This window comes from Megalobrama amblycephala, linkage group LG6, assembly GCF_018812025.1.
Source record: "Megalobrama amblycephala isolate DHTTF-2021 linkage group LG6, ASM1881202v1, whole genome shotgun sequence".
NCBI classification, from domain to species: Eukaryota; Metazoa; Chordata; class Actinopteri; order Cypriniformes; family Xenocyprididae; genus Megalobrama; species Megalobrama amblycephala.
In genome coordinates, this window is record NC_063049.1 from 4,214,713 (window position 1) to 4,358,891 (window position 144,179).

General features: G+C 39.7%; 4 protein-coding genes and 3 pseudogenes across 9 annotated transcripts in view; 5 read left to right on the forward strand and 2 right to left on the reverse strand.

Moving 5' to 3' along the window:
* LOC125269720 (gastrula zinc finger protein XlCGF8.2DB-like) overlaps window positions 1-2,495 on the forward strand; it is a 25,933-nt gene extending 23,438 nt beyond the window's left edge. Inside the window, exons 4-7 of one of the 2 annotated variants that reach the window (XR_007185184.1) lie at window positions 957-1,148; window positions 1,816-1,876; window positions 1,973-2,133; window positions 2,229-2,495. The gene's annotated coding sequence lies outside the window, so the exon portion shown is untranslated. The remainder of the gene's footprint in view (window positions 1-956; window positions 1,149-1,815; window positions 1,877-1,972; window positions 2,134-2,228) is intronic. The other variant, XR_007185183.1, reaches the window with a different exon arrangement.
* Window positions 2,496-3,246: 751 nt separating this feature from the next.
* Window positions 3,247-7,130, forward strand: LOC125269710. Of its 5 annotated transcripts, XM_048192663.1 has the most exons (8): window positions 3,247-3,642; window positions 3,848-3,933; window positions 4,151-4,348; window positions 4,577-4,673; window positions 4,777-5,249; window positions 5,343-5,441; window positions 6,271-6,416; window positions 6,853-7,130. In XM_048192663.1, exons 1-7 carry the CDS (start codon window positions 3,495-3,497, stop codon window positions 6,355-6,357), a joined length of 1,188 nt encoding a protein of 395 aa, XP_048048620.1. In that variant the 5' UTR covers window positions 3,247-3,494; the 3' UTR covers window positions 6,358-6,416; window positions 6,853-7,130. The 5 variants fall into 5 exon arrangements, with proteins under 5 accessions (XP_048048620.1, XP_048048617.1, XP_048048618.1 ...); XM_048192661.1 differs by having other exon boundaries at window positions 3,253-3,642; window positions 4,777-5,441; XM_048192660.1 differs by lacking the exons at window positions 6,271-6,416; window positions 6,853-7,130 and having other exon boundaries at window positions 3,249-3,642; window positions 5,343-5,804.
* An 8,916-nt stretch (window positions 7,131-16,046) lies between these two features.
* Window positions 16,047-20,440, reverse strand: LOC125269713 (annotated as a pseudogene).
* Window positions 20,441-26,905: 6,465 nt separating this feature from the next.
* LOC125269708 lies at window positions 26,906-39,610 on the forward strand (annotated as a pseudogene).
* Window positions 39,611-52,207: 12,597 nt separating this feature from the next.
* Window positions 52,208-72,879, forward strand: LOC125269705 (annotated as a pseudogene).
* Window positions 72,880-84,560: 11,681 nt separating this feature from the next.
* Window positions 84,561-101,972, forward strand: LOC125269725 (gastrula zinc finger protein XlCGF8.2DB-like). Its single transcript, XM_048192678.1, has 3 exons — window positions 84,561-84,787; window positions 86,068-86,201; window positions 98,787-101,972. The coding sequence occupies exons 2-3, from the start codon at window positions 86,117-86,119 to the stop codon at window positions 99,716-99,718; spliced, it is 1,017 nt and encodes a 338-aa protein (XP_048048635.1). The 5' UTR covers window positions 84,561-84,787; window positions 86,068-86,116; the 3' UTR covers window positions 99,719-101,972.
* A 26,527-nt stretch (window positions 101,973-128,499) lies between these two features.
* On the reverse strand, window positions 128,500-133,635 carry LOC125269712 (E3 ubiquitin-protein ligase TRIM35-like). Its single transcript, XM_048192666.1, has 6 exons — window positions 132,991-133,635; window positions 132,798-132,893; window positions 132,349-132,579; window positions 132,249-132,271; window positions 132,049-132,167; window positions 128,500-129,364 (listed from the first exon to the last, which is right to left on the reverse strand). The coding sequence occupies exons 1-6, from the start codon at window positions 133,384-133,386 to the stop codon at window positions 128,895-128,897; spliced, it is 1,335 nt and encodes a 444-aa protein (XP_048048623.1). The 5' UTR covers window positions 133,387-133,635; the 3' UTR covers window positions 128,500-128,894.
* Window positions 133,636-144,179: the final 10,544 nt, after the last annotated feature.

Below are 144,179 nucleotides of genomic sequence, written 5' to 3' on the forward strand. Positions count from 1 at the left end.
GCGTTTTCGTCACATAGAAAACTGTTGAGAAACGTCGCTTAATGTAGCCTTATAGTGATATTAAAAAAACAAATTCGGCACAAACCAATTTTTCTGTGCTTTATTAGTATAGTGTTTACTAAGTTTGGTATTTTAATGGCACTGTCTTTTTCTTTATGGGAGGAAAACACGTGTAATTAAATGTGTTGTGTTCATATTCTGGGCTCATCTGATTTTCTGTCCATAGTATTTTGGTGTCAGTGCGGCACAGTGCAAGAGTTCAGACCCTTTAAGCAATTAAAAGCACATTTTTAAGTTTAAGTTATTAGCAAGCAGCATTATTTAGAAAAACTGCTTGACACACCACTAACCAGTCTATGACTCGGTAGACGAAAATATTATTATTTTTACAATAATAAGCATCAGAACTGTATTAAAAGTGTAGTGCATGTATGACTGAGCTCTCGCAGTTTACAGGTTTGTGGGTTTGTAATTCAGCCGCGGCAGAATTGTTTATAGGCTTCTAACGATTTAAAGGGTCTAAAACTCTTGCCTTGTGTAGGCACTGATACCATATAAATCAGGTAATTGACGATGTCAGGTATGTGACGGTGGTGGTGCTTCTGGGTCTTTCGCAGATCGCACGGGTCGATGCTGTTATAATGTCAAGCATTTTCTCTAAATTATGCTGCTTTGGCGGTGTTATGTAGTCTCTCCCGGAGTGAGTGTCTTTATAGTGTCCTTGATGAAGCCATGCAGGTGATCAGTACTCAGGGGATTGTGAACGAGTGGGTGGAGCGTGATGATGCATTGGTGTTGGCGGGTGTTGGGTGTGACAGCTGATAGATGCATTAATATTAATCATATAAACAACTTCATTTTCAAGAAAAATAGTACAATGATCTTTAAAACTGCATTAGATTCTTATGTCTGCATCAATATACTATAATAACACGTTATATTCTGTTCTGTTTCAGAGAATACATGGAAAGACAGGAGACTGCACTGCTTTGCACTGGTTTACTCGGCACACGAGTAGTATGAAGCTGCAGACTCGGAGCCTGCTGCATCTACAGTCATTCTCAGTCCCCTCGTTTTTCGAGACAGCGCCTCCTATCAAATTGGATCGGATAAACACGTGGATAAACACGTGAAGAACCGAAACATGAGTATGGTCAATTTTATTCAATGATTTCTTTTTTAATCAAACTATTTTGTAGCTCATCGATACACCAACATATGAATAGTCTATTTAATATTTGTAAAGATAGTTTGTAACAAAATCTGAGCCGTTAATGTATGTTTTTTCGCCTTTTTCCCCCCGAAAATATTTTGATAGCTAACGTTAGCCTTTAACCTTGGACTTTTTGTAGACAAGCCATTGTAAAAATTTGATTAAAATTAGTTGACATTAAAGTAGACCAATTAAATACATTAAGTGTGTTAATATCAAAGAATGCCATCATTAATTATTTAATCAGATTTACCGTTTTACCTTTTTTTAATTATCAGACCTTTTCTCCAAAAACTATAAATTGAATTAATTAATTCCGGAGTAATTATTTTACTTTATATAATTTATGTAGACTACTTTAATTAGTTCTTATAAAACGTAAGTACTAAAATGGATCAATATTAATTTAACTGTGATATGAAGTTGTTGCCAGCCATTTACAACTCATACAATTGCCTAATAATCAAATTTAATAAGTCTATGGTATTAACATGTGAGCTAGAATGTGTCATTTAGCCTTTTTTGCATGGTGTGTCTGTTCTCAGGTTACAGATGAGCTGTCATTTCAGTTTGATCAATCATATTCATGTTTTTTTCTACAGACAAATTGCCAACCAAATTGATCCGGGGATCTGGACAGAAATGACTGGAAAGGATTTTTCGGTGATAATTCTACTGCAAAAATTATTATTTTGCATCCGTACTTTTTTATCTATTATTAATTTCTAAACTGACTTTTTCTCCTTTTCTCAATCATAGGCTTTGCCTCGTCAGACGAGAGGGAATGACTGTGGTGTTTTTGTGCTGATGGTAGGGTCTTTAATTTGTTTAGAAGTAAGGTCTAGTAAACAGCTTGTCTCCTGTATTTCAGTACACCCTCTCAATGGTCTGTGACATCGAGTTCGATTTCCAGGAGCTAAGTTAATAAAAGGAAATTTATGTTTATTTTATTTACTTTAAGTTTATTTGGTAAAAGTAGAAAACAGTATGACCTTTAACTGGGTATTTCTTTCAGGTTGACATGCCCATGATTAGAAAATGGTGGTGCCTTGTGCTAATGGAACGATTTCAAATTGACGGGTATGTCAAAAAGTATTGTACATTTTGGTAAAATATTATTCAGAGGTCCCATATATGAGTTAAAAGTGTCATATCACTTTTGAATATTTCAACATTTTATTTAGCATGAGTAACAAAACACCCTTAATAACTCTCTTAAGAGACAATTCATTATTTATTTATTTTCCTTTAATTATTCCTATACATTTTTTTTTAATTATTGTTTGCAAGCTATGGGCGCAGGTTTGCCTTCTGGACAGACGAGGCAAAATGCTTATTAGAGGCAAAAACTCAACCTCTGTATAGGCTAAAATGAAGCAGAAGCACCACACATGATGTCCCACAGCACGTCCAAGCAGTCCAAGATCGGACAAGAACCGAAGAAGCACTGGTGGACTGCATTGTGACTGTGACTTTTGTGAGCATTTAATGGTGCTGAAATGGTCCTTTTTCACCATTTAAAGATTAGCATTCCTAAATGACTCACCCAGGGCTGTGATCAATTGATTATCCAATATGCCCTTAGCTATATTTTTAGTGGTTATGCCAATTATTCATTGATGGACACTTTTTGTTTGCCCCGCAGGATCTTCTCAATGGGAAACCATCAAAGTGGTTCCCCCTAAAGCCACGTGTGCCGGTACACATGGACAGTGAGCAGGTGTGTGTTATCCTTTCTGAACACCTCAAAGCTCTGCTGCATCATTCTAAAACTCAACTTCACAGATGAAGTGGAGTTCGTTTGTAGTTTTCTTTTTCCTGAGGTAGGCCCGAACATGTTTGTCAATTGGATTGTTTCGATTATTGCCATATATGCAATGCTTTATACATTAATTAATGAATGTATTTATTTATATGGACAGGCCATCATTCATGGCCTATGTGAGCTGCAGGCATTATCCTGGCAGGAGGCTGAGGAGGTGTTCCTCCGTAGCCCTACTTATCACCCTAGGTATGCTTGTAATTTGCATTTGCAAAAAAAATATTATTTATTATTGCACAATATTTTTGACAATGGCATTCATCTTTTATTTTAGTGAAGTTGAGGAATTTGACAGGGCGATTGCAAAACGAATGAGAAAAAAAAAACGCTTTTATCCAAAGCGACTTATAAATTAGTTTTTTTTTTTAATGCAATAGGCCTTTATCACAGTGCGTGTGACGTCACTTCCAATGGCGAATAGTAGCGAAAACCGTCTTCCGGTCTAGTCTGACTGTAGCAATGGCGCGTAGGTTTTCAATATCACTGCGGGATCTTCCCCAAATCACCAACGTTTACACGATTGTGGAAAATCATTCACGAACGAAAGTATCCAAATTTGAGAAGGGATATAAATTCTTCTATGAAAACTACATATTCAATTATGAAGGTAAGTTTAATTTTAACGTTTGTTTATTCTCTCGAAATGGCTAACATGCTAAGTTACCTAGCTGGCTAAACCATGATTGTCTTTGATTAAATCCGTAACGTATACAACTTACAAATACGCAAACCGATACAATTTTCAAGTAAAAAACTATTTTTGTTTTGCTGTGATATGGTATTGTGATTATAATGCTGTTTTTGTGCAATAGTATCTGATGTTGTAGATAGTGAGGTGGTTATCAGGGCACAGTGTTACCGGTCCATGAAGAAAAACGAAGAGCCACACTCTCTTCAGGTTACCTATTCAGGGTGAACTTTAGTTAGGTCCATTTCGAGGACACAAATTTGTTTGTGTTTATAGTTGCTACGGTTGTAGCGTGTTAGACTGCGGTTGCAGTTTGTTTTGAAAAAGTGTTCAAATGAAAAACGTTAGGCTGCCGTTGCAGTCAAATTATGTTAATGTTTCATTTGTATTCTAATTTTAAACCGTATATAATTTTTTATTTATTTAGATTTCATTTAAAGTCGACGAGAATCCTCCTGTCATCAGCACTTTTTGCTGTTCCTGTGTGGCTGGGAAAGAGCTATGCAACCATTTAGTTGGCTTGCTGTTTCAGAGTGCACACTACAGCATGATGAAACTAAAGACGGTACCACCCACTATACCCAGCACAAGCACTCTACAGACTTGGCACAGGCCCAGGACTCGGGTATAGTAAACAGCTATTAACTATTTTCTGCATGAATTATGACAACCTCAGACAGTATTTTTATCCTATGTGTTTTCATAGCTCCAGGGACATGAAAAAACAAGTTTTGACTTTCTAGCTGTCCACTGCTGCAAACTCTAAACATAAAAGGATTTATTTAGAAAAATTAAGCTTTTAAAGTTTATAAACATGCTCTCAGTAATAACATAATTTTTTATTTTTTAACAGGGAATCCATCCTGAAGCAGTGGATCGATTACTTGTGAGGAAGCCAAAAACCTCTAGCAGAAGTGGTATTAAGTCCACTCCTTACAGGGTCTACACAGGTGATTACATTTACAGTATTTTATGTCTAGCAAAAAGATTTACAAACTAAAGGGCTTTTAAAAGTATTATTTCTATTCTCTTTTTTTCCCCCTTTGGTTTTAGGTCCCCTTCCCAATAATTTGCTGCTCTCTTCTGTGGAGTCTTTAATAAGTGTCAGGCCTCAGCCACTGATCTGCAAGGTTCTGCATGGCTTGTCGGAGTTGAATCTGATGGAGTCTAAGTTTGGCCTAGTACCCAAAGGTTCTTTGCTGTCCTGTCAGTGCCCTGCTGAGTCATCAAGGGATGCTGTCAAACATGCAGAAGCCCCTGCTTTCCCTACGCTTCCTCTGGATGGGTATACATTTGAAGGAAGATTTAAATTTGTCCTGAATTTCCATGATATGTTGTTCTTAGAAAGCTTGGCAGTCACTCAAGAACTAAGCACAATAATTGAAAAAGACACACGGGACCAGTCAAAGTCTGCTCTATGGAACCAAATGCGTACACCACGCATTACATCCAGTAGATTCCTTGAGGTGTGTCATGTCAGAGGAGAGTCGACCAGCCGGGCACTAGCTGCCCGAATCATCAAAGGGGTTCGTCAGACTTCTGCAATGAATCGTGGACTGGATCTTGAGCCTGAAGTGCTATTTCAGTACTCTGGTATGATGAATGTCAATGTTTTACAGTGTGGGTTTGTTGTACATCCTGATGCGCCACACCTTGGCACAAGCCCTGATGGCAGAGTCTACGACCCTACTGAGAACCCTCCCTTTGGACTTGCAGAGGTAAAATGCCCTGATGTTGATGACATTTCTCAGGTGACGCACATAAAATTTGTCAATGGTCAAGCAAAGCTAAAGGACAGCCACAAACACTACTGGCAAGTTCAGGGACAGCTTGCAGTAACAGGACTGAGTTGGTGTGATTTTATAACAAATACCAAAACGGATATAACCATTCAGCGCATCTGGAGAGATGAGAGTTTAATTGCCTTGATGAGGGACAAAGTAGACATTTTTTTCTTTAATACATACATGAATGTGTATTTTAACTCTAGGAGTTGTTAAACTAATACTGGTGGTGATTGATTGTTTCTTTGCTTATTGTTAAAAGAATAAGTCACCCAAAAAAAAAAAAAAAAAAAAAAAAAAAAAAAAAAAATATATATATATATATATATATATATATATATATATATATATATATATATATATATATAGATATGAATATAGTATGCATAATATAGATATATGAATATAGTATGTATACATTTTTAATAGTGCCTATTCATAACTAAGTTCACTGTAAATTGTTAATGAATAAATGAGAAATTGTAACAACTTTTTAATTGTCACAATGCAGGCAATACTTGCATATATATATATATATATATATATATATATATATATATATATATATATATATATATATATAAAAGTGGTGCAATAAAAAAAATCAAATTTTTAAGTTTGCAACTTTCAAGCTCATTTACTAAAAACATATTACAACATTAAATGCAAGTTTTCACAATTCAATATTTTTGTACAAATTAAACTATAAAACAGACATTTGGCAACTTAAATCATGTTTCTTTTCTCTCGCTCTATGGTAAAGCCTTTATCTGCCATACAACAGTCTCCAGGCTCGAGCAGTTCCAAAAGTCCAGACTTTTTATCTCCCTGTCTGAGATGGATCCAGTGATAAGCTGTGAAACAAAGGTTATGGCCCCACATGGAGCAACACCAACCAAGCCTTTGAAGGTAGGGTAGTTTTTGTAATGTGAAAACATCTCCAACTGTAGTGTAAGTGCTGTGGGGTTTTCACATCTTGTAGTTGTCGTCTGTTGTTGTTCTCTTCGATTGGCTCGACTGCTCCTGTCTGCCTCGCTGCCTTGAGTGAACTGCTGCCTGCTGCCTGACCTACGCTCGGAGCTTCGTGGAGTTTATCCTAAATCCTTCTCTTTATTCCTATTCACATAATATAACTTTCTTGTTTTTCACTAGATTACTTAACCTATTGCATAGTATTACTAAACGGAACGATTTATTACTAGTAATCTACCAGCGTAATCACCTAGTGTCAGCCATAGGCCGCTAGCCTGCTAGCTACCGTCTATTTTTTCCTCTAAACTAACCTTCCTTGTCGATCTAATGGCGGATTTATCCGATGTATGTTATTCTGATCTGTCCTCGCCAGATCGGGAAGCTGTGGAGACTTTGCTGCGAGGTACAGCGTCCCGCACATCACCCTTGCCCCAGGCACCGGCAAGCGACCGAGACATCCAGCTAGCGAGTCCCATGTGCGATGCAGTTTTTCGGACGGCGTGGGGAGTCAGACTACTCTACAAAAACACGGTCAGTCATGTCCGACGATTATCATGTGTATTAAATGCAACATGTATAGCTTAGCTCTTTCTGTCAGCAGTGAGCCTTACACATGTGATAAATGCAGGGATATTGTCAGGCTGACAGAGAGAATCTCAGAATTAGAGACACGCATCCAAACTTTAATTGAGGATAGTGAGAATGAAAGGGCCTTAGATACTGCTTTGGATGCGACTAGCCTAGTAAACACTGCACATTCGGTTCCGGTTGTAGAAGCCACGCAGCAGGCTAACTGGGTGACTGTGAGGCGGCATAGTGGCAAGAACAAACACCACTCTTCCGTTCCGATTAGAACATCAAACAGGTTCTCCCCACTCAGTGACGCACCCACTGAGAATCCTGTTGAAAGTGCCCTAGTTATTGCCGATTCTATTACACGGAACGTGAAAATAGAGACACCAGCCACCATAGTCACATGTTTGCCGGGGGCCAGAGCACCTGACATCAAAGCAAATTAAAAAGTGCTGGCTAATGCTAAACGTAAATATTCTAAAATCATTATCCACGTCGGCACAAATGATGTTCGACTTCGCCAGTCGGAGATCACTAAAATTAACATTAAAGAGGTGTGTGAACTCGCAAATTCAATGTCAGCAGAAGTAATTTGTTCTGGCCATCTTCCTGTTCGTCGGAGTGATGAGATAGTTAGCAGGTTATCATCACTCAATGGCTGGCTGTCTAAGTGGTGTCCGCAGAATAATATAGGTTTCATAGACAATTGGAAAAGCTTTTGGGGCAGACCTGATCTGTTGAAAAGAGATGGTATTCATCCCTCCCGGGATGGTGCTGCTCTTCTATCTAGAAATTTGGCAAATAGTCTTAGAGCTGAAACATGACAAACTACGGCCCAGATCAGGACGCAGACAAACTGGCTAAACCGACCGTCTGCTAGCCGCCTCACGTCACAGAACTCAGATAATTCACAGCACATAGAAACTCTTTCACCTAGATATTATCACATAGAGACTGTGTCTGTACCTCGAACTAGTAAATACAAAAAACTTCCGAAACCTTTTAAGGGTAAAAATTTAATTGATGTTCAAAAAATGAAAATCACAGATAAATCAGATAAACAAATGATAAAGCTTGGGTTACTGAATATTAGATCTATTTCTTCAAAAGCACTTATTGTAAATGAAATTATCACAGACAATAAACTAGACTTGCTGTGTTTGACAGAAACCTGGCTAAAACCAGACGATTACATTACTTTAAATGAGTCTAGTCCTCAAGGTTATGACTATCGACACAATCCTCGACAGAAAGGCAAAGGGGGAGGTGTTGCTGTAATTTATAGTAATATATTCAGAATCATTCAAAAGAATTTCAAATATAATTCCTTTGAAGTGATGGTGCTTTACGTAACATTATGTAAGCTGACATTTGTGCTGGCTACTGTATACAGGCCACCAGGGCACCATAATGACTTTATCAAAGAATTTGCTGATTTTCTATCAGAGTTAGTACTGGCTGCGGATAAAGTCCTTGTTGTTGGTGATTTTAATATCCATGTAGATAATAATAAAGACGCATTTGGATTGGCATTTGCAGACATTTTAAACTCTATTGGAGTTAGACAACACGTGTCAGGACCCACTCATTGTCGTAATCATACCTTAGATCTAATACTGTCGCATGGAATTGATATTGATGCTGTTGAAATTCTACAGCAGAGCGATGATATATCAGATCATTATTTAGTCTCGTGTATAATACAGTTAGCCAAGGCTACAAAACCACCACCCAGCCATAAATATGGTAGAACCATCACTTCTACCACTAAAGATTGCTTTATAAATAATCTCCCCGAGCAGTTTCATCGCCTTAGTATACCTGACAACTTAGAAGAACTCGATGCTGCAACAGAAACTATTGGCTCTCTCTTTTCCAGCACATTAGATGCAGTCGCTCCTTTACGTCTAAAGAAGATTAAGGAAACTAATCCAACGCCGTGGTATGATGAGCACACTCGGGCTCTAAAACGAGCTGTGAGAAAAGCTGAACGTAGTTGGAAGAAAACAAAACTAGAAGTTTTTCGCCTTTCGTGGAAAGAAAAAATGATTGAGTACAGAACGGCTATAAGAAATGCTAGATCTACTTATTTTTCAAATCTCTTAATAGAAAACAAACATAATCCTATTTATTTATTTGACACAGTGGCTAAATTAACTAGAAACAGAGATTCAACTGCTGACGTTTCCAAAGAGCACAGCAGTAATGACTTTATGAACTTCTTTACTTGCAAGATTGACAATATTAGAGAGAAAATTAAAAACATGCAACCGTCTACAGTTTCACTTCAGACAGTGCACTGTAGTGTCCCTGAGGTAAAACTAGAATCATTCGCCACTATAGGAGAGGAAGAATTATCTAAACTTATCAAATCATCAAAATCAACAACATGTATGTTAGACCCAATGCCGACTAAACTACTGAAAGAAATGCTTCCAGAGGTCGTAGGTCCACTTCTTGATATAATTAATTCATCTTTAACACTAGGATACGTGCCAAAAACTTTTAAGCAGGCTATTATTAAACCTCTTATTAAAAAACCTCAACTAGATCCGAGAGATTTAGTAAATTACAGGCCAATCTCGAATCTACCTTTTCTGTCAAAGATACTAGAAAAGGCAGTTTCAACACAACTGTGCTCCTTTTTAGAAAGAAATGGAATCTGTGAGGATTTCCAGTCAGGATTTAGACCATAACCATAGTACTGAGACTGCTCTCGTTAGAGTTACAAACGATCTACTCTTATCATCCGATCGTGGCTGTATTTCTCTATTAGTGTTATTAGATCTCAGTGCTGCTTTTGACACTATCGATCACAACATTCTTTTAAAAAGACTTGAAAACTATATTGGCATTAGTGGAATTGCTTTGGCATGGTTCAAATCTTACTTATCTGACCGTTATCAGTCTGTAGTAGTTAATGAAGAGATGTCGTATCGATCACAAGTAGGGCTCCACGATTAATCGCATGCTTTTGTCATGCGTGTCTCGTCAGTAAAGCCGGTTCTGTGATTAGCGGTAAATGTCCATCACCTGCTTTCAAATGGAGTGGCACTTAATATACAGAGCCGTAGTTCGCGGACAAGCTACGCAATATCGTGTTCATAATCGCAGATGAATCGCTTTCGATTACGAACGCGATATTGCGTAGCTTGTCCGCGAACTACGGCTCTGTATATTAAGTGCCGCTCCATTTGAAAGCAGGTGATGGACATTTACCGCTAATCACAGAACCGGCTTTACTGATGAGACACGCATGACAATCTCGTGCAATTAATCATGCAGCCCTAATCACAAGTTCAATACGGAGTACCACAAGGCTCAGTACTAGGACCGTTGCTTTTCACTCTGTACATGCTGCCCTTAGGAGAGATAATTAGGAAGCATGGTGTTAGTTTTCACTGCTACGCTGACGATACTCAGCTCTATATTTCCTCGCGCCCTGACGAAACCTACAAATTCACAAAACTAACAGAATGCATAGCTGACATTAAAAACTGGATGACAAGAAATTTCTTATTATTAAACTCAGAAAAAACTGATATCCTAATCTTTGGACCAAAAACTTCCTCACGAAAAAACCTTGAATACTCTCTAACACTTGACGGGTGCTCCATTAAATCTTCGTCCTCAGTTAGGAACCTGGGTGTGCTCTTTGATACCAATCTTTCATTTGAAAGTCATGTTTCTAGTATCTGTAAAACCGCCTTCTTCCATCTAAAAAATATATCTAAATTACGACATATGCTCTCAATGACAAATGCGGAACAGTTGGTTCATGCATTCATGACCTCAAGACTAGATTACTGTAACGCTCTACTGGGTGGTTGTTCTGCTCGGCTTTTAAACAGACAACAGTTGGTCCAAAATGCGGCAGCTAGAGATCTTACTAGAACCAGAAAGTATGACCATATTAGCCCAGTTCTGTCAACATTACATTGGCTCCCTATTAAACATCGTATAGATTTTAAAATCTTGCTACTTACTTATAAAGCTCTAAATGGTTTAGCTCCCCAGTATCTAAGCGAGCTCTTGGTGCATTATAGTCCTTCACGTCTACACTGTGTGCAGAATTATTAGGCAAGCTAACTTTCTGATCATATTTTTTTTCCAAACACATTTTACCAATTTCAATCCACATCAATCTTAATAACTACTATTAATAATGTTTTTAATCATTTATAAGTGATATATAATTGTTCATGAAGGCTGGAAATGAAAAATGCCTTATATTCAGGTGTGCAGAATTATTAGGCAGGTTTGCTTTTACAGGCAAAATGAGCCAAAAAAGAGATTTAACTTAGACTGAAAAGTCAAAAATTATTAAATACTCACGAGAAGGACGCAATACTAATGCAATACTAGAAATTGCAAAGTTAAAGCATGACCAATGGACAGCAAAATGCTCATTGGGTCAGCGGGGTCATACAAAAACAGGTGGAAAAGAAAAGACACATGTTAACTGCAAAAGAGTTAAGAATTAAGGTGAAGAGTTAAGTGTGAAACCATCAGGAACCTTTTAGTCTCCAGCGCCACCATTTTCCAGAACTGCAACCTACCTGGAGTCTCCAGAAGTGCAAGGTGTCTCAGAGACTTAGTTAGGTTAGCTAAAGAATCCTAAAAAATGACCCGCTCTTAATAAGAATCACAAGCTGAAGTGTTATAAAATACATGAAGACTGGGTTTTTATAGGCCTTATAGACAGACAGATTGAGAGTGACTCCTGAAGGACCAGCACCACATCCTCTTTTACCACTGTTTGAAGAATTTATCTTCCAGAATCTGGCAGTAAGTTTTGGAAGATCATTTTTAGTCCATCTCTGCAAGACGGACATTTCAGGATAAGAGAGGGACTAAAAGTAAACTCCCACACCTTACTGCCAGATTTTGGAAGATAAATTCTTCAAACAGTGGTACAAGAGGATGTGGTGCTGGTCCTTCAGGAGTCACTCTCAAGCTGTCTGTCTATAAAGCCTATAAAAACCCAGTCTTCATGTATTTCACAACATTTCAGCTTGTGATTATTATTAAGAGCGGGTCATTTTTTAGGATTCTTTAGCTAACCTAAGTCTCTGAGATCCTGACACCTTGCACTTCTGGAGACTCCAGGTAGGTTGCAGTTCTGCAAAATGGTGGCGCTGGAGACTAAAGGGTTCCTGATGGTTTCACACTTAATTCTTCACCTTAATTCTTCAATCTTTTGCAGTTAACATGTGTCTTTTCTTTTCCACCTGATTTTGTATGACCCCGCTGACCCAATGAGCATTTTGCTTTCCCTTGGTCATGCTTTCACTTTGCAAATTCTAGTATTGCATTAGTATTGCGTCCTTCTCGTGAGTATTTAATAATTTTTGACTTTTCAGTCTGAGTTAAATCTCTTTTTTGGCTCATTTTGCCTGTAAAAGCAAACCTGCCTAATAATTCTGCACACCTGAATATAAGGCATTTTTCATTTCCAGCCTTCATGAACAATTATATATCACTTATAAATGATTAAAAACAATATTAATAGTAGTTATTAAGATTGATGTGGATTGGAATTGGTAAAATGTGCTTGGAAAAAAAATATGATCAGAAAATCAGCTTGCCTAATAATTCTGCACACAGTGTATTGCGATCTCAGAATTCAGGCCAGTTGATAATACCCAGAATATCAAAATCAACTGAAGGCGGCAGATCCTTTTCCTATTTAGCACCTAAACTCTGGAACAATCTTCCTAGCATTGTTCAGGAAGCAGACACACTCTGTCAGTTTAAATCTAGACTAAAAACACATCTCTTTGCTCTTGCATACACATAACACATTATCAATACATTAACATTTTTCAAATCCGTTAAAGGATTGTTACGCTGCAATAATTAGGTCGGCCGGAACCGAGAACATTTCCTATAACACTAGATATACCTGTACATCAGAATAAGAATGGCATCTACGCTAATATCAGTCTCTCTGCTTATCCTGAGGTTTGCCGGGTGCTGGATCCAGGCCGTATCCAGATCAGATGGAGAACCTGTGTCTGGACCTGACTACAACGTAGCCCAGGAGACAATGGGCCTACAGATCCAGTTCTGGCTGCATCTATAATTCAGATTTTTAATCTCCGTATCCGCTTACATATATTTATATATAATCTATTTTTAATCTCTATAATAAAAATGTATAATTCAGATTTTGATCTCCATATCCATTTACATATATTATATATATCTTCCAAGGGGTTTTTTCCCTCCTAGGACTTTTTTCCCAGTGTTAGCATGCTGGGTTTTTCTCCTAGGGGTTTTTTTCCACCCCTGGGAGTCAGCCGACATTGGCTTAATGTAGCACCATCTTTAACCACTTCTCTTTTTTCTGTGCTTCTAATATGTAAAGCTGCTTTGAAACAATTACCAATTGTAAAAAGCGCTATATAAATAAATTTGACTTGACTTGACTTGACATCTGATCTCAGTACAGTCTAAAATAACACGGACATCTGGGAAGTACTCCTTAAATTTTGCTGGCATGGTAGCTCTGACTTGCTCTTTGGTCATCCAAATAGGCAAGGAACCCAAAGCAAGGTACAGAAAACTCGACTGACCGTTGTTGTACTCACATGGAAGATATCTGCCAAGACCTTCTCTCGTAGACCTGCAGACACGCGATAGCAATAAAGGAAAAACTCATCAATAAGCTGAAGCTTTCTGTTAAGGCTTGGTCCTGGAACTGTCTCTAGACCATGTCTCTGTGCCTTAGACCAGTACACAAGGTTTGATGCTGATGGTTCTATTGATGCCCAGAAAATCCTGAAAACCTTCTCTGAGGGAAAGCGTGTGTAAAATCGGAAGTCGTCATCCGAGAGACAAAATCCATTTATTTGAATGCGGGAGACAGACAAAGCTCGCACTTCAGCCTCCAACTCTCTAATTCTCTCTGCTGCAGCATCCAAAAGATCTGGACACGGAGGTGTTGAGTAGTCATGGTCTGTGTGTGGGACGGGTCCGTAATAGACAACAGGCTGTTCATCACTGATCTCTGATTCACTGCAATGTTGGCGCTTTGACGTTACCTTATCCAGTACATTGGGTCGTTTTTGGCGAACACTCCCTCAGTTGTTCCATTCGAACCTGGACGGTATAACTCCACGTTTCAAACGTTTACGATCGGCTGTTAACGAGTAGTCAGATTCTGTGAAGTGTTGCCCGTATACGTACGTACGTACTCCCTTTTAAAGGCCTATTGAAGACGAAAAGTAAAGTCACTAACATAATTCTTTCTTCCTTTTTTCTTTGCTTTGTCCTGTTTACAGCAAGATGATCAAGGTGATCGTTAAATAAAGTACAGAATTGTTTATTATTGGTGTTTTGTCTATTCTTATTTGAGTTTTGCTTCACATTCAAAATATCAAAAAACAGGTTTTGTAATGTTAGCATGGTATAATGTTAATTAGACCATTATAGGTTGAACTGAAAGAAAAATTGGAATTTGAATTAAAAAAAAAACATTGTAGCAATATAATATCACATAATATTTTTCAGAAGATAGTTCAATCTGTAATCGTATCCCTTACATCAGTAATTTTCTTTCAATTACACCCACGCTCAAAAAATAACTACTGGGTAATTTGTTAGTTTGAGAACACAATGAGTTTTTTTGGCACATGCATTAAGCAGGGAACGCAAATATTTATTTGGATAACTTTAAATAAAAAGAGACTGTAATATTGCATCCTATAATGTTTTCAATGGCATTTGGATAAGGGTGTTATACAATCTTCCGAACAGCAGTAGGCGCTGTCTCGAAAAACGAGGGGACTGAGAATGCGGAACTGTAGATGCAGCAGGCTCCGAGTCAGGCCCTGCATCCCAATGTCCATACTATCCACCCTAAATAGTATGTGAGATTAAAATAAGTGTGTCCCAAAGCATAATATGTTGAAAAGAGTATGCCAAAAGTCCCCAGATGGTCTACTATTTCCGGTAGATTTTCGAAGTGTAGATCCGTGCACACTATAAAGGCTAATATTGCCCACAACCCATTGCGCTTTGGATGAGGATTCAGTTCATTAACTTTTAAATGCATCATTGTGCATTAATATGAGGAGAGTTCTCCACATGAAAGACCCGCGACTGCAGATCAACGTGCTGCATTTCTCTCCGATAGGGTAGGAAATTAGCTAAATGAAATGTGGAGGATGTAAGACGATTGACAGGCCAGTTTACGGTGACTGGATGCGACAGAGAGAAAAGACGCGATTGTATGATGTGGTAGTATGTCCCAAAGCTTGTCTACTCTTTTGCTACACACTCAAAAGTAAGTACTTTTTGTTCACAGAAAGAGTACATACTTTTAGGGCGTAGTATAAGTAGGCGAATCGGGACGCAGCATGCAGCTTCATAATATTGCGGCACACTGCAACAACAACAACCAACAACCAGCACGGGAGTGCCATCTAGTGGCCATCAGGTATTGCAACATCAACTTAAATACATTACAGCAATCAGACCACAATCAGGGAGAACAGAAACACATGCAAACGTTTGATTAATCAAGAGACACAATGAGGACAAATGAACTGAACAAGACATGACAGAATCTAGATGAAGACATAACAAAAGTTCATAACCATTACTAATGTTTCCAACATTGATAATAACTGAATATCAAATCATCATATCAGAATGATTTCTGAAGGATCATGTGACTAAAGACTGGAGTAATGATGCTGAAAATTCAGCTTTGATCAAAGGAACAAATTATATTTTAAATGTTAATATGATTTCAGCATGTCAGCGTCAGAGCATCAGAGACTTCTTTCACAAACATTAAGAAACTTTAATATTCAAACTTTTGGCCTCCAGTGTTCATCAATCCAGTTTAGTAACAGTGAAATGATTATGAAGGTCATGTGTCATGATCCCTAATGAGATTGTGAAGAGAACTGCTTAGTCCTGAGCTGGACATTTCCTTTCTGACCGCTTAAGATCGTATTTATTATAAATTATGAATTTAATGGCTGATATTTTATTATATTTTTATTGTTTCGTTTTTTTTGACAATAACCTAAACAACCAATGACTTTCCATTCATTGTGTCAAATGCTAATGTTTTGTTAAGGATTTTAGGTGTTTTTAACACAATGTGTGTATCCAAGAACAACACTTGCTAATTTTACATGTTTTCTTTGTTTGACACACTTACTGTGTTAAACTCATAAACACAACATGCATTACCCCTAAACACCCATTAATGTGTAAAAATTTAACACAAGTTGTTTCATTTTTAACACATCCTCTCTAAAAGTGTATCATATTTCTGATTTACAGTATTATGCTATAATTTCTACAAAAACATTACATGATTTATTTATTTATGATGAAAGCAGAAGATCCAGACCTACAGGAGTGACGATTACTGACTATTGACCGGTAAGATCCTCAGAGAGTGAGAAAAACTGAAGAATGGAAAGAGTGTGTCAGTGAAGGTGGTTGTGTGTGTGTGTGTAGATGTGTGTTAGTTACAGGATCAGAGAATGACACCGTTCCTCCGTCATAGTCCAGATTCACTCTCACTCGATCAAGCTTCTGTTTAAACTGTCTGCACTCCACACTCCAGACATCAGTGTTAAAGAAATCCCATCCCTTCCTCTGGATTGATGCTGTAATTACTCCAAGAGTCCAGTCTGAACTCTCTTTAAGCTCCACATCCCAGCAGTGTGTTCCTGAGTTAAAACCCTCTGATCCCAGAACACAGACCAACTCGTCAAATCTCTCTGGATTATCAGGAAGAGGTTGATCGATCTCGCTGAATCTCACACTGGTCAGATCATCAGACAGGACGATATATGGACTCGCAGTGTTTGGATCCAGAATGACAGGAGCTGATGAGACACAATCAACAGATGCTTTTATTCTGATGTTCATATAATGATCAAGAGTGAACCAACACAGATTATTATGAATTATGACGCTGTTGATCAAACACACTTTCCTCTGATCACTGTCAGTGCTGTTATTAGTTTCACACTCATTTTATCATCAACTACAAACATTAAATGTGTGATTCAGATATTTGTGTCCATCAGTTAAAATCATAATAAATCAATGAGATCTGATGAGATTTATGCTGTAGATGAAAAACTGTAAGTGTGTGTCTGATCTTCAGCAGCATCTGATCATCTTCATTTTATTGCCTCTTATAGTCTTTATTGGTTTAAAATAGTTTATTCTCACTGTCTGTTGTGTTTGACTAAATAATTATGTTGGCTTGAGAAATTATTATTACTATTACTTTGATTCTGAGATTAAATTTTCTGATTGTAACTCCTCTGAACAACCACCAAACCCTCAGACTGTTCTGACTCGGGTTGCTTTATCTCTTATAACTGATCAGACTTACGGTTTTCATAAAAATCCCACAGACTGTCATTGACAGAAAGTTCAAATGAGACAAAACTGTTCAAACTCCAACTGACAAAAATTCAAATCTAATCCAAAACTCAGAGTCAGTCTGCAGATTTATGCTGACAGATTTCATGTAAAATCATGTAGTATTTGATGGTCACAGAATCCGATTCTTTAGCTTCAGACTTTGATTCCATCCAGTTGGAGGATTTTAAACCATGTTTGATATTTTGAGCCGATTTTAGAACGCATTTCATACACACATACGCTGTCCAGACAGTGCAGGGTGCTAAGTCACAAAGTTTGAGGAAAAAAAATGGAGACTACAGTACAAGATCGGGTAAAAAGGAAAAACTTACCATCATAAAACTCACGAATCACAAGCTTGGGACTTGACGAGTGATCATGTCAAGACACTATACCACTTACAGCCGCTAGATGGAGCCGCGAGCTCATGCATCCCAGGTGAAAAAAAGTACACTTCTATAATGTACTTCAAGTGCTCTATTTTCATGCACTAATTTTGTACTTAATATACTAAAAAGTTCTTCTTTAGTACTAATTAAGATAATCTAAACGCACTTTACTGGCATCTTCCACTACTGCAGGTCATCTTATCTCCTGCGTTTGTTTCACCTGTCTGTCATGTGTCTCCTGGCAATGAGGCACATATTTCTGTTTGTGTTGGGAACGATTTTAAAGTGGTGTAGTGTATGATCCCCAGCCTTTCTCTGTAACCATTTACAAAGTCGGCAAGTGTAGGATGCCTGCTGTTTAAAAATCAGTTCAGATTTTAAAAGTCGTGTAGTGTATTCCAGCATTGAGCGACTAGCTAAAACAGTCTAAGACTGAATTTAACACACAAAGACCTTCGACTGAAGCTGATTTAAATGCTCAGAAACAGAATTTAAACAAACACCGACTGAACGCAACTGGTTCTGACTCGACCCGTTTGGGCATGATCAGACGTAAGTATCAAATTACATTCATAATCTGCCTTACTAATTACCTATCTATCTATCTATCTATCTATCTATCTATCTATCTATCTATCTATCTATCATGAAGCACCTCTAACTCTCCACCCCTCCATCATTTCCAGCTCAGATCTTCTGCAGTCAGACTCACTGTTTTGGACGATGTCCTGCATCTTCTTCCAGACTCTGAACGGCAGGTTGCCCAAGTAACGTGGCACATGAATCAAAGCTCCAGAAGCCATCTGTGGATCCGGCCGTGATCTCTGGACTCTGGAAGAACATTCAGGAGTCAGAACTGCAGTGGCTTTGGATCAGAACCAGAGAGACCAGAGACAGGAGCAGATCACTCACCTTTCCTTTGAGACTGGAAACTCCTGCAGAACAAACACACCATTTATCATCAGGAACTCAATCAATGAACCAATGATCAACCAATGATCTGAAATCAGACCTTCAGAAAGCAGACGTCACTGGCTTTCATCATCTCCTCCATGTCTTTGATTGTGTGTGAAAGAGCTGAGATGTGCCTGTTCATCTCCTCCAGCTTCTCCTTCATCATCTGCTTCTTCTGCTCCTCTTCCTCCCTCAGTGCAGTGATTGTAGCTTCTTCTTCATCTCTGAGAAACTGATGAAGCTTCTCAAACTGCTGTTTAATCTGACGCTCTGTGTGCTCAGCTTGAGACTGAAATCAGATCACATTCACTTCAATCATCTCAAAGACCAACTGATTCTGGAGCAGCATGAAGAGTGAGTGAGTAAATGTGGGTTAGTTCACTACAACTTTAATTTCTGAAGCACTAGTGCTGTAGTAGTAGATGTTCTGTGTCTGTAGGGTGAAAATACACATTATCAATCACATCCTCAGGTAGATTCATAATGTCAGCAGTTCAGTTCAGGGCTCATGAATATTAATCACTTTGTGTTCGGCCAAATGAAAACATGGAAGGTGAGTGCTAGCCAATGGGATTAGGACTGACACATTATTCCCGCCCACTGCTGAATAACCAGCTGACAGAGATATACACACTTGATCACCGATATACACAAACGACTGTGTGTGTGTGTGTGTGTGTGTGTGTGTGTTTCAGTCAATAAAGGAACATGTAATTATATCACACAAATCAGTTCAGCTCTTCTAAACAAACTCTTGAATATGTCAAAAGAATCAATCCTCACCTTGATGTGTTGAACTGTTTTCTCAAACTCTCCTTTAATGTTTTCATTGTGTTTAAGTTTCTCTTGTAAGGACTTCAGTGCTGTATTGAGCTCCTCCTAGAATTTAAAGTGAAAATCTATAAGACACCAGAGATTTCTGTAATATATTCATATATGTAATACATAAGCTTAAACAAGTGTTTATCCGTCTTACCTTATATGATGAAACCACTTCACCGATGGGTCTGAATTTATGATTGTCGTGTTGTTTTGAATCTCTGCACACGACACACACAGGCTGTTTGTCCTCCAGACAGAAGAGTTTGAGTTTCTCACTGTGTAAACTGCAGATCTCCTCAGATCCTGATGAACGCCTCTCATTTCTCTCCTTCAGGAACGACTCACACAAGTTCTTTAACACAAGATTAACTGGAGGTTCTTCTTTTGAGGATCTTCTCCTGCAGACAGGACACTCCTGAGTTTCCCGGATTCTCCAGAACTGTTGAAGACACTCTTTACAGAAACTGTGACTACATGACAGAAGAACAGGAACACTGAAGATTTCATGACACACGGGACAAGAAAGATCATCTTCAGATAGTGAAGCCATTTTCACTGTTTGAGCTCCTGCAGTCTAAACTTTACTTTCACTTTCTGAATGATGGTTTCAAAAATGAATAACCTCAAAGATCTGCTGTCTGTTCAGAAACAAACTTCTCAAAAATCCTTCTTGAAAGTTTTTCTCTTTGTTCTTCATTGATAGCTGATTCTTTTATGCTTTTGTCGAGACAGAGTTAGTATGACAGAAAGGAGAAATAACAACTCAGTCTCTTCCTGGTAAGTGTTGTAAGAGGGTGGAGTTCTTCTTCTTCTTCTTCTACTTTTTTAACGGCGGTTGGCAAGAGGGTGGAGTTTCTGATCACATGGTTGTTTAAACAGGCAAAGTCCTACAAAATGAGGATTTTTTTCAAGTTAAATTTGTGAAAAAAATGATTTAATACTCTCAAATATAATGTTATAAAACCTGAAGTTCCCGTTATAAACACACTTCTGATCATGTTGCTGATTGTCAGTGTTTGGAGACGTGAACAGAGGTAGAGAAACCTGAAAATTGTACTCAAGTAAAAATACAAGTATTTAAATAAATAAAGTGTAAAAGTAAAAAATTTAAATATTTGAGTAAGAGTAAAAAAGTATCTGATGACTGATCAAGTAGCACGTCACTAGTTACTTCAGATGTGATTCAGAACAAGATGATAATGATGAAGGTGAATCAATGAAGCATGAATAACAATATAAATGTTTTCTCTCCATAATGTCCAAGTGAGAGATTGCATGTCAAATCTACATTTTTTTAAATAAATTAAACTGCCATCTGTATCAGTAACAGATTTTAGCCAAAAGTATTGGTAATGAGACAAATCTTTCCAGAATTTTTTTTTCCACAAAGTTTTCTGCTTCAGTTGTGGTGTTGATTCACATTGTTTCTAGATTATTGTACAGAGTGATTAGACACATTTTAAAATAAGTGCAAAAAGCTTTAAAAATAAACTTTATCACAAAAAATGTTTTGGCTGTGGAACAAAATGAACAGTTAACATCATTTCAATAATCATATATCATATCATCAGCACATGGCAATAGCAATTTATTAGTATAATTAAATACAACTTATATTGTCCAATGTACTTTACAATAGCTAAAAACACAGAAAAACACAAAAAGTAAAAAAAAAGCAATAAAACAGAGAATTGTCGAAAATAAATAACATAAAATAGACTAGAATTAGTGCTTCAGCATTATAATATAACAATAAAATACAATGTAAGGGTGCTTCAACATTTATTATATGCTTTGTCAAACAAATATGTTTTTAACAGATAAAGATGAAGCCAGTCTAATCGAAATGGGCAAATCATTCCAGAGTCTAGGGCCAACTACAGAAAAGGTACGGCCGCCCCTACATTTTAACCTTGATTTAGGGATAGACAGGAGTCTCTGATTAGATGACCGAAGTGATCTTGTTGGATGGTGCTCAGTCAAAAGGGTGGAAAGGTAAGGTGGAGTTATTCCATTTAGAGATTTATAAATGAGAAGTAAAATGTTAAAATCCACTCTGTAGTGTACTAGTAACCAGTGTAGGTAATGCAAAATAGAAGAGATGTGGGAAAGTGTGAACGAGTACTAGTCAGGTGAAATCACTCATTCTGACTGGATTATTAGAGCATAGTGATTGCTATAACAGGAGTGAAGAAGTGCTTTCAATCATTGTGTTCTTGTGTTAGCAATGGTTTCCTCCAAAGAAAGACATGTAGCCATCATCACTTTCCATCAAAATAGCCTCACATGCAAGGAAATTGCAGCAAAGATTATTGCACCTGAAAGAACCATTTATCAGATCATGAAGAACTTCCAGGAGAGAGACTGAACCTCAGTGAAGAAGGCTTCAGGACGTCCCAGCACCAGGGCAGGGGCTCAAGTGGAAAAAAGGGCACTTCTCATAATTATGTAAAAAAAATAATAAACCCTTAAATATATTAAGACAACTCTGACTTCCTTACCAATTTATTTTAATTCTCTCACACTCACGCAATTGTTTTATTCTTGATTTCTACAAAATGATCAGTTCACACAGAGAGCATGTTCTTCTATAGTATTCACTAGGTTTATCACAAGAGAAGGCGAAAGGAAAGGAAACTATGCCACAATGTGCATGTTTTCTACACTACTATTTTCAAGTAGCTATATATTTAGAATAAATGACTGCACCAAGGAGAGGGACACAAATCAATAAATCATTTTAATTCTTTTGGCTATTGGAATACTTCTTTCATGTAGTGGACAATTTTTGGTTCATTTTTGCTTCCATGTCTTTTACTCTAATGGAAAGAAAACTTAACCCTAACCCTACACATTAAGATGGAGTTTGTTTTAAGCCTACTGCCATCCGTCTGTTGTAGATTTCTTCTAAATGAACCAAAACAAGCTAATCTGCATATTTAAACACATCAAGAGTTCTTTCCCCTGAAATGTTATAAATACATTATATTATAACAAATGCCTGCAGATGGCACCAAAAGCCTGTTGATTTTTGTACTTACACAGCACAGCACGATCAAAGCAAACCACCATAATTAATATATTAAATCTGTGTAAGCACAGATTTAAGAATAGCATTATGTATGTTACGGTACAGAAGGGGACGGAGACACAGATGGAATAGCTAATAAGTTTATTGAACAACCAGGATGGCAGGCAGAGTGCAGGTGAGTGATAGCAGGTGGATAAGTTGACAGATGAGATCGTAGAACTGATACTTGTCTTGTATTTGCAGGAATGGTAGATCGCTGGCAGACTTGGAGCAGATCAGACACAGAGTAACTCACAAGAGACGAGGAGAACACAAGGAGATGAGGAAGCACGCTGGAGACAGGTGAGTATCTTCGTTGGAGTCAGACAGGTAAGTCTATGTGCTAACGAGACCGGACAGTGACTGAGTGTGAGCTAGTGTCTTTTATGGTGCTGTTGATAAGGGTGTTGATTGAAGTCAGGTGTGCGTGGTTAGTACTCTGGTGATGACGTGCGCTGTGTCTGTGTGAGGGTAGAGCCTGGCATGTCTGTGACATTACCCCCCCTCCACTGCCCGCTCCTGAGGGCCGTGGACCCCGACGTCATGGTGATCGACCTCTGCCACGTGGTGCTAGTCTGTCTGGATGAGTGGCATGGAAGGTGTCAAGCAGGTTCGGGTCGAGTATATCATTCCTGGGGACCCATGAGCGCTCCTCGGGACCGTAGCCCTCCCAATCCACGAGGTACTCCAGGTGACCACCAGGAGCCGGGAGTCCAAGATGTCACGAACCAGGTAGGCAGCTCCATCATCCACGATGAGAGGAAGGTGGGGGGGGGTTTCCTCGGTTTCGCCAGGCTCTGTGGGAAGAGTGACAGAAGGATGATGATGCTTTAAAAGTGACGTGGAAAGTGGAGTGAATTTTATACTCAGGTGGGAGCTGGAGCTGGTAAGTGACGGGGTTAATCTGCCGGACGATGGTAAAGGGGCCAATGAACCTAGGACTCACTTTCCTACAGCGCAGGCGCATCCTGATGTCCTTTGTTGACAGCCAGACCTTCTGTCCTGGTTGGTAGTTAGGTGCGTCGGAGCGTCGAAGGTTGGCCGTGACAGAAGGTACGCAGGTACCTTTCCTACCGATCTCCTGTATCTTCCACTCCGTCTGCCCGTTTGTCTGAGGATGGTAACCTGAGGAGAGGCTTACGGTCACACCTAGGAGATTGAAGAAAGCTTTCCAGACTCTGGAGATCCTTTACGTTCTTGGATCCTGGACGGTAAGTGATGGAGAAATTGAACCGGGTAAAGAACAGAGCTCACCTTGCTTGACGAGGGTTTAATCTCTTTGCATCTAGAAGGTATTCCAGGTTTTTATGGTCTGTGAAGACCACAAACGGGTGTTTAGCTCCTTCGAGCCAATGCCTCCACTCCTCTAGGGCAAGCTTGATGGCAAGAAGCTCCCTATTCCCGATGTCATAGTTGACTTCCGCCGGGTTGAGTTTGCGGGAGAAGAAGGCACATGGGTGCAGTCTACTTGGGCTCCCCTGCTGCTGGGAAAGGACCGCTCTCACTCTGGTGGTGGAGGCGTCAACTTCCACAACGAAAGGCTTGTCTGGGTCTGGATGTACCAGGAGGGGAGCGGTGGTGAAGGCTTTCTTGAGCGTGTCAAAGGCGTGGGTGGTGGCTGGAGTCCAGGACAAGAGCATGTGAGCGAAGCGGGGAGCGGAGTGGTAATATTTCCTTAAGAGCTCAGAGCGCATTTCTGAAGATTCCGCTCCGCTCGCTCAATACGCTCAGCGCAGCAGTGGAATCCTCCAGAACCAGCAGATGGATGTCTTTTATGTGAAGGATGCCAACTTGGAGTTGAACGGGGCCGACGCTGTAGCACACTTGTCGTAATATTCTTCCAGTTACCGCATGTATTTGGTAAGTCGACGGCGTGGCTGTTGTTTTAAGTTGGAGCTGGCGGCAGAGGGCTCCAGAGATGAAATTCCCGGCTGATCGGGAATCGGAATCGAGAAGGGCATTAACTGGAAGACATAAACTGGCAGCAGTAAGGTTTACAACAATGGTAAGTGGTTTCATCTTATTTATCGAAGGAATGATAACATTTACCATGGGACGAACTGGGTGAGTGGGGCATTCAGTGATGTAATGCCCAGCTTGACCACAATATAAACAAAGGTTCTGGGTCAGCCGTCTCTGCCGCTCAGCTGAAGACAGACAAGAGTGTTCCACTTGCATAGGCTCGCTGGCTGGTACTGGGTAGCTGAAGGATTCTGGTCGGCAGAGAGGTGATGGGAAGAACGACTGGCCCTGGTGCTCTTCGAGACACGACTGCATACGAGTGGCAAACCTGATGGAGAGTTGTATGAAGCGCTCGAGCCCGATGGAATCCTCGTATGCAGCGAGATGCAACCGCATGCATGGATCCAACCCTTAACGATATGTCGTGATGAGAGCTTGTTTGTTCCAACCGCTAGAGGCAGCCAGAGTCCTGAACTGGAGAGCATAATCTGTTACAGACATGGAACCTTGTTTCAATTGATATAATCATGAGTATGAGGTAACACAGCTCTGTTCATCATATTAGATACATTTGAGTGTGTTGAAAATGATGTTATAACGTTACTCTGTGCGTTCGCTCGGCGGCTGCTGTGAGACACTGTTACACACTGCAGTAAGATAGATCGATTTTACAATATCATATTAAATGCTGGATGATTGTGTTGATAAATGACATGCAATTAATTTTAAAATGTATTGTATGATGGAGAAAATTATGTATTACTGTTAATACAAATAATTTTGTCTAATAAAACGTGTAATATGTTAAAGCGTCTGGTGTTTCCATGGTTTCTACTAAATAAAACTGGAAACAGAGGGTAACGCGGGTATGACGCCATTGACGGGCGACTCCTCACACGTCCCGGAGCCTTGGATGAAATTGCAATTTTTTTCATGATTTACAAATAGTTGGAAACATTTGGGATATTGTAAGTACTCAAGTGAACAAAATATATAACACTGGCCTAGTGGTTTTTGGATATTTTACTGCGAAAATATTACATATTGCACCTTTAAGGCACATAACATGCAATTTTATTTTTCTGTGACGCGATATCTGACAGACTGCTGTCTCTTGTTGCTGAAAACAAATTAAAACGTCAGTAACAAACAAGGACCTGCCCATGTCACATTCACAAAAAAATTGTTAACATCATCTCAGGTAAGCTATGAGGACATATTCACCACTCAAAAAAGTTTTTATGAAATGAGTTTTTGGTAAATCGATAAAATATCTGTGTTGGCATATGGCAACACTGCGCAATAATGGAATGACATTATTATAATAGGTTAGATAGCTAGAAAAGGCCAGCTGCAGTCTGTTAAGCTGTAACAATAACAACATTAATGCTAGTGATATAATGTTGATTAGTCATATGTTAAGGACTGCCATGGCATTTGTATTATGGATTAAATCACATCAGAGATCTGCCACCACAGCCTGTACTACTGGACCAGACCAACCACTGGCCTACCATGGTGTCTCAAAAAGGCAGGTGCAAGTGGATGTAAGTGTATTGTTAGGGTGAAGTGCACCAAATGTAATGTGTACATGTGTCTCACCTCTGAAAAAAACTGCTTTGTGAAGTTTCGTACAGAAAAAAGGTAAAAAAGAAAAAAGTTTCAAGGATTTTGGGGGGTTCATGTTCATAACCTTCCTCTCATAAGATTGCATAATGTTGAATTTTCATGAACTGCAATGTTTTTGGTTTTATGTCAATGTTTTATGATACATGATGATATGCATTATATTTGTTATATTTGTATTATATTTGAATAATATTCATGAAAAACGTAATGAAATTCAAAGAATATAAAGCATTATTGAGCAAAAGAGAATGGAATAAATCAAAGCACAAGATGTTGGAAAATAAGTATAAGGTGTTGTCTATAATTACTGCTAAAGCTTATAATAGCACCAATTGATTCAATACAAACAACATTTCTGAGGAAAAATGTGAACTATATACACACACTTATTCTAAGTTATTTCCACTATTGTATGTTGTTATATCATAAAGTACCTTAAAATAATATTTTTTCCATTTTTTTTACAGCACATCAAATTAAGCCATTCTAAGAAAAGAAAAAGAGTCAAATATTTTTTTTTTTCTGTAGGTCTATCATAATGTGTGCGGTAGAGGGTCAAACACGTTTTTCGCTTATATTTCACGTTTTTACATTTATGTGTCTTTGTATGAAGCCTAAAGTTCTATCCTGGTTTGTGACCAGGACTTTTATTTTGGTGTGGTGTTGTGACGTCATAAGGCCGCGCCACGCTATGCTGTATCTGTTGTGAATCGGCTGAAGAAAGGTTTGTGGATTTAAACATCACATTTTTCAAATAGATATCGTCCGTTCAGACAGTTTTATTGGTTTCACAAGCAATGCGAATTGATTATTAAAAGCAAGTAAAGTGAGTAAAAATATGTGAGTAAAGCTAGGGTGACCAGACGTCCCCGTTTTGGTGCTCCGTCCCCGACTGGAGCTGTCCCCGGAAATGTCCCCGTTTTATATCTCGTTCAAAATAATCCGCAAATACATTGCAAAAAAGTCTGGCCAGCATACAGCATAGAGGTTTCTTAATAGTGCAGTCAAAATATATTTTTTTTCTAAACATATCTCTCTATTAAAATATGTTAAACAGTTCAATACCGCTTTTCTACAGTATCCACCGGCAGCGAGTTCACGCACACCGCAGTTGTACAGAGCCACGCCTCCTGTCACTCACTCAGCGCAGCGGCAGGCCTCGAGATCTCGTTCGGTCAGGTTGAAGGGTTTTCAATATCAACTGATATGACAACTTTAGCACATGTGTCAGCTAAACATTCATTCAGTGTTTCCCATTAATGACCCTGTGCGCCGCCACCGTTTCATAATAAACCGAAAATGTAAAACATAAATGGTCTCTACGTTGTATTTTGCCAAGGAACTAAAATCGAAACTATGATATGACTTTGTGCCTTATAAAACAGCAAAATACAGTGATTAAGTAAATATACAGTCTGTCTGTGCAGCGTGTTTTAAAGAGAAGACCGCACTTTGCTCACACGATCAGCTGGCGATTTGGTGATCAAAATTAAAGCTCAAGGATTTATCTTAGAAATTGGCTACAAACTAGTATTTTAATTTCCCTATACGTTGTGTAAAGTACCCTAACTAAAAAAAAATAATAATTTATAATTATAATTTATTGCGTTTGTTAGAATAGCCTATGGATATTATTGTCATATGAATAATTATATAGGCCTAAAACATTATTATATTATTATTTTATTGTAATAATTGTTTGGCATCCTAAAACACCTAAAACGATGTAGACTTTATATCACAACTAAAAGATGTTTGAACCAGTGGCGTAGCCAGAATTTTATTTTTGGGGGGGCCCATCTAAAAATGAGGGGGCCGCTATATATATATATATATGACAATAATAATAACTACAATGACACTAATTCTTAATTTCTAAAAGAAATGCAAAATCAGTCGGTATTTATTAATAGAATAACGAGACACAAACCTTTACATTAAATCGCGCTTGGTCCCATTTATTTTTGATCAAAGTGCTTACTACATATACAAACTTTTACTGTCAAAGTGCGCACATTTGCAGAAATACACGTTTAGGCTACCTCAGATTTCATTAGACAGAATTTATAGAACATGTACGCAGAGTTTCATAATTACAGAGGTCATAAAATGTAGTTTGTTAGGGGGGTACGGGGGCATGGTCCCCCGAGAAAATTTTGATTTTTCATTTTTAAGACGTTTAGATCAACAAATTGGATAACAATAGCTTTAAAACCATGTCAACAAATACACAAGGCAGCTTTAATCGCATGTTTGGCAATTTCATTACAATGTCATTGCTCGTAGTATTGCGCTTTATTTAAGCTATAATAAAGTAATTACGCAACGCGCGCCGGCGCATTTGCGCATGCAATTCTTGAGTGCACGCCACGAGCACAGTATAATGACTGATTTGACAGTCGTGTTAATTTTTCTGAGTTTTACCGACATAGCCTGACAACACCTCATCTGACCGCAGTTCACTGTTGTTCAAGTGAAGCTCCCTCGTCGTCACCTGCACCTTTTCCGCGCTCGTTTGACTTGCGCCAGGCGCTGAGGCGAAGTCGGAATGCGCGTCTAAAAAGTGTCCCGTTTGTTGTGTCGTAAAGAGACAGTTCTATATAAACACAGCGTTTTACTTGGCGATGTTTTAAAAAAACGATTTTTATTTTTGGTATTTTATATGCTCTGTTGGTGGTTTGTGGAGTAGCGACACCCGGGAGGGATATTTTTTTTATCCCCACCAGGGATAAAAATAATTCAGCAGAGGCAGGGATACATAGAACAGACCATAAACCATTTATAAATTAATTTTAAACAATAAAACGTTTTGTCATAACCTAAAGTAAATTATCCCTACATATTGTTTTGTTTGATTGTGTAATTTGCTTTTTGAACCGTGGAAAAACCGTTATTTCTATTCTAAAAACTACAGGTTATCCAGACTCATAACCATTTTGATTACACTCATGCTGATATTGTACTATCTGATGATCAGTAGTGGTTCGCTAAATATAATAATTCAATAAGCATTCAGGCTACAATAAGCACTTAACTTTTTAAAAATATATATTAAATAGATAATAAAAATATCTAGATAGCTGGCTGACTAAAGTAGGCTAAGTTTGAAAATGATATAATTTGTACATGGAGTTATTATATAAAAAGATACTTAATTTCTTTACAATGTATAGGTGTTATTTTAAAAGTCAGTTATGTAAGTTTGATGATTAATAGCTTCTAGCAACATTAAATTCAGGAGAGAAGACAATTCTAGAGAAAAAGCATGTTTGATTTACATATAGGCCTAACAAAGTTTGAGCGCGCACAGCCACACACGCAATATCTGAGCGAGAGCAAATAACGCCACGGAAACTGCCTCAAATTAAGTATAATGACGAGAAGAAAGCTGTGTGCGCTACAGTCAGAGGTTCTTGATTCTCTAACGACTTTTTATTGGTTAAAATGAATGGAGAGTTAGGAGCCCGAGCACCCACCGGATTTCACTGCATTGACATGCACGTCTTGGAAACGGGAAGCCTCGGGTGCCGCTTCACATTGCCACTCACCGCATAATAACGAACTCTCACGCGCAAAGATATAACAGCAGAGGCTACGTGCAACACGTGAAATAATCAAACCAATAAGTCTTAAAACAGCTGTTGCATTTTACCGCGCAGCATATGCATCAGTGTAACAAATAAACATAAAAATGGAAAAAATCGCTCAGAAATCTGGGGGGGCCTGCATGATAATGAGGGGGCCTAGGCCCCCTCAGGCCCCCCCGTGGCTACGTCACTGGTTTGAACCCTCTTTAATGTCCAGGTACAAGTCAATGCTGTTTCTTTGTTCAATGTGCACACTGTACATGGGCTTAAGCTCTTAATTTTGAGCTTCCAAAGTGCACCAGATTGATGCATTTAACCTTAAAATGTACAAAATTTTCTCCCCGGGGGGGCATTCCCCCGGACCCCCCTAGAGGTGGTACACCAAACATATTTTTATAAATTACAGTGGGAAAATAATGTAGCCTACATTTTATGAACTTTACTCAAGAATAAAGCTCCTTTCATGTCAGTAAAGTTGTTAACAGAAAATTAAAATGTCATTGGACAAAAGTTGTAATTTCGTACAGTATAAACAGCTCATTAAAAAAAATTAAAATATTAAATTCAATAATAAATGTTGCAAATATTATTTGTGTTATTTATCTCATATTTTGTAATGTGATTTTTCAAAATAGTGTAATAGTTTAATAGTTTTTTGTAGTTAGACCTACTGGCTAGTTATTTTGGTGAATTGTATTAAAACCAGACCAAAAATCTAATAATAAAATTAAATCATAATATTTATTAATGTAAAATGTGGAACCCACAACAATAAAAAATGCACTGTCCCCGTTTTTTAATTATTGGAAAACAACAAATGAGATTTTGGTGGTATTTTGACCACTCAAATAGGAAATGTCCCCGGTTTCCATTTCAGAAATCTGGTCACCTTAGTAAAGCGCGTTCGCACAGTAACAGAAAAGCTGCGTCTCATTTCGAGCTCTTTATCCTGCATCAGTTCATCATTAACACGAATTCGGTAAATTGTGATGAAGAAACGGAGCCTTTCGAAACTACGAGTCAATTGAATCAAATACTTGTCAAATGATTCACTCAGTGTTTCGAATCTCTTGAAAAGCAACACCAGAGGCTGCAGTTTCAGGAGTGATATTGTTTTAAAGCACGTATTTAATTATATATTCGTATTTATTTTCAGTAACGATTTATTGATTTAATCGTTTAAATGTAATTGATATTTTCTCCTAACTCTAAACCTTTGGTAACCCTTATAAAATATTAAACCTCATTTGTTTAGTTTATGAGCTCCTGAATTCTGGTTTTAAATTTCCAACAGGTGGAATTTCTGGAATATCATGGAATTTTAAAAGGTCTTTTTCAGACATTGAAAGTCTGGAAAGTCATTGAAAGTCAGTTTGCAGTAAAGGATAAATGGAGATAATTGATGAATTAATTTCATGATAACGATATATATCTCAATATACACTTACCTTTTAGTGTTTTTGATGCACACAGCATAACATCTGTTTTCATTACACATGAGAGAAGCACGTTACAAACAATGAATGTATATTTAGCTTGGCTAAAAGTTTTAAACAGCTCTGGAAATATTTCAGGATACTGAAATATAATTAATATAAATAGTACAAATAATCAAATGTAGAAATCTGTAACAATTAAAAGACTAACACTAAAATGAAAATGAGAAGGCAAAACCTTATATTTTAATGCTATAAAGATATTCAATCATTTAGACAAATTGCATTTATATTAAACAAGTTTTCTTTTTAAATCAAATTATAGGCATGTGGGTAGACAAAAATGACCTCAAAAGTTGCTTATGGAAATCATTAAAAAAAAAATTAAATGATCAAAAATCAAAACCATCATTCAAAATTAAAACAAATTTGATTTTAGTTTTTAAACACATTAGTTATTAAAAATAAAATAAAATTCAACCACCTTAAGAACATTATTTAATTGCACCTGAATTTTTAAATCATTAGGCTAAATAACTAAAATCACTTAAACAGTTGCATATGGAAATCAAGCCTAATGTTATTTGAATAATTAAAGGTGCCCCAGAATTGAAAATTGAATTTACCTCGGCATAGTTACATAATTAGAGTTCAGTACATGGAAATGACATACAGTGAGTCTCAAACTCCATTGTTTCCTCCATGTTGCTAATGTACTGTTAAATGTGGTTAAAGTTCCCATCGTTTCTTACTGTATTCACGGAGACCAGAGTCATGTCATTATTTTCATTTTTAAACACTTGCAGTCTGTATAATTCATAAACACAACTTCATTCTTTATAAATCTCTCCAACAGTGTGTAATGTTAGCTTTAGCCCCGTTAGCCACACATACTATCAAACTCATTCAGAATCAAATGTAAACATCCATTTAATAAACACCATACTTACATGATCTGATATGCTGCATGACGAACACTTTGTAAAGATCCATTTTGAGAGTTATTTATACCAGTACGCTGACTACTGAACTTGGGAGCTGAATGAGACACACCCAGATACTTACTTTGTATTTATTTTTCTTTGTGTTAATTATTCTCATCCTAAACTTAACAAATTGTTCAAACACACAGGAAAACTCCTGGAGAAGCAGCTGAGATCTCGTGAAACACTATTATAAAGATGGCGTTTATTAAAGAGGAGAATGAAGAAATAAAGATTGAAGAAGTGTTCAGCGTGAAATATGAAGATACTGAAGAACAAACAGGTTAGTTTTATTTGATCCTGATTAAAATGTCGACCTCCACCAATATAAAATATATATTTGAAGATGAGTGTTCTTATTAAAGCAGTTTTATTTAACATGGAGCAGGTCGCCTTATGAGGACAGTTTATGTGCATTTGAACACTGAAACTTTGCAGACCTTTTACATTCACAAACAGTTTTATCACACACTGCATGAAAAGTGTTAATATATGAATCAAAAAGATGAGGATAATCAATACAGAGTTCTCTCATATCCATAAAGCCCCTTCATCACAGATTTGCGTTTGAAGGGGTGGTTTACCAATATACAGTCCTTTCATTCGTATTGTTCCCATCTCTGCGCACTTTTTCAAAATGCATGGATGTGTCCATCTCCACACTGAGACAGATGGGAGTACGCATCCTGAAGTACCTTGACAATTGGTGGCTTTTAGCCCAACCGAAGGAGGAAAAACACACGCACAGATCGTTGCTCCTCAGTGACTTGGAAAGTCTAGGGTTCAGGATTTAACCTAAGCAAAAGCTCACTATCCCGCAGCCAACAAATCTCGTTCCTGGGGGCAGTCCTCGACTTGGCCTAAATGCAAGCCTGGATTTTGCCTATTCACAGCCGAAGAATTCAGATGTTTACAGAATGATTTAAACTCTGTTTTACATCTGATATACACATTTAGATTAAATATCTCGCTAATGGAGTTAAAGGTCCCCTAGAACCGTATTTCACAAGTTGTAATATAAGTCTAAGGTGTCACCAGAATGTGTCTGTGAAGTTTCAGCTCAAACACAGCTCACAAGACGATAGTATTATTCCGCTCCCACGGTATACAGAGCTGAAGTGTGACTCATTTTGGCTTCAACTATAAAGAACCCACTAAGGAGGTCGACAAGAGTCCGTTGTTTGCAAAATAGGCCATGTTATTATCCAAAACTCAGGAAATGCATTGAATCTGAGAGCTCATTAATATCCCAAAGTCATCCGTGCTGCTGAGAGAGTGGTTCAGTAAAATAGTATGTACTGCACGTTTTCCTCTCAGTAACAAAATAAACACACAAAAATGACAGCGTGACAGCATAAAGAAGGTATCTGATCATAGCGATGTGGACATGTTTGCATCAGCTCTGTTCAGCACTTCAGTGAATTCTCATTTATTTAAATAGCACTTTATACAATAGACTGATTTAAAGCAAACAGCTTTACAGTATTAAATATAAAATCAATCATGAAATGGACTATGCACTAATTGTTAAATAGTTTACAAATTAAAAACTGCTATACTGTGAACCTAAAGAATCCTGCAGTTACTTTACTATTTTACCTTAGATTGCACAAAATAGTGATTTGTGATATAAATGCAAATTATGCTGTATTGATTAAATAAAAGTTGTTTGTAAGGTTTTATGCATATGGTGGTGTTCTTTTATGAATGTTTTCTTTCTAAAACTACATACTTTTTCTAGAAAAACAAGAAATATCACAATATATCGCCTTTCTTACAGTATCACAATATAATGTATCGTAACCCCTATATCGTGATGCGTATCGTATCACCAGATTCTTGGCAATACACAGCCCTACCATTCACGATCTCAAATGTTTATAATGAATTGAATGAGGAATACTAAGGAGGTTGATGTCTATCTTTAAAAATGAATGAAGAGGGTAATGAATGACGTCCCGGGTCAATAAAGACGCAAGGTTAAACACTCATGCTCTCCGCCCCCAAGCTCGCAGCCTAAGCAGATCGTTTGACTACATAGACAGTATAATGATGGACACTGAAGGACTCGCTCAGTGATCGAACAGTCCATTGGATAGAAAGAATTTGAAGTAAATGTTAAGATAAGGACTTTTTATTTTTAGAGAAGATATAGGTTTTATTTTTAAAATGTTTCATCAGTGATGTTTTGAGTCAGACAATTATTTGAATAGGTCTGATGACACAGTAGACTACTGTACAACCTCTGGTAATGGTAACCCCTTTCATGGTTTTTCCAATGTTAAGAAAAATACCATTGTATTTGAAGGATATAGTTTGGAGGAAATGGTAAGATATCCACGTTTCATTTTTTAAATGTTTTGCCAGTGACGTGAGTCAGACAATTATTTACACTGCAAAAAGTAAGGTCTATCTGTTTCCATTAAAAATCTATAAATGTCCTAAACTATGTTTACCATATTGCCAAAAAGTATACATTTGATTAGTGTAATGCTGTTAACATACTATTTGGCCAGTGGAAATGATGAACCCTTCTCTGAAAATTTTCTTTAAAATGTATTTTATATAATTTCATTGATCTATTATAAAACAGGGCATTGTTACATGTGCACTCTGTTCTGGACTCATTGTTGGACTTGTTGTTGTTCCATTTCCCGCCACCAGTTAGTTACCATGGCAACTGATCACCACAATCATCACACCCAGCTGTTCCATATCACCCTCCTTGTTATCCCTTGTGTATAAGCCCTGTGTTTCCAGTCCTGTGTTGTCCAGTATTGTTCATGTTATGTTGGTATATGTTCCTGTGGATTCCTGTTTATCTCCTAGTAAAGTCTTATTATAACTCTATCTCCTTGTCGTGCGCTTGATGTACCAGCTACCGTAACAGAATACCTGACCTAAAACAGTTAGACAGATTGCGGCGTGTTTAGTGTTTGTTGTTTTCTGTCTCAGTGTCTTTTCGTGTTTCTCTTTATGTCCCCGTCACTATGTACACACCCGCATTTCTGTTAATCTGCCTTGAGCAGAAGGACCGCTCCCTCGAGGAACACTTGAATGACTTTTTGTTCCTAGCTACATCGACACATTTCCCGGACAGCAGCCTTTGCGACTTTCTGTTTGCTGGCCTGAACACCGCCACCAAAGCACTGCTGTCTGGGGAAGGACCTCGAGGGAGCTTCCCTGAATACGTGGAGTGGGTGCTGGTGTCCTGTGGATCATCGATGACCGTGGGTTTCTGCGACAACGACGCCAGTCCCACTCCCACTCCAGCGCCCAGCCAGAAACCCTCTGACGGCGTGGAAAGTCAGCACAACTCCACCGAAGACGGAGAGCCCGCCTCCACCGCGATGCAGGAGCCAGCGACCAGCGGAACGACTGAGCATAACATCGCCACGGAGACGGAGCCCAGCGTGTCTGACCAGGTGTGTGAGTCTGCTGTTACCATCGCCAAGGGAGACAGTGTGGAAGACAAGGGGTTGGATGGGAGCCCCACCCACACTCCCACCACTGAGAGTGAGTTCCAGGCAAGCGTTATAGATTATGACTTTGGAGAATATTCCTTACCTCAGTTAGTACCTCCTGAAACTGTCATTTTCATTTTGGATGAAATGGTCCCGCCCAGCCTCCCTCTCCCACCTCCTCTCCAAAACCCTGTTAATGACTTTCTTTGTCCTAGTCCCTCTGCTTTTCTGCCTGTTCTCCAGCCCACAACCTTGCCTGTGAGCCAGCCTCAGGCGATGAGGATCCTGTGGCTCCGCCTCCAACCTCAGGTCACGTCGTTCCACCTGACTCCTCCGCCTCTGCTCCTGCGACCCTCGTCTACAGCAGTGACCATCGAGCGTTCGGCTCCACTGGACTCCCTCAGTCCTGCGACTCCGCCTGGGTCAGTCATCGCCAGCACTTCGCCACAGACTTACGGGTCGTTTGAGTTTCTCCAACCCTCCACCCCTACGGCTCCGTTGGGCTCCACCTTCCTTCAGACTCTGCCTCAGCCCTCAGTCGTTCCAGCTCCACCTCAGCCCTCCGGTACACTGCTGCTGCCTCGGGGGGCCGTCGCGAGGAATGAGTATTGGTTAACTTGCTCTGCAACTTGCTCTGCAGCTGGCTTGGGCTCTAACCAATACTCATCCCATGCAGTGCCCTGCAGGGATAACAGGAATGAGTATTGGTTAACTTGCTCTGCAACTATGCTTGCACACGTGTCAATGCTGGAATGGAAATGCAATGGAAATCAGCGTGGCTCTGAAGGTTGTGGAAAGCTCCTTAGGGCTGTGTGCTCTTCTCCCTCTACACCAACGACTGCACCTCTAAAGACCCCTCTGTCAAGCTCCTGAAGTTTGTGGACGACACCACACTGATCGGCCTCATCCAGGACGGTGACGAGTCTGCTTACAGACTGGAGGTCGAACAGCTGGCTGTCTGGTGCAGTCTTAACAACCTTGAGCTCAACACGCTCAAGACAGTGGAGATGATCGTGGACTTCAGGAGAAACCCCCCTGCTCTCCCCCCACTCACCATCATGAACAGCACTGTGACTGCAGTGGAGTCATTCAGGTTCCTGGGCACCACCATCTTCCAGGACCTGAAGTGGGACAACCACATCGAGTCCATTGTGAAAAAGGCTCAGCAGAGGCTGTACTTCCTTCGCCAGCTGAGGAAGTTCAACCTGCCACAGGAGCTGCTGAAACAGTTTTACTCTGCCATCATTGAATCCATCCTTTGCACTTCAATTACTGTCTGGTTCAGCTCAGCTAACAAATCTGACCTCAGAAGACTACAGAGGGTAGTCCTGTCTGCTGAGCGAATCATTGGTACAACCCTCCCCACTCTCCAAGAACTGTACTTATCCAGAGTGAGAAAAAGGGAACACACAAAACTATTATACATTATTTACTTAAAACACTTATTTACATTTCAAATTTGCACACATCATAACTGTACATACAAATTGTCTATATTATATATTGTTTTTTGCTTTTTTTGCACTTTGTCTATCTTGTAAATTTGTATATTCTTTTATTATTTTTATTATCAATGTCTTGTCTTGTCGCTGTTACTCTGTTGCACTGTGGAGCTTCTGTCACTAAAACAAATTCCTAGTATGTGTAAACATACCTGGCAATAAAGCTCTTTCTGAATAGGCAGTCGGCCATGCCTGTTTTGTCAGGCTGAAATGCCATTTGTCTGTGCAGGTGGACAGACATTAACCAATGAGGCTTCAGTATTAAGATAAAAACAGATTTTTCCCCATAAGCATCAGTAGCTGACATAATGCTTGTTCCTGTTATAGTCAGGGAACCAACGTTTCATTACGAACCGGAACATTTTAATTGTTTTAAATCGAATTTATGCAATTTTGCCTACAAGGTAAACATATTTTTTTTTAATAGAAACAGATAGATCTACTTATTTTTTGACTCAGCACATCACTAACAAAACAACTTAAAAAATAAAAACCAAACGTTATCTAAAAAATAAAGTCCATATCTTAACCATTTCCTTCAAAATCTATCTTTAAATTACAATGTTTTTTGTTTTTCATAATATTGGAAAGGCCACAAAAGGGGTTATAATCAGGCTTCTGTCTGTGTAAACCTGAATGTCTCCCTCTTACTTTTGATCTGATTGACTAAAAATGCACCTTAATACAAGGTGTAAATAGGTACTTGGTTGGTTTAGATGTGTTGCTTTGTGCCAATAAACTAGGGTTAACTTGTATTTGTTTCTGTTTTGCTTTAGACCTAATGCAGCTGAAAGAGGAGAGTCAAGAACTGAAGGAATTTGAAGTGAAAAATCATTATAAGAAAGATCATGATTTCAGAACTGGAGAAAAATCTTTTAATTGCTCTATGAGAAAAAAGGTTTCCTCACAAAAGAGACGTCTGAATACAAAAACTATTAGAGACTTTACCTGCCAACAGTGTGGAAAATGTTTCGCCCGAAAAGCAAACCTTAAAGTCCACATGAGAATTCACACTGGAGAGAAACCTTTCACCTGTCAACAGTGTGGACAGAGTTTCAGTCGAAAACGAAACCTTGAAGTCCACATGAGAATTCACACTGGAGAAAACCAATTCACCTGCCAACAGTGTGGAAACGGTTTCACTCAAAAAGCAAGCCTTAATGTTCACATGAGAAGTCACACTGGAGAGAAGCCTCACACTTGCCAACAGTGTGGAAATGCTTTCAGACAAAAACGAAACCTTGAAGTCCACATGAGAGTTCACACTGGAGAGAAGCCTTACACCTGCCAACAGTGTGGAAAGGGTTTCAGTCAAAAACAAAACCTTGAAATCCACATGAGAGTTCACACTGGAGAGAAGCCTTACACCTGCCAACAGTGTGGAAAGAACTTTAGCCAAAAAGAAAACTTCAATGTCCACATGAGAGTTCACACTGGAGAGAAGCCTTACACCTGCCAACAGTGTGGAAAGAGTTTCAGTCGAAAACGAAACCTTGAAGTCCACATGAGAATTCACACTGGAAAAAAACAATTCACCTGCCAACAGTGTGGAAACAGTTTCACTCAAAAAGCAAGCCTTTATGTTCACATGAGAAGTCACACTGGAGAGAAGCCTTACACCTGCCAGCAGTGTGGAAAGAGTTTCAGACAAAAACGAAACCTTGAAGTCCACATGAGAGTTCACACTGGAGAGAAGCCTTACACCTGCCAACAATGTGGAACCAGTTTTACTTACAAATCAAGCCTTAATGTCCACATGAGAGTTCACACTGGAGAAAACCCATTCACCTGCCAACAATGTGGAAAGAACTTTAGCCGAAAAGAAAACTTCAATGTCCACATGAGAGTTCACACTGAAGAGAAGCCTTACACCTGCCAACAGTGTGGAAATACTTTCAGACAAAAACAAAACCTTGAAGTCCACATGAGAGTTCACGCTGGAGAGAAGCCTTACACCTGCAACGTGTGTGGGAAGAGCTTCCCACGAAAAGGAAATCTACAGGTTCACATGAGATTTCACACAGTAGAGAAGCCGTTCACTTGATCAGTGTGGAAAGAGCTTCACAGACAGTAAATGCCTTAGGAAACATGAAATAACTCACACCAGAGAGGAGCTTTGTATGTGTCTTCACTGTGGAATGACATGCTTAAGCAATGCAAGACTTGATTCACATAAGAAGTCACACTGGAGAGAAGCCTTTCACATGTCTTCAGTGTGATGTGAGTTTCACATATGAAAAAGACTTCAAACAGTCGGGAGTGGAGCCTGGCCCATCACGGTTCTTGTTGTGGCAAATTCGATGTCTCTGTGTCCCTTCAGTTCTGGTCTCGAAATAAAACTTGCAGAGTCGAAGTTTCAGGTCTCAGAAGTATTTAACTTTATTGTCAAGTAACAAAGTGAGATGCCAGTTCCACATCTGAATCTCTCTTAGCTTGATCACATTTTATTTTTTTTTTATTTTTTTTTTATTCTGTTTTTTTTACAAGGATTTTACATGTGTATATAACAGACAAAATGAACAATAAACATAGGGTGTACATATTACAGGGTTACACTGATACAGTTACAGGAAAAGCATTGAATCACACCAAATCTGGTCTTCTATGCAGAATATAAACTCTCCATTTCTCCCACATGTTTCAAAATAGACTTTTTGAAGCCTTTTCTGAAAAGTAATCCTCTCCATGTTAAACGTTGCATATACAATATGATGCCAGTCATCTAATGTTGGGGGATTTGGAATCAACCATTTCTTTGTGATAGCTTTCCGTGCTGCTAAACTCAACATACCAAATATACGTTTGGTCTCTTTATTCGTGTCTACTGTGTACAAAAAGCCAAATAATAGTTTGTCCCAATTAACTGTCATTTGCATTTTGAAGATTGAGCACAACTCAGCCTGGATTGTAGTCCAGAAATTCTTTAACAGTGGGCATGACCAAAACAAGTGAAAATGGCTCACCCCCTGGACCCCGCAGTTTCTCCAACAACTTGAGGTGCCCATGTAATGAGAGCTTTGTGCGGGAGTAATAAAATATCTGCACAGGCTCTTCCATCCAGAACACCTCCATGAATGTGAACTGGTGATTTTCCATTGAAATTCACAGTGTTTTAACCAAATGTCATCAGATATTGAGAGATTTGAATCCCTTTCCCATTTTTGTTTAATACTAACCGTATTTTTATTTTTAACCTCTTGGAGGTCCTTGTAAATCCTCGAAATCAATTTTAGACCAGGCTCAGATTCATAAGCCTTGATGAAAATCTTAAGAATAGGTAAATCAAAGACATTTTTCTCTCATCATGAAACCTTGTATGTGATGACGGGCTTGCAAAAAATCTAAAAAAGTCATTGTTATCTAGCTGATATTGTCTCTTGATTGACTGAAAGTCTCTTATAGACCCTTTACTGAAAAATACACTATAGGACGTTATGCCTAGCCCAGGCCAGCCTTTATATGTTCCATCTAATTTATTGGGTAAAAAATCAGGATCATGAGCCACCCATCTCAATAATTTAATCTCTTCTTGCCAGTTGTTTTTATTTCTAAATCTTAACCAAAGTTTTAAGGGTAAAGAAATCCACTGATTGACTCTTTCGATCTGCTCCTTAATTAATTTTTTGTCTCCAAGTATAGATTGAATTGGACGATCACTAGACATGTTTAATTCTATTTCTTTCCATCTAGCATGGTAATCTATGTTGCACCAACATATCAGGATCCTCAACTGGGCTGATGTGTAATAGTCTTTAAAACAGGGCAGAGACAGACCCCCTTATCCTTTGCTAATTGAAGGGTTTGAAGTTTTAACCTGGACTGTTTACCCTGCCAAACAAATTTTGAGATTAATTTGTCCCAGTCTTTGAACTGCTTGTCGGTAATAGCGATTGGAAGTGTTTGAAACAAATATAGCAGCCTTGGCAAAATATTCATTTTAACCGTATCAATGCGTGATTCAAAGTTCAAAATTGGAAGTAAATCCCATCTCCTAATATCCTTATTTATTTTCTGGCATAGGGGCTTCAGGTTTACATCATAAAGTTTTGATAAATCTTTTGGTATATTCACCCCTAGATATTTTATATAATCCAAGTCCCAATTTAACTGAAATTTAGAGGATACTATCTGACTGGGCTTGTAATTAAAACAAAGTATCTGAGTTTTAGGAATATTGATTTTGTATCCATAAACAGCGCTAAATGAATCCAAATTAGATAATAGGTTAAATAAAGAGGAATCTGGATTTGTCAGGTAAATTAAAACGTCATCTGCGAAGAGCGAGATTTTATGTTCTTGACCAAACATCTTTACTCCTGTGATATTACTGTTCTGAATAACTCCTTGGCTTAAAGCCTCAATAAAAATAGCGAAGCATAACTGACTTATTGAACACCCCTGCCTCGCTCCTCTTTCTAATTCAAATGGTTTTGAGAGAGCTCCATTGACTTTAATTCTCGCTTTTGGAGATTTATATAGGGCTTGAATTATTTCTATGAATGATTGGTGGAATCCGAATTTTTCTAATACTTTGTACAAGAATGTCCAATTAACCCAATCAAATGCCTTTTCTGCATCGAGGCTTATCAATAACATCTTACTTACATGATCAATTATATGCAATGTTCGATGAATATTATCCTGTGTCTGTCGCTGTTTAATAAAACCGGTTTGATCTAAGCTTACTATCTGAGGGAGAATATTTTCAAGTCTTTTAGAAATAATATGTGTAAATATTTTATAATCTTGATTAAGCACACTAATAGGGCGATAGCTTCCACACTCCAAACTATCCCTTCCATCTTTAGCTAACACGGAAATAGATGCTTCATTCCATGAGGGAGGTATTATTCCAGTTATCAAGACATAATTAAAAGAGGTTTTCAAAATCGGAATCAAGAGATCTTTCATCTCCTTATACCATTCCGAGGGGAAGCCGTCTGGCCCTGGTGCTTTATTAGATTTAGAGTTTGAAATCGCTTTTTTAATTTCCAATTCTGTTATTTCTGAGGTCAAAAATTTGTTCTGGTCTTCACTTACTTTGGGCAAAATTGTTTTATCGAGAAAATCTGACATACATTTTTCATCCACTTTGGGTTGAGCATACAATTGACTGTAAAATAACAAAAAGGCCTGTTGGAGAGTGTCCAATTTACAAACTATATTATTTGTTTGGGGGTCTCTTATTTTGTGAATGGTATTTTCTAATTCTTGTTTCTTTAATTTATAAGCCAATAGTCTGGATGCTTTGCCTCCAGCTTCGTAGTAACTCTGCCTTAAAAATGTCGTTTTTTTTCTTTATTTCACTTGACAGAATTTGATTAATTTCATTCTTTTTTTTTTTTATTCATTTCTATTTTCAAGTTTGTATTCAAAGTAATTTTGTGTCTATCTTCCAGCACCTTCAACTGAGCCTGTAGTCTCTTTAAATGTTCATTCCTTTTCTTTTTCAAAATAGCGCTATATCCAATAATCTTCCCCCTTAAAACCGATTTTAGCGCATCCCACAGAATTATAGGAGAAACTTCCCCATTATCATTTTCATCCATATAATTTTTTATATCCTCTCTAATTTGTTCCCTCATAGGATGTAAAATACTTGTATTCAGCCTCCAAGAGGTGTCTCTTTTTTCTTCACTTAGAATTGTTTCCAAATATACTGGGGTATGATCCGACAAGTCCATTACTCCTATTTTACAATTTAACACTCTATGAAAATCTTTCTGAAACATAAAAAAATAATCAAGTCTGCAATAGCAAGAATGTGGGTGAGAGAAAAAAGTAAAGTCCCTTTTTGACGGATTCACTTCTCTCCAAACATCCTGAAGCCCCAATTCTTTCATCATTAACTTCACTTTTTTGTTGTTCTATTTTGCCTAAATATGCGAGGATTAGATGAATCTAAGGAGGGATTAAGTCTAATGTTCAAATCTCCCACCAGGATCAAAGTGCCTTCTGCCTCCACCGTAATCAATTCAAAGATATGTTTGTAAAATTTCCACTCCGAAACGGGTGGGGCATAAACATTAATAATCGTAACCATGGTTCCCTGTAGAAATCCTTTAATCTAAACAAATCTACCCTCTCGATCTCTTATTTCTTGTATACACTCAAAATGTAGCTTATTAGATATTAATGTTACCACCCCTCTTTTAGAACATTGAGAGCATGAAGATGAGAATTGCTTAAATCTCCATTTCTTAAAGGTGGTAAAGAGGATGTTTTGTTTTATACATTTTTGCAATATTACTTGAAACTGTCTTTACTAAGTGATAAAAGGTGATATTAGGTGCACTGAAAGGAATATTATTAATATACATCTGTGCACGAGGTAGGGCCTTAAAAACATCAGCCAAGATTGGCCCTCTGGCTTGTCAATCACTGCCATTGTGAGAGGCGTGCGCGGATTGGCCCTCTGGCTTGTCAATTACTGCCATGACGTTCCTTGTGAGAGACGCGCGGCTGCACGCTCCAGTAACTTTCCACACTCTACAGGCGCCGCATGCAATGTTTTTGTCACTTTCCCATGTACTCCCCGACGTTTCTACCTTAGTCATTTCACTAATATAATTGCAGGTGTTGCTTATGTAATAGACATTTTTCTTAGTAAGGGTGACCAACTTCTAGCTACTGTATGTAGGAACCGTGGACGAACCAGACAAATGAATTATTCAGATGATTCTTTCAAAACATAATTCCAGAAACCCAAACTCAGTCTACAGGAAAACTATTTGTGACAAACCAAATGGTCACCAAGAAGATGATAAAGGGTCTTTGATCTCCAGATCAAAAGAGACAGAGAGGCAATGCAGGCCTCTTTTTGTTTCTCTGAGTGACCTAACTTTACAGAAAAACCCACAAAGACTGTTTCTACAACTAAAACTGCTCCAAACAATTTGAAATGGACTTATCAAACATCTTTTAACTGCATACATTTTATATCATGTCCACACATAATACCTGTAACCAGTTATGCTTTAGAACACCCACAATTCATGTAAATGTGATAACTTTGAATGGTTGAATGAAAGCAATTAGTGTACAGCTTTGGCCAATACTGAGCCGGCATTCGGATGTAAACACAGAGGCCTTCACTGTGCTTACTGTGTCACCTGCATAAAGAGAACGACAGAGAAGACAGGAGATTGTTGAATAAAGAATACATTTTTGTTTTGTTTTTGCACACAAAATGTATTCTCCCCTTAGAAAAAAACTTGCAATAGTTTTAGTTTTAGGTGGCTTTCACACTGGCAGTTTAGTTCAAAAGGGGGTGCGGTTCGCATGAAAATTCGCTAATGTGAAAGCTGTCATGCAAACCCGGTCCTGAACCCGAGACTACACGAAGGAGGTGGCCTGAGTTCGGTTGCACTCAAACTGTGCCGCGGTTCTCATGAATGCAAAAGCAACTTACTCGGGTGCGCGCTTGTTCAGGAAGTACAGTAACCTCTGCATGTGTTTTTGCAGATTGTAATGTATTTAGTGAAATAAAACACACGTAAGAGATGATAGTGTTGATGATTTATCTTGGATTCGAGTAGGAGTAAGCCTGCAGTGTATTCGTGTTTTGCGAGTGCAATCAGAGCGGCAAATGAATGGAAATCAGCTGTCTCCTCAAAATAGGCTGCTTACAAGCAGCGGAAAACTGTGTACATGCGACGCACATACAGTTAACTCAACTGTCGTTTACTCAACTGCACATAATAGCACCACATTAATAAAAAAACAGTTTATTGAACCGCATTCTGTTTTCTGTCATGCATCTTGCACATCTGTGATGACGTAAGATGAACACAAACGCACCAGGGTTCGATAGAATCAATTTGAGTGTGAAACCAGACCAACACTGCGGGGGACACCGGGAACACCCGCGCCTGGGATTGGACTGTGGCAAACGAATCCAATGTGAAAGCCCTCTTACTTGGCTTGAAATGCAGATCAAACTAAATAACTGCAATTTTGCTACAACAATGTACTGTTAAACACACTGATTTATTCCCTGTAATTTAAAAAAGCTTATACACCAACCAGGCATAACATTATGACCACCTTCCTAATATTGTGTTGGTCCCCATTTTGCTGCCAAAACAGCCCTGACCCGTCGTGGCATGGACTCCTCTAGACCCCTGAAGGTGTGCTGTGGTATCTGGACCAAGATGTTAGCAGCAGATCCTTTAAGTCCTGTAAGTTGCGAGGTGGAGCCTCCATAGATCGGACTTGTTTGTTCAGCACATCCCACAGATGCTCGATTGGATTGAGATCTGGGGAATTTGGAGGCCAAGTCAACATCTCAAACTCGTTGTTGTGCTCCTCAAACCATTCCTGAACCATTTTTGCTTTGTGTCAGGAGCATTATCCTGTTTAGGTAGATGCACTGTGTATTCTGACACCTTTCTGTCAGAACGGAATCTGCTTTTCTCTAGTATGTATTGTAGGAACTGTGGACGGACAAATTAATCATTCAGATTCTTTCAAAACCTAATTCCAGAAACCCTCAGAGAATCTAATTTTCGGCTCCAGTCCATCTACAGAACAACCCCTGCTAGGTACTTTTATGGTACCAGCCACGTTTACATGTACACTTTTTTTTGTCATTCCGATTAAAATCATTCCAATTGAAAGATTTGATGGACTGTTTACATGAGACACTATCTAATCCGATATGTGTTTACGTGTACCGGCGCTTTCAGTCGGAATAACTTGTGACATGCGCTGATTAGCCCATGTCCTGTTTGCCGCCTTTTATTCCTGTCAACATGGAGTTCATTACTTCTTATGTGTGCTATTTTTGTGTAAAGTGTTGCTCTTAATCAAGCAATAGCATGAATTTGTTACTGCTGGAAGGACTGAGGAAAAGACGGGCACAGGAAGCTGACCTTTTTGGCGGCTGTACAACTTCTAAATTCTACCTCTCCCTCCTCTGAAAAACAGAAGCGTGTGGATGAAGGTCCGGAGTAAGGACTGATGGGAGCGGGTTGTATTGCTGGAATTTAGTGACCTGGAATAGAAACTAAACTTTCGCATGAGTCGCCGGTCATTCACACGTTTGTGTGGACTGGTAGAGGGATTTATGTCCCCAGAAGAAGAGATCATCAAAAGTCCAATTTCCCTAATTATGCGTGTTGCGGTTGTTTTATACAAACTCGGAAGCTGTGCGGAATACCGTGTTGTGGCAATTCGGTGTTCACAAGCACAGTAAAAAAAATGTTGTGTTGTTACATCCATAGGGACATAAGTTACTCTAATCTGTATGATGTAACTTGCCATTGTGTTTACTCTCTCTTGCCCCTCCTGTTCTCTCTGCTTGACTGGCTAATGAGTGCCACCTGACTCCTGTTTGAGATCATTAGCTGGAGTATAAAGGAACCTGCAGAGTGGCAGTCCAGTGAGAGAGGCTGAGGTGTTTCGTCCTTGCAACTGCCATCTTCCAGTCCCAGTGCTGTTGTGTACCTAAAGTGTTCCTTGATTGTTTTACCGGTAGTGTGAAGGTAAAGTTGTTAAGAGTGTGAAGGGAGTCAGGGAAATGTCTCTGTACTTTATTTCAATTTCTTTTGATAGGTCTTCTTAAAACCCTAGTTATGAGGAACTTTTTGTTTATTGTTTTGGCCTTTTCTCCTCCTGAAGCATTAACTTCAGTATCTTCTACCATTCTGTTAAATAAAATACCTTTGGTTTATTTGCTTAAAACTGGTGTGCTGAGCTTTCTTGTGTACTAGTCCTGGGACTTGGAGACGTCAGTTCTCTCAGCCTCTCCCCACTATTTTGTTACACCCCTTTTACCCCTAGCCTTTTCAGAGGGACTTGTGACAGTGTATCTTTTCTGCAACGGGCCGAAACGAGATCTGATACGGATGCCAGGTGAAGAGGAGGCATCCACAATCGCACAGAGATTTGAGGAAATGCATTTTGTCCCTCAAGTAATGGGTCTTATAGACGGCACCTACATCCCTATCCTCCTATCATCTGATGGTTATAAAGATTTCGTCAACAGAAAAGGCTGGCCTTTGTATGTTCTGCATATATCTCACAATAAGAGGTTAAACAGTTTTAGCTCATTATGTAAGGGTAGAAAAGAAAAAGCTAAAGTTTGAAAGCAACATTCTTGCAATTTTTTTAGTAAAGTAATTCAGGTTTAGAGCATACACACAACTGAAGAATAATTTTGCCTTTCTCTGGTCCTCTTTTTAGTGTGTCAGGAACATCGAAGGAGAAGAAGTCAGGCTTCAAATTGTTGGTGACCCTGTCTACCCCCTCCTAGATTGGCCAATGAAAGGCTTGATCAACTCTCCTAATTTGACCCCAGCACAAGAGTCATTCAATGTGTACCTTAGCTTAGTCCAAGTGGGCATTGACATCAGTGATGCGCGGGTCAATGTATAAACAACCCGCACCCGACCGACATTTTCAACTAACCCGCCCGCAACTCGGACCGCAGAAAAAAAAAGGAAAATATTGTACCTGACCCACTTCCTGACCCGCATTTTTTTTAAAGTAGTAAATGCTCATTGTAGCGTCATTGGGCCATAGACGTAAAAGAACTAGGGGTGCCATACGCCCCCCTCCCATACGCCCCCATCAGACTCCCTGGCCAATAATATCCATTAATCCAGCCTGTGGAGGAGAGAAATGTTTCAGGACCTGACGTGGTGCGCTCAGAGGTGCAGCGGCGAGAGCAGGCAGTTCTTGAGGTGGCCCTTCATTTTCCATTTCAGCTGTCTAGATGCATATTATTGATGAATGCGATGTTTATGTTTCGACCCTGCTTGAAGAATTAATCAGCAGGTCAACTGAGAGAAGGCCCGCTTTTGGAAAAGTGTGAAAACCCTTAGGAGCGCAAACTGTTCTTTTTCTGAATGCTGTATGATATAGCCTAGTGTTATATAATAAAGGTTTGATTTATTCATTTATTTTGTTTCGTTTTCTTAACAATTAAGATGCTGCATGTGTTTATCCAGTCTAATCGAAGTGCGCGTCTCTCCCCCGACTTTCCCAACAAAAATCCCGCCCCCTCTCAGAAAATACATAAAACTGACATTACTGAGCTATATGCGTTTAAAAGTAGCCTATTAAAATGGTACAATGGCATTGCTCAGTTCAACGTGTTGGGAAATCGGGCATTTTGTCCCGCGTCAGCATTTATTCAAAAGTTAATAACGCTCAACATTCAAAAGGTAAATAAGGATTTCTCACTTGTAGGCTTAGGCTATTTCGCCACGTGAATGCCCAATTGAAGCTCTCACAAACACAAAATGCAGGGATAGAATATGTTAATAAAGTATTTATTAACGCATTTTAGACTAACAAAAACAGGTAGGATAAGCCAAAGACTGAGCTACAATATCCATAAATAAATGTTCACAAATACCCATGAAAGTAAAACTGAAACCTTTAGTAAGTAAAACTGAAAATTACAAAGGTTTAATTGGCATCTTTATTTCAAACGACCCGACCGACCGCGACCCGAATATCATTAAAAATGTTTTTGGATGACTCATAACCGCGGGTGACCGCAGGCACCCGCTCATTTTGGATCAACCCGCGCATCACTGATTGACATGGCTTTTGGTATCCTTAATTCAAGATGGATGGTGCTTCTTAAGAGGAGCAACTTCCTCTTCACATTCACACCAGCTATGATTGCTACCTGATGTGCCTTACACAATTTCTGCCGAAAAGAAGCAGATTTCTGTAACAGCAATGGTCTGGGTGGAAGAACTCAATGACCCCACAGTAAAGTCAGCCAGTGCACTACCAGGAAACTGCCACTGGAAACACTGCAATGGAGACTCTAACTAGATACATGGCCAAACACCTTCTGCTTCATAAAGGGCACCTTTTTAACATATGTATGAAACACACCACATATAACACTTAGGCACATATGTTTAATAAAATTCAAAATATTCCAGAATTTTAAATCAGAAATCTTCCATACAAAACAAAAAGGAAAAAAAAGTGGCAGTGCTGTTTAGTGCAGTAACATTAAGGCATATGTGAAATGACATTCAAAATATTTCTGAATCTCAAATCTTAAAAAAGATTCTTAAAAAAAAAAAGAACCAAAAATTGACAATGCAGTTTAGTGCAGTACAAAATAATATTTAATTTAAGTTTTTTTTTTTTAACAAAACTGTGCCTACTAAAGTACAAAATTTGGCATCAGAGAGCCTGTACTAGGAACAACAATCTATGTCTGCATTTGTGTGTATGGTTGAGGTAGAATGTGTGATTGTGTGCATGTGTGCATGCGTGTGTGTGTCTGTGTGTGTGTGTGTGTGTGTGTGTGTGAGATTGCGTGCAAATGTGTCTGTGTGTGTGATTGTGTGTGTATATGTGCGGGTGTGTTCATGCATGTGTGTTTGCGAGCAAGTGTGTGTGTGTGTATGCATGGCTGTATGTGTTTTTGCATGTATGAATGTCAATGCATTAAGGCAAATGTAACAATGAACTTGTAAACATACGGTATGTAACCTGTAAACATTTAAAACATTTAAATTTTAAACCTTATATAAATGTGTACCCAACTATGACGACTTACACTACTGAGAAAATTAGGAAATGTGAAAAGGGTCTTTTCATCAAATCATTCAAACTGACTTGTGAACCAATTTAGACAGCCAGCTTTGAGCAGAATCGACAGAAAAGAGTGATTCATTTGTGAATGGGGCATCGTTCATGAAAAAATAAAATAAAATAAACCATCAATTTCTTAAGAATTGCATTAAAATAAAGTAATGAGAGGAAAGTTGACAAGCATAGCGAAGTAAAAGCTTTTTCATTAGAAATGTACTCAAGTTAAAGTAAAAGTACCCACATTTAAATCTAATCTTTCTGATTTTCTTAAATTATCTTAAATTATAAGTTAAATTAGTTATGCTTCCAAGTTAGAATTTCTGCACTGTCAGTGTCGGGTTTTACTTCGTTCATTTTTGTTTTCGTCCTCAACCAGATGTGATGTAGCATATATGGGAATATTTGGAGATTATATACACTGCTGTAACATTCCTGTTAAAATGACTGTACCCTGTGTGTGTGTTATAAACAAGATAATGTGCAATCAACAAAGTACATTTACTTCATAACATTTACTTCGGTTTCTCTAGATAAGACCATTATTCCTCATCTGGGATCATGTAGAACAATTTGAAGCTGCAGTGAAACTAATTTTGACCTTCAACTGTTTGGTGCTCATTCAAGTCCACTATATGGAGAATAATCCTGGAATGTTTTCATAAAAAACTTTAATTTCTTTTCGACTGAAGAAAGAAAGACATGGACATCTTGGATGACATGGGGGTGAGTAAATTATCAGGAAAAGTTTATTTAAAAGTGAACTAATCCTTTAAGTAACTGACGTGCTCTGAAAAATGAACAGACAAATGCTGAATTATAAACGGTAAAAGTGAGTGGGTCTAATATCACTGGTCTTAAAAAATACAATGGTTCTGACGCCCATGAGTTATATATTTGTAATAACATGCAGTCTTATTAAAAGGGTGCCGCTCTCCCGCCGCACTCTTAAAAACACGAGGAAACTGAGGTAAATTAATTTACAGTTTTTCATCAGTTACATCAGTTAGTGTGGACTGAAACACTAATTATAAATTTGTACATTAAACAGTCATTCAACAGTCTGTCTCTGTTGTATATTAACATCATTGCATGTATTTAATCCTCTACCGCATGGTATTGCCATATGGAAACATACTCTTTGCGTTCATTTCCTTCCACTGTCTCTCGAAGAGAACATCCTCATTTTTTTTGTTGGTAAGAGAAGACCTTAGTTTAGCCAATGATGTGCTTTGGTTAAAGGTACAATATGTAGTAATTTTGGCCGCTAGAGGTCGCTAGAAGCCTGTTCAAAATAAAGGCGTAGCTTGATGACGCCAAGTTTTAGAGAGGAATCTTGGGACATGTGGTCTCCACCTCAATAGCCGGTGGAAAAGAATAGGGATTGGACTCTGGAACAAATCATGTTCATGGATGATTCACAACAGACACACGCCTAACGAGCAGCGGGACTTTTATTATGACACAGTCGCCGGCGCTGCTTCTGCTTTTCCGGTCATGAGTATGAGGTAACGCAGCTCTGTTTATCATATTAGATACATTTGAGAGTGTTGAAAATTATGTTATAACGTTTCTCTGTGCGTTTGCTCGGCGGCTGCTGTGAGACACTGTTACACACTGCAGTAAGATAGATCGATTTTACAATATCATATTAAATGCTGGATGATTGTGTTGATAAATGGCATGCAATTAATTTTAAAACGTATTTTATGATGGAGAAAATTATGTATTACTGTTAATACAAATAATTATGTCTATTAAAACGTGTAATATGTTAAAGCGTCTGGTGTTTCCATGGTTTCTACTAAATAAAACCGGAAACCGAGGGTAACGCGGGTATGACGCCATTGACAGGCGACTCCTCACACGTCCCGGAGCCTTGGTTAAAATTGCAATTTTCTCACAATTATTGCAATTTCTATTGCAATTGCAATTTCTCACAAAATAGTTAGAAACATTTGGGATATTGTAAGTACTCAAGTAAACAAAATATATAACACTGGCCTTGTGGTTTTTGGATATTTTGCTGAGAAAATATTACATATTGCACCTTTAAGGCACATAACATGCAATTTTATTTTTCTGTGGCGCGATATCTGACAGACTGCCGTCTCTTGTATGTAGTTGCTGAAAACAAATTAAAACGTCAGTAACAAACAAGGACCCGCCCATGTCACATTCACAAAAAAAAAATGGCTACATCTCAGGTAAGCTATGAGGACATATTCAGCACTCAAAAAAAGTTTTTATGAAATTAGTTTGGCATATGGCAACACTGTGCAATAATGGAATGACATTATTATAATAGGTTAGATAGCTAGCAAAGGCCAGCTGCAGTCTGTTAAGCTGTAACAATAACAACATTAATGCTAATGATATAATGTTGATTATTTGTATGTTAAGGACTGCCATGGCATTTGTATTATGGATTAAATCACATCAGAGATCTGCCTGCCCACTGCCACCACAGCCAGTACTACTGGACCAGACCAACCACTGGCCTACCATTGTGTCTCAAAAAGGCAGGTGCAAGTGGATGTAAGTGTATTGTTAGGGTGAAGTGCACCAAATGTGATGTGTACCTGTGCCTCACCTCTGAAAAAAACTGCTTTGTGAAGTTTCGTACAGAAAAAAGGTAAAGTTTCAAGGATTATGGGGGGTTCATATTAATAACCTTCCTCTCATAAGATTGCGTAATGATGAATTTTCATGAACTGCAATATTTTTGGTTTTATGTTAATGTTTTATAATACATGATGAACAGTATTATATTTGTTTTTAACTGTCTACATTTGCAATTTAAGTAATGTTCATGAAAAAACGTAATGAAATTCAAATATAAAGTATTATTCAGCAAAAGAGAATGGAATAAATCAAAGCACAAGATGTTGGAAAATAAGTATAAGGTGTTTATAATTACTGCTAAAGCTTATAATAGCACCAATTGATTCAATACAAACAACATTTCTGAGGAAAAATATTAACTATATACACACACTTATTCGAAGTTATTTCCACTATTATATCATAAAGTACCTTAAAATATATATATATTTTTTTTTCATTTTTTTTACAGCACATCAAATTAAGCCATTCTAAGAAAAGAAAAAGAGTCAAATATTTTTTTTTTCTATAGGTCTATCATAATGTGTGCGGTAGAGGGTTAAACATGTTTTTCACTTATATTTCACGTCTTTACATATGTGTCTTTTATGTAGCCTAAATTTCTATGCACTTTTGTGACCAGGACTTTTATTTTGGTGTGGTGTTGTGACGTCATAAGGCTGCGCCGCGCTATGATGGTTCTGTTGTGAATCGGCTGAAGAAAGGTTTGTGGATTTAAGCATCAAATTTTTCTAATAGATGTCATCCGTTCAGACAGTTTTATTGGTTTCACAAGCAATGCGAATTGATTATTAAAAGCAAGTAAAGTGAGTAAAAATTGTGTGAGTAAAGCGCGTTCGCACAGTAACAGAAAAGCTGCGTCTCATTTCGAGCTCTTTATCGTGCATCAGTTCATCATTAACACGAATTCGGTAAATTGTGATGAAGAAACGGAGCTTTTCGAAACTACGAGTCAATTGAATCAAATACTTGTCAAATGATTCACTCAGTGTTTCGAATCTCTTGAAAAGAAACACCAGAGGCTGCAGTTTCAGGAGCGAGACTGTTTTTATAGCACTTATTCAATTATATATTTATATTTATTTTCAGTAATGATTTGTTGATTTAATTGTTTAAGTGTGATTGATATTTTCTCCTAACTCTAAACCTTTGGTAACCCTCTTGAAATATTTAACCTCATTTGTTTAGTTTATGAGCTCCTGAATTCTGGTTTTAAATTTTCAACAGGTCGTGGAATTTCTGGAATATCATGGAATTTTAAAAGGTCTTTTTCAGACATTGAAAATCAGGGAATTCGTTTTTTTTTTTTTTTTTGTCATGTTGCTAATGTAGGCTACTGTTAAATGTGGTTAAAGTTACCATCGTTTCTTACTGTATTCACGGAGATCAGAGTCATGTCATTATTTTCATTATTAAACAATTGCAGTCTGTATAGTTCATAAACACAACTTCATTTTTTATAAATCTCTCCAACAGTGTGTAATGTTAGCTTTAGCCCGTTAGCCACACATACTATCAAACTCATTCAGAATCAAATGTAAACATCCATATAATACATGCCATACTTACATGATCTGATATGCTGCATGACGAACACTTTGTAAAGAGCCATTTTGAGAGTTATTTATACCAGTGCTCTGACTACTGAACTTGGAAGCCCAGGTGAAAAAAAGTACAATATACTTAAAGTGCTCTATTTTCGTGCACTAATTTTGTACTTAATATACTAAAAGCTCTTCTTTAGTACTTCTTAAGATCATCTTAAGAACATCTAAGTGTACTCAACTGTGCTGTTTCGAGACTGCATGAAATATGAACTAAAATGTGCTTTTAATGTACTATCTCTGTATTTAAAAATGTATTTAGATACCACTTATAATGCATTTGAACCATAGACTGTAAAAAAATATGGACGTAGCGTCCGTGACGTCACCCATAGAGTTCTGAACAGCAGTTTTGACGCCTAAATGAGGCCGCGGCCATCTTAGCTGCGCGTCACCGCACGTCACTCCCGGATAACTGAAAATGGGCAAAGAGGCGGGGAGGTGGTTTGAGCTGATATGACTGGTTGCTGAAACCACGCCCGCCTAGCTCGACGTGACCATGTTAGCAGCAAAGGAGCTATCTATCTATCTTAGATACGATCTAAAATATTAATGAAGATAAGTTTTATCATCAGAACGTTCTAAAGGTTTACTGTCAATCTACGGTGTTTTTTAAGATATAGATGCTCCAACACCAGTAGTGTTGGTTGTGCAAATAACAACATGGAAAATCAAATGGGACTTCATACCTTTATAATGAAATAGAGATCGCGAGATGAATCCAATCTGTGGCACTTGGGTAAAATATGAGTGTCCATTGCAAAACAAAAAAATATTTCACATTTCTTCTGAATGATCTGCTCTCTGTCATCGTTCCTCAAGAAAGGATGCAATCTGAGCAGCCTATATGTTATAAAACTGTATACGATCGTATCTAACAAACAAATGAGACCGTGTCCAAAGTATATTTTTTTCAAAATAGTGCAGCAGTTTTAGTTATAATATCCAAGCAGTGCTGTCGGATTTTGATATCCTCCCGCCATTGTCATTGTAGTAAATCTCATAATCAAAACTTTCAGCCAATGCCACGATCCGACAACGTGTGTTCTGTGTCTCTTCCCCATGCATACACATCTACACAGACACACATCAGTCTCGAATATTATGCAGCAAGCCATATTTTATAATTGTATAAAATAATCGAGAAAAAAGCACAAAAACGGCTGAGATGCCAAATTCAGCGGCAGCTGAGGTAACATGACGGCTCAGACAGCAGCGCAATCTACCTGTCACTCAAGTGACCACGCCCTTAATTATGCAGAACTTTAAGGCTTAATATAATTTAAACGGATAAGTTATAAAAAAATTCACCCCCCTCAGAGTTGTCATGAAGGGCAAAAATAGCAGTATAGACCAAAACCACAATTTGAACCAACTTGTAAACATGTTTTTTTTCTGCTATAAACTTGGCCAATTTAACATGGGACTCTATGAGATTCTGCTCTCTTTTGGAGCCTGTCCCTAGCGGCCAGTCGATGAATCGCAGTTTAAGTTACTTCCGTATTGGCTTCACGAGAGAAAGGGGGAGGTTGCCGCTTGATTTGAACCCATAGTGTACTACAAGTGGTAACTAAATATATTTTTTGAATATTACACAAGTTATTTTGGATTCTCTGTGTTAATTATTCTCATCCTAAACATAACAAATTGTTCGAACACACAGGAACTCCTGGAGAAGCAGCTGAGATCTCGTGACACACTATTATAAAGATGGCGTTTATTAAAGAGGAGAGTGAAGACATAAAGATTGAAGAAGTGTTCAGCGTGAAACATGAAGATACTGAGCAACAAACAGGTTAGTTTTATTTGATCCCCATTAAAATGTCGATCTCTACTGATATAAAATATATATTTGAAGAATGTCATACGAGTGTCCTAATTAAAGCAGTTTTATTTAACCGTATTGTCACAAACTTGTCGTTCAACCACGTTGGTGAATGACGTCACGCAGGTGGTGGAGTAATAAGTTCTTTAAATGAATCCGTTTGATTAATGCTATAAATTACGGACATGACATTAGAGGACTAAATCTCATTTTCCTCAGTTATTTTGCTTTATTTCCAGATTAAATCAAATGCTTGTTCTGACGTACTAGAGCACGTACGCACATGCACACTCTCCAAAAACAGTACTTTAAATCTCTTGACAAACTAAAATATATAAATGACATTTGTATATATTCAAAATAAACAAAAATCATTGTACTTAAAGAGGTGGTTCAATGCGATTTCACTTTTTTAACTTTAGTTATTGTGTAATGTTGCTGCTTGAGCATAAACAGTATCTGCAAAGTTACAGCGCTGAAAGTTCAATGCAAACGGAGATATTGTCTTGTAAAGTTATGGCAGTTTATTGCCTACAAAAACGGCTGGTTTGGACTACAATGGGCTGGTGACATCATAAACCCTGCAAAACACGCCCCTGGGAACACGCAACAAAGTGGGCGAGGCCATGTCGCACAGCATGTGGAAGCGGAAGAGTTGTGTACACCGGACGCGAGGGATGCGACGCGTCAAAAGATAACAGAACCGATTATAATCTGTGATATTTTCTACACTGGATGCGGCGCTGAAGAAGCTTTCAGAATCTACACGAGTTCAATGCTGGATTTGGACAAAGGCTTTTACTGAAAGATGAAGCAGCTCCCACTTTAAAAGCAGAAGCTGCTGTTTGTTGGCTTCAAACTGTAAGTACGTTTTATTGTTTGTACATGTCTTTTAAACGTATAGTTCTGTTGCTATTTTTGGTTGCATCAAGGAGATATACAGAGAGCAACTCGTTTTTGCTTCACTAGCCAGTTAGCTAAATTCTACAAACACCAACAAACTTCTATGTTCATAGACAAACAGTTCTTCATGCTATAAATTAAAGGTGCTAAAGAGGATCTTTTCGTCGACTGAGAAACCAAAGACTGTTACTGAGTTTTTGAAATGAGCGCATGCGTAAGAACAACCCCCCTCCTTCGAAGGAACGCCTCCCAAAACTCGTAAACACTTGTATTGGAACACAAGTGTTGTGTTAGTGGATTCATTATGTCGGACTCACCGCAGGTAACTCATAATCTGCAGTTGTTACTCCTGTCTCCGGACAAAAACATTGCATGCAGCGCCTGTGGAGTGTGGAAAGTTACTGGAGCACGCAGCCGCACGTCTCTCACAAGGAACGTCACGGCAGTGATTGACAAGCCAGAGGGCCAATCATTTACGCGATGATCGCGTAAACGATTGGCTGATGTTTTTAAGGCCCTACCTCGTGCACAGATGATTTATATTAATATTATTACTTTCAGTGCACCTAATAAATAGTCTTTTATCAGTTAGTAAAGACAGTTTCAAGTAATATTGCAAAAATGTATAAAACAAAACATCCTCTTTAGCACCTTGAAACGCTACCTTTACAAAAAATGCTACTACTCAGTCATGTATTCGGCTACAGTAAAGCTTTAATCAGGATAAAACTGTATATTGAAAGCTAACAAACAGCAGTGACAGCATATCTAAACACTTTGACACAAATACTAAATGAAATGCCATTCATAAACGTCCTTTAAAGCCGTGATTGCCGAGGTTCTGCTTGACCCTCTTCATCTGGGTCTGATTTGGCTCAATTTGATACAGCAATATAGACGCTATTATTTACATTTTGACTGAAGCACCGGATGGTAAGGGGCGTAGCGTTTCCGGATGCTTCAGCGAATCACGATACACTGGGCCAGCTACCAACCTGCTAACCAATCTGAGCACATTGCGTAATTTGTGGGGAGTGGCTTCATAGAAGCAGGAAGTCAAACGAGTCGTTCATATGATATTGGAAACAGAGGTGTAGAATAAAGGTAAAATATATGAAAAATACAGAGTTTTAAAAAAAAAACGAAGTGTTAAACTGTGCCCCAAAAACACTAGAAAAAAACCACTGAACCACCCCTTTAATGTCAGCTTGCTTATTTTGCTCAAGATAACGATTAATTACATTCACATATCATACAAACAGGGAACTGTGCTTCTAACCACGGCTCGAGAGCTGTCGTTCCAACCACACAAGTTTGCGATGCATTTTGTGAATGTTCGTTTGAACTATGGTTTCGGGTAACACCAAATCGTTGAAATATGTAAGTAACGATGGAATTTGTGATGTTAGTTGGAACGGTAGTTGGACAAGGACTAAATGTTTTGTTATTTTTTTTTTCTTCTTTGGTCCGGACCAAATGAACCAAACGAACCGAACTACAAGTGTGAACGCACCCTTACATTCACAAGCAGTTTTATCACACACTGCATGAAAAGTGTTTAATATATGAATCAAAAAGATGAGGATAATCAATACAGAGTTCTCTCATCTCAATATAGCCCCTTCGAGATTTGCCTTTGAAGGGGTGCTTTACCAATATACAGTCCTTCCATTCGACTGTTCCGATCTCTGTGCACTTTTTTTCAAAATGCATGGATGTGTCCATCTCCACACTGAGACAGATGGGAGTACGCATCCTGAACTACCTTGACAATTGGTGGCTTTTAGCCCAACCGAAGGAGGAAAAACACACGCACAGATTGTTGCTCCTAAGTGACTTGGAAAGTCTAGGGTTCGGGATTTAACCTAAGCAAAAGCTCACTATCCCACAGCCAACATCATCTCCCGCATCCTGGGGGTAGTCCTCGACTTGGCCTAAATGCAATCCTGGTTTTTGCCTATTCACAGCTGAAGAATTCACTAATATTTTTCTTCTTGTTATATTGTTTATAATGAATTGATTGAGGAATACTAAGAAAGTTGATGTCTATCTTTAAAAATGAATGAGGAGGGTAGTGAATGACGTCCCGGGTCGATAAAGACGCAAGGTTAAACGCTCATGCTCTCTGGCCCCAAGCTCACGACTCCCGTTATACATTGCATAAACGAGGTTCACACAGCGAAGATTCACTCAGCCTAAGCAGATCGCTTGACAACATAGACAGTATAATGATGGACACTGAAGGACTCGCTCATGATCGAACAGTCCATTGGATAGAAAGAATTTGAAGTAAATGTTAAGATAAGGACTTTTTATTTTTAGAGAAGATATAGGTTTTATTTTTAAAATGTGTCATCAGTGATGTTCTGAGTCAGACAATTATTTGAATAGGTCCAATGCCACAGACTACTGTACAACCTCTGGTAATGGTAACCCCTTTCATGGTTCATGGTATTTGAAGGATATAATTTGGAGGAAACGGTAAGATATCCACGTTTCATTTTTAAAATGTTTTGCCAGTGACGCGAGTCAGACAATTATTTACACTGCAAAAAGTAAGGTCTATCTGTTTCCATTAAAAATCTATAAATGTCCTAAAATATGTTTACCATATTGCCAAAAAGTAGAAATTTGATTAGTGTAATTCTGTTAACATACTATTTGGCCAGTGGAAATGATGAACTCTTCTCTGAAAATTTTCTTTAAAATGTATTTTATACAATTTTATTGATCTATTATAAAACAGGGCATGGGTACTGAATGATTTTTAGCAATGTAATGTGGCAGCACATAGTCCATATCTCATATTTTCTTAATGTCTTTACCGTTAAACATGGTATCACGTGGATGGAAATATGCATTGAAATGATATGGAAGTGCTGTGACCAGTCCTGGTCAGTCCAGCACAGAACACATAGCAAGGTTTTTTTATTTTTTATTTATTTTTTAAGATGTAGAATAGTAAGTGTAAGTATTAATGGGTCAAATGTTGCCGAAAAAAGTCTTCAGCAATCTCTTGAAAATAGCTAAAGACTTAGCAGCTCGGGTTTATTCAGGCACTTCAAGGTGGCGTTCACCTTGAACAACTCTAACAAAAGGGTTTAAAGAGAAGCAGATTGTGTGGAGAGTGACAATTTGGAACGCGTATGCTCTGGAATTTTGGAGATGATCGCTTAAGAGGGTCTATATCCCTGTGTAGCAATTTTAGCTCAAAATAAATATAATTAATCATAACTAGTTATAATTGAATATTTGGATCAGTTAATAAAATGAACTTAATGTAATAACATTAATATTACAATCAATTAACCTGTTCGTCCAGTGAACACTCTGTGTTATTTGTTTATTAATTCTAAGAAATGTTCCTTTCCAGGTTATGGGAAACAACATTCTTATTGTAATTTTAACTTACTAGCAGCAATTTAATATGTCATACAATCCTTTTTGAAGAGCGTCTGGATATATTGTTGCTGTAGGAAGTCCTATGAATTCGGTCTGATGGTATTGAAGTAGGGGTGACCCTGAATAGTCGACGATTCGAAGCTTCGATAGGAGGAACCTGATTCGACTACCAATCTCACAGTCGAATCTTCGCAGAGGTGTTATGAAACCAGATATGGGGGCGCTCAATATCTGATTTTACATAGATGTACCGGTTCTCTCCCAATAGGTTAATATACAGCCTATTATGATAATGTTGTTAAGAAAAATGTGAAAAGAAAGAAGCTTTTAATAAATATTTTTAATGTGCGTGAGTAAATCCAACCACCCCTGTGACAGATTTAAGTTTCACTTCCATGATCCGTGACCGGCAGAGGAGCATCTTGGCAGCAGGGATTAAATCTTTAACAATGTCTGGGATAAGAAAATCTAAAGTGTAGAATTGGATGCACTTTGAAATGGTTAAAGATGATCCAAAAAACGTATGATGCAAGATGTGCCAACAGCTCATGTCCTACCGCTCAAACACTGCGGGCGCCGCAGTTCTGCCGGCCAATGTTAACAAGCTGACTAATGTTAGCTGAGTAGTGCCCTATTTGAAAAGACCCAAACAGACACAGGCAGATCGCGTGTTTTTTTATCAGGTAGGGGAAAAGTGATTTCAAAACATTCCAGCCAGTTCTAATTTGATTTTTGGATGCTGTGAATGTTTAGCTAAAAGACTGCCACTCCAGTTTAGCGTTTATTGTCTCTGCAAAAGACAAAGTTGGCGATTCTGGCTATACTTGTCACGGAATAATAAGACGGATGCAAGAGCAAGTTACAATCTCATTTGTTGAGCTTCACTCCAGGAAATAAACACAAGTATCAATGGGTGGGCAGCAGGAGAGAGGTGAACACAGGGACTTCGATGGGCCGTGAAACAGGTGAGTTGAGATCGTGGTTTCAGTTCCTTGGTGAGTGCAGATCAGTGGAAGTCCGTGGTGAGTGAGATCCGTGTGAAGTCCGTGGTGAGTGTAATCCAGCGTGGAACATGAGACGGGAACACGAAGACACGAAGAACTCCAATCACAGGTAAGACTCACGAGGAACACAGGGAAACACACGCGGGACTCCAAACAACGATCTGACAACAAGAGACGAAAGACAGGGCATTAAGTAGGCTGAGGTGATGAGAAACAGCTGCCGCTGATCAGACAATCAGCGGCGACGCCCACACGAACTGATTACGTGACAAACCACACGCACACAAGACAACAGAATGAGACAGCGGATCAGCAACCGTGACAGTACCCCCCCTCCTAAGAACGTCTCACGGCGTTCCCAGGAGCACCTACCTGTCGATTGTAATCATCGATAAGGGTGTGATCCAGAATGTCCCTAGCAGGAACCCAACTTCTCTCCTCCGGACCGTAACCTTCCCAGTCCACCAAGTACTGGAATCCGCGTCCCCTCCTTCTCGAATCCAGAATACGATTAACCGAATAAGTGGGTTCCCCGTCTATGAGTCGCGGCGGTGGGGGAACCGGAGTTGGCGGATTAATGTGTGAATGAAACACAGGTTTAATTTTGGACACATGGAAGGCGGGATGAATTCTCCTGTACGCTGGAGGAAGTTTGAGGCGGACTGCCACCGGACTAATGATCTTGGTGACAGGAAATGGGCCGATAAATTTAGGAGCAAGTTTATTAGAGACGGAGCGGAGAGGAATGTTCTTAGTAGAAAGCCACACTTTTTGACCCACGACGTATACGGGAGGCCTCGACCGGTGGCGATCGGTCTTAGCCTTGGTGCGCGCCCCCACCTGGAGTAGAGTCTCGCGGGCTCTATTCCAAGTGCGGTGGCACCTCTGGACGAAAGCGTGAGCGGAGGAGACCGCGACTTCGGATTCCATACTGGGAAAAATAGGTGGCTGGTAACCTAAACTACATTCGAACGGCGAGAGGCCCGTGGAAGACACTGGTAACGAATTATGTGCATACTCAATCATAGAGAGTTGCTGGCTCCAGGAGGAAGGATTCTTGGAGACCAAACATCGCAACGTTCTTTCCAGATCTTGGTTGGCTCTCTCGGTTTGACCATTGCTCTGAGGATGAAACCCCGAGGAAAGACTGACCGTTGCCCCCAGCAACTTACAAAATTCTTGCCAAAATTTGGACACAAATTGGGGACCCCTGTCGGAGACCACGTCCATCGGGAGGCCATGTAACCGAAAAACCTGATCTACGACAGTTACCGCTGTCTCCTTAGCAGAGGGTAATTTAGGCAAAGGGATGAAATGAGTCGCCTTCGAGAATCGGTCCACTATGGTCAAAACGACCGTGTTCCCCTGGGAGGGTGGGAGGGCGGTGACAAAATCTAGCGCAATGTGGGACCAGGGTCTCGAAGGGACAGACAGCGGTTGGAGTAACCCATCCGGGGGTCGATTGGAAGTCTTACCAGTGGCGCAAACTGAGCAAGCCAAAACAAAACTGTGAACGTCACGAGCCATGGCAGGCCACCAGAACCGTTGCTTGACCAAAAAATTGGTACGATGAACCCCTGGATGACAGGCCACGTTGGAACAATGCCCCCATTTGATAACATTGGACCTTAACCCCTCCGGCACAAACAACCGATTCGGTGGACACCCGGTCGGAGGTGTTACCCCTTCTAAGGCCGATTTGACCTTCGACTCGATCTCCCATGTCAGAGTGGAGACCACTAATGTCTTGGGAAGAATACACTTGGGAGTAGACGGGCGTTTGGATGGATCAAAAATACGAGACAAAGAATCGGGTTTGATGTTTTTAGAACCCGGGCGGTACGAGAGAGAAAAGTCAAAACGTCCGGAAAAAAGTGCCCACCGAGCCTGCCTGGAGTTTAGTCTTTTAGCAGATCTGATATATTCTAAGTTCTTGTGATCAATCCAAACGATAAAAGGTACCCCCGAACCTTTCAACCAATGACGCCATTCTTCCAACGCTAACTTGACCGCCAGCAACTCTCTGTTACCAATGTCGTAATTGCGTTCGGCTGGAGACAAGCGATGAGAATAAAACGTGCAAGGGTGCATCTTATCGTCTGTGGGAGAACGCTGAGATAGAACTGCACCTACCCCCACCTCTGACGCATCGACCTCCACCACGAACTGACGTGTGGAATCAGGGGCTATCAGAATGGGAGCCGAAACAAAGCGGCCTTTCAGTTTGGAGAACTGCTAGAGAACGCCGTTCTGGGGGAGGTCAAGGCGGTCAGAGGCGCGGCTAGTTGGCTGAAATTGCGAATAAACCGCCGGTAGAAATTGGCAAACCCCAGGAACCTCTGTAGGGCCTTACGGGAATCTGGAGTTGGCCAATCCACCACAGCCTTAACCTTGTCAGGGTCCATGCGAATTCCCTCAGACGAGCCGATGTACCCTAAAAAAGAAACAGACTGCATGAAAATCGCATTTCTCCGCCTTGACAAAAAGCCCATTCTCTAGCAGTCGTTGAAGCACTCGCCTGACATGTTGAACATGTTCCTGGAGAGACGAGGAAAAAATCAATATGTCGTCCAGGTAGACATATATGAACTGGTCAACCATATCTCTCAACACGTCATTGACGAGTGCTTGGAAGACCGCCGGGGAGTTGGACAGCCCGAAGGGCATGACCAAGTATTCAAAGTGCCCCCTGGGGGTGTTAAAGGCGGTCTTCCATTCATCCCCCTTCCTGATGCGGACCAAATGATAAGCGTTACGTAAATCCAGTTTTGTGAAAACGGATGCTCCCTGCAACCTCTCGAAGGCTGAAGACATCAACGGCAAAGGGTAGGTGATGTTATTCAGCCCCCGGTAGTCAATACAAGGCCGCAAGGAACCATCCTTCTTCCCCACAAAAAAGAACCCCGCCCCCGCTGGAGAAGAGGAATGACGGATGAACCCCGCTGCTAGAGAATCAGAAATGTATTTCTCCATGGCCTCCCTCTCAGGAACAGAAAGAGAGTATAATTTGCCTTTAGGCGGAGACTTACCGGGCAGTAAATCTATAGCACAGTCATAGGGACGATGCGGAGGGAGAGAAGCAGCCCGGGACTTACTGAGCACCTCCTTCAGGTCCATGTACTCCACAGGCACGTTTGACAAATCCGCTGCCTTCTCCTGTAACAAAGAAACAGAAACAGACGGACAAGCAGACACAAGACAAGACTCATGACACTGAGTGCTCCATTCCAGAATGGTGTGCTGCCGCCAGTCCACCTTGGGATTGTGCTGGGTGAGCCATGGGTGTCCGAGAACAATGGGTGCTAGTGGAGAGTCCATGAGAAGGAAATGAATGCGTTCAGTGTGGTTGCTGGAGGTGATCATGGTTATCTTCTCGGTGGAGAATGAAATGTCCGGGAGATTCTGGCCGTTGAGTGCGTCGACAGTAATCAGTTTAGTGAGTGGAACAGTGGATAAATGAAACTTGAGTGCAAACTGAGTGTCCATGAAATTACCTTCTGCTCCGGAATCCAGCAAGGCTTGACAGGTGACTGAGTGATTGGCCCATCTAAGTCTTACCGGAAGGAGAGTGGATGGAGAGGACTTTTCCGCAGAGATCCCACCCGATAGAAGCCTCGTTCTTACTACCGGGCTCGACCTTTTACCGGGCACGTATTCAGGAAGTGCCCGGAACCGCTGCAGTATATACAAAGTCCTTGGGACCTCCGCCTCTCTCTCTCCTCCCGGGAAAGCCGAGCTCTCCCAACCTGCATGGCCTCCGGATCGAAAGCGGGACTGACTGTGTCTCCCACGCCGACTGCCCGAACCTCCAAGCCACTAGCTCCACCGTCCGGCCGGGAGAGGCGCTCTAAACGATTGAGCCGGGAATCCACCCGTAGCGCCAGTTCGATGAGGCCGTTGAGATCCGGTGGCAGGTCCAGGACGTAGATTTCTTTGTGGACCCGGTCAGCCAGCCCATGCAGGAAGACGTCCCACTGCGCCTCCTCGTTCCATCGGCACTCCGCTGCGAGGGTGCGAAACTCGATCGAGTACTCGGTAACTGTGCGATGACCTTGTTTAAGTTCCGTGAGTTGGCGGGCCGCTTCTTTGCCCGCGACCGCACGGTCGAAGACCCTCTTCATTTCCACGGCGAGTGCCAGGAACGAGGAACAGCAAGGATCCCGATTCTCCCACACCACCGTTCCCCATAAGGCTGCCTGTCCCGTGAGCAGGGTGAGCACGAATGCCACCTTGGTCTCCTCTCTCTCAAAGGTGCGAGGCTGGAGAGAGAAATGCATATTTCTATATATATTTAATTTATTTATTGATCACTCTGGGTTATCTAATTTAACTATTTGTGGTTTGTGTTTTGAATAGATGTTCCCCTGTTAAAGCTTGCTCACGCCGGCAATTTAGCTGATTTAATTTGATTTGTCGACATGTGAAATGCATATCTATCTGCAGTGTGGCCTTTCTGCAGTGTGTATATATATATATATATATATTTAAGGTTTATTAAACCAAAATGTTTTTATTCATTTTCTTGCATATCTTTAAGAGTGTTCTGTACATCGTGGCTGTGAATGTTTATCCACATTGCCTTTAATTTGTTTAAAAAAGATAAAATCATTGTCAGTTTCATCTATCACTTGACAGGCAGTTTGGTTGCTTTATTAGAAAGTTGTTTCTCTGTGTTGTGTGTGAAAGAAAATAAAAGTTATCTTAAGCCGCGGGTATAGGCTTCATTTTCCGTGTCCCGCTCCATCTCGTGCACAGTTCAGCACGTGAACCTTTCAAAGTCTGTGCGCACTTTCTAGTGGACTGCTGTTTTTCAAGCTTCCCCCCCAACATATATGAATCGACTATCAGTCGAATATAGGCAGTCTGATTCGAATCAGATTCGACTATGTAAATCCATAGTCGAGGACACCCCTATACTGAAGTTGCAGTAACAAACTTGCATGGTTAGTTTGAATCTTGTAGTAAGAAAGAGTTCTTTCACTCTTTTGGAGGAGCACATGGCTGGGGTTGGTGGTTTAGGATTATAGGCCTGGCAGGCCCTTAGGCCTTGGCCTAAAGGGGTCACCCTACAGGGCATCAGTCCGTCCAAAGAAGCAAGAGCGGGAGGAGGAGAACTGTGCGCTGGCTTTTAGCCTCTGGTATTGGATATTCCCCCTCTGGGTCAGTTGACCATTGATACATGAGCTCCTGACAGGAAAGTTAACAATCATTGTGTTTCTAGCAGGGGATCTGCACATTAACTGGTTAAGTTGTTTTGGAGAAACTATTAAAGATTCTTGTAATACTGATATGTTGCACAGGTATCAACATACCTTATACAAAAACATTCAAATCTTCAAAATACAAACTCATAGACACCAAACTTAGTATAGTTCACACAGCTAATATAACCCTCAAAATGGCTCTTTACAAAGTGTTTGTCATGCAGCATATCAGATCATGTAAGTATGGTATTTATTTGGATGTTTACATTTGATTCTGAATGAGTTTCATAGTAGCATAGTATGTGTGGCTAACGGGGCTAAAGCTAACATTACACACTGTTGGAGAGATTTATAAAGAATGAAGTTGTGTTTATGAATTATACAGACTCCAAGTGTTTAAAAATGAAAATAGCGACGGCTCCTGTCTCCGTGAATACAGTAAGAAACGATGGTAACTTTAACCATATTTAACAGTACATTAGCAACATGCTAACGAAAAATTTAGAAAGACAATTTACAAATATCACTAAAAAAATCATGATATCATGGATCATGTCAGTTATTATTGCTCCATCTGCCATTTTTCGCTATTGTCCTTGCTTGCTTCACAATACCTGCATAAAGTCTGATGATTCAACTGTGCAGCTCCAGATGTTAATACTGGCTTGTCTAGTGCCTTGAACATGGGCTGGCATATGCAAAAGTTTGGGAGCGTACATATTAATGATCCCGACTGTTGCATCACAGTCGGTGTTATGTTGAGATTCGCCTGTTCTTCAGTGGTCTTTTGCACAAATCAAATTTACATAAGAAGAAAGAAACAATGGTGTTTGAGACTCACTGTATGTAATTTCCTTGTACAGAACTGTAATTATTTAACTATGCCAAGGTAAATTCAGTTTTCAATTCTAGGGCACCTTTAACACTCACCACATAGGGCTGGGCGATATATCGCATGCGATTCTCACGCGCATTTCGTCAGTAAAGCCGGTTCCCTGATTACCGCTAAATCGCCATCACCTGCTTTCAAATGGAGCGCCTTTTAATAGACAAAGCCGTAGTTCACGGACAAGCCACGCAAAATCGCGTTCAGTATCGAAGATGAATCGACTTCGATAATGAACCCGATTTTGCGTGGCTTATCAGTGAACTACGGCTCTGTCTATTAAAAGGCGCTCCATTTTAAAGCAGGTGATGGCGATTTAGAGGTAATCAGGGAACCGGCTTTACTGACGAAATGCGCGTGAGAATCGCATGCGATATATCGCCCAGCCCTATCACCACATCAACATCAATTTCCAACCAGTTTAACATTAATTAAAAAATAATTTCCAGTCTGAATAGAGCCCTTCCATGACGACCGACCTATGGCCTCTTTAGCTAAATACTGCCCTTCTGTCAGCTTTAGCATTGGACAAGCAAGTTGGGTCTTTCAATTGATGCATCTTTCCTAGAGTTTGGGCCTAATGACAGTAAAGTCCTCTTTAGACAATGAAGGGTTTTTTGTGCCTAAGGTGCTTTCCACAACCTTCAGAGCACAAGTCATAAGGCTCACTATTCTCCCTTCCATTGTGGTCTGGGCCCTTAGGGCATCTAGCCAGTTCTGGCAGTCAGAGCAGCTATTTGTGTGCTCTGGAGGCCATTCAAAGGGTCTGCTAGTTACAAAGCTGGGATTCTCTCATTTGAATAGTGGACGCAATAGAGCTGGCTTGGACTTGCAGTGCCCTGCAGGGATAACAGGAACATGTATTGGTTAACTTGCTGTACTTATTTTTTGTCTCAGCACATCACTAACAAAACAACTAAATAAAAACCAAATGTTATCTAAAAAATACAGTCCATATCTTAACCATTTCCTTCAAAATCTATCTTTAAATTACATTGTTTTCCTTTTCATAATATTAGAAAGACCACAAAAGGGGTCTTACTTTTGATTTGATTGACTTCCCTCTTACTTTTGATCTTATTGACTAAAAATGCATCTTAATACAAGGTGTAAATAGGTACTTGGTTGGTTTTAGATGTGTTGCTTTGTGCCAGTAAACTAGGGTTAACTTGTATTTGTTTCTGTTTTGCTTTAGACCTAATGCAGCTGAAAGAGGAGAGTCAAGAACTGAAGGAATTTGAAGTGAAAAATCATTATAAGAAAGATCATGATTTCAGAACTGGAGAAAAATCTTTGAATTGCTCTATGAGAAAAAAGGTTTCCTCACAAAAGAGACGTCTGAATACAAAAACTATTAGAGACTTTACCTGCCAACAGTGTGGAAATACTTTCAGTAAAAAACAAAACCTTGAAGTCCACATGAGAATTCACACTGGAGAGAAGCCTTACAGCTGCCAACAGTGTGGAAATGCTTTCAGACAACAACAAATGCTTAAAGCCCACATGAGAGTTCACACTGGAGAGAAGCCTTACACCTGCCAACAGTGTGGAACCAGTTTCCCTCATAAATCAAGCCTTAATGTCCACATGAGAATTCATACAGGAGAAAACCCATTCACCTGCCAACATTGTGGACAGAGTTTCAGTCGAAAACGAAACCTTGATGTCCACATGAGAGTTCACACTGGAGAAAACCCTTTCACCTGCCAACAGTGTGGAAACGGTTTCACTCAAAAAGCAAGCCTTAATGTTCACATGAGAAGTCACACTGGAGAGAAGCCTTACACTTGCCAACAGTGTGGAAATGCTTTCAGAGAAAAACGAAACCTTGAAGTCCACATGAGAGTTCACACTGGAGAGAAGCCTTACACCTGCCAGCAGTGTGGAAAGGGTTTCAGTCAAAAACAAAACCTTGAAATCCACATGAGAGTTCACACTGGAGAGAAGCCTTACACCTGCCAACAATGTGGAAAGAACTTTAGCCAAAAAGAAAACTTCAATGTCCACATGAGAGTTCACACTGGAGAGAAGCCTTACACCTGCCAACAGTGTGGACAGAGTTTCAGTCGAAAACGAAACCTTGAAGTCCACATGAGAATTCACACTGGAGAAAACCAATTCACCTGCCAACAGTGTGGAAAATGTTTCGCCCGCAAAGCAAACCTTAAAGTCCACATGAGAATTCACACTGGAGAGACACCTTTCACCTGCCAACAGTGTGGACAGAGTTTCAGTCGAAAACGAAACCTTGAAGTCCACATGAGAATTCACACTGGAGAAAACCAATTCACCTGCCAACAGTGTGGAAACGGTTTCACTCAAAAAGCAAGCCTTAATGTTCACATGAGAATTCACACTGGAGAGAAGCCTTACACTTGCCAACAATGTGGAAAGAGTTTCAGACAAAAACGAAACCTTGAAGTCCACATGAGAGTTCACACTGGAGAGAAGCCTTACACCTGCCAGCAATGTGGAAAGAGTTTCAGTCAAAAACAAAACCTTGAAATCCACATGAGAGTTCACACTGGAGAGAAGCCTTACACCTGCCAACAATGTGGAAAGAACTTCAGCCAAAAAGAAAACTTCAATGTCCACATGAGAGTTCACACTGGAGAGAAGCCTTACACCTGCCAACAGTGTGGACAGAGTTTCAGTCGAAAACGAAACCTTGAAGTCCACATGAGAATTCACACTGGAAAAAAACAATTCACCTGCCAACAATGTGGAAAGAACTTTAGCCGAAAAGAAAACTTCAATGTCCACATGAGTTCACACTGAAGAGAAGCCTTACACCTGCCAACAGTGTGGAAATACTTTCAGACAAAAACAAAACCTTGAAGTCCACATGAGAGTTCATGCTGGAGAGAAGCCTTACACCTGCAACGTGTGTGGAAAAAGCTTCCCACGAAAAGGAAATCTACAGGTTCACATGAGATTTCACACAGTAGAGAAGCCGTTCACTTGATCAGTGTGGAAAGAGCTTCACAGACAGTAAATTTCTTAGGAAACATGAAATAACTCACACCAGAGAGAAGCTTTGTATGTGTCTTCACTGTGGAATGACATGCTTAGGCAATGCAAGACTTGATTCACATAAGAAGTCACACTGGAGAGAAGCCTTTCACATGTCTTCAGTGTGATGTGAGTTTCACATATGAAAAAGACTTCAAACAGTGGGGAGTGGAGCCTGGCCCATCACGGTTCTTGTTGTGGCAAATTCGATGTCTCTGTGTCCTTCAGTTCTGGTCTCGAAATAAAACTCGCAGAGTCGAAGTTTCAGGTCTCAGAAGTATTTAACTTTATTGTCAAGCATAAAGTGAGATGCCAGTTCCACATCTGAATCTCTCTTAGCTTGATCACATTTTATTTTTTTTTATTATTTTTTTTTTTATTCTGTTTTTTTACAAGGATTTTACATGTGTATATAACAGACAAAATGAACAATAAACATAGGGTGTACATATTACAGGGTTACACTGATACAGTTACAGGAAAAGCATTGAATCACACCAAATCTGGTCTTCTATGCAGAATATAAACTCTCCATTTCTCCCACATGTTTCAAAATAGACTTTTTGAAGCCTTTTCTGAAAAGTAATCCTCTCCATGTTAAACGTTGCATATACAATATGATGCCAGTCATCTAATGATGGGGGATTTGGAATCAACCATTTCTTTGTGATAGCTTTCCGTGCTGCTAAACTCAACATACCAAATATACGTTTGGTCTCTTTATTTTTGTCTACGGTGTACAAAAAGCCAAATAATAGTTTGTCCCAATTAACTGTCATTTGCATTTTGAAGATTGAGCACAACTCAGCCTGGATTGTAGTCCAGAAATTCTTTAACAGTGGGCATGACCAAAACAAGTGAAAATGGCTCATCCCCTGGACCCCGCAGTTTCTCCAACAACTTGAGGTGCCCATGTAATGAGAGCTTTGTGCGGGAGTAATAAAATATCTGCACAGGCTCTTCCATCCAAAACACCTCCATGAATGTGAACTGGTGATTTTCCATTGAAATTCACAGTGTTTTAACCAAATGTCATCAGATATTGAGAGATTTGAATCCCTTTCTCATTTTTGTTTAATACTAACCGTATTTTTATTTTTAACCTCTTGGAGGTCCTTGTAAATCCTCGAAATCAATTTTAGACCAGGCTCAGATTCATAAGCCTTAATGAAAATCTTAAGAATAGGTAAATCAAAGACATTTTTCTCTCGTCATGAAACCTTGTATGTGATGACGGGCTTGCAAAAATCTAAAAAAGTCATTGTTATCTAGCTGATATTGTCTCTTGATTGACTGAAAGTCTCTTATAGACCATTTACTGAAAAATACACTATAGGACGTTATGCCTAGCCCAGGCCAGCCTTTATATGTTCCATCTAATTTATTGGGTAAAAAATCAGGATCATGAGCCACCCATCTCAATACTTTAATCTCTTCTTGCCAGTTGTTTTTATTTATAAATCTTAACCAAAGTTTTAAGGGTAATTTTTTGTCTCCAAGTATAGATTGAATTGGACGATCACTAGACATGTTTAATTCTATTTCTTTCCATCTAGCATGGTAATCTATGTTGCACCAACATATCAGGATCCTCAACTGGGCTGATGTGTAATAGTCTTTAAAACAGGGCAGAGACAGACCCCCCTTATCCTTTGCTAATTGAAGGGTTTGAAGTTTTAACCTGGACTGTTTACCCTGCCAAACAAATTTTGAGATTCGTTTGTCCCAGTCTTTGAACTGCTTGTCGGTAATAGCGATTGGAAGTGTTTGAAACAAATATAGCAGCCTTGGCAAAATATTCATTTTAACCGTATCAATGCGTGATTCAAAGTTCATAATTGGAAGTAAATCCCATCTCCTAATATCCTTATTTATTTTCTGGCATAGGGGCTTCAGGTTTACATCATAAAGTTTTGATAAATCTTTTGGTATATTAACCCCTAGATATTTTATATAATCCAAATCCCAATTTAACTGAAATTTAGAGGATACTATCTGACTGGGCTTGTAATTAAAACAAAGTATCTGAGTTTTAGGAATATTGATTTTGTATCCAGAAACAGCGCTAAATGAATCCAAATAAGATAATAGGTTAAATAAAGAGGAATCTGGATTTGTCAGGTAAATTAAAACGTCATCTGCGAAGAGCGAGATTTTATGTTCTTGACCAAACATCTTTACTCCTGTGATATTACTGTTCTGAATAACTCCTTGGCTTAAAGCCTCAATAAAAATAGCGAAGCATAACTGACTTATTGAACACCCCTGCCTCGCTCCTCTTTCTAATTCAAATGGTTTTGAGAGAGCTCCATTGACTTTAATTCTTGCTTTTGAAGATTTATATAGGGCTTGAATTATTTCTATGAATGATTGGTGGAATCCGAATTTTTCTAATACCTTGTACAAGAATGTCCAATTAACCCAATCAAATGCCTTTTCTGCCTTTTTTTAACTACATGATCAATTATATGCAATGTTCGACAAATATTAACCTGTGTCTGTCGCTGTTTAATAAAACCGGTTTGATCTAAGCTTACTATCTGAGGGAGAATATTTTCAAGTCTTTTAGAAATAATATGTGTAAATATTTTATAATCTAGATTAAGCACACTAATAGGGCGATAGCTTCCACACTCCAAACTATCCCTTCCATCTTTAGCTAACACGGAATTTTAACACTGTATTTTCTAATTCTTGTTTCTTTAATTTATAAGCCAATAGTCTGGATGCTTTGCCTCCAGCTTCGTAGTAACTCTGCCTTAAAAATGTAATTTTTTTCTTTATTTCACTTGACAGAATTTGATTAATTTCATTCTTTTTTTTTATTCATTTCTATTTTCAAGTTTGTATTCAAAGTAATTTTGTGTCTATCTTCCAGCACCTTCAACTGAGCCTGTAGTCTCTTTAAATGTTCATTCCTTTTCTTTTTCAAATTAGCGCTATATCCAATAATCTTCCCCCTTAAAACCGATTTTAGCGCATCCCACAGAATTATAGGAGAAACTTCCCCATTATCATTTTCATCCATATAATTTTTTATATCCTCTCTAATTTGTTCCCTCATAGGATGTAAAATACTTGTATTCAGCCTCCAAGAGGTGTCTCTTTTTTCTTCACTTAGAATTGTTTCCAAATATACTGGGGTATGATCCGACAAGTCCATTATTTTACAATTTAACGCTCTATGAAAATCTTTCTGAAACATAAAAAAATAATCAAGTCTGGAATAGCAAGAATGTGGGTGAGAGAAAAAAGTAAAGTCCCTTTTTGACGGATTCACTTCTCTCCAAACATCCTGAAGCCCCAATTCTTTCATCATTAACTTCACTTTTTTTGTTGTTCTATTTTGCCTAAATATGCAAGGATTAGATGAATCTAAGGAGGGATTAAGTCTAATGTTCAAATCTCCCCCCAGGATCAAAGTGCCTTCTGCCTCCACCGTAATCAATTCAAAGATATGTTTGTAAAATTTCCACTCCGAAACGGGTGGGGCATACACATTAATAATCGTAACCATGGTTCCCTGTAGAAATCCTTTAATCTAAACAAATCTACCCTCTCGATCTCTTATTTCTTGTATACACTCAAAATGTAGCTTATTAGATATTAATGTTACCACCCCTCTTTTAGAACATTGAGAGCATGAAGATGAGAATTGCTTAAATCTCCATTTCTTAAGTTTATCATGTTCAGATTGTGACAAGTGGGTTTCTTGAAGTAGAGCTACTTCTATTTCCTCTTTTTTCAATTTAGTCATGATTTTGCTTCTTTTAATGGGGTTGCCCAAGCCATTTACATTAAAAGTCATAGCTTTAATCGGTTTAATACTCTGCATAAATTCTCTTGTGTATAATATCCTCCTGTATACTTAACATCACAAGCCGCACACCCGTAAGAACAACAACTGAACTACTAACTAACAAAAATATATAAAAAGAACAAAAATAGAACACAGTGGCTTCCAGGTAATAGGCCCTACTATTGGCCATGGGTAGGGGATAGAACGCTCCGTCTCCTTGTGGATGGTCGTCCTCTTCTGCCTGTTGGCAATAATGAAAGTCTGTGGGATCAATATTGTCTGGTGCAAATATTTCCCCCGACTACTAATGCAATAACATGCCCATGTTTTTTTTTTTTTTTTTTTTTGAACTTTGAACTTTGAATCAGAGTACCATAACCAGGACGTATGTAACGTAAATTTAGTAAATTTCTTATACGAACGTCATCAATATGGCAAAAGGCGCTCATACAGAGTTGTCCCTGTGTTGGAATGCCTGAAGTCTCTCTTTAAAGCCTCGTTTCTGCATAGCGTCTTTTCTCCCCTTTTCGCCGCTTGTTCGCCAAGTCTGCTGTTTTACTCTTTCCAGGATGGAGACGGGATTTTTAATTAAATTCACCTGCAACCCCCTCTTCACCATATCCTCCGTTGCCTCCTGTGCCGAGTTGTAAGTCATTGTCCCGCCGCTGTAGTGTACTCTCAACTTGGCCGGGAAGGGCGTCTGGAATCGGATGTTATTCTCTCGTAACGCCGCCTTTGCTGCTGCGTATTCTCTTTGTTTCCTCTGTACCTCTGGGGCGTAATCGTTGTCTAAGTGAACCCTTTTTCCTTGGAATTCAAACCCTTTCGCTTGCCATGCATGTTTAATTACATCCTCCTTTGTACGGTAACTTGCAAACTTGACCATGAATGATCTAGGCGGAGCTCCATCGGGGGGCTTAGCGGCCCCCCGAATTATGAATTATTCATTATTATTATGAATTATTCCGATTATTATGAATTATGAACCCGAGACTACACGAAGGAGGTGGTCTGAGTTCGGTTGCACTCAAACTGTGCCGCGGTTCTCATGAATGCAAAAGCAACTTACTCGGGTGCGTGCTTGTTCAGGAAGTACAGTAACCTCTGCATGTGTTTTTGCAGATTGTAATTTATTTAGTGAAATAAAACACACATAAGAGATGATAGTGTTGATGATTTATCTTGGATTCGAGTAGGAGTGAGCCTGCAGTGTATTCGTGTTTTGCGAGTGCAATCAGAGCGGCAAATGAATGGAAATCAGCTGTCTCCTCAAAATAGGCTGCTTGCAAGCAGCGGAAAACTGTCTACATGCGACGTACATACAGTTAACTCAAGTGTCGTTTACTCTGCTGCACATAATAGCACCACATTAATAAAAAACAGTTTATTGAACGCACACGTCTGTGATGACGTAAGATGAACACAAACGCACCAGGGTTCGATAGAATCAATTTGAGTGTGAAACCAGACCAACACTGCGGGGGAACACCGGGAACAATCACGCCTGGGATTGGACTGTGGCAAACGAATCCAATGTGAAAGCCCTCTTACTTGGCTTGAAATGCAGATCAAACTAAATAACTGCAATTTTGATACAACAATGTACTGTTAAACACACTGATTTATTCCCTGTAATTTAAAAAAGCTTTTACACCAACCAGGCATAACATTATGACCACCTTCCTAATATTGTGTTGGTCCCCATTTTGCTGCCAAAACAGCCCTGACCCGTCGTGGCATGGACTCCTCTAGACCCCTGAAGGTGTGCTGTGGTATCTGGACCAAGATGTTAGCAGCAGATCCTTTAAGTCCTGTAAGTTGCGAGGTGGAGCCTCCATGGATCGGACTTGTTTGTTCAGCACATCCCACAGATGCTTGATTGGATTGAGATCTGGGGAATTTGGAGGCCAAGTCAACATCTCAAACTCGTTGTTGTGCTCCTCAAACCATTCCTGAACCATTTTTCCTTTGTGACAGGAGCATTATCCTGTTTAGGTAGATGCACTGTGTATTCTGACACCTTTCTGTCAGAACGGAATCTGCTTTTCTCTAGTATGTATTGTAGGAACGGTGGACGAACCAGACAAATTAATCATTCAGATGATTCTTTAAAAACATAATTCCAGAAACCCTCAGAGAATCTAATTTTTGGCTCCAGTCCGTCTACAGAACAACCCCTGCTAGGTACTTTTATGGCTCCAGCCATGTTTACATGTACACTTTTTTTGTCACTCCGATTAAAATCATTCCAATTGAAAGATTTGATGGACTGTTTACATGAGACACTATCTAATCCGATATGTGTTTACATGTACCGGCGCTTTCAGTCGGAATATCTTGTGACATGCGCTGATTAGCCCATGTCCTGTTTGCCGCCTTTTATTCCTGTCAACATGGTGTTCATTACTTCTTATGTATGCTATTTTTGTGTAAAGTGTTGCTCTTAATCAAGCAATAGCATGAATTTGTTACTGCCGGAAGGACTGAGGAAAAGACGGGCACAGGAAGCTGACCTTTTTGGCGGCTGTACAACTTCTAAATTCTACCTCTCTCTCCTCTGAAAAACAGAAGCGTGTGGATGAAGGTCCGGAGTAAGGACTGGTGGGAGCGGGTTGTATTGCTGGAATTTAGTGACCTGGAATAGAAACTAAACTTTCGCATGAGTCGCCGGTCATTCACACATTTGTGTGGACTGGTAGAGGGATTTATGGCCCCAGAAGAAGAGATCATCAGAAGTCCAATTTCCCTAATTATGCGTGTTGCGGTTGTTTTATACAAACTCGGAAGCTGTGCGGAATACCGTGTTGTGGCAATTCGGTGTTAACAAGCACAGTAAAAAAATGTTGTGTTGTTACATCCATAGGGACATAAGTTACTCTAATCTGTATGATGTAACTTGTCATTGTGTTTACTCTGTTCTTTTCTCTCTTGCTCCTCCTGTTCTCTCTGCTTGATTGGCTAATGAGTGCCACCTGACTCCTGTTTGAGATCATTAGCTGGAGTATAAAGGAACCTGCAGACTGGCAGTCCAGTGAGAGAGGCTGAGGTGTTCCATCCTTGCAACTGCCATCTTCCAGTCCCAGTGCTGTTGTGTACCTAAAGTGTTCCTTGATTGTTTTACCGGTAGTGTGAAGGTAAAGTTGTTAAGAGTGTGAAAAGCAGAGTGTTTCAGCTATTGTTGTAACTGCCTGAGTGGAAAATGTTTGTAGGGAGGTGGGTGCCATTTATTTTTTAAATTACTTTTTCTCCTGTGTTTGAGTTAGAGAGGGAGTCAGGGAAGTGTCTCTGTACTTTATTTCAATTTCTTTTGATAGGTCTTCTTAAAACCCTAGTTAGGAGGAACTTTTTGTTTATTGTTTTGGCCTTTTCCCCTCCTGAAGCATTAACTTCAGTATCTTCTACCATTCTGTTAAATAAAATACCTTTGGTTTATTTGCTTAAAACTGGTGTGCTGAGCTTTCTTGTGTACTAGTCCTGGGACTTGGAGATGGCAGTTCTCTCAGCCTGTCCCCACTATTTTGTTACACCCCTTTTACCCCTAGCCTTTTCAGAGGGACTTGTGACAGTGTATCTCTTCTGCAACGGGCCGAAACAAGATCTGATACGGATGCCAGGTGAAGAGGAGGCATCCACAATTGCACAGAGATTTGAGGAAGTGCATTTTGTCCCTCAAGTAATGGGTCTTATAGACGGCACCTACATCCCTATCCTCCTATCATCTGATGGTTATAAAGATTTCATCAACAGAAAAGGCTGGCCTTTGTATGTTCTGCATATATCTCACAATAAGAGGTTAAACAGTTTTAGCTCATTATGTAAGGGTAGAAAAGAAACATTTTATGCCAGCAAATGAGTCTGGGTTATTTTAACTAAAGATTTTGAGGGATGATTACAAATGGAAACATTTTTCTTTACAGTTCAAGTTATATTTTAACATGTTCACTTTTTACAAAAGCTAAAGTTTGTAAGCAACATTCTTGCATTTTTTTTTTTTTTTTTTTTTTTTTTTTTTTTAAGTAAACTAATTCAGGTTTAGAGCATACACACAACTGAAGAATAATTTTGCCTTTCTCTGGTCCTCTTTTTAGTGTCTCAAGAACATCGAAGGAGAAGAAGTCAGGCTTCAAATTGTTGGTGACCCTGTCTACCCCCTCCTAGATTGGCCAATGAAAAGCTTGATCAGCTCTCCTAATTTGACCCCAGCACAAGAGTCATTCAGTGTGTACCTTAGCTCAATCCGAGTGGGCATTGAAATGGCTTTTGGTATCCTTAATTCAAGATGGAGGGTGCTTCCTAAGAGGAGCGACTACCACTTCATTCACACCAGCTATGATTGCTACCTGTTGTGACTTACACAATTTCTGCCAAAAAAGAAGCAGATTTCTGTTACAGCAATGGTCTGGGTGGAGAAACACAATGAGCCCACAGTAAAGTCAGCCAGTGCACTACCAGGAAACTGCCACTGGCAACACTGCAATGGAGGCTCTAACTAGATACATGGCCAAACACCTTCTGCTTCATAAGGCACCTTTTTAACATATGTATGAAACACACCACATATAACACTTGGGCACATGTTTAATAAAATTCAAAATATTCCAGAATTTTAAATCAGAAATCTTCCATACAAAACAAAAAGGAAAAAAAAGTGGCAGTGCTCGTTTAGTGCAGTAACATTAAGGCATATGTGAAATGACATTCAAAATATTTCTGAATCTCAATTCTTAAGTTTTTAAACAAAACAAAAAGAACCAAAAATTGACCATGCAGTTTAGTACAGTACAAAATAATATTTAATTCAAGTATTTTTTTTAACAAAACTGTGCCTACTAAAGTACAAAATTTGGCATCAGAGAGCCTGTACTAGGAACAACAATCTATGTCTGCATTTGTGTGTATGGTTGAGGTAGAATGTGTGATTGTGTACATGTGTGCCGACAAGCATAGCGAAGTAAAAGCTTTTTCATTAGAAATGTACTCAAGTTAAAGTACCCACATTTAAATCTACTCTTTCTGATTTTCTTAAATTATCTTAAATTATAAGTTAAATTATAAGTTAAATTAGTTATGCTTCCAAGTTAGAATTTCTGCACTGTCAGCGTCGGGTTTTACTTCGTTCATTTTTGTTTTCGTCCTCAACCAGATGTGATGTAGCCTATATGGGAATATTTGGAGTTTATATATACACTGCTGTAACATTCCTGTTAAAATGACTGTACCCTGTGTGTGTTATAAACGAGATAATGTACACTTAACAAAGTACATTTACTTCATAACATTTACTTCGGTTTCTCTAGATAAGACCATTAGTCCTCATCTGGGATCATGTAGAAAAATTTGAAGCTGCAGTGAAACTAATTTTGACCTTCAACTGTTTGGTGCTCATTCAAGTCCACTATATGGAGAATAATCCTGGAATGTTTTCATATTTCTTTTCGACTGAAGAAAGACATGGACATCCTGGATGACATGGGGGGTGAGTAAATTATCAGGAAAAGTTTATTTAAAAGTGAACTAATCCTTTAAGTAATTGACGCGCTCTGAAAAATGAACAGACAAATGCTGAATTATAAACGGTAAAAGTGAGTGGGTCTAATATCACTGGTCTTAAAAAATACAATGGTTCCGACGCCCATTATATATATATTTCTAATAACATGCAGTCTCATTAAAAGGGTGCCGCTCTCCCGCCGCACTCTTAAAATCACGAGGAAACAGGTAAATTAATTTACAGTTTTTCATCAGTTACATCAGTTAGTTTGGACTGAAACACTAATTATAAATTTGTACATTAAACAGTCATTCAACAGTCTGTCTCTGTTGTATATTAACATCATTGCATGTATTTAATCCTCTACCGCATGGTGTTGCCATATGGAAACATACTCTTTGCATTCATTTCCTTCCACTGTCTCTCGAAGAGAACATCCTCATTTTTTTGGTGGTAAGAGAAGACCTTAGTTTAGCCAATGATGTGCTTTGGTTAAAGGTACAATATGTAATAATTTTGGCCGCTAGAGGTCGCCTGTTCAAAATAAAGGCGTAGCTTGATGACGCCAAGTTTTAGAGAGGAATCTTGGGACATGTGGTCTCCACCTCAACAGCCGGTGGAAAAGAATAGGGATTGGACTCTGGAACAAATCATGTTCATGGATGATTCACAACAGACACACGCCTCACAAGCAGCGGGACTTTTATTATGACACAGTCGCTGGCGCTTTTCCGATCATGAGTATGAGGTAACACAGCTCTGTTTAGGCAAGGCAAGGCAATTTTATTTGTATAGCACATTTCATACACAATGGTAATTCAAAGTGCTTTACATAAAGAAGAATAATAAAAATAGAACTTAAGGAATAGAAATAACAGTAAAAACAGAGAATTTTGCTATCTGGATGGATGAGCTAGGAAGTCTCAGGGAGTTTTTTGTTGTTGTTGTTGTTGTTGTTGTCCATCAGAGTGGATCTAAACGGATCTATCCATCAGAGCAGATCTGAATGGATCTTCCTCACACGACAGGACTGCTACCTGTTAAGGCACTTCAAACTGATACACAAAGTTTCAATCTCCCCTTTTGCCAAGACACCTCAAACTGCACCACACAGCCCTAATCCCCCCTTCCGGAGATATCTTATCTATGCAACACAGTTCAAATTTCCCCTTTGGAAATTTCCCCCTTTGGAAAGTGTCCTGACTGTAATCCAGAGATATCTTAACCATGCACCACAGCTCAAATTTCCCCATGGTTTGTACCAAATTTTAACCTAATCACAAATGCTTTCTTCCTAATTCTCCCAGCTCTTTCAACCAGACAGCAATATTTAAAATGCATTAAAAGTCAGAAAACAAGATGATACGTAAAAGATATAAAATACATTAAAAATGAAATAAAAACAGGAAAAGGAATTTAAAAGAATAAAAAGATAATACGTATAAAATAAAATGCAAACAGTTCGGACATAGCACAGTGCTCAATCAGCAAATGCATAGGTAAAAAGATGTGTTTTGAGTCTGGATTTGAATGTGGCTACTGTTGGAGCACACCTGATCTGTTCTGGAAGCTGGTTCCAGCTGCGACTGGCATAACAGCTAAAAGCAGACTCTCCTTGCTTTGAGTGAACCCTTGGTATTTCTAAATGACTTGATCCTGATGATCTGAGTGATCTGTTAGGTTTATATTCTATGAGCATATCTGCAATGTATTGAGGTCCTAGGCCATTGAGTGATTTATAAACAACAGTACTTTAAAATCAATTCTAAATGCAACTGGAAGCCAGTGCAAGGACCTGAGGACTGGTGTGATGTGTTCATATTTTCTGGTTCTGCTCAGAATCCTGGCAGCAGCGTTCTGTACGAGCTGCAGCTGTCTTATGGTCTTTTTGGGAAGACCAGTGAGGAGCCCATTACAATAACCCACCCTGCTGGTGATGAAAGCATGAACAAGGTTCTCTAAGTCTTGACTGGAGACAAAGCATCTAATTCTTGCAATATTTTTGAGATGATAATATGCTGATTTAGTTACTGTCTTTACATGGCTACTGAAACTCAGGTCTGACTCCAAAATCACACCAAGATTCCTGACTTGATTTTTAGTTGTTTGACCCCTAGAGTGAAGGTACGTGTTCACTTTGAGAACTTCATCTTTGTTTCCAAATGCAATGACTTCAGTTTTGTCTTTGTTTAACTGAAGGAAGTTTAGGCACATCCAATTTTTAATTTCATCAATGCATTGGCACAGGGAGTCAATGGGGCTGTAGTCGTTAGGTGATAGGGCTAGGTAAATCTGGGTGTCATCTGCATAGCTGTGATATGCAATTTGGTTCTTTCTCATTATTTGGCTCAGTGGCAGCATATATAGGTTGAACAGGAGGGGTGCGAGTATTGAACCTTGAGGGACTCCGCATGTCATGGATGTCCACTCAGACTTATGGTCACCGATACTCACATAATAACCTCTCCCTTCTAAGTATGACCTGAACCATTTAAGGACCATCCCAGAAAGCCCAACCCAGTTTTCCAGCCTGTCAAGAAGAATGTTGTGATCGACAGTGTCAAACGCAGCACTGAGATTGAGAAGAACCAGCACTGATAATTTACCTGAATCTGTGTTTAGGCGAATATCATTTATTATCTTTATGAGTGCTGTCTCTGTGCTGTGATGTGGTCGGAAACCAGATTGAAAGTTGTCAAAAATATCCATTCAAGCTTAAGAACTTGTTCAGCTGATTGAAAACAACTTTTTCAATGATCTTCCCTATGAAAGGAAGATTTGAGATTGGTCTGTAGTTGCTCAATATGGTGTTATCCAGATTGCTCTTTTTCAGGAGGGGCTTAACAACTGCAGTTTTCAGGGATTTTGGAAAAGTCCCAGAGAGAAGTGAGGCGTTTACCACTTCTAGGAGATCTGCTTCTAAACAGTTAAACACGCTTTTGAAAAAAGATGTGGGAAGTGAGTCAAGAGCGCAGGTTGATGTTTTAAGGTGCTGTACTGTTTCTTCCAAAATTTTACCATCAATTGCTTTGAAAACAGACATAATAGCTACTTTCTGAGGTTGTAATCTGATCTGTTTTACCCCGGAGCAGCTCAAGGATGTGCTGATCGCCTTTCTGATATTATTAATTTTCTCAGAGAAGAAGGAAGCAAACTCACAGCATTTGCTGTCTGAGAGCATTTCACTGGGGATCTGACTTGGGGGGTTTGTTAGTCTCTCTACAGTAGCAAAAAGATTGCGGGTGTTGTTTAGGTTTCTGTTTATAATATTTGAGAAGAAGGTCTGTCTAGCTTTGCCTAGTTCCACATTGAAAGCATGAAGAATATCTTTATAGATGTGATAATGGATTTCGAGTTTTGTCTTTCGCCACATGCGCTCAGCTTTTCTGCATTGTCTTTTCATATTTTGCACTGCTGTTGCACTGCTGTTCAACAGTTTATCATATTAGATACATTTGAGTGTGTTGAAAATGATGTTATAACGTTACTCTGTGCGTTCGCTCGGCGGCTGCTGTGAGACTCTGTTACACACTGCAGTAAGATAGATCGATTTTACAATATCATATTAAATGCTGGATGATTGTGTTGATAAATGGCATGCAATTAATTTTAAAATGTATTGTATGATGGAGAAAATTATGTATTACTGTTAATACAAATAATTATGTCTATTAAAACGTGTAATATATTAAAGCGTCTTTGGTGTTTCCATGGTTTCTAAAAAATAGAACCGGAAACCGAGGGTAACGCAGGTATGACGCCATTGACAGGCGACTCCTCACACGTGCCGGAGCCTTGGATAAAATTGCAATTTTCTCATGATTTACAAATAGTTAGAAACATTTGGGATATTGTAAGTACTCAAGTAAACAAAATATATAACACTGGCCTAGTGGTTTTTGGATATTTTACTGTGAAAATATTACATATTGCACCTTTAAGGCACATAACATGCAATTTTATTTTTCTGTGGCGCGATTCCTGACAGACTGCCGTCTCTTGTCGATAGTTGCTGAAAGCAAACTAAAACAGTAACAAACAAGGATCCTCCCATGTCACATTCACAAAAAAAATGATTACATCATCTCAGGTACGCTATGAGGACATATTCAGCACTCAAAAAAGTTTTTATGAAATTTTTTTTTGGTAAATCGGTAAAATGTCTGTGTTGGCATATGGCAACACTGCGCAATAATGGAATGACATTATTATAATAGGTTAGCTAGCTAGAAAAGGCCAGCTGCAGTTTGCTAAGCTGTAACAATAACACCATTAATGCTAGTGATATAATGTTGATTAGTCGTATGTTAAGGACTGCCATGGCATTTGTATTATGGATTAAATGAACATCAGAGATCTGCTTGCCCACTGCCACCACAGCCAGTACTACTGGCCCAGACCAACCACTGGCCTACCATTGTGTCTTAAAAAGGCAGGTGCAAGTGGCTGTAAGTGTATTGTTAGGGTGAAGTGCACCAAATGTAATGTGTACATGTGCCTCACCTCTGAAAAAAACTGCTTTGTGAAGTTTCGTACAGAAAAAAGGTAAAGTTTCAAGGATTATGGGGGGTTCATGTTCATAACCTTCCTCTCATAAGATTGCATAATGTTGAATTTTCATGAACTGCAATATTTTTGGTTTTATGTTAATGTTTTATAATACATGATGAACAGTATTATATTTGTTTTTAACTGTCTACATTTGCAATTTAAGTAATGTTCATGAAAAAACGTAATGAAATTCAAATATAAAGTATTATTCAGCAAAAGAGAATGGAATAAATCAAAGCACAAGATATTGGAAAATAAGTATAAGGTGTTTATAATTACTGCTAAAGCTTATAATAGCACCAATTGATTCAATACAAACAACATTTCTGAGGAAAAATATAAGTAAAGTACCTTAAAATAATATTTTTTTCCTTTTTTTTTTTTTTTTTTTTTTTTACAGCACTTCAAATTAAGCCATTCTAAGAAAAGAAAAAGAGTCAAATATTTTTTTTTCTATAGGTCTATCATAAGGTGTGCGGTAGAGGGTTAAACATGTTTTTCACTTATATTTCACGTCTTTACATGTGTCTTTTATGTAGCCTAAATTTCTATGACCAGGACCAGTTTGTGACCAGGACTTTTATTTTGGTGTGGTGCTGTGACGTCATAAGGCTGCGCCACGCTATGCTGTATCTGTTGTGAATCGGCTGAAGAAAGGTTTGTGGATTTAAGCATCAAATTTTTCTAATAGATATCATCCGTTCAGACAGTTTTATTGGTTTCACAAGCAATGCGAATTGGTTATTAAAAGCAAGTAAAGTGAGTAAAAATTCTGTGAGTAAAGCGCGTTCACACAGTAACAGAAAAGCTGCGTCTCATTTCGAGCTCTTTATCGTGCATCAGTTCATCATTAACACGAATTCTGTAAATTATGATGAAGAAACGGAGCTTTTCGAAACTACGAGTCAATTGAATCAAATACTTGTCAAATGATTCACTCAGTTTTTCGAATCTCTTGAAAAGCAACACCAGAGGCTGCAGTTTCAGGAGCGAGACTGTTTTTATAGCACTTATTCAATTATATATTTGTATTTATTTTCAGTAATGATTTGTTGATTTAATTGTTTCAATTTAATTGATATTTTCTCCTAATTCTAAACATATCCTTTGGTAACCCTCTTGAAATATTTAACCTCATTTGTTTAGTTTATGATCTCCTGAATTCTGGTTTTAAATTTCCAACAGGTCGTGGAATTTCTGGAATATAATGGAATTTTAAAAGGTCTTTTCCAGACATTGAAAATCAGGGAATTAGTATATTTTTTGTCATGTTGCTAATGTAGGCTACTGTTAAATGTGGTTAAAGTTACCATCGTTTCTTACTGTATTCACAGAGTCATGTCGCTATTTTCATTTTTAAACACTTGCAGTCTGTATAATTCATAAACACAAATTCATTCTTTATAAATCTCTCCAACAGTGTGTAATGTTAGCTTTAACCCCGTTAGCCACACATACTATCAAACTCATTCAGAATCAAATGTAAACATCCATATAATACATGCCATACTTACATGATCTGATATGCTCCATGACGAACACTTTGTAAAGAGCCATTTTGAGAGTTATTTATACCAGTGCGCTGACTACTGAACTTGGAAGCCCAGGTGAAAAAAAGTACAATATACTTAAAGTGCTCTATTTTCGTGCACTAATTTTGTACTTAATATACTAAAAGCTCTTCTTTAGTACTTCTTAAGATCATCTTAAGAACATCTAAGTGTACTCAACTGTGCTGTTTTGAGACAGCATGAAATATGAACTAAAATGTGCTTTTAATGTACTATCTCTGTATTTAAAAATGTATTTAGATACCACTTATAATGCATTTGAACCCATAGTGTACTACAAGTGGTAACTAAATATATTAAAGTTATTTTGGATTCTCTGTGTTAATTATTCTCATCCTAAACATGACAAATTGTTCAAACACACAGGAAAACTCCTGGAGAAGCAGCTGAGATCTCGTGACACACTATTATAAAGATGGCGTTTATTAAAGAGGAGAGTGAAGAAATAAAGATTGAAGAAGTGTTCAGCGTGAAACATGAAGATAATGAGCAACAAACAGGTTAGTTTTATTTGATCCTAAAATGTCGACCTCTACTGATATAAAATATATATTTGAAGAATGTCATACGAGTGTCCTAATTAAAGCAGTTTTATTTAACATGGAGCAGGTCGCCTTATGTGGACAGTTTATGTGCATTTGAACACTGAAACTTTGCAGACCTTTTAGGGTGCGTTCACACTTGTTTGGTTTGATTAAAACGAACCCTGGTGCGATTGCTCTGTTAGTGCGGTTCGTTTGAACATATGTGAACGCTGCCATCCGAACCCTGGTGCGCACCAAACAAGCGGACCGAGACAGCTGAAAAGATGGGTCTTGGTCCGCTTCCAAACGAACTCTGGTGCGGTTCGAATGATATATGAATGCAACACGGACCAAAGACATGTAAACAAACCAAAAACAGGAAGACGAGACCCTAAAAAGGACAGAATCCTCAACGCATGTCGGTTTTTCTTGTCATAGTCGGGTTGTGAATGTATCCCTATGCCTTAAGATTCGGTATCTTTTGGTTCTGTGATAAAATTGCCAATCTGGATTTGTGCATTTCCCGAACAACGATGTAACTTCTGCTTCACTACCATAGTGTGATGCATCGTTGAACAAATCATCTAGCTAGTCACGACTGTTTCCCGAAACCGTATTGTCGCAAACTTGTCGTTCAACCACGTTGGTGAATGACGTCACGCAGGTGGTGGAGTAATAAGTTCTTTATAGCATTAATCAAACGGATTAATTTAAATTACGGACATGACATTAGAGGACTAATTCTCATTTTCCTCAGTTATTTTGCTCTATTTCCAGATTAAATCAAATGCTTGTTCTGACGTACTAGAGCACGTACGCACATGCGCACTCTCCAAAAACAGTGCTTTAAATCTCTTGACAAACTAAAATATATAAATGACATTTGTATATATTCAAAATAAACAATATACATTGTACTTAAAGGGGTGGTTCAATGCGATTTCACTTTTTTAACTTTAGTTAGTGTGTAATGTTGCTGCTTGAGCATAAACAGTGCAAAGTTACAGCGCTGAAAGTTCAATGCAAACGGAGATATTGTCTTTTAAAGTTATGGCAGTTTAATGCCTACAAAAACGGCTGGTTTGGACTACAACGAGTTGGTGACATCATAAACCCTGCAAAACACGCCCCTGGGAACACGCAACAAAGTGGGCGAGGCCATGTGGCACAGCATGTGGAAGCGGAAGAGTCGTATACACCGGACACGAGCGGCGCGACGCGTCTAAAAGATAACAGAATCCACACGAGTTTAATGCTGGATTTGGACAAAGGCTTTTACTGAAAGATGAAGCAGTTCCCACTTTAAAAACAGAAGCTGCTGTTTATTGGCTTCAAACTGTAAGTACATTTTATTGTTTGTACATGTCTTTTAAACGTATAGTTCTGTTGCTACTTTTTGGTTGCATCAAGAACATATACAAAGAGCAACTCATTTTTGCTTCACTAGTCAGTTAGCTAAATTCAACAAACACCAACAAACTTGTATGTTCATAGCCAAACAGTTCTTCATTCTATAAATTAAACGCTACCTTTACAAAAATGCTACTACTCAGTCATGTATTCGGCTACAGTAAAGCTTTAATCAGGATAAAACTGTATATTGAAAGCTAACAAACAGCAGTGACAGCATATCTAAACACTTTGACATAAATACAAAATGAAATACCATTCATAAACGTCCTTTAAAAGCCGTGATTGCAGAGGTTCTGCTTGACCCTCTTCATCTGGGTCTGATTCAGCTCAGTTTGATACAGCAATATAGACACCATTATTTACATTTCCACCGAAGCAACGAATGGTAAGGGGCGTAGCGTTTCCGGACGCTTCAGCGAATCACGATACACTGGGCCAGCTACCAACCTGCTAACCAATCTAAGCACATTGCGTAATTTGTGGGGAGTGGCTTCATAGAAGCAGGAAGTCAAACGAGTCGTTCATATGATATTGGAAACAGAGGTGTATAATAAAGGTAAAATATATGAAAAATACAGCGTTTTCAAAAAACGAAGTGTTAAACTGTGCCCCAAAAACACTAGAAAAAAAACCACTGAACCACCCCTTTAATGTCAGCTTGCTTATTTTGCTCAGGACTAAATGTTTTTTTTTTTTTCTTCTTTGGTCCGGACCAAATGAACCAAATGAACCGAACTACAAGTGTGAACTGCTTACATTCACAAGCAGTTTTATCATACACTGCATGAAAAGTGTTTAATATATGAATCATAAAGATGAGGATAATCAGTACAGAGTTCTCTCATATCAAATAAAGTCCCTTCATCAAAGTCTGTTTTTGAGATTTGCGTTTGAAAGGGTGCTTTACCAATATACACGTTATTTTAATAATTTATTTAATTTATTTATTGATCACTCTGGGTTATCTAATTTCACTATTTGTGGTTTGTGTTTTGAATATATGTTCCCCTGTTAAAGCTTGCTCACGCAGGCAATTTAGCCAATTTAATTTGATTTGTCGACATGTGAAATGTATATCTATCTGCAGTGTGGCCTTTCTGCAGTGTATATATATATATTTAAGGTTTATTACACCAAAATGTTTTTATTCATTTTCTTCCATATCTTTAAGAGTGTTCTGTACATCATGGCTGTGAATGTTTATCCACATTGCTTTTAATTTGTTTAAAAAAGATAAAATCATTGTCAGTTTCGTCTATCACTTGACATGCAGTTTGGTCGCTTTATTAGAAAGTTGTTTCTCTGTTTTGTGTGTGAAAGAAAATAAAAGTTGTCTTGTCTTAAGCCGCAGGTATAGGCTTCATTTTCCTTGTCCTGCTCCGTCTCGTTGTAAGGCCCGCCCAATCGGCCCAATGGCGGTTTCCCACCGGGCGGGGAAGGTTTCTTGCGCGTTCCGTCTTTTCAGCGTGGCAAAGTAGTTTAATTCCAAATAATCTTTTATCTGACTCCATGTTATTATGACCTCGAATTTAGTTTAAAATGTCAATTGATTATTGGTCATTTGTATAATAATTTAGCTTTACATTTGAATATTCTATTTAACTCTTTACTCTTATTGTACTTGTTCATTCGGTTCTCAGTGTCGCACAGGGTTCTCGCACTGGCCATTCATTAATATGCGGGCCCACGATCACAAACTCGCCAGTCTTGGTCACTAGACAGAGGTAATTGACTATACTATTTAGAAGGCCGCTTTCATGCTTGCTCTGTCTAAAAGTATTTGTGTAGTCCCCTTAGATCTGTATACACTTGAATTAAAGTAACACTACCTCTAGTCAGAGGTCATAACCACTATTTACAGGGAAGTCGACCAATATTACTTCTCTTATAATAGCTTTGGTTTGGTTATGCCATGGTTTTACCATGTACACTTAGCTAGAGTAACGTTACAATAAACAGAGGTAAGGCTCACCCTATTTAGGTTGATCGATCAAAATTTGTTGCCTAAATGGAAATTCCCTTTTTAGCCTTTACAGTCTTAAGTACACTTGAACTAGTGCCAAGTGTTAGTCGGAGCTCTAAAATCACAGTTAGTGTGCCCTATGCTCCACTCAACTGGACTTTAGTCCGTTACTAACCTGACGCAGATTTGCAGTAACAATGGATACATCGGAATCTACTAAAGTCAATAATTTCAGAGTAAATCAGAATAAAGTCAAATGTGACAATTTATTAGTCAGGTAAATGTATCATGCCAATTACATAATCAATTCAAAGATGATTAATACAAAATATCAAATGCTCAGAAATAGAGTAAGATGCATACCTGACATGCACATTGCTAAGTGTCCAGACACTCAGCAATATGGGCTCCATCTGAATACAGAGGCGCGTTGAGCATTTTGCAACATTTCTTTAAATACTCAGACCAAGACAAAACATCCCCCAATGTGGGGTACGAACTAACAATCAAAATTTGCATTGACTAGGGTCACAGACCTCAGGGGTTTGCACCTTGCTGTGGAACAGGAGGTAATTTGGATCAAAACCTTGGGAAAGGGACACACCCATGGTTGCAACTAGACTTGTGCCGTTATTCGGTAATGCGATAAATCGCGATAATGAATATGCACGATATTGTAATCGTGGGCACTTCAGAATACCGTAAATAATAATTAATTACCAATTATTAATTTTTTTATAAGGCAATTAAGAATACTTTACCCATCAATCGTTTAAGATGCACAACACCGCTGTATTCTGCGTCAAAAGGACAGGCGCTCAGATGTAAACAATCCCAACGTGCATGTGGCACAGGGCGGAACGAGTGAAGGAGACGCGCTGAATGAAAGTGCGCGTTCACTCTCTGACAGCAGAGGGCGCTGATGGAACAGCAGCGTGCAGCGGTTACCACGGAAACCGTGCAAACAAAGTAACTGCGCTAGTGAAGTTTTTAAAATGCTTCAAACAGCCATTTATGTGTTGTTCATCACAGCACCAAATACTGAATACTTAAAAAAGACTTAAAAGGATATTTATTTTCAAACCTAAACATTTTTATATTTTAATCTGGACTACAACATGCCCTAATGATTAGAAATGTTCTGATTATTTGTTATTGTTCAGTAAAACTTTGAAAACATACAGCTTCATTAGTTAACATGTTAATTCATTATCACTAAACTGACAATAAAAATACTTATAAAGTATTAATTATTATTAATTAATGTTAATTTCTTAGTTACTATTTAATAACATTAATAAAATCAAAATAACTTATTTAATGGACCTGAGATAAAACTAACAATGATCAGTAACTAACATTAACAAAAAATAACACTTTCTGTAACAAATGTAGCTATTGCTCAATCTTAGTTAATGCATTAAATAGAGTAAAGTGTTATCTGTTGTTCTTTATAGCCTAATTCTTTTGCATTTTAATCTGTTTGAAAATTTCAGTCAGAGTTGTTTTTGTTTTATTACAAAAATTGTTCTTAAACCTGTTAAACTATGACAAAAATTGTTTTGCAACTTATTTTAATATCGTGATAATACCGTATACCGTGATAAAAGCTTCATCAATTAATCGCAACATGAAAATTTGATACCGTCACATGCCTAGTTGCAACCAAAGTATCTCTAAAACTCTTAAAACCTTTAATACCTTTGGTTTACTTTTATGTAGACGAGACCGTTGTACCAGTTGCACTGAGACATTTCAAACGATACCAAACATTGTATAGCATTCTTTGATTGTTCACATTAAACCAGATAGATTTTGGGTGAATTCTAGGTCATCTCTGTATGTAGAGAGAAGAGATGGGGGGGAGAGGGTGAAGGGAGTGAAATGTAGATTAAGGCAGATGCTGAGGTGTGATTGACTCAGTGTGATTGCGTCTCGGGTGGGGATGCTATTTTGCAAGAGAGAGTTCAAATGGTAATTTTCTTTGTTTTCTCAAATAGTAGCCCTTTTGGTCCAGGCACTCTGGCATCAGTCTTACATCGTGCACAGTTCAGCGCGTGAACCTTTCAAAGTCTGTGCGCACTTTCTAGTGGACTGCTGTTTTTCAAGCTTCCCCCCCTCCAACATATATGATTCAACTATCAGTCGAATATAGGCAGTCTGATTCGAATCAGATTTGACTATGTAAATCCATAGTCGAGGACACCCCTATACTGAAGTAGCAATAACAAACTTGCGTGGTTAGTTTGAATCTTGTAGTAAGAAAGAGTTCTTTCACTCTTCTGGAGGAGCACATGGCTGGGGTTGCGGGTTTAGGATTACAGGCCTGGCAGGTCCTTAGGCCTTGGCCTAAAGAGGTCACCCTACAGGGTGTCAGTCTGTCCAAAGAAGCAAGAGCGGGAGGAGGAGAACTGTGCGCTGGCTTTTAGCCTCTGGTATTGGATATTCCCCCTCTGGGTCAGTCGACCATTGATACATGAGCTCCTGACAGGAAAGTTTTACAATCCTTCGTGTTTCTAGCAGGGGATCTGCACATTAACTGGTTAAGTTGTTTTGGAGAAACTATTAAAGATTCTTGTAATACTGATATGTTGCACAGGTATCGACATACCCTATACAAAAACATTCAAATCTTCAAAATACAAACTTATAGACTCCAAACTTGGTATAGATCACACAGCTAATATAACCCTCAAAATGGCTCTTTACAAAGTGTTTGTCATGCAGAATATCAGATCATGTAAGTATGGTGTTTATTTGGATGTTTACATTTGATTCTGAATGAGTTTCATAGTAGCATATTATGTGTGGCTAACGGGGCTAAAGCTAACATTACACACTGTTGGAGAGATTTATAAAGAATGAAGTTGTGTTGATGAATTATACAGACTGCAAGTGTTTAAAAATGAAAATAATGACGTCTCTGGTCTTCGTGAATACAGTAAGAAACAATGGTAACTTTATCCACGTTTAACAGTACATTAGCAACATGTTAACGAAACTGTTACAGATCCCTTGTTCCCCTGGACTCCATTTCCCATGATCCTCCTGTTTCTTCACCTGCACTCACTTCCCTCGTCAGCTCCTCATCACCACTCATCACCTGCACCTGGACTCTATTATCATCACTCCCTTTATATTGCACTCACTCCCTTCACTCCTCGTCCGTCTAAATGTTATGTTAGATGTGTCTGGATGTTGTTCCTCTCTGCTTTATGTCAATAAATATCTATTTGCTGTGGAAATCCGTGAACGCCTCGTCTCTGCAACACCAGACCGTGACAGAAGGACAGACCAATACAGACTGGATTTCCACAAGAGAATGGAGACTTTTACCAGCTTCCTGGCTCCTGCTCCTCCTACACCTCTAACTGCTGGCGATCGACTCATCTGGCTCCTACAGGTGGGTCGTTCGCTGGAGAGGTATGTGGAGGAGTTCATTGAGCTTGCCTTTTTGTCTGACTGGCCTGAAGCATGTTTGATCTCCCTGTTTCTGGATGGACTGGATGACGACACTATCCGTTTAGATGAACCTGATTATCGTTTCTCCTTAAGCGAAACTATCAATTTAATTTTGTGTTTAAATGGCTCCAAATTCCTCGTAGACAAGGTTCACGATGAGTGTTTGTCTCCAGTCCATCCAGAAACATGGTTGGCCGGGCCAGTCGGACAGTCTCCGTCTTCCTCCGCATACCCCTCCAGCGAACTTCCTGCCTGTCCCATGCTGGACCCACACTCCTCTGCTGGGTCCAGAAAGCGGAGGAGGAGGAAGCAAGCCGCTCCAGTCTCTCCAGAGCCCGCTCCAGTCTCTCCAGAGCCCGCTCCAGTCTCTCCAGAGCCCGCTCTAGCCCTCTCCAAGCCTGCTGCTGAGCACTCTCCAAGCCTGCTGCTGAGCACTCTCCAGTCTCAGTCCGAGCCAGTATCTCCAGTCTCAGCCGCCGCCGAGCCCTCAGCTCCAGCTGCCGCCGAGCCAGCCGCCGCCGAGCCCTCAGCTCCAGCCGCCGCCGAGCCAGCCGCTCCAGCCGCCGCCGAGCCAGCAGCGCCAGCCTCCGCCGAGCCAGCAGCGCCAGCCTCCGCCGAGCAAGCAGCGCCAGTCTCCGCCGAGCCTGTATCTCCTGTCTCAGCCGCCGAGCCAGTATCTCCAGTCTCAGCCGCCGAGCCAGTATCTCCAGTCTCAGCCACCGCCGAGCCCTCAGCTCCAGCCGCCGCCGAGCCCTCAGCTCCAGCCGCCGCCGAGCCAGCCGCTCCAGCCGCTCCAGCCGCCGCCGAGCCAGCAGCTCCTAGTTTGGACTTTCATTTTGTAATATCCAGCCCTAAGACTGTTTACCCTCCCTGCCTCCCTCTCCCGCCTCCTCCCATTTGTGATTACACTGCACCTCCACCTCTAGCCCCCTCGCCCAGATCTCCACCTCGGACCTCTGGGCGATTACCTACACCCTGGCTCCAACCTCCCTCGACTCCACCATGGTCCATCAGCCCACTAGTCTCACCAGTCTCCATCCTGCCCCCGTTCACACCTTGGTCACTTGTCAGCCTGCCCTCACTTCTGGACTGCACTCCTCCGTCTCTGCTCCGTCCCTCCGTTCCAATTGGCTTCCTCACTCCCCCTGGTGTTCACTTTGTTGTATGTCGTCTGTCTTCAACTGCGGCCTTCTGGAGCCATGGCTGCGCTTCGGTCGGCGGAGCCGTCGGTTTCGCCATCTCCCGCCGGTCCTTCAGCGCCGCCTGGGCTCAACGGCTCTAAGGCTTCGGCCCCTGACCCTCCACGGCCGCCTCCGGCCCCTGACCCTCCACGGCCGCCCTCGGCTCCTGACCCGCCACGGCCGCCCTCGGCTCCTGACCCGCCACGGCCGCCCTCGGCTCCTGACCCGCCACGGCCGCCCTCGGCTCCTGACCCGCCACGGCCGCCCTCGGCTCCTGACCCGCCACGGCCGCCCTCGGCTCCTGACCCGCCACGGCCGCCCACGGCTCCTGACCCGCCACGGCCGCCCACGGCTCCTGACCCGCCACGGCCGCCCACGGCTCCTGACCCGCCACGGCCGCCCACGGCTCCTGACCCGCCACGGCCGCCCACGGCTCCTGACCCGCCACGGCCGCCTTCGTCCTCTGACCCGCCATGGTTCTTGGACCTGCCCTGGAGACCTCCACTCCAGTCTGCTCCTCCCCCTGCTCCGGCTTGAGGTCTCCAGGGCGCCCACCCCCCTCCCGGTAGTTCCATCTACGGCGCGAGGACGCGCCTACCGGGAGGGGGAGGTACTGTTACAGATCCCTTGTTCCCCTGGACTCCATTTCCCATGATCCTCCTGTTTCTTCACCTGCACTCACTTCCCTCGTCAGCTCCTCATCACCACTCATCACCTGCACCTGGACTCTATTATCATCACTCCCTTCACTCCTCGTCCGTCTAAATGTTATGTTAGATGTGTCTGGATGTTGTTCCTCTCTGCTTTGTCAATAAATATCTATTTGCTGTGGAAATCCGTGAACGCCTCGTCTCTGCAACACCAGACCGTGACAGAAACGTTTAGAAAGACAGTTTACAAATATCACTAAAATCATGATATCATAGATCATGTCAGTTATTGCTCCATCTGCCATTTTTCGCTATTGTCCTTGCTTGCTTCACAATACCTGCATAAAGTCTGATGATTCAACTGTGCAGCTCCAGATGTTAATACTGGCTTGTCTAATGCCTTGAACATGAGCTGGCATATCCAAAAGTTGGGGCGTGCATATTAATGATCCCGACTGTTACGTAACAGTCTATGTTATGTTGAGATTCGCCTGTTCTTCAGAGGTCTTTTGCACAAATAAAATTTATATAAGGAGGAAACAATGGTGTTTGAGGCTCACTGTATGTCATTTCCATACACAGAACTATAATTATTTAACTATGCCAAGGTAAATTCAATTTTCAATTCTAGGGCACCTTTAAAACCACATCAACATCAATTTCCAACCAGTTTAACATTAATTAAAACAAAATTTCCAGTCTGAATAGAGCCCCTACACGAAGACCGACCTATGGCCTCTTTAGCTAAATACTGCCCTTCTGTCAGCTTTGGCATTGGACAAGCAAATTGGCTCTTTCAATTGATGCATCTTTCCTAGAGTTTGGGCCTAATGACAGTAAAGTCCTCTTTAGACAATGAAGGGTTTTTTTTGTGCCTAAGATGCTTTCCACAGCCTTCAGAGCACAAGTCATAAGGCCCCTTAGGGCATCTAGCCAGTTCTGGCAGTCAGAACAGTTATTTGTGTCCTCTGGAGGCCATTCAAAGGGTCTGCTAGTTACAAAGCAGGGATTCTCTTATTTGAATAGTGGACGCAATAGAGCTGGCTTGGGCTTGTAGTGCCCTGCAGGGATAACAGGAACGAGTATTGGTTAACTTGCTCTGCAACTATGCTTGCACACGTGTCAATGCTGGAATGGAAATGCAATGGAAATCAGCGTGGCTCTGAAGGTTGTGGAAAGCCCCTTAGGGCTGTGTGCTCTTCTCCCTCTACACCATGCAACGTCAACTGGCGGCCCGCGGGCCTAATCCGGCCCGCCAGAGACTTCCATCCGGCCCCCAGAATAATACTGAAATCAGGAATAGCCTTGTAAGAGGAAAAAGTTTAGGGCTGGTCTGAATACCATTTTTTGATGAACATCGTCTATTCGAAGCTTCGGAGAGAGGGGCTGAACATATTTTTCTCTCTAATAAAGGCAGGAATCTGTGTCTGTATGTCCGTTTGCATTTTTATTATTTCGAGAACCGTTCATCCAGTCGACTTCACAAGGGAGTGCAGTGTCGCATTTGGTGCAATATAGATGGACACACGAGACGCGACACATTCAGAATTAATAAACTTTTAGTAAATTACAGTCAGAGCAGCGCGAGCGGGAAGCGGCGCACCTCACGCGGGCAGGGTCCATGCACTTCGGTCCATACAAACTCCGCTGTTCTGCGCTCTAGCCAGAGAACACTCCCGTTGCTGGAACCATAGGGCTGGAACACGCGTCGGTTCTATTTCTAACATGTACGCGTTTTCTGCGTGGCTCAATCTGGGACTGGGAAAACCTGAGACGCGTGTCTCAGTGTGCAAACTCCAACCTGTTAAATATGGGAGCCGAAATAAAAACGGACACGCCACGCAGCTGAGACGCTCACGCAGCCAGTGTGTCGCCGACCTTATTCAAGGGGGAATGAGAACCGTTTTTTATTTTTAAATCTAACGAAAGAAAAGCCTTCTGAAAAGTAGCTTGTGCCATAGCCTGCCTTCATTCAAGAATGACGATAAACGCGTTCTCTCATTGAACATCTTTTATTGTTTCACATGCTCATTTTTTCACAAATGTTGAAATTTTCCTTGCTTGGGATTTGCGCACAATTGCGTGACAGTGATGGACAGCTTGACAGCCTCACGAATATGAAGCCTAAAATATCGCTATCGCCCCCTGGTGGCTTGCTGCAGTACAGGTAATATGTAAAAAATAACATAAATTTGGAATTAGAATTAGTATATCAAATAATAACATATTAGGATACAATTCGAATTTTATTTTATATTACGAGTATCTGGCCCTTACAGTGTCTGCAGTGAAAAATTCTGGCCCTTGGACAAATATAGTTGATGACCCCTGCTCTACACCAACGACTGCACCTCTAAAGACCCTTCTGTCAAGCTCCTAAAGTTTGTGGATGACACCACACTGATCGGCTTCATCCAGGACGGTGACGAGTCTGCTTACAGACTGGAGGTCAAACAGCTGGCTGTCTGTTGCAGTCTTAACAACCTGGAGCTCAACACACTTAAGACAGTGGAGATGATTGTGGACTTAAGGAGAAACCCCCCTGCTCTCCCCCCACTCACCATCATGAACACCAACTGTGACTGCAGTGGAGTCATTCAAGTTCCTGGGCACCACCATCTCACAGGACCTGAAGTGGGACAACCACATCGAGTCCATTGTGAAAAAGGCTCAGCAGAGGCTGTACTTCCTTCGCCAGCTGAGGAAGTTCAACCTACCACAGGAGCTGCTGAAACAGTTCTACTCTGCCATCATCGAATCCATCCTTTGCACTTCAATTACTGTCTGGTTCAGCTCGGCTAACAAATCTGACCTCAGAAGACTACAGAGGGTAGTCCTGTCTGCTGAGCGAATCATTGGTACAACCCTCCCCACTCTCCAAGAACTGTACTTATCCAGAGTGAGAAAAAGGAACTGTTGCCATCTGGATGACACTACAGAGCCCTGAGCACCAGGACGACCAGACACAGGAACAGTTTCTTCCCTCAGGCAATCCATCTCATGAACACTTGACAAACACGGAACACACAAAACTATTATACATTATTTACTTAAAACACTTATTTACATTTCAAATTTGCACACATCATAACTGTACAGACAAATTGTCTATATTATATATTGTTATTTGCTTTTTTTGCACTTTGTCTATTTTGTAAATTTGTATATTCTTTTATTATTTTTATTATCAATGTCTTGTCTTGTCGCTGTCATTCTGTTGCACTGTGGAGCTTCTGTCACTAAAACAAATTCCTAGTATGTGTAAACATACCTGGCAATAAAGCTCTTTCTGAATAGGCAGTCGGCCATGCCTGTTTTGTCAGGCTGAAATGCCATTTGTCTGTGCAGGTGCACAGACATTAACCAATGAGGCTTCAGTATTAAGATAAAAACAGATTTTTCCCCACAAGCATCAGTAGCTGACATAATGCTTGTTCCTGTTATAGTCAGGGAACCAACGTTTCATTACGAACCGGAACATTTTAATTGTTTTAAATCGAATTTATGCAATTTTGCCTACAAGGTAAACATATTTTTTTAATAGAAACAGATAGATCTACTTATTTTTTGACTCAGCACATCACTAACAAAACAACTTAAAAAATAAAAAAACAAATGTTATCTAAAAAATAAAGTCCATATCTTAACCATTTCCTTAAAAATCTATCTTTATATTACAATGTTTTTTTTTTCATAATATTGGAAAGGCCACAAAAGGGGTTATAATTAGGCTTCTGTCTGTGTAAACCCGAATGTCTCCCTCTTACTTTTGATCTGATTGACTAAAAATGCACCTTAATACAAGGTGTAAATAGGTACTTGGTTGGTTTAGATGTGTTGCTTTGTGCCAGTAAACTAGGGTTAACTTGTATTTGTTTCTGTTTTACTTTAGACCTAATGCAGCTGAAAGAGGAGAGTCAAGAACTGAAGGAATTTGAAGTGAAAAATCATTATAAGAACGATCATGATTTCAGAACTGGAGAAAAATCTTTTAATTGCTCTATGAGAAGGAAGGTTTCCTCACAAAAGAGACGTCTGAATACAAAAACTATTAGAGACTTTACCTGCCAACAGTGTGGAAAATGTTTCGCCCGAAAAGCAAACCTTGAAGTCCACATGAGAATTCACACTGGAGAGAAACCTTACACCTGTCAACAGTGTGGACAGAGTTTCAGTCGAAAACGAAACCTTGAAGTCCACATGAGAATTCACTCTGGAGAATACCAATTCACCTGCCAACAGTGTGGAAACGGTTTCACTCAAAAAGCAAGCCTTAATGTTCACATGAGAAGTCACACTGGAGAGAAGCCTTACACTTGCCAACATTGTGGAAATGCTTTCAGACAAAAACGAAACCTTGAAGTCCACATGAGAGTTCACACTGGAGAGAAGCCTTACACCTGCCAGCAGTGTGGAAAGAGTTTCAGTCAAAAACAAAACCTTGAAATCCACATGAGAGTTCACACTGGAGAGAAGCCTTACACCTGCCAACAATGTGGAACCAGTTTTACTTACAAATCAAGCCTTAATGTCCACATGAGAATTCACACTGGAGAAAACCCATTCACCTGCCAACAATGTGGAAAGAACTTTAGCCGAAAAGAAAACTTCAATGTCCACATGAGAGTTCACACTGAAGAGAAGCCTCACACCTGCCAACAGTGTGGAAATACTTTCAGACAAAAACAAAACCTTGAAGTCCACATGAGAGTTCACGCTGGAGAGAAGCCTTACACCTGCAACGTGTGTGGGAAGAGCTTCCCACGAAAAGGAAATCTACAGGTTCACATGAGATTTCACACAGTAGAGAAGCCGTTCAGTTAATCAGTGTGGAAAGAGCTTCACAGACAGTAAATGCCTTAGGAAACATGAAATAACGCACCTGAGAGGAGCTTCACATGTGCCTTCACTGTGGAATGACATGCTTAAGCAATGCAAGACTGGATTCACATAAGAAGTCACACTGGAGAGCCTTTTACATGTCTTCAGTGTGATGTGAGTGGAGCCTGGCCCATCACGGTTCTTGTTGTGGCAAATTCGATGTCTCTGTGTCCCTTCAGTTCTGGTCTCGAAATAAAACTTGCAGAGTCAAAGTTCCAGGCCTCAGAAGTATTTAACTTTATCGTCAAGAAACAAAGTGAGATGCCAGCTCCACATCTGAATCTCTCTTAGCTGGGTCACATTTTTATACTTTTTCTTATCTGTGTTTTGCGGTGTGTATTTTGATCTTAACACCTTTTAACTTTATTACTTTACCTAACCTGAGAATAATAAATAAGTGGAGTCTGGCCTAAATTATAAGCATTTTAAATTACTTACAATTTGGCCAGAAGACTCCTCTGTGGTACGTTCTTGTTCAAAGTCTTAGACTTCCGCTTCCGGTCGCAGGGCGTGAGCAGAGCAAGAGACCAGCTCTGTAAATTGTATTATATTTTATTTTCCAGTCCAGCTAATTTCATACAAACTGAACCACAACGCCCGTGATATTAAAATGTCTTGAAGGGCAGACAATACACGCAGACAACTCTGGAAGTTGAGTCTCACGCCGCCACCGCAGAAAAAAGTGAAGGTGCTAAAGCTAGTGGAGCCGCGGGGCTAACAGAAGAAGGCCCAATCTCAATAGGCAGTTTGCGCGCTGAACTGAGATCAGAATTCAACTCGTACGGAGACACCATGCGATCGTTTCTTAAAACAGAAATAGAGGGCCTTGGCAAAGAAATACGCGGCGAGATCTCATCCTTGCAGGAGACAACCAAAGCGGACATGAAAACTATTCGTGACGAGCTAACGGAAAAAGTTGAGAGACTGTTTTCAATGCAGGCAGAAGCAGCTAACATACAGAAGGGCATGGAGCAGTCCCTCAGCGACACTTCTGACAGGCTCATGGCTCTAGAGAATTCTTGCCAATCTCTTGCTGCTGAACATAAGAAACTTCAAGAAAAATGCATCAATTTGGAGAACAGGAGCCGCCGCCAAAACATCAGGATACTAAACATCCCAGAGGGGTCCGAAAATAACACACCAACCGCGTTTGTGGCCAAGTTTCTATCTAAAGTGCTTGGTGAAGAAAACTTTGACGGACCCATCCTTATAGATCGTGCCCACAGAAGTCTTGCCCCAAAACCACGTAAGGGTGAACGGCCCCGACCCATAATCGCCCGCCTTCACTATTACTCGGATAAAGAAAAGATCATGTTGTTGTCCCGGTCCAAAGGCAAGCTGTCCTTCGAGGGAGCACAGGTTCATATCTTCCCCGATATGAGCCCAGAGGTAGGACGACAACGAGCAGCCTTTAATCAAGTGAAAGCCAAACTACGTGACGCTGGAATCCAGTACAGAATGTTTTTCCCGGCCAAGCTGGAGATTACAGCCGAAGGCTCCAAAATGTCTTTCACCGACCCACAGGCAGTGGAGAAGTTTATTAACAGCAACAAATCATCATCATTAGAGGAGCATTAAACGTAAGAACATTAATTTGGACACTTGTGTGTGGTAATTCTATGGCCTACACGAACTGAGTAACGGACTCTCAACCAGGTACCCAAAGAATGTGAATCCTTATATCATTTATTTATTTATTTATTTATTATTATTATAAATGTATGTATGTATGTATATATAATTTTTTTTTTTTTTTTTTTTTTTTTTTTTTTTTTAATTATCACAATTATTGTTATTTTTATTTATTTAATTATTTTTTATATTTCTTACATTTACTTGTTTCAAATTTAGGGAACCCTGGGTTACATTAAACATAAGTGCTGGCCAAAATATGGTTAAAAAGGTCGGAAAATGAAATTGGTTTAACTTTCTTTTTTTGTTTAGGAGCTTAGTGGTAAGTCAAATGTTCACACACCTCTCTGAGTGGATAAATAACCTTTGTTTTGGGAATACGCGCTTCCTCTGTAGTTCTGACAGAGTAACTAGTTCAGGGGAGTTCAGGGTGGGAGCAGGGTTTGTTGTATTTAGGGACTTTGGTTTGTTCTGTGTTTTTACCTGCACTACAATTGAATATAACTTTGATTTTTATTGGAGATTGTCCAATAAAACTGAACTAAACGGTTATGGCTAAAAACAATATTTTAGGCTCATCTAATCATAAAAACTTGGTCAAAATTATTTCCTGGAATTGTAAAGGACTCAATGGACCTATTAAACGAATAAATGTACTGACCCATCTTAAAAAATTAGAAATGGATATCGGGTTTTTACAAGAAACACTTGAAAGATCAAGATCATAAACGGTTACGATCTAAATGGATTGGACAGATAATTAATTCTAATTTCCCTGTAAAAAAAACAGAGGTGCAGCTATAATTATTAGAAAGACAATTCCCTTCTTAGCATCAAAAATAATATCTGATCCTCGAGGACGATATGTTATTGTTACAGGAAAATTGTACGATAAACCAGTTACTCTAGCTAGTGTATATGCCCCCAATGTGGATGATGAGGCTTTTATTACCTCTTTCTTTACAGCATTACCTAATATGGACTCTCACAAATTGATTATTGGAGGGGATTTTAATCTGGTGTTAGACCCAATAATTGATAGATCATCACAAAAACCATCCAACATATCAAAGTCTGCTAAAGCCATTCATACATTCATTAATACCTATAAATTATTTGACCCATTTAGAGTTTTATCTCCCAACACAAGGAAATATTCTTATTTCTCTCCGGTTCACCATTCGTTTTCTAGAATAGATTTCTTCTTAATTGATTATGCATATTTAACAAACATCAAACATTGTGATTACGAAACAATTGTGTTATCAGATCATAGTCCAGTAGCATTCCATATAGAGATGGGGCATGACCCGACAACTAAAAAATGGCGGTTTAATAATGCTCTTTTATCGGATGACAAAGTAATAGAAGAACTGCAAAAACAAATTGATATTATTTTGCATACAAATGATGATCCAGAGATCAAAAGATCCACCTTGTGGGAAACATTTAAAGTATACATGAGAGGCCAGATTATTTGCTTGAATAGCTTGAAAAATAAGCAGCGAAGGGAAAAGGAGTTGAAAATTACCCAAGAACTTAAGGAAATTGACAGAGTTTATGCCAACTCCCCCACACCAGATCTTTATAAAAGAAAGCAGTCATTGCAGACCGAACTCAATTTACTATACACAGCAGAAACGACTAAATTCTTGACACAATTAAAACACAAAAATTATGAGATTGGGGAAAAAACAGGTAAACTATTAGCCCAGCAAATTAAAGAAGCAGCGTCAAGGTTAATTACAGAGATACGAACAGATTCTGGTCAGACAACAACCAATCCCAAAATAATAAATGACGTATTCAAGAATTTCTACTCTAAATTGTATTCTTCAGAATCCAAAAATGATTCAAAATTAATAGAACAATTTTTTGATAACCTTCGGATACCTACTCTAAGTCTAGAAAACAAAAAATTATTAGAACAACTGATTTCAAACTTAGAAATAAAACAAGCCATACAGTGTATGCAAAAGTGCCCTGGCCTTGATGGTTACAGTGTTGAATTTTACAAGGCTTTTATAGATCAAATCTCAACACTTCTTTTAAGTGTCTATAATGAAGCATTGGCTACAGGTTCTCTACCTCCAACATTATATGACGCATGCATCTCTTTAATCCATAAATCTGGCAAGGACCCTCTAGAACCAGGTTCATATAGACCTATAAGCCTTTTGAATGCAGATAATAAAATTTTGGCAAAGATCTTAGACATGCGTTTGGAAAAGGTCCTTCCAACTGTTGTGTCACCAGACCAAACTGGATTTGTTAAAGACAGGCAGTTGTTTTTTAACATCAGGCGACTTTTCAACATTATCTACATTCAAAATTCAAATAAAGAGGTATCCGAAATATTGGTCTCACTGGATGTCGAGAAGGCCTTTGACAGGGTCGAGTGGGATTTTCTCTTCTCGGCCCTATTGAGGTTTGGATTTGGCCCCTACTACATTTCTTTAATTCAGCTGCTTTACGCTCAACCTAAAGCATGTGTTCACACAAATAATATGGACTCTTGCTCTTTTCCTCTTCACCGTTCAACACGACAAGGCTGCCCTTCATCTCCCTTGTTGTTTGCGCTGGTTATAGAACCTCTTGCTATTTTGCTGCGCTCTACAGGGAATTATAAGGGGATTGTAAGAGGAGATAAGGAGCATAAAGTGTCCTTATATGCGGACGATCTGCTTCTATACATTTCAGATCCATCTCTATCTTTACCAAAAATTATGACCATGCTATCTGACTTCGGGAAAGTATCAGGATATAAAATTAACCTGTCAAAAAGCATATTATTTCCGATCAGCTCTAAAGCAAAAGATCAAGTACATACGCTCACCCCTTTTCCCTTCGCTGTTTCAGACCATTTTAAATATCTCGGAATAAATATCACACAGGAAATATCTGGCCTCTTCAGCAAAAACTTTGTGAACCTATATAAACAAACGGAGCAACAGATCGAGAGGTGGTGTAATCTCCCGATCTCTCTTGCTGGCCGAATTAATATTATCAGAATGAATGTCTTACCCAAATATTTATTTTTATTTCAGTGTGTTCCAATTTTGATTAATAAGAATTTTTTTACCAAAATAGATTCTTTAGTTGCATCCTTTTATTTGGAATAAAAAGACACCTAGAATTAAAAAATCTTTTTTACAAAGACCCAAACCCATAGGAGGAATGGGATTGCCCAGCTTCCGGCTCTATTATGGAATAATTATTATCTATTTTGGAATGGATCTCTCAGACCTGATTGGGAACAGATGGAAAATCAAGCTTTTTCTCCTAATACACTGAGATCATTGATACATTATACCTCTGATCTTTCTAAATTTAAGGCTCAAAACCCTGTTGTGTCTCACTCACTAAAAATTTGGTCTCAGATTAGAAGACATTTTCAGTGGAATCAATGTTCAGTCCTTACACCAGTAACTGGTAATCAAGCACATAAGCTGTTCTCAGGTCAAACATTTCAACAATGGGACCTTAAAGGAGTGCACACAATTATAGACCTTTTCATTGACAAAATATTTCCAACATTTGAACAATTAATACATAAATTTAATATTGATAACAAGGACTTTTTTAAATACTTGCAAATTCGCAACTTTACTAAAGTAACATTTCCCTCTTTTCCCAGTCAGCCTGAAATATGTCCTATGAACAATGTATTGTTGAACAACCCACTCAAAAAAGGATCTTTTTCTAGAATACATAATTACCTTTCACAGATAGATTGTACAACTACACTTGACCACATAAAGGATGCTTGGAGTGAAGACTTAGGAATAAACATCACAGACGACCAATGGATTGAAGCTCAAGAGCGGGTCCACTCCTCTTCAGTTTGTATCAGACACGGTCTGCTGCAGTTTAAAATCCTACACCGATTGCACCTTTCCAAACAAAGACTGTCCAGGATGTTTCCGGGAGTGGACGCCTCTTGTGAACGTTGTGGCTATGCCCCTGCTACATTGTCACACACATTTTGGAACTGTCCCCACATTACCCTCTATTGGTCTAAAATAATTGAGACTTTGTCAACAATTTTTAATGTTAGACTCCCAGCAGATCCAGTTATGTCACTATTTGGTGTGGTACCTATAGATATACATTTGAACAGCTCACAAATTAATGTATTGTGTTTTGTGATGTTGCTAGCCAGACATCTAATTTTACTAAACTGGAAAAATAAAAATCCTCCTACTCATCAAAACCTTCTTAGAGACGTAATGCAATATTTACAATTGGAAAAAATTAAATATTCTTTAAGGAAGAAAGAACAAACATTTTACTCAATCTGGCAACCTTTTCTTAATTATTATAACAAGTAAATTTGGACGGCCCTCCTATTGCCTGATTTGATATATTTTTACTTAATACTTCAAGTATGTTCAGGATTTTTGTTTTGGGTTTTTTTTTTTTTAACGTTTTGTTTTCTGTTTACATTCATACATATACAAATTGTATATATGTATGTGATTTGTATAAAACTGTTGGAAAATGGTAATAAAAATAACTGGAAAAAAAAGTCTTAAAACACTATAAATCAAGCTAAGGTAGGCAGCTTTTGTAATCAATTAAATTTCTTTTAATTGGCTACTTTTCTTTTTATAATAAACAAAAATGTAAAGGCAAATACAACTTCATCATTAACTTCATGCTCTGCTCTGGGCTTCCCATCTTCAGCTTGAGTTTCTTGTCCTCAGCTCTGGGCTTCTAGGCGTCGGGGGTACTGACATATCAGTATCCGAAGAGGCAATCAACTCATCAGTCTTTTATACTTGTGTTGTTTATTGCAGACGTTGGGTTATCTTCTTGATTGATGTACGTTGTAACTTTCCCAAAGTTTCCAGATCCTTCTCATGGCCTCGCAGGTGTAAGCTATCTGGCTTTTGTGTCCTTGAACTCCAGTAAACTCAGCCAAGATGGCTGATGTCCTTATAAGGTTCTTGGAGTAGAACCTCAGTTTTGTGTCCCTGAGCAAACACATAGAACCGCACACTCTTCTGTGTGCTGCAGTCCAGTTCTGCTCCTACTTCTCGTGGACAGGCACAAACAATATCTGTACATCTCTGACCATACAGTATAATACATTTCTTAGAAACAAACAAATATAAATAACAATAATATTGTAAGCAATGCCTAACATTCAATACATTGGCCAAATGTGTAGCAACAGACATCCAAAATCTTAACAAGGAGGCAGGGTAATTGCATTTTCTTGATATAATACAACATCTGTTACCATGTGAGATCCACCCCTATAGTTATTTTCCATTATCTCATCTATGGGGCTCTCCTCCCACACCTCTTTCCCATGTACTCCCCAACCTTTCTACCATAGTCATTTCACTAATATAATTGCAGGTGTTGCTTTTGTAAGAAACATTTTTCTTAGTAAGGGTGACCAACTTCTAGCTACTGTATGTAGGAACCGTGGACGAACCAGACAAATGAATCATTCAGATGATTCTTTCAAAACATAATTCCAGAAACCCAAACTCAGTCTACAGGAAAACTCTTGCCAATTTCTTTTATGACACTAATGTTTCCTGACAAAAGGAGAGGTGACAACTGAAGCTATTTGTGACAAACCAATTGATCACCAAGAAGATAAGGAGTCTCCAGATCAAAAGAGACAGAGAGACGATGCAGACCTCTTTTGTTTCTTTGAGTTACCTAACTCTACAGAAAAACCCACAAAGACTGTGTAGGAACCATGGACAAATCAGACAGATGAATCATACAGATGATTCTTTCAAAACATAATTCTAATTCAGAATCGAGGTTTCGGCTCCGGCTCGTCTACAGATCAAACCAGTACTGATTGCTTTTACGACACCCTATGCCTCCTGACAGCAGGAGAAGTGACAAACCAAATGGTCACCCAGGAAGATAAAGAGTCTTTGATCTTCAGATCAGAAGAAACAGAGAAAACAATGCAGGCCCATTTGTTTGTCTAAGGGACTAAAACTTTACAGAAAACCAATGAAGACTGTTGTACAGCTAAAACTGCATCAAAATTGTCCCAAACAATTTTAAATGGACTTATCAAATATCTTTCAACTGCATACATTTTACAAATTGTGTCCACACGTATTACTTGTAACCAGTTTGCTTTAGAACACCCACAATCCATGTAAATGTGTTAACTCTTGAATGACTGACTGAAAGTATGCTTTATTTGGACTTAATTTGATTCTTTTCCCCTTTCCTATATCCTGACTTGAATGAAATCTGTTTAAAATGTATTGTATTCCATTTAATAGTAATTATGTTAAAATGGCACTCTCTGCTGAAGCAGAAACGGGATGTAACACTTATGTTTTATTGGGGGCAGAGGAAAGCCTTTTGAAACAGGACAATATCTGATTGGCCAAAACTCCTCAGAGGTGTGACAAACAACTAAGTTTAAATTGTCATAGTGCAAGAACTAGTTGGTCAGTTCTGGTAAAGAAAACAGAGCAACAGAAGTAAGACCCGGTCAGCCATGACCAGAGTAAGCAGAACAATGGAGTAACAAGAAGAACAGACAAGCCGCTCATTCAAGCCATCCAACTTCCATTCACTTTTCTTTTCTTTTACTTAATTTTTCTTTTCCGCTGAAAGTCTCTTGTTCTAAGTTTTGCCGCAAGTTCAACCAACGACTTCTGCCACTTCAGGTTTCACTCCAGCGACAAAGAGACTTCACTTCATTTTTCCAGCAAGCTAAAACGTGATTGGTTTTTACCTACCATCTGGACATGAAAAGACAAACCATCGACTTGGAAAACCCTTCTCTGCACGCCGACGAGGGAAATTCACATTTAAAGTCGATGCAAGCAAGTACCCAAGATTAAAACTGAACTGGTGCATAAATTAACGATTGTTTCGTTCAGGTCAGATCTTCTGAAGAGCATAACTTTGCTAGGATCATCTATTCATCATATCACACTCTCTCTCTCCTAAAACTCTTTCTCTCTCACTTCCTGTCTTACTGCAACGCGTATGAATGAATGTATGTATGTATGTGCGTATTCGTGGTAGATTAGTTTGTGTTACAATAAATTAAGTCTTTTATAGATTTTAAAAGAAAGTGTCTTGTATTATGTGCTTCTATAATTTAATGTCTTAAACAGTGATCTTAAGTGATCTATCCGCTACAAGAGCTTATTACGGCTCGAGCAAATGAACGCTGGACGACTCAGTTGCTCGGTCGTAATCTAAACAACTCTTTATAATTCCCTATAAATATTTCATTTGAGCTAATTTTACTTCCTAGGGTGTTTTCCATACAACTGTTTCTACAACTAAAATGCTCCAAATAATTTGAAATGGACTTATCAAACATCTTTTAATTCATTCTCAGCCATCATGGCCGCTATGCCAGAGTCTCCAGCCATCATGGCCGCCATGCCAGGCTCTTCAGCCATCATGGATGCTGCACCTGAAGCTACTGAGGTGGTCCATAGTCCTTTGAGACTGGCTTTGAATTTGGCGCAACCACCGCTGATCTCTGGCGTCCCAGCGGCTGGCATCCCGTTGGTCCCAGCCCTTTCAAGTCCGGGGGTTCTAGAGTTTGTTTGTTCCACTGTCATTTGCGCTGCCGGAGATGGCAACTGCCATAATGTTTGTTTGGGCCATACACTGCTCTCCAGCTCATCTTCAGGCAGTGGTGTCCATTCATCTCCACATTTTTGCTTTCATTAGCCAGAATCTCCTGACAAACGAAACAAAGTTAGTGGTTCATAATATTGTTGTCTTCAACTCCACCAACTTGTATACGGGTTTGAAAACCACATTATAATGTTTACACATAAATTTTAAAGGCTTCCTTATATGGTATCACCCCATATTTGGTATCATTTTACATAGAATACCACATCTTTTGTTTTTATGATGCATAAAGCAGTAAAATTAAGCTTACAATTGCATTGGTCCCATTTATGAAGTTCCAAAAAAATTTCTACGCAAATGTATTTTTTATATTTATAAAAGAAAGCTCTCATTCTAAGGAGTGTGACAATCATATTTCAAAGAATCGTGCCATGAAATATGATCACTCTGGAAAAAAAAGACAAGCGATACATTCCAACTCTGATGATTGTTTCAATCAGCCACAAACAGCTACAAATAGACAACATATACTATAATATTTATCACTTTCAGCAGTGTTTTATGTAATTTCAAAGGGTTTTCTTTAAAATGACACTGGGATATTGCATTTATACCACTGTATATGGGTATAGAAAGACTTTACATTTCATTGCACTCAGGGACTCAGTTATACACTTTCAAATAAGAATTTATAACAATAAAAATAAAAAAGCGCCTTTTTTTAGGGGCTTTATTACAGCACAGATAACATATACTACCATTTTTTTTTTTTTATCACTTTCAGTGTTTTATGTAACTTCAAAGGGTTTCCTGTAAAACCACACCAACATTTTTTATTTAGATCTCTATATGTGGATATGGGAAGGCCAAATCCAGGAGAAAAAGCCCCAAAATGGTCCCGGATCTTAAGGGGTTAAGCCATGAAACTAAAGGGTTTAAATCTGGTGGTCTCAGAAACGATTTTATTATTAAATATGTGTTTTGGCAGGCTTGCCAAACAGCAGCAAATTCACTGAGTTGGCCTTGTGTTTGAAAAATATTTGTCTGTTATTTTTGTCTATTTTTTTTTAGTACTTTGTAACAAATTAATCCTTTCTTTCTCTGAGTCTCGTTACCACAGGGTTCTTTTGGTTTAGTATTGGTTTGTACACCTTAATGTTCTCAATTTAATAAAGCATGTACAAAGCTTAATGGTGCATTCACACCAGACGTGAATGAAGCGTTAAGCGCGAGTGATTTACATGTTAAGTCAATGCAAAGACGCGAATAGACATCCTGCAGTGCGAATTGAGCGTTTTGTGCATTTGAATTGCATACCGCGTGATTCACACCATATGCGCAAGTTAAAAAAATCTGATCTTTGGCAAAAATTCGCTCCACGTTAACCAATCAGGAGCTTGCTCTAGTAGTGACGTGCCGTAGCGAGCAGAGGCAGAAATCCGAAACCGCAATGGAGGACAAAATCATTGTTGCTGTACATCTTCATACTTTTATAGAAACAGGAATAAAAAGGATCTTGCTTGAAAGAAAGTGAGTGAGGAGGTCGGACAATCTGGTAAGTTGTAAAAAATGGTCTTTACTCAGTTTTCTGTAATTTACAATTAATTTTCGGCTAATGAGTTGTGTTTATTCAGAGAAAGTGTGCAGAAAGAAGTGAGTCTGGGACGCATACTTAAAGCAGAAGGAGTGCCCCTCTTATGACACAAATTTGCGTCTGTTAAACTCCAAAATGTTCAAGCATCGAACTATGCTTGAATAGCGTGATTTATGGTGTGAACACCCCATAAGACTCTCATTGAGCAATGCATGTATTAACAAACATCACATTCAAACACATACAACCCTCATAACTCAAAGAATAAAATTAATTGAGTCCATGAATCAAAAGGTGCCTGGAATGTCCCCTAAAACCCAATACCAACAATCAGAGTCCAGAACAAAAAAGCAGTCAAAAAAAACAAATGCCAGCAAAGAGTAAGAGTGCTGGGGTCCAACACCTGGAACTGTCAGAGCAGCTTTAACCTGCGAATGGATTGTTTTGATAGTTTTGGTTAAAGATAACATAAATTTTCTCATTTGCTCATCCACCCCCGCCAAACCCTCCTGGGGAGGAGGTTCAATTCCTACTCGCATGGGACGACCTGTAAGAATTTCATGTGGGCTGAGGGCTGTTCTTGCCCCTTTTCGGGCTCTCATGGCCATCAAAACAATGGGTAAGGCTTGGACCCATGTCATTCCAGTTTCTGCCATAACTTTACACAATTTATTCTTTATCGTTTGGTTAGACCTCTCAACAGCACCACCACTCTGTGGTCTATAGGAGCAATGCGTTTTCAAATTTATTCTTAGTCCTCTTGCCAATTCAGTTATAACTTTATTTACAAAATGAGTTCCATTGTCACTAGACAATTTTGCAGGCACTCCCCATCTGGGAACTACCTCTCGTATCAGAGCTTTTGCTACAGCCGCAGCATCAGCTTTTCTGCTTGGGAAACACTCAACCCACTTTGAAAACATATCAATAATAACAAGACAATACTTATACCCTTGACATGGTGTCAATTCAATGAAATCCATCATGACGTGCTCGAAGGGAAATTCTGGTACAGGGTGAGCAGAGGGAACAATCCGTTTACTCTGCTTTCCCACATTATTTGCTGCGCAGATGTGGCATTTGTGGCAAAACTTCTCTGCCACTGCTGTAAATCCTGGAGCTACCCAGGAAGTACTGATCAAATCATTCATAGCCAATTTTGAGGCATGATCTACCCCATGAGCCCAATTTGCAAAGTTTGGATATAGCTGTTTAGGCAGAAATGGCTTGCCTGTTTCGGTATCTCTCCAGACACCTTCATCATCTTTTACACCCCTCTCTGACCAAATTTTCAACTCACGGTCAGTACCCAGTTTCTGAACCTCGCTTAATGATGGTGGTAGCTGGGTGCTATCGGTAGCGAGGGATGTAAAACCTATAAATTCAATTGGCACGCATCCTGTCAGTGCGGTGTTTTTTGCTATGGAATCGGCAAAATTATTACCCTTCGATATTTCGTCAGAACTTTTCATATGAGCCGCGCATTTACAAATAGCGATTTCTTTTGGCAACAATAAATTCTCCAATAATTTATCAATCAATTTTGAATGTGCCACGGGTTTTCCGTTAGCAGTAAGGAAACCTCGGTTCTTCCATACTGCTCCATGATCATGGCAGACGCCAAAAGCATAACGTGAGTCAGTATATATTGTGACAGAACGGCCTTTAGCTAATTCACATGCACGCGAGAGTGCAACAAGTTCTGCTGCTTGAGCTGAATGATGTTGAGGTAAACATTGGGTTTCAACTATCTCGAATTTAGTACAAATGGCATATGCAGTTGAAAGCAGTCCCGTATGTGGATTCCGGAGACACGACCCATCCACATAATAAATCAATTCAGGATTGGATAAAGGTGTATCTTGTAAATCAAGTCGTGGTTTCGTCATTATCTCTACTACCTGTGTACAGTCGTGGGGTTCCCCATCTTCCTCTGTGGGAAGTAATGTCGACGGGTTTAACATGGTGCATCTTTTCAATGTGACATTTGACATTGTGAGCAGGACGTTTTGCCAGTGCAGTGAACGTGCAGCTGTCAGATGAGCTGTCCTTGACTGCAATAACAAAGCGTGTACTGCATGAGGAACATAAACAGTTAATTGATGGAAAGCCACCAAATCCGAACATGCTAATACAGCTTCGACCGTGGCGGCTACAGAACGTAGGCACTGTGGCATTCCTCTTGCGACAGTGTCTAATCGTTTGGAATAATATGCGATTGGCCGTCAACGGTCACCATGGGACTGAGTTAAAACAGCAGACATGAACCCTTTTTTCTCAGAGACAAATAATTCAAAAACCTTTGTATAATCAGCCAGCCCTAAGCTGGGTGCAGTGGTCAATGATAATTTTAATTTCTCAAATGCAATTTGGCGTTCGTCTGTCCAAGTGATCAGATCTGTCATTTTTTTGACCTCATGAGCTGCCATGAGAAGGGGATTTGAGATCTCAGCATAATCTTGGATCCATGGTCTACAGTATCCCGTCATCCCTAGAAATGTCATCATCTGCACTTTTGTAACTGGTTTCGGAATTTTTCGGATCGCTTCAATTCGATCTAGGCCTAAAGCTCGGCCATTTGCTGAGATTAGATGGCCAAGATACCTTACTTCCTCTTTTACTAACTGCAACTTATTTTTGGACACCTTATGTCCATTTTCTGCCAAGAAATTCAACAATGCACGTGTGTCGGCTTCACAGGAGGCTTTGTCTGGGGAGCAAATCAACAAATCATCCACATACTGAATTAATGTACTTCCTTTAGGTGGGATGAAACTTTCTAAATTTCGGGAAAGTTCTTCGGTAAACACAGTGGGAGATTCTGTATATCCCTGCGGCATTACAGTCCAAGTCCAGCGCTTATTCTGGAATTGGAATGAGAACCAGAATCTACTCTCTGGGTGGACTGGGATTGAGAAAAATGCATTTGCCAAATCAACTACTGAGAAGTAAGTGGCATTATTTGGAATCTCGGATAGAATTATAGAAGGATTAGGTACGATTGGAGAACGAGGCTGAACAGCTGCATTCACCAATCGCAAATCCTGCACAAAACGCCACTCACCTGATGCCTTTCTTACAGGGAGTATCGGTGAATTGATGGGTGAATCTGGACAAGGCACAATAGCCCCCTTTTCGACGAGCGCTGCATGAACTTTAGAAATTCCTTCTACAGCTTCTTTGCTGAGAGGATATTGAGGCCTATATGGCCTGTGCTGAGTTTTAGGCGTGATTACAAGAGGCGTTGCATTCTTTATCCGACCAATATCAAATTTATCTTTTGCCCAAAGAGTCTCTGGAACCCCTGATAAATCAAAATCATTTTCAATTGGAGTACTAGAAATATTATTTCTCTCTTCACTGCACAACCTGTGAACCGTCACTGTCTGCATTGTTGGATATGCTCTTACCCCTGCTTCATTTGTATAATACCCATCATCATGCCAAGTCCAGCCCCCCCTCTCCACTTGCTCCGTGAGCCACACTCCTACTTCCGCCCAGGAGCTTCCTCTTTTCCCCACTGAGACGTGAGGCTGGACTTGCATCTGTTGGAAAAGAGTAGATTGAGATGGTGTTAGTTTTACAGTGAATGCTGAGAAATGCTGCGATATTTATAGATACTCAAGATTTAATGTCTCACCCAGAGATCCATCGAACCAACTTTCTTCATACTCGCTATTTCTTTCATGACCCACAAACCATGAAGTGCAATGGAAATGAGATGGTTTTTCATAATCAGCAGGTATAAAACTATATTCTGAATACGGATCAAATGAAGGAGTTATAGCCCAATTATAATACCAGTTTGGTAATATCTGAGCAAAATTAGCACTCATAGTTGTCACTTCAACTCCCCTCAAGGAAACATCGATTGTTAATCCTAATTTAGAAATTAGATCCCTGCCCATCAAATTTAAAGGACATGTTTGAGAAATCAGAAATGAATGTGTACACTTTTTCTCCCCATTTACTACTGCTAATGGCATTGACACTTTATCAATTTGTGCTAACCCTGATATACCATAAGTAGTACAAGTTTGGTTAGAAAGTGGCAATTTATCAAATTTAGATGCAGTCTCTACCGTAACGTGTTGATCTCGTGGCCCCGGTGTCCAATAACATGGAGATTGGAAGTCCTTGTACAAGTATCGTCATCATTGGATTTGAGCTTGGGTCTTTAGTCAGTTGAATAAGCTGAGTTGTTCGGGTTTGAGTGTCTCCCACCTCATCCTATGCTGTGGAGCTTGCCGTTGGCGGAGGGGGAGGAAAAGAAGAAGTGTGTTGTTGCTCTCTGTAGTTCTGCCTCTGCTGCGGGTAGCTCTGCTGTGGCTGCTGTCGGAAGTTATTTTGGTACTGATGCTGTTGGGGGAAGTTGTTCGGATTTTCTGGACACTCCCTGGCCCAATGACCTTTCTGGCCGCAGATTCTACACCTGTCTCTGTCCCCAATCCTGCCATTCTGTGCATTCCACCTGCCACGACCTATGCCTCTTCCTCTTCTTGCCTCTTGATAGTTGTCATCTCTTGGCATTTGGTTGTTGGACTGGGACTGGTAAAACATATACTGAGCATTCTCCAACTTCTGCTGTTCTCTGTGTTCCTCTTTTCGTCATTCTGTTCAGCATGCTTGGCATGTTGCATCACCACTTCCAGATTCTGAGCTTCCCATCCAATGCAGGTCAATTTGACAGCTTTCTGTATGTTTGGAAGCAGGCCATTTACAAAATGGTGTTTCAGAACTCCTGTGTTGTCGGTTCCTTCTGGAAGACCTGCACATTCATCAACAACAGTCTTTAGTCTCGCAAGATAAGCAGTGACAGTCTCACCTTTCAACTGCTTCGTGTTGGCAATCGCTGCCCAGTCTGGCCGTAGTGGGTAAGCCAGTCTCAGTCTCTCAAGCATTGCTGTCCATTGAACTCTCTACTCCTGAGTTTCAGTTCCTCCTTCATCCAGACGCTGCAGGGCGGGGTTGAAAGCGTCTTCGCCTGCTCCACGCACTTCTGTCCACTTCAATCCCAGTCTTGCACTGAATATTGCTGACCAGTCTCGACCTGTGGGTTTATAAGTTACATCAACATTTGTAACTGCACTTATGAACCATTCTACCCCTTTTTCTGGATCTGGGAGTGCGGCTGTCACATTTTGAAGTTCTTCCAAATCCCAAGGTCTCTCCACCCACACTGGCCCTTCAGCACCTGGAAACTGAAGCATAGGCAAATTACAAGTTTTCTCAGTCTTTTTCCCAATTACAGAGACCGACCGAGTTTTCATTGGGTGTGTGAGAGGTAGTTTTCCAGCTTTTCTTTTCACCCCCTTGAATACACGGCTTAGGGGCTCACGCAACTCAGGTGTCATCGCCTCGTTCAGGAGTCTTCGAACTTCCTGATAAACCCCTGCATCCCTCTCATCCTCATCATCATCTGAGCTCTCACCCTCTGTCTTCACTTTCCCTTTCCTGGAGCATGGCTCTGCAGAGCTCCCAGCCACTGGCACTTGTCCAACTTCCTCTTCTCCCGCAGCATTGTATGGCGGGGGCCGCCTGCACCCACTCACTGCCTGCATATCACCGAGCTCTTGCTTCTGCTTCTTGGTCTGCAAGGCAATAAGAGTAACCTTTTCCTCCTCACCTTTTCTTTGCCTCTCGTATCGAGCCTCCGCTTCCCGCTCCCATCTGTTGAACAGCGTCCAGTCAATCCGTCTCCGCTTCTTTGGGGACAGATTCTCCAGGATACGCCTTGATTCTCCTAAAACTGACACACTCAAAGTACCACAGTTTTTCTCAAATTGTCCTTTTGTGAACTTTGACCACAAATGAATTTGAGCAATTTGTTCCTCTCACAAATTCCACTTTCTAACCAATTCTCGGAAAGGACCCCGGATCTCAGTTTTTTCAGTTTTTATTTTACCGCAGCAATTCCCCATTGTTAATTAAGCAAGCAAGTACTTCTTTGCAGAAACAATAGCAAAAGCAAGATATTCTTCCTATATTTTCTTCTCTTATTTCAACGAGAGTAATAGCAATAGCAAAAAGAGGGCAGACAGAATAAGCAAATTCTTCGTTGCTAGAAGGAGAGAAAGAGGAAAAAACAATCTTATGAAATTCAGTTTACTGGATAAATATCTGAGCTATATCTCCAAGCCCAAATCATGGGATATCCTGGAATAGGAGGAACAGGATTCAATCCCAATTCTCCTGTGCTTCTATCTATATATGGTCTTAAATTAGGTCTAGTCAGCAAATACAAGGATGTTTGACCTACCATTAAATATGGGTCTAGATTGTAATCATAACACCATGCTTTAGTGCAACCAATCCCCAAAACTGCAAAATCTTGCTCAAATATTTGTTCAACTTGGCCACTCAATCTCAATCCTACACGACGTCTTACATAAGTATATCTTGTTAAATTGAAAGGATACCGCTGCGGTGAATTCAGTCGAATTTCATCATCCCTATAGGCTAACGGGATACACCCTTTAAAACTGGGACTAGCCAGTCTCTCTCTTACTTATTCACAGCTCAACACAACACAACACAATACTCAAACAAAGAACATAAACAAAACAAACAAACAACATCCAACAGAATTTCGAATTGCAAAATTGCATCTTGTTTGTCCCAATAAAAAGCAAATCAAAGGAAAAGACTGGAGTCTGTGTACCCTACCTCAAACCTTAAGTCCTTTCAGCCCGTCTCGGATGGATCCCTCCGTCGATCGGGGTCTCGGGGTCTTTTCTTGCAAATTGCAAGTTGGCAGAATACAGAAACAGAAATAGGCAAGAAGTTCCTCTTACTCAATCAAATTTTAAAACTATCTGGCCCCTGGCCCCCACCGACAGACGGAGGGAGGATCCCTTGGGCTCCTGGAAGCTCGCCAAAACTGTGGTAGATTTTTCCCTACGCACCTGACTTAGTTAAACCTGGGTGTCCCTGACACCATAAACAAATAAACCTGGGTGTCCCTGACACCATAAACCAATAAATTTATACTCTACTGAGCGTACTTTTAATACCTGTTCGAGTCGGCCGACGTCTCGGCCTGTTTTGGGGGCCTATCACCTGATACTAAGCTCTTTAGTGCTCCCCACCGGCACTATCACCTGATAATAAGCTCTTTAGTGCTCCTCACCACTAAACACTATCACTATAGTATAGAAAAAGATCTCTAGTGCTTAGGTTTGCTGCAGCCTAAAAAACCAAACAGACTCCAGTCTATGCCTCAGAATATGCTTTAATCACGGCCGGGAGAGTTCTCATCATTCCAGAGAATCTCTCTCCGAACAAAGGAATACAACAGGTTTTATAGGATTTCAGGTACACTTCACAGTCAGTATGGCATGATCTATTACTCATTATCATCAGTCTCAATATGATTGGTTTAGATTTAAGAAAAACATCTCAGTTCCTCTGTCCCGCTTACTGCCGGAGTAAATTTAGATTAGAACAACTGAATCACAAGATCATCAAAAAATGTCTCAGGGTTAATAGTTCAGATTACTCAATAGGTCAAAACAACCTCTCAAAGACTATTTTTTATCCCCAAAAGGGATGCTGTCTAGCCAGCACAGCAGAATGTTTCTGAATCACAACACTCAGTCCTAATGACTGTTTCTCTATTTCTAAGTTAGATTATTATTATTATTAGGTCTGTAGAAGAAAAGAAATGTTAGTTCATTATTAATTAGTTCAAAAATTCCATCACAGAGAAAACATAATAATCCACTGGTAACAAGCCTAAAAAACCACCAGGCAATCCTTCAGTCAGTGTGCCAGATCAAACTTAGTCCATTGCACTCGCACAGGTGAGAGCCTGCCATTTTCCAGCACCTTTGTTGGCCTGTCTTTCAAGCATGCCACCCCATTCAAGTACAGGTCTCTGCTGAACAAAATTTCTCCCAATTTTGGGCTGTTTTCTAACTGGGAGAGATGTTTTTAACGACCCAACCAAAAAAGTATGGAAGCCACGATAGGCATTTACACTGAACGTGAATTGCACGTCAAATCCGTGTCAGACGTGTCTAGTTGGACGCTTGAAGATTTTGAAGTTAGACGTGCGTCAAATTCGCTCTATTCGCACGTCTAAACAAAGTGTGTTTAAACATGAATTTGTGTCATGGGAGGGGCTTCTGCCTGGCGTGCTACCTGTGCTACCAAGTGTATTTGCCAGCCTCCTTGCTAGATAATGGCAGATATGGATGTTGCTGAAAGAGTGGGTTGGCTTTATTTACTCCATAAAGCCCATCAGCGGCATTGGCGGGCTCGCCGTGTCTGGGTTCACGAGATTATCCAGAGACGCTCTCAGTTTAGTGAGTTTCACCATTTACGTCTGGATGACGGCCGCTTTCGGTGGTACTTCCGTCTGTCTCGGTCACAGTTTGATGACCTGTTGGCCCACATTGGTGCACGGATTTCGTCATAAACACGTGACTACCAAATCAGAGTCCCTGATTGGTTAACGCGTTGCAAATATTCACCAAAGTTCAGATTTTTCAACTCACATGTCAGACACGTTAATGCTCGATTCGTGCTGTGCCGCACTAGACGCTTGATTCACGCCGCAGGATGTCTAGACGCGTGTTTACGTTGATTTAACATGTAAATCAGATGCCCCAGATGCGTTGGTGTGAACGCAGCATTAAAGGCCATTAATTTGTTTTTTTTGTTTTCTCATGATCACAACTACTTTTTTAATGTTTAGATCATGAGAAACAACTTATGTCGAGACAATGATAAATAAATAAATAAAATATTCCTAGCATGCAAGTTTTAAGATTACTACATTTTTTTTATTGCTTATTTATTTAATTATTATTATTATTTTGCATAAACTACAAATTATAAAGACACTGGATGTAATTTTGTCACAATATGGCTACATTTCGTCATACTTATCCAGTCTGCGTCATTTGTGGTTGGACATGGCCCAGGTGAAAAAATACCATAGTAATTGATAGTAAAATACTAGTGTAGTGTTTTTGAAACATACATTGTATGTAAATACATTTGAACATAAATTGTTGTATACTGTATATATTATAGTATTTACAACACTTTGTTAATGAATGTTACAGCATAGGCTGTACTATACTTTAGTTTTTTATACAGTAAGCTGCATGTATTGTAGTATAATATACCCTATAGATTAAAGAAGTTTGTTTATATTACTATAGTTGCTATATTACCACAGCAACTAGCTGATAAAATTACCACAACAAATTCATTCAAGTACTTTACTATAGTATGGTTAAAAAAACTATAGTATTTGGCACACGATCAACAGCCTATTTTATTTAAATCTCTCGCATGCCAAATTTTATGTGCATAGTGTAAACCTTCGTCATAAAGGCTATTAAATTGACATAACAACTGCACTATAGTCAATAGACAAGCAGAGAGAATAAGTAGGCTAGACAGTGCTTGCGATTTATAATTAACTGTCACGATCACCAGTGAGAGTGCCTGTCATTGCCACCAGAGGGCACTCCATCCTGGACTACACACATCATTTGGACTCATTTGAACCGCGAGTTCATCCATCAAAACTTCATTAACCAACAGCAGCATGTAAACACGCGCTAGCCGGAGCGTTTAACCGCTGCACATGCGTCACGTCCCTTGCGACATCTCGCGCATGACACAGCATTTGAAAAGAAACAAAAAAACTGCTCCGGTGGAGAACAGTGACCGGATCTAACAGCTTCAGATGATGCACAGCTCACATCTCTGTCCAAAAATAAACTATATAATCTTGTCAATATAATAACTTTATAATCTTGTTTTCAGTTTGGATTAAGATTATTTTGCTTACCCCACTGGCAGATCACTTAATTTTGACTTGTTTTTCCTAAAAACAAGAAAATAATTTTTACTTGTCAAGAAAATGCTTCTTGATCTAAGAATTTTTAGATATTTGGACTGGAAACAAGACAAGTTCTGAGCAAGATCAGCAGAACAGCAATGTCGACTCATTATTGTCTGGCTCCTGCGTCAGCATCATGCGCATACGTTGTGCTGATCATGTGTACAGCTTTGGCAAATACTGAGCCAGCATTCGGATGTAAACACAGAGGCCTTCACTGTGCTTACTGTGTCACCGGCGTAAAGAGAACGACAGAGAAGACAGGAGATTGTTGAATAAAGAATACATTTTTGCTTTGTTTTTGCACACAAAATGTATTCTCCCCTTGGAAAAAAACTTGCAATAGTTTTAGTTTTAGGGGGCTTTCACACTGGCAGTTTAGTTCAAAAGGGGGTGCGGTTCGCATGAAAAATCGCTAATGTGAAAGCTGTCATGCAAACCCGGGTATGCACCGGAGTCCTGAACCTGAGACTACCCGAAGGAGGTGGTCTGAGTTCGGTTGCACTCAAACTGTGCCGCGGTTCTCGTGAATGCGAAAGCAACATACTTGTTCAGGAAGTAAAGTAACCTCTGCATGTGTTTTTGCTGATTGTAATGTATTTACTGAAATAAAACACACGTAAGAGATGATAGTGTTGATGATTTATCTTGACCACGACCACGTCTCTACAAGACAACATACAGGGATATCAGATCGATTGTGCATCATTAAAACAACAATTATGATAAAATCGCAGACTAAATATATCGCACACCCATACCCTCTTCACAGTATAAATAACATTTGAAATTCAGGTCTGTAGACATTTCTATTTAGACTCTTGGGGGCAGTGAAACAGCAAGGCTACTCTGGTGGCACCAATCAATCTACAATCTTTTTGGTGGTATCAATTGATGACCTCATGCATGCTCTATAGATATCAATTTGTTTCTGAACATGTCCATCCCTTTATGACCACCATGTACCCATCCTCTGATGGCTACTTCCAGCAGGATAATGCACCATGTCACAAAGCTCGAATCATTTCAAATTGGTTTCTTGAACATGACAGTGAGTTCACTGTACTAAAATGTAAATGTAATGACTGTACACAGTCACCAGATCTCAATTCAATAGAGCATCTTTGGGATGTGGTGGAACGGGAGCTTCGTGCCCTGGATGTGCATCCCACAAATCTCCATCAACCGCAAGATGCTAACCTATCAATATGGGCCAACATTTCTAAAGAATGCTTTCAGCACCTTGTTGAATCAATGCCACGTAGAATTAAGGCAGCTCTGAAGGCGAAAGGGGGTCAAACACAGTATTAGTATGGTGTTCCTAATAATCCTTTAGGTGAGTGTATACTTACTGTCAAACCACAAACCCAAGTACTTAAATTAATTTACTTTCTCCATTGGCTGCTGATATAATGTTAACTTTCCATCATGACACTTGCGTTTGTTTGTAAACATCATGTAACAGGATTTGCTTGTTGATATCTTAAACCCCCATTCATATGACCACGGCTGCATCCGAAAACCTAGGTAGCTGTCTTGCTGCCTCGCTGCCTTATAAGAGAATGACTTGTACGGCAGCATTTGTGCATGAAGGTACCTCACGAAACTGATTTCGGACAGACTTCTGAGGCAGCGTCACAGTTTAATGATCTACAGCAATATAGCGCGAGCTTTGGTGAGAACTAAACAAATATTTAATTACTACAGTAGTAATTTCTCGATAGAAATGATATCAGAATTGAAATATGTTGATCAAAATTGTACATTTATGCACAAACTGAGCAGCAAACGCAACTTTCGGACGCCATCTTTATTTTTCTAGCTCAACTGTCACAGAATGGAAAGCACAGGATTGTGGGATATCAAAGGCAGCTAAGGATACATCTATGCTTCCTTCAAAAATCGATCAGATGAAGGTATCTCATGAGACAGGAAGTGAAGCTAACATTGGATTCGGACGTGCCTTGATGCCTTACTACCTTGAAATGTGTCCTCAGAAGGCAGCATTTTCCAGTTTTCGGACGCAGCCCACTTCTCTACTTTTCTTACTGCTTTCCTTATGTTCTCTAACACGTATGCCACATTCCTTCCTCTCATCCATATAGCCCCATCATCCGCATATAAAGCTAATTATCTAAATTTAAAGATTTGATCATCTAAATTTTAAGATGTGATCATCTAAATTTAAAAACATGTCATTTATCATAATGTTAAACAGGACAGGACTGATTGCACTCCCCTGAGGAATACCATTATTTATATTAAACTCCATGGATACCTCTGATCCAACTTTCACTCTAATTTTCCTATCTGTTAAAAAGTCCATAATCCAATTATATAATTGTCCTTCAAAACCCATTCTACTTAGCTTAATAAGGAGTCCTTCTCTCCACATAGTATCATAAGCCTTCTCAATGTCAAAATATACAATTGTCATCAGCTCTTTCATTTTCAAAGCCTTTTCCACCTCATTACTTACTCTTACTAAAGCATCTGTTGTGGAATGCCCTTTTCGAAATCCACTTTGTATGTTAGTTAGTAGTCCTCTCTGCTCTAGAGCATGTGAAATCCTGCGAACTATTATTCGTTCCATCCATTTGCACAAGTGAGAAGTCAATGCTATGGGCCTATAATTACCAGGGTTAATTGGATCTTTAAAAGGTTTGTTAAATGGTAGTATAATTGCATTTTTCCAACAACTTGGTATCATTCCATCCCTCCATATTATATTGAATAGTCTAAGCACTAGCTTTACAGGGTTAGTTCACCCAAAAATGAAAATTCTGTCATTAATTACTCACCCTCATGTCGTTCCACACCTGTAAGACCTTCGTTCATCTTCGGAACACAAATTAAGATATTTCTGTTGAAATCCGATGGCTCAGAAAGGCCTCCATAGCCAGCAATGTCATTTCCTCTCTCAAGACCCATAAAAGGTACTAAAGACGAAGTTACAAAGTCCATCTCACTACAGTGGTTCTACAATCATTTTATGAAGCGACAAGAATAGTTTTTGTGTGCAAAAAAAACTAAATAACGACTTATATAGAGATGGGCCGATTTCAAAACACTGCTTCCTGAAGCTTCGAAGCTTCGAATCAGTGTATCGATTCATGGGTCGGATCGCGTGTCAAACCGCCAAACTGCTGAAATCACGTGACTTTGGTGATCTGAATCATGAATCGATACACTGATTCATAACGCTTCGAAGCTTTAGTTAGTTTTGCAAATACGGGTTGAAAAAACCAACAGAATACGAGACAGAGTTCTTTATTAAACTCATAAAAGAAACAATAATTACAGGAATACTGGATTCTAACCTCAAAGAAATGCCACAATCAAGACCTCGGAGCAGAAATGAGGGAGAAACACAGAAACTTTATAAAAAATATATTATTCATAAGAATTTAAGTTAATAAAAGAAAACATCTACAACAAAGAATAAATGTATTATTTAAATGTGTATGATGACAACTGTCAATGCGTGAACATGTTTACATTTAGGCTGTTTCAATAGATTTTTTCAGTCAGTGAAGCCAAATAATTGGGTGTCAAATAGCATGCATATATAGACTATTAATTTTACAGGCTAAAAAATACAGCGTTGGGAAAACTCTTATTTTGAAAAACAATGACCAGTCAGCTTTAGCACCACCCACAGGACCCAATCGGAATATCAAGTGGTGTTTGTGATTTCCGTGCAAGAACGGGAAAACCAAATATCAAGTCATAATTTCGTTTTTTCGTTTTTCTAAAAAAACTAAAAAACGAACAAAAGGAGTTGTTTTCTTGTTTATTTGTTTTTCTATGTGAAAGCAAAAACAAATGAACGCATGATACCTGGACCAAGGGAGAACAGAAACACATTTAATTAATTAAGAGACACAATGAGGGCAAATGAACTGAACAAGACATGACAGAATCTAGATGAAGACATAAAAGATCATAACCATTACTAATGTTTCCAACATTGATAACTAAATATCAAATCATCATATTAGAATGATTTCTGAAGGATCATGTGACTGAAGACTGGAGTAATGATGCTGAACTATGGAAGTAAATCAGTAGCAAAACACGAGAGGTTGCTGATTTGAATGTGAGAACTTGTCGTATTAATATTTGTATTTGTAAACTGAAATTTACACTCACAGCTCAATAAAACAGCTAAATTCGACTGAAACATTTGCAAAAAGGCCTAAAACCATTGAGTAGGGATGGAACAATGAAGATTGTTAAATATTTGAAGCTTTTCTCTTAACGTTTCAGGAAAGGTTTCAAAGCATCAAAAGTGTAGAAAACAGTGCCATCTTGTGGCGGGTAAAATTTACAGCAGCCATAAACATGAGATCGCAGCTCCCTTGTTTTATCCTTTAAACACAAATGAAAGCCTGACAACAGTAAATGTGTTTATTTCAATAATATAATTCACATCTTAAAGTTTGGCAATAAATGAAATGGATCAACAAAAAGAATAATTATAATAAATACTAATAATACATAGCCTTCTGAGTAGTTTGATGCAAGTAAATTGTGCTGTTGTGTGTTTATTGTAGCCTATATGACAGAACATTTGATGATGTAATATAGGCTACAGGCTTATATATTTAAAATGTTTAGTAAATGGACTTGAACTTTCATATAGTAGTGGTCTGGGTTCAAACATTCTGACAGGCAAAGTGAAGCATTCACATGACTGGAAACAATGTGAGGCTTCGTTTTTCATTAATCACATGTTTCCCTGTTTTCATTAAAATTAAAATATAATTAAAGTATCATTAATCACAAATATCATCAGCCAATGAAATGGGACGTTTTTGTATGCAATGACATCACTACATAGAGCAGGGGCACGTTCAAGCTCAAACCAGTGCGTAACATTTTGGTTGAACGACATGTTTCCTGGAAACGGTGTGCAACAGGTTTGAAATACGTTTTCTCTTGTTTTGTGGGTGTGTCAAAATGTCAGCCCAATCAGCATCAACATGCATATAAACCATGCGGTATTAAAGAGAAATTCTCCACAATGGGTATGAATGTAACATAAAAGTACTATACATATGTATATATTTTGCTATTGTATTTTGGAGTTACACTTTCATAAACCTTTCTATTCTCCTCTGATTATATAATGGTCAATATTACAATATCATAGCACAACAACAGTGATCAGAAATAATCTTGATTCCCTTCAGGGGTCGCCACAGCGAATCATCTGCCTCCATCTTACCCTATCCCCTGCTTCCTCTTCTCTCAGACCGACTACCTTCATGTCCTCCTTCACTACATCCATAAACCTCCTCTTTGGTCTTCCTCTCAACCTCGTGCCTGGCAGCTCTAACCTCAGCATCCTTTTACCAATATATTCACTCTCCCTCCTCTGAACATGTCCAAACCATCTCAACCTGGCCTCTCTGACTTTGTCTCCAAAACATCTCACATGTGCTGTCCCTCTGATGTACTCATTCCTGATCCTATCCATCCTTGTCACTCCCAAAGAGAACCGCAACATCTTCAGCTCTGCTACATCTAACTCTTCCTCCTGTTTTTTCGTCAATGCAACTGTCTCCAAACCATAAAACATCGCTGGTCTCACTGCAGTCCTGTACACCTTTCCTTTCATTCTTGCTGGTACTCTTTTATCACACAACAGACCTGACACTTTTCTCCACCCATTCCAACCTGCCTGCACACGCTTCTTCACCTCTTTTCCACACTCTCCATTGCTCTGGACTGTTGACCCTAAGTACTTAAAATCCTGCACCTTCTTTACCTCTTCTGCCTGTAACTTCACTGTTCCACTTGGTTCCCTCACATTCACACACATGTATTCTGTCTTGCTGCGACTAACCTTCATTCCTCTTCTCTCCAGAGCAAACCTCCACCTCTCTAGACTTTCCTCCACCTGCTCCCTGCTCTCACTACAGATCACAATGTCATCCGCAAACATCATAGTCCATGGAGATTCCTGTCTGACCTCATCTGTCAGCCTGTCCATCACCATTGCAAACAAGAAGGGGCTCAGAGCCGATCCTTGATGCAGTCCCACCTTCACCGTGAAGTCCTCTGTCTCACCTACGGCACACCTTACCACTGTCCTACTGCTCTCATACATATCCTGCACCAGTCTAACATACTTCTCTGCCACTCCAGACCTCCTCATACAATACCACAGCTCCTCTCTTGGCACCCTGTCATACGCTTTCTCTAAATCTACAAAGACACAATGCAGCTCTTTCTGACCCTCTCTGTACTTCTCCATCAACATTCTCAAAGCAAATAACGCATCTGTAGTGCTCTTTCTTGGCATGAAACCATACTGCTGCTCACAAATGCTCACTTCTCCCCTTAGCCTTGCTTCTACTACTCTTTCCCACAACTTCATTGTATGGCTCATCAGCTTAATACCTCTGTAGCTTCCACAACTCTGCACATCTCCCTTGTTCTTAAAAATCGGCACCAAAACACTTCTCCTCCATTCCTCAGGCATCCTCTCACTCTCTAAGACCTTGTTGAACAACCTAGTTAAAAACTCTACTGCCATCTCTCCTAGACACTTCCATACCTCCACTGGTATGTCATCAGGACCAACCGCCTTTCCTCTCTTCATCCTCTTCAAAGCTCTCCTAACTTCACCCTTGCTAATCCTTTCTAGTGATCAGAAATAATGATAAGCCTAATACTCACAATAAAAATAATAAGGTCATATAGATCACTTAAGGATCAATAAGGTCATATATAATCCACTTCTTACTCTCGGGCGTAAGAAGTGGATTATCCTTCACCTGAAATGTTTGTCTTTTCATCCTGAAATGCAAGGCAAATGTTGTATCACAATAATTAGAAGTTTCCACAAATCTCTTCACTCCATTGGGATGTTCTCTTTTATTCTGGATGGCAAGGGCAGTGGCTGTAACATCGAGTGTATTTTGCAGTATTAAACATGTATTTATACGGACTTCATCAGGCTCCAAAAATTCTTCAAAAAGAACACAAAGATTGGCCTTCTCAGCTGCCATAGTTGCAACTCTTGCGTCATCAGAACAGGGTGTTCAACGCGCCACCGTTTCCGTTTAAAAAACGTTTTGCAACGTTTTGTCGGGGCTGAACGCAGCCCTGATTGCGCTGTTTTGGTGGTCCAAAACTTTACTACTCTTTTACTGTAACATTAAAAACCTGCTAAAACTAATGATATTTTAATGAAAATATTGTCTCATACATATGCAATTATTTCTTTCCGCATGCCAAGTCGCACTGGATGGCGTTGTTCATTGGTCAGGCATCGACCAATAAAACGCCTTCACCCCCCACCCCCGTTCTGCTCTCTCACTTCTGCTTTCAAGTGCTCAAGTCAGTTTTGCTACAGGAATATCGCAAAAAGAGTAGCAAAAGTCAAAGCACCAGGAATTGAAGTTGTACTGCCAGATCTGAGAGGTTGTAAGCGGCGACTTGAAGCTGTACAGCGAAACTGAAGTAAAGTGTAAAAGTATATATGTCTCACACATTTGTGTCTGTCATTTTGTTTATGTGAATGCCATTTTACACATTTGTAACTATTAATCTGCAACTACAACTTCATAACACGGGTGTTTTGATTGTTGTCTGCGTGTGCAAATCGAAACATTCAGCTTTTCACATCAGGGCTGTGAGTGTAAATTTCAGTTTACAAATACAAATATTAATACGACAAGTTCTCACATTCAAATCAGCAACCTCTCGTGTTTTGCTACTGAATTACTTCCATACTGAAAATTCAGCTTTGATCGCAGGAATAAATTATATTTTAAATTTTAATATGATTTCAGCATGTGAGCATCAGAGCATTCGAGACTTCTGTCACAAACATTAAGAAACTTTAATATTATATTTTGGCCTCCAGTGTTCATCAATCCAACAGAGTTTAGTAACAGTGAAATGATTTTGAAGGTCATGTGTCATGATCCCTAATGAGATTGTGAAGAGAACTGCTTAGTCCTGAGATGGACATTTCCTTTCTGACCGCTTAAGATCGTATTTATTATAAATTATGAATTTAATGGCTGATATTTTATTATATTTTTATTGTTTTGTTTTTTTGACAATAAGATAAACAACCAATGACTTTACATTAATTTTGTCAAACGCTAATGTTTTGTTTAGGATTTTAGGTGTTTTTAACACAATGTGTGTATCCAAGAACAGCACATGGTAATTTTACACATTTTCTTTGTTTTAATCTTTCTGAAACACTTAACTCATTAACACAATGAATGGGTTAAAATTAACACAATATGCGTTATTCCTAAACACCCATTAATGTGTAAAAATTTAACACAAGTTGTTTCATTTTTAACACATCCTCTCTGCTTTACAGTATTATACTATAATTTCTACAAAATCATTACATGATTGATTTATTTATGATGAAAGCAGAAGATCCAGACCTACAGGAGTGACGATTACTGACTATTGACCGGTAAGATCCTCAGAGAGTGAGAAAAACTGAATAATGGAAAGAGTGTGTCAGTGAAGGTGGTTGTGAGTGTGCGTAGATGTGTGTTAGTTACAGGATCAGAGAATGACACCGTTCCTCTGTCATAGTCCAGATTCACTCTCACTCGATCAAGCTTCTGTTTAAACTGTTCCCAATACACACACCAGACATCATCAGTGCTAAAGAAATCTTCTCCCTTCCTCTGGTTTGATGCTGTAGTTACTCCAAGAATCCACTTTGAACTCTCTTTAAGCTCCACATCCCAGCAGTGTGTTCCTGAGTTAAATCCCTCTGATCCCAGAACACAGGGATAATGGTCAAATCTCTCTGGATTATCAGGAAGAGGTTGTTTGTTGACGTTCTTTCTCACACTGGTCAGATCATCAGACAGGACGATATATGGACTCGCAGTGTTTGGATCCAGAATGACAGGAGCTGATGAGACACAATCAACAGATGCTTTTATTCTGATGTTCATATAATGATCAAGAGTGAACCAACACAGATTATTATGAATTATGACACTGTTGATCAAACACACTTTCCTCTGATCACTGTCAGTGCTCTTATTAGTTTCACACTCATTTTATCATAATCTACAAACATTAAATGTGTGATTCAGACATTTGTGTCCATCAATTAAAATCACAATAAATCAATGAGATCTGATGAGATTTATGCTGTAGATGAAAAACTGTAAGTGTGTGTCTGATCTTCAGCAGCATCTGATCATCTTCATTTTATTGACTCTTATAGTCTTTATTGGTTTAAAATAGTTTATTCTCACTGTCTGTTGTGTTTGACTAACTAATCATGTTGGCTTGAGAAATTATTATTATTATTACTTTGATTCTGAGATTAAATTTTCTGATTGTAACTCCTCTGAACAACCACCAAACCCTCAGATTGTTCTGACTCGGGTTACTTTATCTTTTATATCTGATCAGACTTACGGTTTTCCTAAAAATGATCAAAACTCTGAAAAAACCCACAGACTGTCACTGACAGAAAGTTCAAATGAGACAAAACTGTTCAAACTCCAGCTGACAAAGTCTTTAGCTTCAGCCTTTGATTGCATCCAGTCGGAGGATTTAAAACCATGTTTGATATTTTGAGACAGCATGAAATATGAACTAAAATGTGCTTTTAATGCACTATTTCTGTATTTAAAAAAAATTTAGATGCCACTTATTGTACATTTGCGCACATAGTGTACTATAAGTGGCATCTAAATATGTTTTTTTAAATACAGAAATAGTGTATTAAAAGCACATTTTAGTTCATATTTCTGCTGTCTCAAAATAGCACAGTTGAGTACACTTAAATGTTCTTAAGATGATCTTAATATACTAAAAATTCTTCTTTAGTACTAATTAAGTACAAAATTAGAGCGCGAAAATAGAGCACTTTAAGTACATTATAGAAATGTACTTTTTTTCACCTGGGATGACATGCATGAAATAAATGTATGAGAAAACGTAGAATCTGCCGTTTGCAGCAGTTTCATCACACAGTTGAGTTAATACAGCTCACGCCCAGGTTAAAAAATATGGAAATTCTTTCTAATAAATACAGAAAAATCACTGAAGAAAACTAAGTGGAGCTCCACCATGAAGGAAAAACTGCTTCAGTAAGTATTGTACTGTTAGCTTTGTCTTGAGAGAGTTAGCAAACCACATTCTGAGATGAATCTGGATTAATTCATTATTAACTATGTTAATATTCATCATTATCCAGGGCTCGACATTCACACTTTACACTTTATATGGATATGTAGCCGGATTAAAATGTCAATAGCTGCGAATGATTGATTATATTACATAAAATGTAAACAGTGACTGATAATGGATTAAAGGTAACAACATAGATAAACTACACCATTTACCTCTAACTCCTGTTGTAATCTGTCCATACTGACTGTGTCTACCCACCCCTGTCCATCTCCAAACACACTTGACTGGCATCTTCCACTACTGCGGGTCATTTTATCTCCTGCGTTTGTTTCTTCTGTCTGTCATGCATCTCTTGGCAATGAGGCACAAGTTTCTGTTTGTGTTGGGAACGATTTTAAAGTCGTGTAGTGCATAGGCGCCAATCCCATTTCCGGGACTGGAGCACCCACAAAGAAATTACGAGATATTCTCCATGGATTTTAACAAGTAAAAAATCGATTGCAGCTATCAGAAATGATCCTTATTTTTTGTTTTGTTTTATAGTTTATTTAAGGCCGTTTCTATGATGTTATTTTAATGGCAAAAGTCGAGAGCGCATCCAGTGTTGAGGCTCCCTCTCAACTCGCAGTCGGATTTCCTTCACTCCCGCGCTCGCTCAGATTCAGAATCATAACTCAAACTGTCCTTGCCCTGTCCCTAAAATGGTCTTCTTTCCTGGATTTAAAGTTGCCAGAAGCTGACTTTCATTTGACGTTCATTTGAGTTGAATAATAGGCAATCTGGTGCTGGAACGTGTTGTTTTTGAAATGCTTTTGCCGCTGTTATAAGTGGAGGAACGGTCTATAGTGACTCGTGTACAGTCTTCTTCATACATGCGTGTCAATCTATCACGATTCGCTAGACTCTTCTTTCCAGCGAAGTCACTATCAAAATGCACACAAATTTGTCCTTGTTATTGATATACAATCATAAATAAACTTCTTTGATCTTAATGAGAAAAAAAAAAAAAAAACTGATTCAAACCACTGATAATTAGAACTTCTGACTCTATTAACACAAATTCTACCACAAGACCAATGGGGAATATATAAACTAAGTGCGGATTTTTCTATAATATATTAGTAGTACGATACTAATATTGTAATGTAGCTATAAGAATGAAACTATAACATAAAAAGGGGGGGGGGGGATGGGGGGTGAGGGGGGGTGTTTTTAATGGGCACCCACCGGCAGAAACATAAATCGGCGCCTATGGTGTAGAGTATAATCCCCAGCCTTTCTCTGTAACCATTTACAAAGTCGGCAAGTGTATGATGCCTACTGTTTAAAAATCTGTTCAGATTTTAAAAGCCGTGTAGTGTATTCCAGCCTTTAACTATCATGAAGCACCTCTAACTCTCCACCCCTCCATCATTTCCAGCTCAGATCTTCTGCAGTCAGACTCACTGTTTTGGACGATGTCCTGCATCTTCTTCCAGACTCTGAATGGCAGGTTTCCCAAGTAACGTGGCACATGAATCAAAGCTCCAGAAGCCATCTGTGGATCCGGCCGGGAGCTCTGGACTCTGGAAGAACATTCAGGAGTCAGAACTGCAGTGGCTTTGGATCAGAACCAGAGAGACCAGAGACAGGAGCAGATCACTCACCTTTCCTTTGAGACTGGAAACTCCTGCAGAACAAACACACCATTTATCATCAGGAACTCAATCAATGAACCAATGATCAACCAATGATCTGAAATCAGACCTTCAGAAAGCAGACGTCACTGGCTTTCATCATCTCCTCCATGTCTTTGATTGTGTGTGAAAGAGCTGAGATGTGTCTGTTCATCTCCTCCAGCTTCTCCATCATCATCTGCTTCTTCTGCTCCTCTTCCTCCCTCAGTGCAGTGATTGTAGCTTCTTCTTCATCTCTGAGAAACTGATGAAGCTTCTCAAACTGCTGTTTAATCTGACGCTCTGTGTGCTCAGCTTGAGACTGAAATCAGATCACATTCACTTCAATCATCTCAAAGACCAACTGATTCTGGAGCAGCATGAAGAGTGAGTGAGTAAATGTGGGTTAGTGTGTGTGTGTGTGTGTGTGTGTGTGTGTGTGTGTGTTCCAGTCAATAAAGGAACATGTAATTATATCACACAAATCAATTCAGCTCTTCTAATCAAACTCTTGAATATGTCAAAAGAATCAATCCTCACCTTGATGTGTTGAACTGTTTTCTCAGACTCTCCTTTAATGTTTTCATTGTGTTTAAGTTTCTCTTGTAAGGACTTCAGTGCTGTATTGAGCTCCTCCTAGAATTTAAAGTGAAAATCTATAAGACACCAGAGATTTCTGTAATATGTTCATATATGTAATACATAAGCTGAAACAAGTGTTTATCCGTCTTACCTTATATGATGAAACCACTTCACCGATGGGTCTGAATTTATGATTGTCGTGTTGTTTTGAATCTCTGCACACTAAACACACAGGCTGTTTGTCCTCCAGACAGAAGAGTTTGAGTTTCTCACTGTGTAAACTGCAGATCTCCTCAGATCCTGATGAACGCCTCTCATTTCTCTCCTTCAGGAACGACTCACACAAGTTCTTTAACGCAAGATTAAATGGAGGTTCAGGTTTTGAGGATCTTCTCCTGCAGACAGGACACTCCCGAGTTTCCTTGGTTCTCCAGAACCGTTGAAGACACTCTTTACAGAAACTGTGACTACATGATAAAATAACAGGAACACTGAAGATTTCATGACACACGGGACAAATATAATCATCTTCAGAAAGTGAAGCCATTTTCACTGTTTGAGCTCCTGCAGTCTAAACTTTACTTTCACTTTCTGAATGATGGTTTCAAAAACGAATAACCACAAAGATCTGCTGTCTGTTCAGAAACAAACTTCTCAAAAATCCTTCTTGAAGGTTTTTCTCTTTGTTCTTCATTGATAGCCGATTCTTTTATGCTTTTGTCAAGATAAAGTCAGTTTGACAGAAAGGAGAAATAAGTCAGTCTCTTCCTGGTAAGTGTTGTAAGAGGGAGGAGTTTCTGAACAGTGGGTGTGTTTAAACAGGGCAAAGTCATACAAAACGAGGATTTTTTTCAGGTTAAAGTTCCAGTGATAAACACATCTGATCATGTTGCTGATTGTCTGTGTTTGGAGACGTGAGCAGAGGTGGATAGAGACACCTGACAACGGTACTCAAGTAAAAATGCAAGTATTTAAATAAATAATGATTTCATCCAAAGGTGAGGTCAAGTATGATAGTGGAGAATCAATGAAGCATGAATAACAATATGAATGTTTTCTCCCTATAATGTCCAAGTGAGAGATTGCATGTCAAATCTACATATTTTTTTTTTAAAATAAACTAAACTGCCATCTGTATCAGTAACAGATTTTAGCCAAAAGTATTGGGAAGTCAAATCTTTCCAGATTTTTTTCCACAAAGTTTTCTGCTTCAGTAGTGGTGTTGATTTATGTTTCTAGATTGTGCAGAGTGATCGGATACATTTTAAATAAGTGCAAAATGCTTTAAAAAAAAAAAAAAAAAAATTCAACTTTATCACAAAAAAAGTGTTTTGGCTGTGGAACAAAATGAACAGCTAACATCATTTCAATAATCATACTGTGATGGACAGAAGGGTCGGAGACAACAGGAATGCTGTCTGAATGGTATTTATTGACTGACAGCAGGTAAACAGTGAAGCCGGTGAGTAAATGGTAGATATAGTCCTTGACAAGTGATAACGGGAATACTGATACTGTCCTTTGTCTTGCAGGGTTGTGGATGGTGGCAGGTTGAAGTGTTGGAAGGGCGAATGGAGACAGTAGGTAAACTCACACACAGACGATATCACAGGAAGACAGGGGAAACACGCTGGAGTGGAATCAGGATGCATCCTGGAAGCTTTGGAGATCAACATGAATAGTCCTTAGTGTAAACAAGACCGGAAAACTGACTGAGGTGAGTGGAGTGCTTAATGCCGCATTCCAGGCAATCCGTAACCCGTCTTTTTCCAACCTTCTACCCATGAAAGTGCACTGGAACAGCAGTCAAACCCGTGACTTCCCACCCGTGAACTCGTACTAGATCGATGTACTCCCAGTTACGAGTTCTGATGTCACATAGCCCGCAAAACAACAACGGCAGCCCCTACGGATGTGATGTTTATGGAAGTGCACGGTAAAATAAAGTAAAAGAAAAGGTATAACAGCTTCTCTTACCTTATGTGCCGTTTTCCTCCTCTGTTTCCCTCAAATAAGCAAGGAGTAAGCACCTTTGGCAATAGAAATGATTGTTAATGAGCATAAGCCCCGTACAGTCCACCATGCTTGTGCATTCTGACTGCTTTGTGTACACTTTTTTTTTTACACAGTTTGGCGTGACTTTCCTGGAACGCTACAAAGTCGTGAGTCGTGATTTAAAGTCGTGACTTACAGGCTCAGAAACCTGCCTGGAACGCAGCATAAGTTTTAGTGGCGATGAGGTACTGATTAGGAACAGGTGTGTGATTACAGAGTGTGAGCAGGTGAATGACAGGAGGGATGATGGGAAATGGAGTCCAGGGAAGGTGAGACAGTGACAATCATCAGCACATGGCAATGGCAATTTATTAGTACAATTAAATACAACTTACATTGTCCAATGTGCTTTACAATAGCTAAAAACAGAAAAACACTAAAAGTAAAAAGCAATAAAACACAATTGTTGAAAAATACCTTAAAATAGACTAGAATTAATGCTTCAGCATTATAATATAACAATAAAATACAATGTAAGGGTGCTTCAACATGTGTTGTGTGCTTTGTCAAACAAATATGCTTTTAACTTAGATTTAAAAACAGATAAAGATGAAGCCAGTCTAATCGAAATGAGCAAATCATTCCAGAGCCAAGGACCAACTACAGAAAAGACACGGTCCCCTCTACATTTTAACCTTGATTTAGGGATAGACGGGAGTGTCTGATTAGATGACTGAAGTGATCTTGTTGGATGGTGCTCAGTCAAAAGGGTGAAAAGGTAAGGTGGAGTTTTTCCATTTAGAGATTTATAAAAGAGAAGTAAAATGTTAAAATCCACTCTGTAGTGTACTAGTAACAAGTGTAGGGAACGTAAAATAGAAGAGATGTGGGAAAGTGTGAACGAGTACTAGTCAGGTGAAATCACTCATTCTGACTGGATTATTAGAGCATAGTGATTGCTATAACAGGAGTGAAGAAGTGCTTCCAATCATTGTGTTCTTGTGTTGGCAATGGTTCCCTCCAGAGAAAGACATGTAGCCATCATCACTTTCCATCAAAATAGCCTCACATGGAAAGGAAATTGCTGCAAAGATTATTGCACCTGACAGAAACATTTATCCGGATCATGAAGAACTTCCAGGAGAGAGACTGAACCTCGGTGAAGAAGGCTTCAGGACATCCCAGCACCAGGACCATCAGCTACAGAATCGAGTCTCCACCAGTGGAAAGGTACTCAATGTTGACAGCAGGTCATGTGATGCATTTGACACACAGTGAGGTCAAGACTTTTGGACAACACTACCATGAGTCCTGTGTCAAGCCAACAGTAAATCATCCAGAGTCAACACTGTAAATATTCACTCTTTACATATATTGAATGTTTACATTTACATTTAGTCATTTAGCAGACGCTTTTCTCCAAAGTGACTTACAAATGAGAATAGTAGAATCAATCAAATCAACATGAGAACAACAGTATGTAAGTACTGTGTGAAGTCACAGTTTCGTCAGTAAAGTGCTCGTAGCAAGGATTTTTTTTTTAATAAATACACAAAGATGGAAAAAGAATATAAATTAAAAAAAAAGAAAAAAGATCTAAGATAGATAAAAAGTAAGTGCTAGTATTATTGGGTCAAGTGCTGACGAAAAAAATATATCTTTAGCAGTTTTTTTGAAAATGGCCGTCGGATCATCTGGTTGGAATGAGAGGTAGAGTTGTGTGTCATCAGCATAACAGTGATAGGAGAAACCATGTTCCTGAATGACAGATCCTAGTGATGACATGTAGATGGAGAAGACAAGTGGTCCAAGCACAGAGCCCTGAGGTACTCCAGTAGCAAGATAATGTGACTTAGGCCCCGTCCACATGGAGACACGTTTCTGTGAATACGCACAAATTTTTTATCGGATAGGCATTTCGTCCACAGGGATCCGGCGTTTTCGAAAGGTGAAATCGCTATTTTTTGAAACCGGGTCCCAGAGTGGATAAATCTGAAAACGCGATCTTTGCGTTTTCGTGTGAACGGGGCAATCCGTATATTTTCTGAAACAATGATGTCATCATCCCACGTGTCGACCCTAGTCAGACACGCTAACACCACAAAACAGCACCAACAACAGTAATAGCAGACTCTACAGGCTTGCGTTCGTGCTGCAGAAGCTACTGAGACAAAATAAAGTGTTATTTCTAAGCCTTGCTGTAGTTTGTATTCAGCGCACAAGGTTTATGCACATACTCCAAGTCTTCTTTGCTGCTTTAAGTATATTTCTGCGGCAGAATTACAGTGCCACATAATGGTCTGGCATGTGTACTACATCATTTTGAGTCGTTTCAGTGGTTTCGTGTGGACACAGATATTTTTTGAGTCGAGGAAAAAAAAAGATTGGTTTAGGGTAAGTGTTACCGGCCTCAGACCTAGGGGATATCCGCGCCGGCAGCAAACGACACACAGGCAGCGTGCACTGAGAGAAACACGAGAGAACCAAAGTTAGATGTGTTCACAGCGGCAGTCAGTTTATTACTGCAATACTTTTTCTTTAAATACTTTAACTTCTGAAAAAGATTACACTTTTCAAACTTCAAGTGCATTTGGTGAACTACAATTTAACAGAAAATAAACAAATTCATTAAAACACTGGCTAAGTGTATGCAAAATATTCCATAATACAAAATATGATATATAGTATGTATACTTGTATGTGAAAACATACATACAAGGTTATGTGCCAGTACACATTGTATGCATTTGGAAGTTTACATCAATTTACAATTTCAGTTTACAACGACAGTACAAAAGAGTGTGTCAAAACTGCACAAAAACATTTATCAAGACACCAGAAAACCTTCAAGACCAGATTTCTGAGGAAATGCTTTAGATTTCATTACACTTGATATATTAACTTGATATAATTATAATATAATAACTCTATTTAACTCATGCACGTGCACACATTGAAAAAATACACGTGCTGAACACCCCAAAATGGCGATTGAAATTAGAATGCAACATACACGCAGCAATGCAATTCTAAAACACTTATAAAACACTTTTCAACAATATGTGTCCTACATGAACTCAGTATTTTAGCCAGTTAAACATTTTTATAATGTCATAAAACACAAACCATACATGTCACACGATCAAACTCATTATTTGGTTTTTATAATCCTCTGTGGATTAAAATACAATTATAAACACGCTCCAACTCTTTGTATAACACCTGCCAATTCACCCAAGTACCATAAAATTAATATTAATTAATATATATAATTTATATTCATACCTGAGAGAAACATGAGAGAACCAAAGTTAGATGTGTTCACAGCGGCAGTCAGTTTATTACTGAGCGCCGAACAGGGGCAAGTATCTCTCTCGCGTGTTTCAAGTGCACACAATGCACCATCTAGTGGTGTGGCGGCGTGATGACAGATGTTTTACTGAAAAGTTCTAATTTGTAAATGTAATAAAAAAAAAAAAATAAACATAGGAAATGTATTCACATGTTAATAGGGGGGGTTCAAACTTATAAATTATTATTATTATTTTTTTAACCCATTACACTCTCCCCTGCTTTTAGAGATGTCTCCGGACATCTAGAACTAAGGTTGTCACCTAAAGAATGTATGTGTTTTATGTGCATGTTTTAGAATGACCAGTGTCTTCTATTCTTTCATGACTTATTTTTTGTTTGTTTTAGAATGCCCATACTGCTGGCACTGGGTAGTGGTGTATGTCAGGTAGCACAGGGTAAGTCTGGACAGGGTAAAGGACACAAGCATGCATCGTGTTGGCTGTGGGTCTCCAAGTTTGATATGTAGGTTGGCCCATCTGATTGTACGTGAACACCTCCTTTGGCTTAACTGCACGGGTAGACCTGCGCAGGATGACGTCCTCGTCATTCACTGGATGTGCAACCTTCTGTGCTCCCAGATCGGTATCCTCATCACTACCAACCACGCAGTCATCCAATTGCTCCTGAGGTTCCACATATGGCAAAGAGTTTGTCAGTGCTTGTGCCGGTTCTGATGCCACAACCCGAGGGTGCTGCTCATATGTCTCAAGGTTATCTGGCTCCGCCCTGTGATATACAGGGTGAAACTCTGGTGCTGCTACACGAAGATGACTGTGTGGCTCACCCTGGAACTGTTTGGGAATTACTCTTTTCCTTTCATACACTGGTACTAATCTGGGATTACATGCATATCCTTCCTCGTCCCCAGAATCACTGATTTCAGGCTCGAGGGTGTCAGACATTTGATGCTGGCTGTTCTTGCGGTGCTGCTTCTGTCTTTGTTGTTTCTGTGTCTGATTGTCCTGACCATCATGTTCAAGTGGCAGATCGTTCACAGGCAAAAGGAGATTGCGGTGCAGTACACGGAGAGTGCGGTCACCGGTTTCAGCTTGAATTCGATATACAGGACTGTCTCCCATCCTTTCAACAACACGGTGAACTTGGTTCTCCCAGTAAGGGCGGAGTTTACCAGGCCCACCTCTCTCCGATAGGTTGCGGACAAGCACACGATCACCTGGCTGAAGCACGATTCCTCTGACACCACGATCATAGTATTTTTTTCCTTTTGCAGAACACCTTTTACTATTTTCAGAAGCAATCTTATATGCCTCCTGCATCCGAGATGCCCACTTCTGTGCATATTCCTGACGGGTCTCAGCCTGTGGCTCAGATTCAAGGTTAAAGAGCAAATCAATGGGTAGCCGGGGGGCTCTCCCAAAGAGTAGAAAATATGGGGAATAGCCCGTAGCCTCATGCTTTGAACAATTGTATGCATGGACAATGTGTGGTAAATAGTCTTTCCACTCGGATTTCTTTTCCCCTGCGAGTGTTCTGAGCATCTGAAGCAATGTTCTATTCAGACGCTCAACAGGGTTCCCCTGTGGGTGATAGGGGGTTGTTCGAGAATGAGTAATGCCAGCCAGTTGCTCAAGTCGTTGGAACAAGTTATTCTCGAACTCACAACCCTGATCATGATGAAGCTTTTGTGGATACCCAAAGCGTGGAATAAAATCATAGAAAATCTTTTCTGCAGCCATTTTGCCCGATTTGTTCCGCGTTGGATAGGCCTGGGCGAACCGAGTAAAGTGGTCTACTAGAACCAAGATATACTCATAACCTCCTTTACTTGGTTCAAGGTGCAGATAATCTACAGACAATAGCTCAAATGGGGCACTAGTTGTAATTGAGCCCATTGGTGCCTTCTGAGGAATAGTAGGTCGCTTTTGCTTGATGCATGGGCATTGACGAATGACATAATCTTCTATGTCACGCTGCATGAAAGGCCAATAAAATCTTTGCCTTGCCAGCTGGATAACTTTGTCAGCCCCGATATGCCCCATGTCATCATGAAGGTGTTTGAGCACAAGAGACCGGAGGGAGTTAAGGGAGAACCAGCTGTCTACGTTGCCCTGTCTGTCTGTATAAAATTCCCTTGTCAAGTCTAAGTCTGTTCCATTCATGTATCAGTCGTCGTGTGGTTGGACCCATTTGTCTCTTGTCCTTGTTATTGGGGTTCCATCCTTTCTCCTTCATTGTAATTACGTCACAGATGGAAGCGTCTTCTTTTTGGGCAGCTTGGATGTCTTCAGGAGGAATCACGGGTGGGCTGGCAGGAAAAACATCATCACTGGAACAAAGCTGAAGGGCCGCAACCCATGGTACTTCTTTTTCTCTCTCTGCTTTATCTCCCTGCCATATGGCAGTAATAACATCTGGAGATAAAGACTCAGAGTATTCTCTGATGTGGTCCTGAAGCTGCACTGGGAACCGAGAAAGTGTGTCCGCGTCTGTGTTGGTTTTGCCTGGCCTGTATTTAATGGTGAAGTAAAAGTCGGCCAATTCACCCACCCATCAATGCCCGACAGCACTCAACTTGGCGGTACTCAAAATATAGGTAAGTGGGTTGTTATCTGTGAACACTGTGAACGTGGGGGCATAGTATAGGTAATCACGAAATTTATCACAGATGGCCCACTTTAAGGCAAGGAACTCAAGCTTGTTGGAATGAAGGTGATAATTCTTCTCAGCGGGCATGAGTGTTCTTGAGCCATAGGCAATTACACGTAATTTACCCCCCTGTTCCTGATAGAGTACAGCCCCTAGACCTTCATTGGATGCGTCGGTGTGGAGAACAAAAGGTAAATCAAAGTCTGGGTAGGCCAGGATAGGAGAGGAGGTTAACATGTCGACAAGGCGAGCAACAACAGCGCTGTGTTCGGGGGTCCACTGAACTGGTGTCTTAGATGGCAGCTGACCCTTTTTAACACTCTGTTTGGTTGGCCCAGTTTTGACCTGTCTCTCTTCAGACTCAACAGGATGCTCTTGAAGCTTAAACAATGGGCGGGCTATTCTGGAAAAATCCTGAATGAACGATCGATAGTAGCCCAAAAAACCCAGTAAAGCTCTAACTTCTCCCACATTCTTTGGTTTCCGTTCCTTCCATTGCAACACTGCTTCCAGAACCTTGGGATCAACCTGGACACCCTGGCTTGAAACTAGACGCCCCACATATCTCACCTGATGTTTAAACAATTCACATTTTGTTGGACGTAATTTCACACCATGCTCCCGTAAGCGGCAGAAAACCCTCTGCAGGTCTTTGACGTGGTCCTGAAAGGTTTTCGAAAAACAGAGAACATCGTCTAAGTATGGAAAACAGCATTCATCCCTTAAACCATTTAGCACACCTTCCATGCACCTTTGGAAAGCGGCTGGCGCGTTAGTCAGGCCAAAGGGAAGGCGAATCCACTCATACAATCCCCAAGGCGTGCTGAAAGCTGTCAGGTGCCTGGAGTTCTCCTCAACGAAGCCCTGGTGATATGCACTGCCTTGGTCTAGAATGGAAAACCACGAGTAACCTCCAAGGTTATCTAATAGATCTTGTATACGTGGCAGGGGATGGCGGTCGGGAATGGTTTTACTGTTCAGTCCGCGAAAGTCAACACAAAGTCGAAGGCTCTTATTTTTTTTCTAACACAGACCACAGAGGAGGAGTAAGGTGATGTAGACTTCCGAATCCACCCGTGGTCAAGAAGCTTTTGCACATATTCCTTAACTTCTCTATACAAAGGCTTTGGGACTGCGTTGTAGGACTTTTGGACTGGTGTCTCATCATTTAAGCAGATTCTGAGCTGTAAGTCAGGAATGCAACCAATATCTGTGTCATCTCTAGCAAATACATCAGACTGATCAAAAAGCATTTTTCTGACTATTTTCTGTTCGTCCTCTGCCAGATGAGATACGTCTACTAGGAGGATGCCATTTTTCTCTATTTGGATGCACAGAAACATTCCTGTCTTCTTCTATTTTTTTCAGATCATCCATCCTCAACTGAACTGAGCATGATCGGGGAGTATCTTGGTATCTGAAATCAGGGGCTAGCAAATGATTTATGGACGGGTTTGAGCTCAACAATATCTTCGAGATTTCCAAGAATTGTCCTCTGTGGCAGATAAATAGCATGTTTAGTGGGGTTCTGGACTGGAATTTTGACACATTTTGACAATCCACCGGGAACATCCACTAATGCTGGTAACAGCTCTAAACCCTCGATGCAGTCATTCCCAGCAATAGGCTGAAACAGCAAGGTTCCATTACCGGACCAACCTCGAACCCGACACTTAACTTCACGAATCTGTCCAGCAGGTATGGTTACACCTCTCTTACCAATGCGAACATAGTGCTGTGGTGTCTCCGTAAAAGTTACTTGCTGGAGGGCCAACACTAATGCTTCTACCGTAGATGCACTGACACCTAAAGCTTCTTCCAAAATAGTAGAAACATCGACTTTTTCTTTCTGATTGGCATTTTCTTTAATGATCTCTGCTATGACATTACTGCCTAAGAGGGGGTGGTTACAGTCGTGACTGATAAGAAGTGGCACTCTGATCATTACATGCCCATGATGCTGACTATGTATCTGCAGATCAATCTCAGCCCATCCATCAAGAGGAACTCTAGTATTATTAGCAGCAGAAATTTCAAGGGATTGATCAGGAAACAACAATCCAAGTGGCTGTATTTTTATATTTGGTAGTGCTTGTTCAATCCATGATTTGCTCACCATTGTCACTTGTGCCCCTGAGTCAAGCAGCATCTGAAGAGGTGCCCCATTGATGGAGCATGAGACCAGACATCGCTTACCAATGAGTTCAGCTACTCTTATCTTTGGATCCGACTGGCACTGTGAGTTTGACTGTAAGTGTTTAGGTTGTTCGATCTTTTCTTGGGGCTCATCACTGCTTAGGATCGCTGGCTGCCCCTCTCCAGCGACCTCCTCCCGTTTCCCGACATCTTTCGTTGGAGGCAGCCAATGGCGCGATGTCCTGCCTGGCCACAAACAAAGCAGTGAACACAGTTTGCATTGTTTTTTTTTACACAGTCGTTGCATTTACCTCTTGTCTCAGATAACGGTGATTGGGCGCAATCAGTAGGTGAGCGGCTGCCTTTCAAGTTCACAGTCTCAGTGGTGGTGGACATTTGGGCTAGATGCTTGGTTAGAGAAGAAACTTGAGCAGTTAGTTCTTTGATAGCATCACGGTTTGCTTGTAACTCAGCATCAACTTTTGACGGGGTGTTTAGTTCACTTTGGGAGTGTTGAGCTGCATTTACAGTAACTGGTCTGTGTCTACCTACTGAACCCAGTCTTTTTAATCGCCCTTCTTCTTCAGTTGTTGATTTTGTTATTTGTTCCAAGAGTAAGTCATCACTAACCTGCATGTCTGAGAGAAAGGTTTTAAGATCATGTCTAACATGGCCGTTTCTCTCATTTAACCCCTGGTAAAGTGTGTGAAGGAAAGTGCCTTGAACAAGCTCTTTGTTATAGCTGAAACCTACACCAGGCTGTTGTGACTCAAAGAGTACACGCTGCTTTAGACCCATTATTCTGTAAAGAAATTGTTGTGGGCTTTCTTTGTCACTTTGTCTAGCACTAGCTAGTTCTTGAAAAAGTTCAGTTACATTTTTGTCTCTAATGTGGGAGCGAAGAAATCTCTTCAACCCATCAATAGTGAGATCATCCTTATTAACCAACATCTCTCTTAATGTACCAGGTTTTGTTATTTTAAGGACAGCTCTGATAATCTCAGACTCACTGAAACCCTCCTGCAACCCTTCATCCATTTGTTTACAGAGACAATTGAAAGACATGTCACACCCTGCATCACAGATTTGACCACCATGTAACTTAAATTCTCTGCGTGGTAACAAAGCTGAAACATCTGACAATCTTACAACATGATCAGAAATGTTAGATGATGAGTTCATCCTACCCAAAGGAGCAGGGCCGACGTGGAGGGGCATACCTGGCGCTAATGAAGGGACTTCCCTGGT

What these genes read in the sequence shown, in the direction of transcription:
- LOC125269712 (XM_048192666.1), bottom strand. Translation starts at nt 133,386, where the DNA reads ATGGCTTCACTTTCTGAAGATGATTATATTTGTCCCGTGTGTCATGAA. An exon ending in AAACAGTTCAACACATCAAG is followed by an intron (nt 132,580 to 132,797) that starts GTGAGGATTGAT and finishes ATCTGATTTCAG; the next exon opens with TCTCAAGCTGAGCACACAGA. An exon ending in TTTCCAGTCTCAAAGGAAAG is followed by an intron (nt 132,168 to 132,248) that starts GTGAGTGATCTG and finishes ATGTTCTTCCAG; the next exon opens with AGTCCAGAGCTCCCGGCCGG.
- LOC125269710 (XM_048192659.1), top strand. Translation starts at nt 3,495, where the DNA reads ATGGCGCGTAGGTTTTCAATATCACTGCGGGATCTTCCCCAAATCACC. An exon ending in CTACATATTCAATTATGAAG is followed by an intron (nt 3,643 to 3,847) that starts GTAAGTTTAATT and finishes TTTGTGCAATAG; the next exon opens with TATCTGATGTTGTAGATAGT. An exon ending in GGCACAGGCCCAGGACTCGG is followed by an intron (nt 4,349 to 4,576) that starts GTATAGTAAACA and finishes ATTTTTTAACAG; the next exon opens with GGAATCCATCCTGAAGCAGT.
- LOC125269725 (XM_048192678.1), top strand. Translation starts at nt 86,117, where the DNA reads ATGGCGTTTATTAAAGAGGAGAGTGAAGAAATAAAGATTGAAGAAGTG. An exon ending in AGATAATGAGCAACAAACAG is followed by an intron (nt 86,202 to 98,786) that starts GTTAGTTTTATT and finishes GTTTTACTTTAG; the next exon opens with ACCTAATGCAGCTGAAAGAG.